This window comes from Cynocephalus volans, chromosome 15, assembly GCF_027409185.1.
Source record: "Cynocephalus volans isolate mCynVol1 chromosome 15, mCynVol1.pri, whole genome shotgun sequence".
Taxonomy (NCBI): domain Eukaryota; kingdom Metazoa; phylum Chordata; class Mammalia; order Dermoptera; family Cynocephalidae; genus Cynocephalus; species Cynocephalus volans.
In genome coordinates this window covers 96,153,341-96,293,147 of record NC_084474.1, presented here as the reverse complement: position 1 = coordinate 96,293,147, position 139,807 = coordinate 96,153,341, and the positions used below count along the sequence as shown (strand labels likewise).

Genomic DNA, 139,807 nt, shown 5'->3' with positions numbered 1-139,807 from the left:
TAGAAGGACCCACGTCTGGTGCAGTTAGGATGCTTAATTTGTTATCAAAAAAGCTGGTTAAAGGAGGGAATTGTTTTTTAAAAAGTTAATTTGCTATAACACATGTTTTGAAATGTGAATTTGTTTAAACTTGATCGACATATTTAGGAACTTTTTTTTTTTTTTTTTTTTAAAGCTGACCGGTAAGGGGATCTTAACCCTTGACCTGGTGTTGTCAGCACCACGCTCTCCCAAGTCAGCGAACCGGCCATCTCTATATAGGGATCCGAACCCGTGGCCTTGGTGCTGTCAACGCCACATTCTCCCAAGTGAGCCATGGGCTGGCCCTTGTAGGAACAATTTGAGCATAAAGCAAATTTCCTATTTGTTTATGTGTAATTTTGTCCACGAGAAACATTATGTGAAAGAGAAAGCAAACCTGCACCCGGCTGAAGGGGCCAGAGCCACACAGGAGTGCGCAGAACATGCGCACCTCAGAGTGCACCAGCGGCCTTAGGTCACCACCTGTCACTCTGAGTCCTGTGAGCCACACACACTCACACCTTGTGTTACAGCTTCCCACCCGATTTCAGGTAACCCACTTCACAAAAGCCACAAGCCACGACCCTCTGCATGCTCAAGTCCACAAGCAAACGTCAGGCCTTTTCCATAGGAAATGCCGTGTGTATTGTAGTGCTTGTGTATTTCTTAACCATTAACATGTAAAACTGTGCGATCTATCATTTTTATTAGGTTCCTATCACTTTGAAAAATGTTATTATTTTTAAAATTGTGGTTAAAATAGTATAACATAAAAGTTACCACCTTCACCATTTGTAAGCATGCAGTTCAGTGGTACTAAATACATTCATGTGCTGTGCAATTGCCACCACCTTCCATCTCCAGAACTGTCATCTTGTAAAACTGAAACTCTACCCATTAAACAGTAGTTCCCACTTGCTTCTCCCCACAGCCCCAGCCAACCACCCGTGCACTTCTTGTCTCTATGATTTTGACAACATTAAGGACCACATACAAGTGGAATCACACTGTATGTGTCCTTTTGTGACTGTCTTCTTTCACTTAGCATATGTCCTCAAGCATGTGTCAGAATTTCCTTCCTTAAGTTTGAATAACATTCCATTGTGTGCACAGGCCACACTTCGTTTACTCATCCATCTGTCAATAGACACTGGGGTTGCTGTATTTTAGCTACTGCTTGTCCCTTTTAAAATATATCACTGATGAAGTTTTTGAGTGTTTTGCCTCTAGCCACGTTTTTCTCCTTAAGTCATTTGGGTTTTATTGTGCTGGCTGACCCCGGCTTGACCTGCCTCATGGCCCTCTGCAGTTGTTTAGCCTCCCTGAGCCGTGGACTCCTCATCTGTGAAATGGCGCTCACGATCCTGCCTCCCCCATTGAGTTTTCTGTCCATTCCACAGAGGGCATGTCCTTGCTGTGTGCACAAGTGTTCTGAGCCCTGGGCACGCAGTGTGGACAACACAGGGAAGGTCCTGCTGCAGCAGAGCTGCACTGAGTGCAAGGGCCATGAAGGCAGGGTTATGGGACAGAGGGAACGGCTGAACAGGACAACAGCCTCGGGAGGACATTGTGGCTGAGAGCTGGGGCTGAGAGGGCAGAGCAAAGGTCCTGAGGCAGGAGCCAGCAGGCCATGTGGAAGGACCACCAGAGGATGGTGGGACAGGACAGCTCAATCCAGGGAAGTGGAGGTGCAGTCAGCAGGGGGGCTGGGCGGTGCACATGGGGCCTGTGCATGGGACGTGTGCAGAGCAGGCTGGGTGGAGGCCACGTGATGGGAGGCATGTAAGCCGTAGGAAGCGCTCCGTCAGCTTCAGCCCCTGTCCAACTCTGTGTAGGAGCAGGGGGGTGGGGGGACCGGGCTGCCAGGCCACCCTGAGGATGCCAGCTTCTCCTACCCTGCAACTGCCCTTCCAGCCTTGGTCTAGTGCATTCCCACAGCAGGTTGGCTGAGGGGAGCATCAGCTCAGCCTTGCTTTGGGAGCCTGCAGGGGGAAGTGAGCTTGAAGGGGTGGAGCGAGGAGGAAATCCTTCGGGGGCAGCACCCGCATCAGGGCCAGGAGTCGGAGGAGCCAGGGGGGACTGTGCACATGGCCACATGGGCCCAGGAGCAATGAGGGCCAGGAAGGGGCAAGCAAGAGTGCTGAGGTCAGCGCTGGAATCCAGGAGAAGAAGAAGGGAAGCTTCGTGAGCGAGACCTTCCAAGGAGCACACTGGAGAGCGTCGGGTGGCCAGAGGGGAGGAGTGGAGACGGAGGACAGACAGACACTTGGAAATAGACACTTGCAAGAAATGGCAAATTCAGAAGGAAATCAGACTGGAGCTTTGTCAGGCAGGGAGGTGGCAAAGGAAAAAGTTGCAACAAATTTAAAGATCTCAGTTGGCTTTAGTGAGAGTCTAGAATAGGACGACACTTCATTGCATGAAATAGACTGTTCTGATCAGCTAAGCAGTCGAGGGTAGGAGCCGAGAAGGACTGAAGGACGCAGGACCAAGGAGCACAATCGTCCTTCCAAAGCCACTTTTTTTCTTTCTTCCTTTTTTTTTTTTTTCTGCAGCTGGCCAGTACAAAGTGACTTTTCTTGTAAGTTGTGGACAGGGAGACAGAAAAATAGAAAAATAACTGATCAGTTCACATCAGGTTATGTCAGGCCACCTCTTTTGTGTAAGGATTAAAACCGAGGGGACTTCATTATCACGCTGATTGAAAGTTTGGAAACTGGCCTGTTAGGGAAGCTGGCTTTTTCTCTCTCCTAGTTTCTCGGAAGGTCAAATAACAGCTTAGTTTGGGTTTGGTGACTTGGAACTGTTAGCCAAATTAAATTAACCACGTGTTCGAAATATCAAACAAAGAGGGTTTATTTGAGAGCTCCTTAGGACTGAGCCTGGGAGACACAGCCTGGGTCCAAAAAATCTCCGGCTTGTGCTGCAAAAGACGAAAGCAGGTCAGGACGTTTCAAGGAGAACGCCCATGAGAGGAGGGTGGTGACAAATGCTGTGGCTGGTACTAGCACGTGTCAAATAGTCTTGTCCATGAGGGATTCGTCATGAGTGCTTTGAGGTGGGCTTTAGTCAGGGGACTCTGGCTTGGTAGGAAGCAGCAGAAAGTAACAATCAGCGGATTTGCTGTCATTGTTTATCCTGGAAGTCGCAACCTTCATCATGTGGCTGAGTGCAAATTTCAAAGTGCCCTCAGTTAGGACAGGCCTGAAGCTCAAGCCCAACTAGACCGATGTCACTTTCCAATGTCAGAACTTTACATGGGTGACTCCATCTTTATTTTTAGCCTGGTGTGTTGGGGCCTAGTGCAGCTTAGTCCAAAACAATGGCCTCTGATAATTTTTATTTAATAGAAGGGTCCCACCCATTTGGTGATGTGGTGGACATGGTGGGGTGGGAGAGAGTGTGCCTACAGACAGCTGGGGCGCTCTTGAAGCCCCCCTCTCCTCTCAGACTCAGTTCTCAGTTCAGTGACTGTTTATTGAGCAGCTCTTGTGTGTCAAGTTCTGAAGACACAAAATAAATAAGACATTCTGCCCTCAGCTTACTATCTTCAGGGACAAGGTGGCCAGAGATACTAGGGTGTCACTCATAGGGAGCTATGAACCCAGAGCCCCCAGGGGAGTGTGGGTTCTTGGAGGGCTGAGGTCTGGTGGGCGTGGCATGATAAGAAGTTTGAGGCTGGGGTGGCAAGAGGAGAGGGTGGAGCCGTACCCTGTAGGACGTGATCGCACCACGCTGAGGAACTCAGACTAGCCGAGGCAAAGGGTAGCTCTTGGTGGGCTTTCAGCTGGGCACGTGGCCACCACATGTATGTTCTGTGCAAGACCGGGGCTGGGGAGGACTGTGATTGGGAGGCTCCTGTGAGAGGTTTCAGGTGAGTGAGAAACCAGGTGGGCCTCAACTGGCGCAGTAGCACTGGGGGTGCAGAAAGAAATCCACCGTCTTTTATATGAGTTAAAAGCCAGATCCTGGAAGATTGGTGCAGTGGATTGAGTTATGTCCCCCCAAAACTCATTGAAGCTTAAATTATCTCCTAAGTTTTCTGTATTAGAAACTTAGCCCCCACTGTGACTGTTAAGAGGGTGGGAAATCCTATTATGGCAATTGAAAGGTGGAGCCTTGAAGAGGTGATTGGATTGCAGGACCATGCAGTAGTGAATGGATTAATAATGGTGGTCAAGGGAGTGATTTTGAGGGCTTTAAAAGAGAAGAATCTGTCTTTCTGCTTTCTCTGCTTCCACCAACTTGCAATGTGAGACCCCTGGGTCACTGTTGCCACCCCCAGATGGACTTTGGACTTCCTGGCCTCAGAAACTGTAAGCAATAAATTTCATTTTCTTTATAAACCACCCAGTTCCGTGTATTCTGTTATAAGCAACACAAACGGACTGATACAATTGGTATCAGGAAGTGAATCACCTATGGGAGGGAAAATTATTTTTCTTCGGGCTCCACCTATCCCTCGGTGGATGTATGCCGTTTCTACCCTTACTTCCATATTGGACACGGAGTGCTGTGTGCTCTCTAACACAATTCAATGAAGGCTAGATTTACTGAGCCCCAGCTGTGTGCCATGCACTGGGCTGGGCACCACAGATGTTACAGAGAATTACAATGAAGTGGGACACACAGATAAAAAAATGGCAGCAACCAACAAGCAGACAAGGGCTCTGCTGGGGAAGGCAAAGCAAAGGTCGCCTAACCCTGGCTAGGAAGTCAAGGGAGGAGGTCTCAGGGCCATGACTTTTGAAGATCTAATCCATGAGAGGGAGCCAGCCAGGTTAAAGGAATGTTGGGTGGGGATGGGGAGGAACAACACACAAAGACCTAAACTGGAGGGCATTTGGTACAGTTAAAAAGTGTGCGGTGTGGGCACAAGGGAGAGGTTAGGCCTGGGATGTCCGTGGAGGTGTGTCACGCAGGGCCTTGAGGCCTCATCAGCACTTGGATTTTATCCCCGGTGGAGGGTGGTGAGGGTGGGGCCGTGGCTCTCACCTAGGGACTGTACATTTGGAAATGTGTGTGGGCTTTTTTAGAGGTCACGAGGACTGTGGGGTGTCAGTGCCAAAAATGCTAAGCCAGCCTGCACTACAGGATCGTCCAGCACAATTGCTCTGCCCGATGTGGTGGTGTCCGTGTTGAGAAACATACATCTTCAATGCATAGCCAACGAAGAGTATTTTAGTTTCCAAACGAATTCTTTTACTATCTTCTTGCTAATTTCTGGTTTTATTACCTTGTGGCCAGAGAGCAAGATCATGATGACAATATTCCACGTAGCTGTCATTCTTCCATTTTAATTGCTGGACACTCTTCCATTCTGTGCATGTACCAGGATTTATACATCCATAATCTTGCTGGTGGACATTTGTGTTGTTTATGGGTTTTGCTAATATGAATAATGACACTGTGAACATTCTTGTACATGTCTCCAGGGATACACGTAACAAAGTTAATCCAGGAGCAGAGTTCTGGGTTGTAGGAATGTGAGTTTTCAACTTCACAAGAAATGCCAAATTGATTTACTAATTTACTCGCTTACTAGCAGTGTGCAAAGGGATCCTGTTGCTCTGTATCTTCTCCAACACTGATGTGGTCAGGCGTCTTTATTTTCGCCTGAGTGGATGTAAACTGGTATCTCATTGTGATCCTAATTTCATTTAGTTGTTTGACAGACATTTATTGGGTGCTTTTCTGTGCCAGACATGGTTTGAGGACTGGACTTGCATTGCCTTGATGATTTGTGAGGCTGAACATATCGTCACATGTCTTGGCCATTTGTAATTGCTCTTCTGTGAGATACCCGTTGCAGTGTCCACCACAGGGTCTTCTCAGTTGACTGAACATCCAGCCCCGCCCACAAGACAACCATAGACCACCCTTGGCACCCATCTGCTCAGAGGGTGTAGGCCAGAAAATACAAGCTGACCTGCAGCAGAGTTGTGCCTTTTCTGCAGGAATCCATTGAGCCATTTTTTTTTTTTTTTTTAAAGATGACCGGTAAGGGGATCTTAACCCTTGACTTGGTGTTGTCAGCACCACGCTCTCCCAAGTGAGCAAACCAGCCATCCCTATATCAGGATCCGAACCCGTGGCCTTGGTGTTATTAGCACCACACTCGCCCAAGTGAGCCACGGGCCAGCCTCTGTGGAGTGATTTTTGCAGCCATCATGGACCCCTAGGTGGCAGCTCACGTGCAAAGAGATGAAAGTCATATCAGGTGTGGCAGGAGTCACCCTGGTTTCCAAACCTTATGCTTCACAGGAGCCATTGTGTCTTACGATAATTCCATAAGCTTCCAGGGTCCCCACAAGGGTCATGCCCAATTTCAAGAGTCAAGGTCCTCTAGGAAGCCCAGAGTTAAGGCTTCCTCTCTGGCAGTCATAGTTCATTTACAGTTCCTCCCTGTCCACATGCAGCTTACCAACAGGGGTAATTTTGACCACAAGCAGTGTTGCCTAGTCACATACTTGACATTCTACCTTTATCTGGTTACCAGGGGAACATAACAAGAGAGTTAACCAAAGGTCAAGTTCTCACGCAGAAGAGGAAAGAGGTTTTTTTTAATCCTTTGTCCACATCCATTTCTTAAAGATCATTTTTATTGAGGTATAATTCTCATGCAATAAAATGCACCCATTTTAAGTGGACAATTTGATAAGTTTTGACAAATGTGTACACCATGTAACCACCACTACAGCGAGGTACGGGACATTTCTATCACCCAAAAAAGTTCCCTCATGCCTTTTCCTAGTCAGTTCCCACCCTCCACCCCTGGCCTTAACAGATTAGTCTTTTCTAGAGTTTTAGTCACACAGTACATACTCTTTTGTGTCTCTGGTTCCTTTTGTTCAGCGTAGTGTTTTTGAGATTCATCCACGTGGCTGTATGTATTATTAGCTTGATCCTTCTTATGCCTAAGTAGTTTTCCACCATATGGCTGTCCCACAGTTTGTTAGTCCATTCGTCTGTTGATGGCATTTTAGTCATTTCCGTTTGTGCTGTTATGAATAAGGCTGCAATGAACATTTGTGTGTCAATGAACATTTGTGTGTATGTCTTTGGGCAAAAATCCAGGAGTGGAATTGCTAGATCATATGATAAATATATGTTTAATGTTATAAGAAACTGCCAAATTGTTTTCCAAATTGTTTTACATTCCCACCAGCAGTGAATGAGAGAGTTCCAGTTTCTGTACATCTTTGCCAGTATTTGGTATTGTAAGTATTTGAATCTAGTGACATGTCATTGTGGTTTTAATTTGCCTTTCCCTGATGATTACTGATATTGAAAATATTTATATGTGCTTATTGGCCATTTATATATTTTTTAATGAAGTTTCTTTTCAAATGTCTTGCCCATTTTTAAAAATTAGGTTGAGTATCTTCTAATTACAAAGTTGTAAAAATACTTATATAGTCCGTACATAAGTCCATTCTCAAATATATGTATTGCAAATATTTTCTTCCAGTTGTGGCTTATCTTTTTATCTCCTTAGCAGTGTCTTTTGAAGAGAGAAGCTTTTGATTTTGATAACAGTTTATCAAATAATTTTTGATAAAAAAAAGAATCATGAAAATATTCACCTAAGTTTTCATATAGAAGTTTTTATAATTTTTTCTTTTACATTTAAGTGGGTGATTTCAAGTTAATTTTTGTGTGTAATGTGAGATAACGGTTGAGGTTTTTTAAAAAAAATTTCTTTAAACTATTTGTTTAAAGAAATATGTGTAGGTTTATTTCTGGATTCTCTGTTCTGTTCCACTGATCTGTATGTCTTTCCTTATGGCAGTATCACACTGTCTTGATTATTGTAGCTTCACAGTAAATCATGAAATCAGATAGTGTAAGTCCTCCAACTTTATTCTTCTTTTTCAAAATTATTTTGGCTATTCTATGTCTTTTGCATTTCCATATAAATTTTAGGGTGTTTGTCAATTCCTACAAAAAAAAAATCTGCTGGGATTTTTATTGGAATTGACATCTTAACAGTATAGAGTCTTCTAATCCATGAATATGGTATATCTCTCTAGTTATTTTGGTCTTTAAATAGCTCTCAGCAATGTTTTGTGGTTTTCAGTATGTAGACATTGCACATATTTTGTTAAATTTGTTTCTGTGCATAAACTTGTTAATATGGCAGGCCTGACTGCTATCCTTAGAATGTTCTGCTTGCAAGGTTGGCCCTTGAATATTGTCTGGGAATTTGATTTTGGGAGGGTTCCCACTATTTCCAAAACTAGTAAGGGTAGTTCACTGTGTCTAAACTGTTTGTGCAAACAACATGGTTTATGCTGAATTTCTGATATCCTTCCGAGAGTCTGGAATTTTTTTTTTCTTCCTTTTTTGTGACTGGTAAGGGGATCGCAACCCTTGGCTCGGTGTCATCCGCACTGCGCTCAGCCAGTGAGCGCACTGGCCATTCCTATATAGGATCCGAACCCGCGGCAGGAGCACTGCTGTGCTCCCAGCGCTGCACTCTCCCGAGTGAGCCACGGGGTTGGCCCTGGAATTTTGATACATGCTAGGCAGAGGGTGCCTACATGACCAACCTGCAATAAAAACCTTGAGCACTGAGTCTTTAATGAGCTTCCTTGGTAGACAACATTTTATACGTGTTGTCACAACTCATCGCTCAAGCTTGCACCTGGTTTCCTTCAACTTTGGCCCATGAATCTTTCCTTTGATGATTTTGCTTATATCTTTTCTCTACAATTAATCAAAGCTGTGAATATGACTATATGCTGAGTCCCATGAGTCCTCCTAGTCTGAGGAGGATTTAGGAACCCTTGCCACAATCCATCAGCATTTTATGGTTTCTATTGATACATACATACATATCTGTATAGAAGGATATTTCAAAAAGTTCATGGAAAATTCATATTATCTTTTTTGTTTGTTTTTGCTTTTTTTTTTTACTGGCTGGCTGGTACAGGGATCAAACCTTGGATTCTGGTGTTATCAGCACTATGCTTTAACCAACTGAGCTAACCAGCCAGCCCCATATTACCTTTAAATTCTATTTTTCCATGAATTTTTGGGGTACCTTGTGTGTGTGTGTGTGTGTGTGTGTGTGTATACATAGGTTTTGGAATTACAGTTGTTTGGATCTATTATATAGTAATATGATTTTTTTCTTGTTATTGACCTTGTATTCTATGACCTTGTCAAATTTGTTTGTTGGTTCTAGTAATCTGTTTATTTGTTTTTGCAGATTTATTGGGATTTTCTAAGAATATGATCATGTTGCTGTAAGTAAAAAAAAAAAAAAATTCTTTTTGCTTTATGGTACTGGCTAGGGCCTCCAGTATAATGTTGAATAGAACTGGTGAGAATGGACACCCCTGACCTTGTTCTTGATCTTAGGTGGGAAGCACTGTCTCTTACCATTAACTGATGCTAGCTGTAGGTTTTTCCTCAACGCCCTTTATCAGATGAGGAAGTTTCTTCTGTTCCTGGTTTGCTGCGAGTTTTTTGTTTTTATCATGAGTGGATATTGAATTTTTAAATTGCTTTTCTGCATCTATTGAGATTGGTTTTTCTTTTTTATTCTTTAATATGGTGAACTACATTGATTTATTTTTGAATGGTGTTGTGAACTGACTGAATTGTATCCTCCCAAAATTCATATGTTGAAATCCTAACCCCCAACGTGACTATATTTGAAGATAGGGCATTTAGGGAGATAACTAAGGTTAAATGAGGTCATAAGGGTGAGGCCCTAATCTGATAGGACTGGTGTCCTTACAAGAAGAGAAAGAGACACCAGAGCTGTGTTTGTGTGCACACAGAGAAGAGGCCATGTGACAATACAAAGAGAAGGTGGCTGTCTACGAGCCAGGAAGAGAGGCCACACCAGAAACCAGCTCTGACGGCACCTTGATCTTGAACTTCTAGCCTTTAGAATTGTGAGAAAATAAGTTTCTGTTGCTTAAGCCACACAGTCGATGGTATTTTGTTATGGCATCCCTAGCAGACTATTACAAATGGTAAACCAACTTTGCATTAATGGGATAAACCCCACTTGGTTATGATATAGTATCCTTTTTTGAAAAATTGTGATTCGGTATGCTAGTATTTTGTAGGGTTTTTTACATATATGCTTCTGAGGCATACTGGTCTCTGTTCTCTCTTTTAGTGTCTTTGACTCACTTTGATACTCAGGTAATGCTGGCTTCATAAAACAAGTTGGGAAGTGTTCCCTCTTTTATTTTCTGAAAGAAGTGTGTAGGGTCGGCATTATTTCTTCCTTAAATATTTGATAGAATTTATCAGTAAAGCTGTCTGGGTCTGGAGCTTTCTTTATGGGAAGTTTTTAAATTATATATGTATGATTTAATATACATATTTATATGTATATATTTAAATATATATCTATTTAATTTATATATTTATATATATAATATATATAAATATATATATAATATATATAAAAATATATATTTAATATATATATTTATTATGATTTATATATATTTAATTATATATATATATATATAAAAATATATATTTAATATATATATTTATTATGATTTATATATATTTAATTATATATATATATATATATAGGGCTTGTAGTAGGTTGAATTATGTCCCCCTGAAACTCACTGAAGCTTGAATTGTGTCCCCCGAGTTTTATGTATTAGAAACTTAGCCCCCACTGTGACTGTTAAGAGGGTGGGAAACCCTATTATGGGAATTGAAAGATGGAGCCTTGAAGAGGTGATTGGATTGTAGGATCATGCAGTAGTGAAATGATTACAAATGGTGGTCAGGGTCATGGTTTGTAGGGCTTCAAAAGGAGAGTGAATGAAGAGTCTAGGGGCCGGCCCGTGGCTCACTGGGTGAGCGTGGTGCTGACAACAGCAAGTCAGAGGTTAAGATCCCCTTACTGGTCATCTTTAAAAAAAAAAGGGGGAGAGTGAATGAAGAGTCTGTCTGTCTGTCTGCTCTCTCTCTGCTCCCCTGTTTCACAATGTGATACCCTGCCATCACTGTCCTCACCACCCAGGCTCTTACCAGATGTGCTCCTTGCACTTTGGACTTCATAGCCTCAAAAACTGTAGATGATAAATTTTGTTTTCTTTATAAATCACCCAGTTTCAAGAGTTTTGTCATAAGCAACAGAAACAGACTAATATGGGGCTATTCAGACCTAGTGTTTCTTCTTCAGTCAGTTTTGATAACTTGTCCTTTTTAAAAAATTATTCATTTCACCTAAGTTGTTCAATTTATTGGCATAAAGTTGTTCACAATACTCCCATATTATCCTTTTAATATGTGTAGGTCTGTAGTGATGTCTCTCCTTTCATTCCTGATATTGCTAAATTTTGTCTTCTTTGTTCTTTTACTGATAAGCCCAGCTAAAGGTTTATCAAAGGACCAGTTTATGGGCTCATTGATTTTTTTTTTTTAATGTATGTTTTCTATTTTGTTTATTTCTGTTATTATTTTTTTTCTTATGTTTCTTTCTTCTACTTACTGTTGATTTTATTCGCTCTTCTTTTTCTAGTTTCTTGAGGTGGAAGCTTAGGCCACTGATTTTGGACTTTCTTGTCAAGCATTTAAAGCTATAAATTTCCTTTAGTGCTGCTTTAGTTGTTGATAGAGTTGGATGTGTTGTCCCCACCAAAACTCATGTGGAAATCTGATTTCTTTTTTTTTTTTTTTTTTAAAAGATGACCGGTAAGGGGATCTCAACCCTTGGCTTGGTGTTGTCAGCACCACGCTCAGCCAGTGAGCAAACCAGCCATCTCTATATAGGATCCGAACCCGTGGCCTTGGTGTTATCAGCACCTCACTCTACCGAGTGAGCCACGGGCCGGCCCTGGAAATCTGATTTCTAATGTGGCAGTGTTGGAAACTGATTGAGTCATGGGGGCGGATCCCTCATGAATGGATTAATGCTCTCCCTGGGGGCGGGGGGATTAATGAGTGAGTTCTTGCTCTATTAGTTCCCATGAGAGCTGATTGTTTAAAGGACCCTGGCACCTCTTGCTTTCTCTCACAATGTGCTCTTCTTGTACCCGCCGGCTCCCTGCCACTTTCCACCATGAGTAGAAGCAGCCTGAGGCCCGTGCCAGATGCAGCTGTCCCAGAATCATAAGCCAAATAAACCTCTGTTCTTTATAAATTACCCAGTCTCAGGTATTTCTGTTATAGCAACACAAAATGGACTAATACAGTTGTATCCCACTTTAATTCAGTTCAAATGTTTTATAATTTCCCTTGTGATTTTTTTTGACCCATGTTTTCTCTAGAAGTGTGTTGTTTAATTTCCAAATCTTTGAGTTTTCCCAGATATCTTTCCGTTAATTATTTCTAATTCAATTCTTTTGTGGTCCAAGAACATTCTCTGTGTGACCAGAATGTGGTCTACCTTGGTGAATTTACATGTGCACTTGAAAAGAATGTGCTTTTGGCTATTGTTGAGTGAAGTTTTATAAATGTCAATTAGGTCAAGTTGGTTGATAGTGTTATCTATGTCTTTGATATACTTATGATTTTCTGCTTCTTTGTTTCTTACTGAGAAGACAGTATAGATATTTGAAACTATAATTGTGGATTTTTTCTATTTTTTCTTTCAGCTCTCTCAGTTTCACGTATTTTGAAGGTGTTATTAGATGTATATGCATTTAGGATATTTATGTCTTCTTGATGAATTGACCCTTTATCATTATGAAATGTTCCTCTTTATCCCTGGCAATATTCGTTGTTCTAAAGCCTTATGATTAATGTTTGCATGAAAGATATTCTTCCACCCTTTTTTTTCAGCCCATCTTTGTTCATATTTGAGGTGGCATTTTTGAAGACAACATATATTTAGTTGATGATCTGTTATTTTGTATCATTTATCTCTAATGCAGTTATTGTTATGTTTGGATTTAAATCTGCCATGTTGCCATTTGTTTTCTGTGACCCCTTCTGATCTGTGTTCCCTTTCTGCTCTTTTCCTTCTTTCGAATTGGTTTTGGATTATTTTATAATTTCTTTATTATTCGATTTTATTTCCTCTCTTGTTTTATTAGTTATGCCTACTTATTTATTTATGCTCTGGACATGGGTTTGTAATATGTGTCTTTAACTGATCACAATCTGCCTTTCAAATAATATTACGCGACCTCACGTGTAACGTAAGGGTGTTTTCAACAGTACACTTCCATTTCCTTCCTTCTTTCTTTTGTGCTATGATTGTTCAATTCTATTTGTTTATTTTATTTTATTTTTTTAGTGGCTTGCCAGTACAGGGAACTGAACCCTTAACCGTGGTGTTACAAAGCTGTGCTCTAAGCAACTGAGCTATGTGCTATTATTGTTGTATATTTTGTTTGTACATTTTAATAAAACCAACAATGCATAACACTTTTGCTTTAAACAGTCAATTATGTTTTGAAAAAAATTTTAATGAGAAAAATGTCTTTTATCTTCACCTACATATTTACCATGTCTGGTGTGCTTCGCATCCTTTTGTATATATCTAGGTTTCCATCTGGGGTGTTTCATGACAGTTGCTAACTTGTACTGCAGGACTGCTGGTGACAAATTCCCTCAGCTTTTGTTTTTCTGAAAAATCTTTATTTCACCCTTATTCTTGAAAGATATGTTTCTGGATATAGGATTTTACATTTACAGGTTTTTTCTCCACCCATTTAAAGGTGTAATTTCATTGTTTTCTGGCAAACAATCTGTGGCAAATTTTATTTCATTCCTCTGTATGTAATATTGCCTCCCCAGCTGACTTTAATTGACAAAAATTGTATATATTTATAGTATGGCTGATTGTAAGATTTTCTGTTTATCACTGATTTTCAGTAGTTTGGTCGTGATATGCCTTGATGTGGTTTTCTTTGTGTTTATCATGTTTGGGTTTCATTGAGTTTCTTGGATCTGTGCAATTACTGTTTTGATCATGATGGGGAATTTTTGATTTTTATTTCTTCAAGTAATTTTTTCTGTTCTGCCTGCTCTTTCCTTGTGAGACTCTAATTATACTTGATATTATCTCACTGGTGCTCTGTTCATTTTTTTCCCAGGCTTTTATTTTTGGGTGCTCCATTTTAGACAGTCTCTTCAAGTGCACTGATCTTTTCTTCTGCGTGTCTTATCTGCTGTTAATCTCATCCAGTGATTTCATTTCAGGTATTGTATTTTTCATCCTGAGGAGCTCCATTTGGCTATTTTTATATCTTTCTTTCTCTCCTTATTTTGGCCATGCTTCCTATTACATTCTTAGACCTAGCTTAGTGTCCTTGTCCTTGTCAATATCTTTGTCATTTCTGGGTCAGTCTGTTTCTATTGACTGATCCTTCTTGGTTTTCGTTTGTTGGTTGGTTTGATACTTCTCATTATAGCACACATTTTCCTACTTCTTGGCTTGTCTGGTAATTTTTTTGTTGTAAACTGGACATTGTGAGTTTTACATTGTTGAGTGTCTGTATTTTGTTAACTTTCTTTAAAGAGTGTTTAGCTTTGTTCTGACGGGCATCTGAATTACTTATATTTGAATATGACCCTTTTGAGTCTTGTCTTTAAGTTTCATAGGGGCAGCTAGAGTAGTCTTTATTCTTGGGATACTTCAGCCCCACCTCTAAGGTATGACCATCTGGTCACGACTGGGTGGAACATGAATGCCTCTCCGGCCTGCATGAGCTCTGGGAACTACTCAGTTTACAGCTCCGCATTCACTCTTGCCCAGCCTTGAGGCATTTCCCCCTATACATGTGTGGCTTAGTAATCAGCAAAGATCTCTGCAGATTTCTGTAGCTTTCTAGAAAAAATTTATTTGAACTTATTATTTATTTTAACATTGTAATTGTACATACTTATGGGGTTCAATCTGATGTTTTGATACATACATAGGTTGTATAATAGTCAGGTCAGGGTAGTTAATGTATAATCACCTCATGTAGCTCTTTTTTATGTATAGTTCCCTCCTTTCTAGGACTCTGTCCAGCTTCTACAGCTTCCCTGACCTTTGATTTTTATCTCCTTAACTCAGGGAGATGTCGGTGCTTTGCCATCCTGTGACCTGGAATGTGTCTCTAGGCACAAAGCCAGGGTAATCACAGTGCTCCCTTCTTTGGCGATCATAGTCTGTGCTGTCTGTTGTACAGTTTCTGAAAACCATTGTTTTATGAAGTTTTTTTAGTTGTTTGCAGTGGGGAGAGGGGGTATAAACCTGGTTCACTGTTAGTTCATTGTCGCTGGAAGTGGAAGTCTCTACATTAATTTTTAAATGTTGATTGTTCTGAATTGATTTGTAGGAATTTTTTATGTATTCTTGGTGTAAATCCACTGTCAGTTACCCGAGTCATGAATATCTCTCCTGGTTTCTAACTTGCTTTTTTCAATTTTATTTAAGGTCTCTTTGGATGAACTAAAGTTCTTAATGTGAATAATGTCAGATTTATCAACCTTGTTTTTGTAGTTAGTGCTTTTTGAGTCTTTAAGACACAAAAGTTGTAAAGTTTTCCTTTTGACATTTATGTTCTTGACCCAACCACAGTGGATTTTTATGTGTGAAGGTGGCATCCAGTTTTGTTTTTAAAAAATCCAAATAGATAGTCATACTTTCTAGGTCTGTTTTATGAATAGTCTAAACCTTCCCTACTGATGGGCCAGTCACGCCACCTTTGTCTAGGTCAAAGTTCTATGTAGGTGTGGTCCTGTTTTGTTGTTGTCATACTTCATTTTGTTTGTGTGTTTTCCTTGCACTAATACCACACTGTTTTAATTGCTGTTGCTTTGTAATATGTCCTTATATCTGCTAGGGCTAGCCTCTGTCCTTAATCTTCAGAAGTATTCTGAGAGTTTGAGTATTCCTGTTCTTTTACTCTTATGTGTCAATTTTAGAATCAGTTTATTGAATTCTGTGGAAAATCCTATTGTGATTTTTAAAAAAATTTATTGAATCAAAATTGATTATACATATTTTTTGGGTTCAACATTGAGATATGTTGATCAAATCAATATTACTAGCATACATATTGTTGCAAATCATAATTATTATTTATGCCCCTTGTCCAATCTCTCCCCATCACCCTCTACCTCCCCCTCCCCCCTCTAATTACCCTAGATTTCTTCTCTCCTTCTGAAAGAATAATGGTTACTCTGTTGATCTGTTACCTGGATGATCTGTCCAATGATGAGAGGTGTGATCAGGTCCCTCAACATTATCATAGAGCAGATGCTTCTTCTGTCACTCTGAAATGGGCTTTGTGGAGAGAGACGTCCTCTTCTTTTCTTTGTCTCTACTGGTGACTGTCCTTGTGTCAATGCACTCCAGTGGCTGGTGGACCATCTGCTTGGTGGTTATGGCACCTAGCTGCTTTTGCAGCAGCCATGCTTATCGTGGTGGCTGTGGTGGACCACCCACATGAAGGTGACATTTTGGGCATGCTCCTTGGTGCTGGTGGTGTGTCTGGTTGTGGGGAGTGTCTGGTCCCCAGATCTATGCCTCAGGTCCCCAGGTGGGCCCCGAGGCACTAGCACAGTGTGCCTGGTTGTGGGAGGGTGGTCTGGTCCCTGGCTGCATGCCTTGAGTTCCCAGGTGAGCCCCAAGATGCTGGCACAGTGTGCCTAGTTCTGGGAGGAGGGTCTGCTCCCTGGCTCCATCTCTTGGGTCCCTGGGTGGGCCCTGAGGCACTGGCATGGTGTGCCTGGTTGTGGGAGGGGGTTCTGGTCCCTAGCTTCATGCCTCAGGCCTCTGCAGGGCCCTGAGGCACTGGTGGTGTGCCTGGTTGTGGGCATGGTGGTCTGGTCCCTTCTCCCTACCTTGGGTCTCTGGGCAGGCCCTGAGGTGCTGGTGTGGTGTGTCTGGTTGTGGAAGGGAGGTCCATTCCCCTTCTCCATTTGTGCAGCTCAGGGTTTAATGGTTGACCTTATAGGTATTTCTGGCTCTCCAGAGACCTTGTACACCTGGGTTGTATAGAAACTCTGATCTGGGCCTGAGTTTTTTCATCAAACTGCACCCCATGCAATTCTGCATTCCCAACCAGTCTCCTCTGAGTGGTCCTGTGCTGATTGAGGTGTGGATCGGCTGTCCTTGCTGTGTCCCAGTGTTCTCCGAGTGGGCCTGTCTCCCCCACTGCCCATACCCCAAACACTTCCCATGGGACCGGCCCTGTGCCAGTCCCTTGTGATGACTCACTGGTCTCTGAATGGCTCCCCTTTTACAGCTGTTCTGGCTCCTCGCTCCTGCATGGGTCCACAGGAACCCTATTAACGGTCTTGCTGTCCTGGGGGCCACCAAGGCCCTCTTCTTCCCTGCTGCCTCCAAGTAACTCTATCCAAAGGGCACAGCTGCAGCTTCCGCTGGCTTCTGCTCCATGTGCTCAGCAGCTCCAGCCTTAAAGAGGCCATGGCCCAAAATGCTCAGAGCAGTTTTTTCTTTCTCTCATCGTGGTTTCTCTCACCTTCATGAACTCCGTAGGTCTCTCCTCCTCTTCCCCTGAGCTCCAGTGGCCCCAGATTGGCTGCTGTTACATTTTTATAGTTGTAAATTGGTTGATTGGTGGGAGACAGTGATGCTGGGAACTGTCTATTCTGCCATCTTGACTGGAACTCCTTTTGTGATTTTTATTAGAATTGCATTGAATATAGAATCAATTGGTAGAAAATTGACTTTTAAAATTGAGATGCCTCTTTTTAAAGTTTTTTATTATGGAAAATTTCAAACCTACAGAAAAGTAAAGAAAATAGTATAATGAACCCCCATGTAGACATCACCCAGCTTATACAATTATCAGCATTTTGTCAATCTTGCTTCTATCTCCCTCTCCCCACTGCCTTTTTTTTCTGGAATATTTTAAAGTAAATCTCAGACACTTTTGTATCTTTTCATAAGTATTTCATTGTGTATCTCTAATGGGTAAGGACTTTGCCATGTAACATAACAACAATGACATTATTACTTCTAACAAAAATTAACACTGAGAATTGACATATTTTTAAGATGTTAATTTTCTTATATATGCATATGGTCTATGTCTCCATTTATTAAGGTCCTAGTTTTTCCATCCGTTTGTTTTTCAATTTTTCTGTATTAGCAAGCTTTATCTTTTTGTGACCGGTAAGGGGATCGCAACCCTTGACGTGACGTCGCCCACAGCACGCTCAGCCAGTGAGTGCATCGGCCATCCCTATATAGGATCCGAACCCGTGGCGGGAGCGCCGCTGCACTCCCAAGCGCTGCACTCTCCGGAGTGCGCCACGGGCCGGCCCTTAGCAAGCTTTAGATATGTGTCTTATAAATGCTTAAAACTGGATTTAAAAAATCTAAATCCAAATTTGTCTTTTAAAGGCTGAATCTAATTCATATATATTTATATACCTAGATTTATACTGCTGTATTATTTTTTATTTTCAATTTACTATGTTTTGTTGTTCTTTATTTGTTTATTTTATTCTTCTTTCTTTCCTTTATCGGTTTGCTTCTTTCCCCCTTCCTTTTTCCTGTACCTGTTTGGAAGTTATACATCTTATTTTTATTTCTTTTGTGGTTTCCCTGGCTTTCCCCCTGCCCACCCCCACCCCCTTATTTTTACTGTGGTAAAATGCACAACATAAAATTTACCATCTTACCCATTTTTTTTGCAACTGGCTGGTAAGGGGATCTGAACCCTTGACCTTGGTGTTACCAGCACCACACTCTCCCGAGTGAGCTGACCAGCCAGCACCCCCATCTTACCCATTTTTAAGTGTACAGTTCAATGACGTTAAGTATATTCCTAATGCTGTGCAAACATCATCACCATCCATCTCCAGAACTCTTTTCACCTTACAAAACTGAAACTGTACCCATTAAACAATAATTTCCCATTCCCCTCTCCCCCCAGCCCCTGGCAACCACCATTCTACTTTCTGTCACTGTGCCTTTTGACTATAAGGAGCTCATATAAGTGGAATTATACAGTATTAGTCTTTTCGTGACTGGCTTATTTCACTTAGTATAATGTCCTCAAGGTTCATTCATGTTGTAGCATGTGTCAAAATGTTCTTCCTTTCTAATGCTGAATAATCTTTCACTGTGTGAATATGGCACATTTTGCTTATCCATGCATCGTTGATGGACACGTGAGTTGCTTCCACATTTGACTACTGTGAGTAATGCTGCTGAGAACATGGGTACACAAACATTTCTTCAAGACCCTGCTTTCAACTTTGGGGAGTATATACCCAGAAGCAGAACTGCTGGATCATATGGTAATTCTATTTTTAATTTTTTGAGGAACCACCATGCTGTTTTCCACAGCACTGTACCATTTTATGTTCCCCCCAACAGTGCACGAGGGTTCCAATATCTCTATATCCTAACACTTGTTATTTTGTTTTTTTTTTTTATAGTAGCTATCCTAATGGGTGTGAGGTGGTATCTCCTTGTAGTTTTGATTTTCATTTCCCTAACAATAGTGCTATTGAGCATCTTTTCATGTGCTTATTGGCCATATCTTCTTCAGAGAGCTGCCCAGTCAAGTTCTTGCCCATAATTGTATTTGGGCTTTTGTTTTCTTGTTGTTGAGTTTTAGGTGTTCTCTGTATATCCTAGATGTTAATTCCTTATCCGATATATGACTGCAAATATTTTCTCTCATCCTGCAGGTTGCCGTTTTGCTCTGCTGAAATTGTCTTCTGATGCACAAATTTTTGCAATTTTCATGAGGCCCAATTTGTGTGTTTTTTCTTTTGTTTCCTGTGCCTTCAGTGTCATTCAAGAAGTTTTTCCCAAATTTAATGTGAAGATTTTGCCCTGTTTTCTTCTAAGAGTTTTATAGTTTTAGGTCTTACATTTGGGTTAATTAATTAACCCAAATGTAATTAATTAGGTTAATCCATTTGAGTTAATTTTTGCATGTGGTGTTAGATGAGGGTCTTCATTCATTTGCATGTGGACGTACAGTTTCCCCAGCACCGTTTGTTGAAAAGACTGCCTTTTTCCCATTGAATGGTCTTGACGCCCTTCTCAAAAATCATTTGACTATGGATGGGAGTGTTTATTTCTGGGCTCTCTATTCGATTTCATTGGTCTATATGCCTGTCTTTATGCCAGTATCACACTGTTTTGATTACTGTAGCTTTGTAGAAAGTTTTGAAATCAGGAAGTGTGAGTCCTATAACTTTGTTCTTTTTCAAGATTGTTTTGGCAATTTTGGGTCCCTTGAGATTCCATTGAATTTTAGGATGAGTTTTTCTATTTCTGCAAAAAATTTCATTGGGACATTGATGGGGATTGCATTGACTCTCTAGCCTTTTAAACATACACAATACACTTTATACTTTCCTAACTCAGTCTAAAGTTAATTAGATCGCTGTAAGGTTACATGAGAAACTGATAATACTGGTTAATTCTGGAGAGAACTGGGTGGCAGGGAGACAAGGGTGGGACAGAGTCTTTTCACAGTAAATCTTTCTACACTTTTAGAACTTGAACGATGTGAATCTATTGCTAATTACAGAAACAAATATGTACTATTAAAAGAATAAATAATAATGTATCTCAATTCTTTTTCCAAACAAGACAAGAAACTTAAAATGTGTTAACCTCCATTCAAAGGTCATCTTCTCTACTTACATGTTATTTTTTAAAAAATTTTTTAAATTAAAAAAATTTTTTTTCTGAAAAATTTTAACAGCTTTATTGAGATACCATGAAATTTACCTGTTTAAGTGTACAACTCAGTGGTTTTTATGTGTATTTACAGAGTTTTGCAACAATCACCATCTGATTCCGCATCACTCCAAAGAGAAATCTGATACCTGTTGGAAGTCATTCCCCCTTCTTCTCCGTCTCGGCCCTAGGTAATCACTGATCTACTTTCTGTCTCTACAGCTTTGTATCTAAGAACGTTTCATATAGATGGAGTGATAATCCTATATGGTCTTTTGTGACTGAGTTCTTTCACTAAGCATAGTGTTTTTTGAGGTTCATCCATGTTATAATATGTATCAGTCCTTCGTTCCTTTTTATGATTGAATAATATTTCATTGTATGGATATACCATATTTTATTTATCCATTCATCAGTTGATAAACATTTGGGTTGTTTCCACTTTTTGACTAAACTGTTAAACTGTTAGTAATTTTTCCTACATGAAACATATTTCTTTCATTTATTTTTTATTTTATTAATATTAATTTTTGTATTCTAGGATGTTGTTGCAGAGCAGTTGGGAGGGAGGGAGAGGGGGAAAGGGGGAGGAAATGGAATGGAAGAAGGAGGAAGGAGGAGGGACGGGAATGAGGTCTGTGGCACCCCCCTCATTCCCACAGGGGAGACCAGGGGGCTTCCAGCGGTGGCTTGGTCACTTCTGGGCTGGGTGCAGATGTCAGGGGGTGTGGCTGGAGCCCTTGCCTCCCAACATTTCAGCTCGAGAACCCAGAGACCTTCTTGCTGTGGCTTGTTGGTTGTTGCTGGGCTGGGAAGTGTGTGTCAGGGGGTGTGGCTGAGGCGCTTGGCCCCACCACTGCCCCTGCTTGGGAGAGCCTGGGGCGCTTCCTGCAGTGGCTCAGTGGTCGTTGCTGGGGTGATTGTATGTGGTGGGGGGGTGTAGCCAAGAACCTCAACCCACACCCTTGGGACTGGTTGTGAGTGTCGGGGGGCATGGCTGAGGCCTCTGGGCCTCCCCCCTTTCTGCTTTGGTAGCCCAGGGGACTTTCAGTCCTTCTAGATGTTATAGGTGTTCTTTGGTGACATGAGACCTTTACTAGTTAATATCAAACTTTCTCTCTGGTTGTGGGTACTTTGTTTTTTCTTTCAGTTCTGTGTTGGATTATTTGCTGTTCCCACCACTTAAACTTTGCACTGGAACTAACTTGTTGTCTTTTGCTTACTTCTAAAATGGGGGAACTTCCTGTGGGGACCAGCACTTGAGCTCTGTGGTTGAGCTAAATTGCTGCTTTGCTGCTGATTCCCTGGGGAAGGCTTTTTGTGCAGCTCAGGTTTTAATGGTTGACTTTATAGGTACTTCCAGGTCTCAAGAGATCCAGTGCACCTGGGTTGTGTGGAAACTCTGATCTGGGCCTGAGTCTTTACATCAAACTGCACATCCTGCAATTCTATATTCCCAACCAGTCTCTGAGTGGTCCTGTGCTGACTGGGGGACAGATCAGCTGTCCTTGCTGTGTCCCAGTGTTCTCCTGGTGGGCCTGTCTCCCCCACTGGCTGTTTTCCAAACACTTCTCATGGGATGGGCTGTGCTCTGGTCCCTTGTGATGACTCACTGTCCTCAGAGTGGCTCCTTTTTTTCAGTTGTCTGTGGCTCCTTGCTCCTATGTGGGTCAACAGGAACCCTATTAGTGGTCTTGGTGGCCACCAAGGCCCTCTTTTCTCCTGCTGCCTCCAAGCAACTTCATCTGGAGGGCACAGCTGTGGCTTTTGCCAGCTCCTGCTCTGTGTGCTCAGCAGCTCCAGCCTGGAAGCGGCCAGGATTCGAAATGGTCCGAGCAGTTATTTCTTTCTCTCATCGTGTCTTCTCACACCTTCATGCGCTCTATAGGTCTCTCCCCCTCTTCCCCATAGCTCCAGTGGCCCCAGCTTGGCTGTCGTTGCTTTTTTACAGTTGTAAATTGGTTGATTTGTGGGAGAGAGTGATACTGGGAAACATCTATTCCACCATCTTGAAGTTCTACATGTTATTATTGTCTAGAGTGTTATTTACATACTGCGTACAAGTATTTTCTGGATTAATTGTTGTTATTGTTCATGGTTAATACTAATCCAGATTTACCAAAGCATTCTACAAATGTATTTGCTCCGTATTGTAGCTCATGACAGGGCATTCCTTCTGGTTCATTTTTCTTCTACTGAAATATATCCTTTATGTATTTTAAATTGAATTTAAATTTTTAAAATTAAGACTCTTTGAATGATAAACTCTCATAGTCTTTTTTTTTTTAATCTTAAATCTGTGGCTGGTAGATTCTTTTAGTTTTTGTTTATCCTAAAATACTTTTATTTTGTTCTCCTCAAATGGTGGTTTGCTAGATATAGAATTCTGGATTGAAGGGCTGGCCCGTGGCTCACTTGGGAGAGTGTGGTGCTGATAACACCAAGGCCATGGGTTTGGATCCTATATACAGATGGCCGGTTTGCTCACTGGATGAGCGAGGTGCTGACAACACCAAGCCAAGGGTTAAGATACCCTTTAAAAAAAAAAAAGAATTCTGGATTGAAAATTATTCTCTGCCCCCTACCACAACCCCCCTGTAATTTGAATATATTATTTCATTGTCTTCCAGCATTTATTGTTGTTGATGAGTCTGTCAGTCTAATTGACCTTTCAATGTATGTAATTTGCCTTTTCTTCCTGGGATTCCCCCCACTGCCATAATGAGGTTTTTTTGTTTTTTTGTTTGTTTGTTTTTTGCAAAGTTTTTATGGGCTTGTAACACATATATAGAAAAGTGTGCAAAGCACAAATATAGGTCTATAAACTTTCCATATTGTTGCTTTAGAGTATTCCATTGTACAACTATGTGGCGAATCATTCTCCATTCCACTGCTGAGAGGTTTGGGGGTAGTTTCCAGTTTTTGCCTATTACAAATAATGCAACTATGAATATTCTTATACAGAATTTTTGTTAACAAGTTTGCGTTTTTTGGAGGGTACATGCCCAGAAGTGAGATTGCTGAGTCATAAGGTATGTGTATTGTGATATTACGATACATATATGAGGGTACTTCAAAAAGTTCATGGAAAGATTTGTATTATCTTTTACTTCTATTTTTCCACAAACTTTTTGAGGTATCCTTGTATGTGCTGGTTTTCATCCATGGTTATCTGCTCCCCAAAGCAGAATCTAATCTTCCTCTGCCTCTCTGCCTTAGAGCTGGCCATAAAGAAATTCTCTGACCTACCTTGTCTGATTGTAGGTCATAGGACCCCCTATTCCAGAGGGTCCCTCCCCGTACCCAGAGGAAGGAATGCTGCACAGAGAACAAGAATCTGGACAGGCCGTGCTGGGTTCCCCCTTAGCATTTGGTCAGACCCTTTTTGTCCAATCACATTTCTACATGGTTGTCTGTGCTTCAGTCACGCCTGCATAATGAAGCTTCCGTAAAAACCCAGTAGCGCAGAGTTCAGGGAGCTTCCAGATAGCTGAACACGTGGAGGTTCCTGGAGGGTGGCGTGTGTGAGGAGGGTGTAGAAGCTCAGTGTCCCTCCCTGCATTCATTGCCCTGTGCATCTCTTCATCTGTGTCCTTTGTAATAAACTGGTAAATGTAAGTATTTTTTCTCTGAGTTCCGTGAGCCACTCTAGCAAATTAATCAAACCAAGGAGGGGGTTATAGGAACCTTGATTTGTAGCTGGTCAGTCAGAAGCACCTGGGGGGCCGGCCTGTGGCTCACTCAGGAGAGTGTGGTGCTGATAACACCAAGGCCGTGGGTTCGGATCCATATATAGGGATGGCCAGTCTGGTCACTTGGGAGAGCATGGTGCTGACAACACCAAGGCAAGGGTTAAGATCCCCTTACTGGTCATCTTTTAAAAAAAAAAAAAAAGAAGAAGCACCTGGGGCTTGTGATTGTCACTGGAAGTGGGGAGCAGTGTTGGGGACTGATCCCACACTTGTGGGATCTGATGCTATCTCCAGGTAGGTAGCGTCAGAATTGAACTGGAGGACATCCAGCTGGTGTCTGCTGCAGAACGGGTTGTTTGCTTGCTGGTGGGGAGAAATCTCCACACATCTGGTGTCAGAAGCATGTTGTGAGAGTGTAGTGGGAGAAACTGGGTGTGTGTTTTACACTCATGTATATTCAGCTTTAGTAGATATTGCCAAAGAGTGTTCCCTAGTCACTCTGCACATCACCAGCAGTGTAAGGAGTTCTGGTGTCCTTGCCAGCACTTGGTATTGTCGGCTGGAAGTTTTTTTGGCCATGTTTGTGGGTGAGGAGTGCTACCTCCTTGCCACTGTGTTGCCCTAAGTGAAGCACATGCGCACATGTTATCTGGCCACTTTTATGAAGTAACTGTTCAAGACTCCTGTCCGTGTTTCTACAGGGACAGCGGTCTTTTCTAACTTTTTATTCTTGCTGTGTGTCGCACATGTCCCCCTGGCTCTGTGGCTTGCCCTTTACCCTCTCATCAGGATCGTGGAAGGAAGAGGAGTTCTTGATGTCGGTGCCATTCAGTTTCTCTAATTTTTTATTTTATGGTTAGTACTTTTGCATCCTGTGAACAACTCCGCTTCGCCCAAGGTCGTGAAGAGACTCTGCTCTCTTCTAAAGTTTTAATGGTTTATTTTTATGTCTATAAACCCCTGGGGTCTACCTGTGTGAATGCAGGAGGACGGGTGAAGGTTCACTCTTTCCTGTGTGTCCCTGGGCCTAGCACCATCTGCTGAAAAGGCCGTTTTCCTCCCACTGCACCACGGTGTCACCGTTGTCCTGAACCAGGCGACTGCGTTGCGTGGCTTGGTTTTTGGATTAGATTCTGTTCCATGAGTCTGTCCGTCTTGCACAAGTACCATGCGGGCTTAATTACTGTAGCTTTGTAATATGTCTTGGTATCTACTGGTGTAAGTCCTTCAACTTTTTCTTCGGGATTTCTTTGGTCATTGTTGGCCTTTTTTGTTTCTGTATAAATTTTAGAATGGGCTTATCAATTTCCACAAAATATCCTGCTGGGATTTTGATTGGAATTGTATTGAATCTATAGATCAATTGACAAAAAGTATCTTTACATGACTATGACATATCCCTCTATTTATTTAAGACTTTTAATTTCTCTCAGTAATACTTTGTGTTTTAATGTAATAATTTTATACATCTTTCATTAGATTTATTTCTAGGTATTTTACATTTTTGGATGGTATTGCAAACAGTAAAGTTTTACATTTTCGTTTTTTTGGTAGTACATAATTGATTTTTGTGTGTTGACCTTATATTGAGATCTTTTTTAAAAAATTATTTATTTTTGTTTTTTGTTTGTTTTTCCCTCTTTTTTACTTTTTTTTTTTTTTTATAATAAGTACATTCTACAATGTTGGTGGGGTCGGGCTGGTCCACGGCTGGCTTCGTCACTGGCCTGTCTGAGCGAGGTGATGGCTGGAGCCTCCGCCCTCTGCTGCCTGCCTCCGGACCCTGGGGCCTTCTGCGCTCTGGCTCCAGCTCTGGCCTGGCTGTGGTCAGTGGTGGGCAGGGCTACTGCTTCAGGACCCTGGGGGCTTCTCATCTTGAGATCTTTGTAAAGTTAGTTACTAATTCAAATGGTGTGCCTGCAGGTTAGTGTGGACTTTCTATTTCATGATCATTATGTTTGCAAATAATAATAACTTTATTGCTTCTATTCTACCATTTATACCATTTTATTTTTCCTGCTCTGCTGCACTGGTAAGGTCTTCAATACAGTGTTGAGTAAAAGAGGTGATAGGAGATACCCCTATCTCTTTTCCAGTTTCAGGGAGAAAACTTTCAATAATTCACTGTTAAGTATGGTGATTGCTATAGTTTTGTAGATTTATAAACCTTATCGGATTAAGGAAGTTCTTATCTATTTCTAATTTCCTAAGAGTTTTTATAATGAATGAGAAGTGGACTTTACCAAATGCTTTTTCTGCATCTATGAAGATGATTATATGATCCCCCCTTTTTTTCCTGTTAATATGAGTATAAATTGAGCATTGAATGTTAAAATCACCCTTGTATTCCTGAAATAAACCTCACTTGGTCATGACCTACTATCCATTCATATATCAATGGATTTGATTTGCTAATATTTTGTTTGGAATTTTTGCATGTGTGTTCATGAGAGATATTGGTCTGTAAACTTTCTTGTAATAAGCTTGTCAGAATTTGCTATCAGTGTTCTGCTGGATGTGTTAGTTTTCTAGGTGTGCTGTAACAAAGTACCATAAACAGAATGGCTTAAACAACAGAAATTTATTCTTCATGATTCTGGAGACTGGAAGTTTGAGATAAAGGTGTCAGCAGGGCCACGCTCCCTCAGAAAGTGCTCGGGAGGGATCTTTTCCGGGTCTCTCGCCCAGCTTCTGGAAGTTCCTTGGATGGTGGCAACATAACTCCAATCTCCACAGTGTTGTCCTTGAGTGCATGTTTGTGTCCACATTTCCGCATTTCATAAGGACATCTGTCATATTGAATCAGGAACCCACCCTACTCCAGTATGACCTGACTTCATCTTAACTAATTATATCTGCAATGACCCTATTTCCAAATAAGGTCACATGCTGAGGTACTGGGGATTAGGACTTCAACATATGAATTTTGAGGGGACACAATTCAACCCATAATGCAGTGCTCATAAAATTAGGTGGGGAATCTCATGAGGCCAGCATAAAGTTCCGTTCCAGTCAGTTTTGGTAGATTATAGGTTGGCATCTTATCAGTTCTGGGAAATCTTCAAGCATTGTCTCTCCAGACACTGCTTACTCCCTACTCTCTCTCTCGTCTCCTGGACTCTGATTACGGGTATTTGCAGCCTTAACCTCCATGTCATATATTTTTTTCTTTGTAAGTTTGGATATTTTCTATTGACCTGTCTTCCACTTCACTAATACTCTCTTCTGATTTGTCTAATCTGCTCTTAAACCCATCTTGACTTTTTAGTTTCAGTTAATTATGTTTTTCTATTAAAGAAGCTCAATTTGATTCCTTTTATAGAATCTAATTCTCTGAGAAAATTCTCCATTTCTATCTGTATTTTTAAAAACATATTAATCATAATTATTTTAAAGTCCTTATTTGCTATCTCCAATTTTTCAGTCACCTCTAGGTCTGTTTTTCTGTCATCTTATTTTTCCTCTTGGTTTTCAGTCATACAGTCCTGTTCTTTGAAATGCCTAGTAATTTTGAATTGAATGACATATAACATATATAAAAATTGGCAGGGGCTCTAGAGGATGTTATCTTCTTCCAGAAAGAATTCACTGTGTCCTCTGCCGGGCAGACAGAGTGGGATGATTACCTTCAGCTCTCAGGGGCAGAGCTGAGTGGAGTCTGGGCTGTGGTTTTGTTAAGGTTCTGTCTGGTTCACACCTGTCCCCGGTTGGAGCCCTCCAGGTTTCTAGCTTCTTCCCCTGGTGGGTCTAGGATGCGAATTCTTGTCCCCTCAGCACAACTGCTATAAACCACACAGCTGCAACTCTCTACGTCTATTTCTTGCATTCCTGCTCAGCTATGTGTGTTTCAATGTTTTCAAATATCTTATGTGTGAAGAGTGGGAGTTGGGACCCAGGTCAGTTCAGTTCACCATCTTGAGTGGAAGTTCTCTGAAGGAGTTTGTTTAGGCAGGGGAGTCACATTATCTGGTTATTCTTCAGAAAGATCGCTCTGTCTGTGGTGCCGAGGATGGACTGGGGCTGCTGCAGAGACGAACATGGCCTTGACTTGCGAGAATGGCACTCACAAGACAGAACCTGAAATGCCCAGGGGTCGCAATGGCAGCTGGGGTAGAGAGGAGAGGTTTGAGCCTGGTACTAGGGTCCTCCCAGAACCAGGAAAACACCAGGTAACAGTGAAAAGCTGGCCAGAGTGGAATGACGAAGAGGAGGAAGGAGCTGCACAAGAGACCAGAGCCTCGGGGCTCGGGGCTGCAGTGACAGGGGAGGAGAGGCAGATTGAAGTGGGTCCAGAGGGCGCAGGGCCATGTGGAGAATAGGTGCTCTTCAGTAGCAGAGAGATGGGAACTGAGAAGTTGAAGGGGGAAGGGTAACTGCATTTGGGGCATTCTGGAAGGTCTCCAATGTGTCCTACACACCTAAGACAAAGTAGACCTCTAAGAAACATTTGTAGAGTGCTTTGGTGTCAGAATGGGCCAAGCCATCCTGCTGTCTGGGAAGCAGCATCTCGTCCTCGATAAGGAAGGGGCCACCTTGGGGGCCTGCAGGGCTGGGACCAGGCTTGTGAGCCACTCCCCTGTGCCCCCAAGTCCACGTATTCCCTGATCTTCCCACCTGTACTCACACCACTTCCAGGTTCATCACTGCCTGCAAAATACAGTTCAGACTTTTGAACTTTCCAGCTACAGGTGTTCGCACCTGGTCTTGACTCACTATTCAGCCACCTGTGACTCTCCCACGCATCCTTCCACCTGGTTCCCCCAGATGTGCCTCTGTACTTTCCCCTGGGCTTTTAGCTTCCCCTGCCCATCCTCCTGAAACGCCTCCCCTTGAGGTGGATGCCAAACCACAGTGCAGAAGTCTGCAGAGCTCTCTGTCCCTGGTCCTGGGGCAGTTAGTGTTTGTGAGACTCACACCATGTAAAGTCATTCATTCATTCCACGTGACACCTGTTGTGTGCCAGGCCTTGGACTAGGTTCTGGACTGCGTGTTCAAACTCACAGGTCACAGTCCCTATTCTGAAGGTGCTTCCGATCCAGAGATGCTGAGTGGTAGCCCTGGTTAGCCAGAGGCAGCAGCTCTCAGTGGGAACCGATAACAGTGTTGCTTTGCAGGGTGGAGAAAGTGGTGGGGACTTGGACATTTTGTCCCATAGATGCCTGCGTCGTTTAATCTTGAAAACAAGAGGGGATTTCATTAGTACTTATGTAAATAAATGTTTTTTGACTGGAAAATAAATCCACCTTCTTCGGCATCAGTATAGTTACCTGTGTCAGTGCTCTCCTGTGTAACCCAGAGAGACATCCGTGGTTGAACACGTTGGATTACTGCTTGCTGTGGCTAGAGAGAACGCACACCCTGGGGAGGTATGGTAAGGGGGCACTTGGAAGGACTTCTTATGGGATTTGGCTTGTTTTGGGTAATTTGGGGGAGGGTTTAAGGAAGCAGGACTTTGCTGTGGATTGGATGCTGTCGGGAAGCAAGGATCATTCTGTGATTGGGAATCTTGATACCTCTCACTTGGAAGGAGGACAGACTAGAGCGAGGCTAAAGCTGCCAGTGGTAAAGACGCGGCAACCACACAGGTGGCCAGCATGGGGCGCTGCTCGGTCTTTTTTTATGGCTTGGACAGTGCCCATGTTTTGTCTGTGTTTAGGCACCATTACAGAGGGGTCTTATTCTTGTCATGATCCATCACGGTCACAGAGTGGCCTTGTCTGATGTTGATGTTCTGTGAAACTATTTATATTTTAACCAGAACACTGCGGTCTCTATCTGTGAGTGCCAGGCCAGCTCCTAGCAACACCAGAGCCTCTATCTGTGAGTGCCAGGCCACCTCCTAGCAACATGGAGGCGTAGCAGATAGGACCAGGCCAGATCACAGATGTCAGGGACTGCCTTTCTCATCTGAAAAATCAACGTGGTGACCTCACAAGTGCTCTGGTTCCATTCAGCTTCATGAATCAGCACGTCTGCCCAGCCAGATCGCGCAGTGCTCAGACTCCTCATCCGGCTCCCTGGGTGGGATGCGGCAGACAGCAGGCCTCTCTCAGGCAGAAGTGCCCCTGGTCCTTGCCCTGCGCTCAGCCCGGTCTCTCTGCAGCCGTGAGCTGCTCCGAGGCCTCTGCCACCAGACGGCTTGTAGCTGCTCCGAGGCCTCTGCCACCAGACGGCTTGTAGCTGCTCTCTGGCACATCCCAGCAGCCTCCGTTGCTCACGCCACCTGTTCTCACCCCTCACCTTCTCCTGAGCATTCTAGTGCTGGACTCATCTCTTCCTCAACACACACCCAGCTGTGTGGCTCCTGACTGGGTGCCCTTCACCTACAGGACAGGCCCAAGCCCTCACTGTGCTCAGCCCTGGCCTTCTCTCTTGCAGTAGGGGCCTTTGCTCTAGATTCCCTGGCCCTCCCCCACATCTCCAGACCCTCGCAGTCCCCAGAAGCCTTGCCAATGTCTCCCCCTCAGCCAAGAGTCAGTGTCCTTGAACTCGAGAAAACAGTCTTGCACATTTCGTTGGTGCTTGTTCCCAAGCTCCTTCTTCCGCCTTGGCACATGTTCTCTTCAGCCATGCTGATGTTCTTTATTCTCCTCTTCAGTGTAAAACCCTGATGGGTCTGGGAGCTGGCATCAGGCGAGCTCCTTCTCCTAATCACCGTGCTTCGAGTGCCGCCGGCGGGCACCTGCATGAGGAGCTGCACCTGCTCAAGGAAATGGCTGGGAAGGGAGGTGGGGGGAGAGGGAGCTGTGTAGCCTGCCTGGAGCTCAGGATGTGGCTAAAGTTAGCGCTGCAGCGGGCAAGGTGGACTCCAGGAGGGGCCCTCGTGGCTGGGAATGCAGTGTGAGTGCCTGCACTGGCAGAAGGGCTGTGACCAGCTGCAGCACTGCAAGGTGGCTCGGGTTGTGCAAAGTCAGGGCTGGGGGATGAGGGGCAAGGGGACAGTGGGAGGGCAGCTGGAGCAGCCAGTGGGCAGGTTGCAGGGCCGGTGTGTCAGGCAGAGGAATGTGGACTTCACCCTGGGGGCACCTGTTAGAGGGTATCAAGCAGGCAGGTAGTGGGATCCACATTCCAGAAACACACACCCAGCGGCCTTGCGGGGGCTGGTGGAGGTGAACTGACAGGTAAGCATGGGGGGCCTAAACAAGCAGAGGTGGGTAGGGAGTGAGGCAAGATGACCAGAGGAGGGGGACAGCCCCACTTCCGGCCCGAGCAGCAGGTTTCAGGGAGGATGAACTTGGCTTTGGCCAGGCCACAGCTGTGGACTCAGGTGGTGTTGTCTTGTGGTGTGTGGGCCCCTTCCTGTGCACTAAGGTGCCAGTTCGACGAGTGGATTAACAGGCTGGCAGGGAGGAGGAGCGGCCTGGGAAGAGAGTCTCATGCCAAGCTGGAGGGAGAGTCCTGGGGAGAAGGCCACAGTGAGCAATGTTCAAGGCCAAGGCTGCCTCTGGACCCAGAACCACCGGGGGGCTGGGCATGCACAGACAGAGCTCCAACAGAGCTGGGCCCCAGGCAGCAGAGTGACCCCTCCGTGGGGAGGGCGAGGATATCAACAGCTGGCTGACCGCTTGATGCACACCATAGGGCCCGGGGGATGGGCGGGTGAGGGCTCCAGCCCAAGCAGCAAAGCCGCGGGAGGAAACGCAGAACAGGATAGGGCTGTCTCATAGAAATATGGGGCCCCCGTGACATCAGAGAGTAGCCAAGGGCCTGCCTGCCCGAGCCGAATCTTTGTCCAGCTCTTGGATGGGGCCTGTCTGCAGGTTTCTCTGGGGAAGATGGAGAGTGCAGAGGGCCTGTGTCTGAGCTAGGCCTCAGTGGCACATCAGGGTGCCCACCAGATGCCCACCAGATGGACTTGACAGCACCTGGGAGGCCCCAGGGAGAGTTGGGTCAAGGCTGAGGAGCAGGACAGGCCAGTCCTGGGGCAGGTCAGCAGCCTGTGCAGCTGGCCCTTGGCATGGGGGCTGATGGGGCTGCCCTCAGGCTGTGCCGTTCCCAGAAGGAGTGAGTGGCAGACACAGCAGGCCTCTTACCACGGTGGGGCCTAGAACCTACGCTCAACTAACTCTGGAGCTGGGGGTTCCTGTGCCTCAGCTGGGACTTTCAGAACACACCTGCTAACACAGCTGGCAAGATGGCGAGAAAGGGGATGAAGCGTGGACAGGGTCAGCGACTGTCATTAACCCCAACAATAATGCCTGGTCCTGCGCCCCTCAGCAGCCAGGGTGCCTAGAGCCCCTCCCCACCTCCTGGAGAAAGCGGCAGTGAGAAGAGTGACAGAAGGCAGAGAGCAGAGGGTCCCATTTATTGGAATTTTAATGACAGCGGAACGAGAGAAAGGCTCCCTCCTCCCCAGAAACAGGCCGACTTCTTTCCCCTCAAGACTCAACATGGATGAGACCCCAACCCTGCATGTTCCCCAGAGGGTGGCACTCCAGGGTCGGGAAGTGGGAGGGAGGGGGTACACTATGCCAGGCTTGGGAACTGCGACGGGGTGGGGTGGGGGAAGACGTGCACCCTCACCTCTTGGCTCAATCCCTCTCCCCTGGGACCTGGTGTTGCCCCCAGACCCTGGGGTGGGCTGGCAGACGGGGCTCATGCAACGAGTAGACAGGAGGTGGCACGGAAACGTGGCCCCACTGCCCCTTGGCATGGGCAGGAGGGCTACAAGGAACCATGCTGTGGCCACAGCGGGTCCAAACGGAAGTATCTGTGGTGTACATACAGGAGGGTTGAAGGGGCTTCCTCCGCCCCAGACTGTGCCAGGGGGCGAGAGAGAAGGGAAGTACAGATGGCACTGCCATGCCAGGGGCAGGGTCCAGGCCAGCCCTGCCACCTGAGTGGGGCACGGCGAGCTGGGGGCTCGGGCTACTCCTTGGCGCGGCCGATGATGGTGAGGATGTACAGGAAGATGTTGATGATGTCCGTGTACAGGTTCAGCGCGGCAAACACGTACTCCTCCGGGCTCAGGGACAGCTGCTTGTTTCCCAGCAGCAGCTGGGTATCCACTGCCAGGAACTGGGGTGACAGCACCGCAGTGCTGAGGGACAAGCCTGCCCAGCATCCCAGCCGCCAGCTGCCCAAGGCGCCCCCCAACTCACACAGGTGAACAGCAGAGCGCCCAGCGAGGCGTACACGATCTCCAGGATGCGGCTCCGGATGAAGATGCAGAGGATGGCAAAAATGAAGAGCACCACCATGCTCACCAGGAGCACGCCCATGCACGAGGTGAAGTCGTAGCGCGTCTGCGGGACGAGAGGGGACAGCAGGCTGTGGTGTGGAGGCCCCGGAAGGCCTCTGGGCCCCCAGGGCTGCAGCCCTGCTTTGGGGGAGCCCTCACCTGCATGGAGAAGATGACCACGGTAAAGCAGACGGCTGTGGTGATGCCCACGGCCATGATGACAGCTTCGGTGTCGTAGAAGCTGGCAATCATGCCCACCATGTAGGACAGGCTGATGGTCAAGACCGACTGCGGGGACACAGAGGGCCACACTGGCCTTGGTGTGCAGAGCTGTTCCCCAGGCCTGCCCCCATCCCCTGCCCCCTCCTGCTTCAAGGGCAGAAAAGGAACCAGGGTGACCGGGCCCCACAGAGTGGAGCGTGGGACTGGAAAGCTGAGTCCCTGGGGGTGAGGGGCTCAGGTTTGGGGGTTACCAGTGCAACAAGATTCCAGGGGTGCTTTCGCCGGAAGTCCCCACAACAGCTGAGGACAATGAGTGAGATAAAGAAGATGGCGTAGGAGACATAGTAGGTCCAGACATTCTCCCGGACAAAGCCTTTCACCTCTCCAACAAAAGTGAACACAGACACCGTGGACAGCGTCACCAACAGCTGCAGGGTCAGCACCAGGAACACCTGGAGAGGGAGCAGCTCAGAATCCTGCCAGGGACGGTCCTGGTCCTCCTCCCCAAGATGCCCAGCCCCACCTTGCGGATGAAGGCTTGTCGGATGCTCCTGTCATCCCAGTTGGTGGCAGGGAAGTCCTGGTTGTCATAGTAGGACGGGGGCCCCTCCTCCTGATAGTTCCCATGCTGCGGTGCTGAGGAACAGATGGGCTGGGTCAGCGCCCACTCGTGAGAGCTCACGGCCCTGCCCCTTCCCTGTCCACAACTCACAGTCAGGGTCCTGTGCCGGGAAGACCTGTGGCTGTCCATAGGGGTTCGGGGGGAAGGGGCTCTGTGGATATGGCCCCTGTGGGTAACCCTCTTGGGGATAGGGGCCCTGAGGGTAGCCCCCTTGGGGATAGGGGCCCTGGGGGTAGCCTCCTTGGGGGTAGGAGCCTTGAGGGTAGCCTCCTTGGGGGTAGGAGCTGGGGCCATGGGGATACCCTGGCTGACCATAGGGGGAGGGCTGGAAAGGGGGCTGGGGGTAAGGAGCCCCAGGGTAGGGTGCCTGAGCATAGGGAGGCATGGGGGACTGCGGTCCCCCAGGATATCCAGGGTTTGGGGGGGGATAGTTGTCCCCAGACACCAAGAAACTCTTTTCATGGGACATGGCCTCGGGTTCTGTGGTCTGCCCCTAGAGGAGAGAGAGAGAGCCGTTAGCCCTGCATGACCGTTAGCCCTGCATGACCGTGTCCCCGGAACCGGCCCTGTGGCAGCCCCACCTGCTGCGGGAACCCAGGAGGAAGGAAAGGGGATCATATTGTCCCTGGGCTGCACCCAGAACAGGGGGGTCAGGGGAAGCAGTGGGGCCTGGTGACCAGGCAGGAACCTTCTGAAAGGGCTGCTGTAGCCCGACTCTAAAGGTGGGGGAGGGGACAGACGCGAGGATGACTGTCAGCCTGGGGCTGTGCTTGTGTCTTACAAACTGGAGGAGGCTTCTCACCACTGCCGGCGTCCCCTCGGTCACAGCTCAGACGGGTGGGGGCTGGGGGCGCGGCCGGGGACGTGGGGTGCGCCCAGACCCTCCCTTAAGCATCCCGCCCCTTAAGCAGCTTTAAGGGGCCACAGCCAGTGGCTATTTCCATCCCAGGAAATCCCCACGCCATCTGTGACCAACGAGAGCCCTGACCCCCCCCCCAAGATCAGGCACCTACCGGCCCTCGCTCCCGGGGTGGGGGGAGCAGGCCTGCATCGGCGGCTGGGGTGCCTGCCCGTGGGGTACGCCAGGAACGGCGGGGTGCGGGGGTGTGTGGGGGATGGGAACGACCAGAGGGCATGCGGGGGAACAAAGCAGGGGTGGTGGCGAGGCGGGGGAGGGCGGCTACCGAGCCCGCTCCGGGGGCGGCTGGGCCCTCCTGCCGGGTCGGGTGGCGCTCGGGGCCGCGAGTCCTGACGCCGCCGCAGCGCGCCGCCCCCTCCCTCCTGCTCCAGGCCGCCGAGGCTCCCCGCCCCCACTGCCGCCGCCACCCCCGGCCCGAGCAGGGTCGCGGGCACCAGCCGGACCCACTGACCCATCCAGGGCGGCCACGCTCGGCTGCGCAGGGCCCGCGCGGGGGCGACAGCGGCCGGTCGGGCTGCTGGAGCGCGTCGGACACCCGCCTGGGCTGGGCCGGGGACTCACCACTCCGGGGCGCCGCAGGCCGGTGCGCACGGTGTCCGCTGCGCGGCCGCGCGGTGATGGCCGGTGCGCCCGCACCCGCACCCGCTCGGCGGCCGGTTCCGCTGGGCCTGCGCCTGCGGCCCCGGAGACGCAGCCGGGCCTTGTGACGGGGCGGGGCTGTGGGCGGGGCGGGCGTGGGGGCGGGGCCTCACTACGGGGCGGGGCCGGGCGGGGCGGGGCCTGGCTGGAAGGCCGGCACTTCCGCGCTGACCGCAGTCGCTAAGCGCCGCCTGCATCCCCGCTGCCGTGTCCTGCCTCGGTCCCAGGTCCGAGGTCCGCGCCCCGCATTGTCTGCCGAGGGGTGGGGTCGTGCCGTGGGAGCTGGAGCCTCTGGGAGGCAGAGGCCGGGTCTGGCCGATTTGGCTCGCCGTCCAGGAATTAAGAATTTATTCCTAAATCTGGGATTTGCTGAAACTGCCACCCCTTCTTGGCCTTAAAACACAGCAGTCACTCTCCCTTTTCATATAAGTCTATCCTAAATCAAAAGGCCTAATCGTCTGATCGCCCCATTCTGTCTGTAGTCACTGAGACCGAACTGCCATGCCTCGTACTATCTTCACGTTCGCAGCTGGGTGGGCTGCGGCTTAGATAGAGCTGGACTCTAAGGACTCAGGGCAGCCCTCGCCTTAGCTCGGGGCTCCTGAGGATGTGCTGACCGCCATAGGCAGGGCGTCTCCTGCTGTGGTCTCCAGGTCCTCCGCAGCAGCACCTCTCCACCTGGGGCCTTGGGACCTTGCTGGGCCTGGCTCTAGGATGGTGGCCTCTCCCAGGCCTGGTGGTCGTGCGAGCTGCCCCAGTGCACCACTGCCTGCGGCAGACCCTCTACAGCCGGGATAGGCAGGGTTAGTAATACTGTGTACATACGCAATAAGTATACATGATAAGCATATTATGTACAGTATGGTAGAAGATGAGAAGAGAAAAAGTAGGGCAGGCAGGGACGGATTTAGGCTTTGTAGAACCAGAAGCTTATACAATTTGAGGGACCTTCTTTAAGAAAAATAAAATGACAAATACAAAGTTGAGTCCAGAGTTCTGGAAGGGGCCCTTGCAAGTAAGAGGTCCTTAAGAGTTTTTAGGTTTATGTTAAATCCGCCACTAAGAGCCAGGTATGGGGGGTTACAGGAGAGGGATGGCCATGCGGCTCCATGGACAGAGCCAGGCCAAGCAGAGAGAAGGGCCAGGGCAAGGCACCGAAGTGGGAGCAGCCCGGTGCTCTGGAGGAAGAGCTGAGAGGTCAGGGAGGCTGGAGCCAACAGCATGGGGGGTGGGGAGGGGGAGAGTGGGTATTAGAGAGGGGCCTGGGGCCTGGGTGGGTGGAGCTCAGCAGGCCCTCAGAAGGACTTTAGCTGTTATTGTTATGGACACTAAGAACTAGCATGGGTGCAGGAGTGGTAGAGAGGGTTCAGTGCAATTCAGCGAGCAATGCTGGAATCTGGACCAGGGTGGGAGCAGCAGAGGTGCCATGTATGCAGGGCTGGGGGTGCAGGCTGTGGTGGGTCTTCGGCCCCCTGGAGGAACATCAGGGGTGGAGCTGGGTTTCGGTGGGCTGAGGGCCAAATGGGAGGGGGGACGGAGAGCAGTAGTGGGCACGACTCTCAGAGAGTCTAGAAGCAAACAGAGCTAAGGCGATGGGAGTATAGATTCTAAAGGTACAGCCTGGGCATGAGGCCTGGCACTGCTGTGGGCCCTGTCTGTTCCTCCGTTTCCCCTCTGGGGCAAAGATTAGCGGAAGCAGGGTGCAGCAGCGTGGTGCCCTTCACCTCCTGGGGTTAGCCATGGTGATGAAGATGATGGTAGTGTAGGATGGGAGGGCTGGGCAGGCGTGCAGGCTGGTGACAGTGCCATGGGAAGGGGCGGCAACAGGGAACGGAGGAGGCAAGAGGAAGGCCATGCTCTTGTAGGTCAAGGGTGAGGGTCGCTCACACCCAGCACCTAGGACTTCTGAGGCCCGGCCATCTGGTAGATGTGAAGGACCAGGAGCACAGTTTGGGAAGTTGCAGGCGGGAGTCGAAAGCCAGCCTCCACCAGTGGCAGGTCTGGAGACCCCATACTACTCATGCAGAGGGTGGGGGTGACACAGAGGCTTGGAGACCCCGAGTTGGGGGGCAGTGACTCAGGGCCCTTGGTGGATTTAGTGGGGAGGGTGATTGGCCACTTCAAGACCACAGGGAGAGGCCAGAAGAGGGGAGGACTGTCAGAGGACACTCAGTGCACTCTGCCAGCCAGCGGCTGGAGTGGGCCAGATGGGGTCAGCGGGCTGGGCTGGCAGGAGGATCCTGAGGGGCCCAACCAACACCTCCTATTTGCCTGGGGGTTGAGGCCCAGCAGGAGAGGAAGAACCTGAGCCGCAGTAGCCAGGCCCCAGTGCCCTGGCCTGGCCCCGCCCTCCCTCCTTCCCTTATTCAGTTTCACTTTTGTTTTCCTGTCCCTTCTGCCTGTGGAGCAAGACGCACCCGAGGGGCAGGCGCGTGAGTGCCCTGTGGCAGGAGAAGTGTAAGTGCGGGAGGTGGGGCCGCCCATACAGGGGAGCACAGAGGGAGGGCTGCGGAGCAGCCTGGGGAGGGGGCAGGAGGGGTGGATCTGCCACTTTTCCACCCATGTGGCCCATCCTAGGATTGCGATGGTGGAGGAGGCGGGGGCCGGGGCAGGGGCGGCAGTGGAGCTCTGTGGACTGCCACCCGATGTGCCTGACGAGCTGCTCACCCTCTACTTTGAGAACCGCCGACGCTCTGGTGGGGGACCTGTGTTGAGCTGGCAGAGACTTGGCTGCGGGGGCATCATCACCTTTCGAGAGCCCGCAGGTGAGGGGGCTGGCAGAAAGGGGCAGCCTGCGTGCGCTGATGGCCCTTAAGCCCTGACGTGAAGGCTGCCCTGCCCTGCCCTGCCTGTGCCCACAGACGCTGAGAGGGTCTTGGCCCAGACAGAGCATGAACTACACGGGGCCCGGCTGAGCCTGCGGCCAGCCCCGCCTCGCGCCCCTGCACGTCTGCTGCTCCAAGGACTGCCCCCCAGCATTGCACCCCCACGCCTGGAGCAGCATGTCCAGGCCCTGCTGCGTGCTGCAGGGCACCCGGTGCAGTCCTGCCGTGCCCTGGCCAGCCCCCGGCCAGACCGGGCCCTGGTCCAGCTGCCCGAGCCCCTTTCTGAGGCAGGTGAGAGGCGGGATTGGGGCTGAGGTGCTGGTACAGGGAGGTGCCCTGAGCCAACTAGTGCGCTCTCCACAGAAATCCATGCCCTGGAGGAACAGGCCCAGAATCTGAGCCTGGAGGGGGCCTCGGTGTCCCTGGCCCGGGTGCCCCAGGCCCGAGCAGTGCGTGTGGTGGGGGCTGCCCTCTCTGTGGACCTGCTGCTGCTGGAGCTGTACTTGGAGAATGAACGTCGAAGCGGCGGGGGACCCCTGCAGGGCCTGCGCAGCCTGCCCAGGCAGCTGGGCACTGTCGTCTCCTTCCAGCAGTGGCAGGGTGAGTGGGGCTGCGTGGACCCAGCCCACCCTCTCCTGCAGACACCTGATGGGCTCTCTGTCCTCTCCCTTCTTCCAAGTGGCTGAACGGGTGCTGCAGCGGGACCACTGGTTGCAGGGCTCAGAGCTGAGCCTTGTCCCCCACTACGACATCCTGGAGCCCGAGGATCTTGCTGAAGACACCAGTGGAGGGGACCACCTGTCCAAGCTGGGGACAGGAGAGGCTGGAGGACTGGTGAAGGCACTAAAGGGTGTAGGGACTGTGACAGTGGGCTTTGCAGAGGCACCAGAGCAATCGGGGGCCTCTCTGAGGATGGGTCCCATAGGGTCTCCAGGACAGGACAGGACAGTTGGCATGGGGGCCCTGGTGTCTCTGGAGCCGGAGGGGCTGGTAAGCCTGAGGCCTGGGGGGTCACCAGGACAGGAGGAGCCCATAAGCCTGGAGACTGTGGGGTCTCTGGAGCAGGCTGGGCTGGTGAGCTCTGGGCCTATGGGGTCTCCAGGCCTGGTGGGCCCAGTGGAGGTCTCTATGAGGTCGCTGGGACAGGTGGGGCCTGTGGACTCAGAACCTGTGGGATTGGTGGGGCAGGCAGGCCTGGTGGAAATTGCCATGGACTCACCAGGGCAGGAGGGGGTGGTGGCTGCGGCAGAGATCGCCGTAGGGTCTCCAGAGAAGGTAGGGTCAGTGGGCCCAGGGTGTGTGGGGCTGCCGGAGCAGGCAGGCCTGGTGGAGGTGGTGCTGTCGATGGAGCCGGGGGCGATGCGCTACCTGCAGCTCTATCATGAGGACCTTCTTGCTGGCTTGGGAGACGTCGCCCTCTTCCCACTCGAAGGAACAGATGTGACTGGCTTCCGTGTGAGTGACCCCCCAGGATTCCTCACCTTTGGCCCCTTCCTCCCTCTGGGGGCTCTGGGTATCTTTCCTGTGACTTAAACCTGCAAACTGCACCTCCCCCATGGTCCTGCAGCTCTGTGGAGCCCTAGCCCCGTGCCAGGCAGCCGAAGAGTTTCTGCAGAGTCTGCTGGGCAGCATGAGCTGCCACATGCTGAGCCTGAAGCACCCAGGCAGCGCCAGGTTCCTGCTGGGCCCGGAGGGGCAGCGCCTTCTCCAGGGTCTGGAGGCTCAGTTCCAGTGTGTCTTTGGGACAGAACATTTGGCCAGGGCCACCCTGGGCACAGACCCTGAAGAGGTAGAGATGAAGTTCCCACCACAGCCCCAGGGGCCTCCACTACCCTTGCCCAGAGGCTGGTAACCCTGACATCCTCTCCCTACAGGTGGATCCCACCGAGGTCCTCCAGGTCCTCCCTGGCCACGCCCATAACCTGTGGCCCCCAGACAGGACAGGCAGTGAGCAGGAGAATATGAACCTGGGTAGGGCTCCCTGGGGACCCTATATGTCCTGTGACCCTTACTTGATCTCACTCTCTGCCCTGCTCCACACTCCCACCTGTCTAATGATGCTTCTCAGGCCCTCTCTGCACCCCCAAACTCACTCTCCATCTCTCACCCATTCTAACTTATACTATCCTTTGGTGCCATTCTGGCTGGGCCCAACCCCTGACCCAGCGACCTCTCCCTACCCCCCAGAGGAGGTCCGAGAGCTACTGGCCACCCTGGAGGGCCTGGATGGAGAGGACTGGCAGCCCCTGGAGCTGGGGGAGGAGGAGCCTGAGCAGCAGCCAGAGGAGGTGGTGGCTCCAGGGCAGCAGGAGGAGCAGCCCACACCCAGGGCCAGGGAGGAGCCTGTGGCCCCCAGCACTGGGGTGCATGGGCAGCTAGAGGAGGAGGCTGCGCTGCAGCTGGCCCTTCACCGGTCCCTGGGTCCTCAAGGCCAGGAGGCTGAGCAGAAGGAGGCTGCTGCGCTGCAGCGTGCCCTGGCCCTCTCCCTGCTGGAGCAGCCCCTGTTGGAGGCAGAAGAGCCCCTGGGTGGGATGGCTGGTGGCAGGGCTGAGCTGGTGGTGCACGCGGCCTTTGAGCAGGATATGGATGAGTTGGAGCGGGCACTAGAGGCTGCCCTGGAGGTGCACCTCCGGGAGGAGACGGTGGGACCCTGGGGCCGCGAGTTGCCCGCAGAACTGCGTGCTCGCCTGGAGCAGTGCCATGGTGTGAGCATTGCCGTGCGTGGTGACTGCACCATCCTCTGTGGCTTTGAGGCCCAGCCCACACGGGCAGCCCGCCACTTAGCTGCTCTGCTGGATGGCCCCTTGGATCAGAGTTTGGCTTCTCCGTTGGCAGCCTCAGGCCCCACCCGTGAGTGTGCATCCTCGACTGGGGGAGGGTGGGATGGTCTGGCTGGCAAGGGCTAGTGCCCCAGGCATGTCCCTGACCCCTTTTCTCCCCATGTGTCAGTGCCAGAGCAGAGGCTGAAAGGGCCCTTGGGTAGGCTGGAGTATCTGGCAGAGAACACCAGGGAGTTCCAGCAGGTGGTACAGGCTTTCTACGACACCCTGGACGCTGCCCACAGCAGGATCCGCATCGTCCGGGTTAGTCTATGCCCCGTCTCGCTGACCTCATGGCCTCCTGGGCTCTTGGCGCCATCTGCGCCTTGCAGAATCTGTAAGCTATAATTCTTCCTATATCAAGGTCATCTGGCCAGGAGCTGCTCAGTGCAGGCAGGCTGGAAGCTGGTGGGGCAGGGAGCACTAGACCTTCCCAGCACCGTTCCCTGCCCAGAGACCTTCACAAAGTCTGGGTGGGGGAGACAGAGGGGCATAGAGGTTAGGATATGACAGGCCTGAATGAAAGTCCCGTTCTGTCAGTTAAGGCCTGGTGACAAGGGACTGGACGACCCTCTCAATGCATCAGTTTCTTATGTGGAGCATGGGGTGGTGATGCCATCTTGTGGCCACAGTGAGAATTGCTTATTCCACAAGTGCGTACCTTGTGTTGTTCTGGGGGCTCTTCTGCAGGGGGCTGGAGCGGGGTGGGGGGGTGGGGGGGCGTGCAGGAGGCGGGGCGCTTCAGCAGGGAAAGTGCTGGGGCTTGCTGCAGCGCCGAACTCTTTCTGAATTCTTACTTGCTAAATCTGGCAACCCTGAGCATGTGCGTGTTTCCAAAACAGGCCAGGAACAATTGGTGGGGAGCCAGAGTAAAACCCCAGGAGCCCCAGGAGCCCCCCACCTGAGAAGGAGGGTCTAGGGAGGCATGAGCATGAGCGTGTGGGGTCACAAGAGGGAGGGGAGCAGGGGCCACAGCGTCTGCACTGCCTGAGGGAAGGATGAGGACGGAGGGTGACAGGGGCTGGTCTGCTGGTGAGTTAGTGTGGGGCACGGCGAAGAGTGAGCAGGAGATGAGGGCAGGGACAACTCGAAATAAGCTGGTTATGCAAGGATGGATGCAAGAGTAGCTAGAGGAGAGACAGAGCTTCTCCAGCCAGCCAGGAAGACTGAGTATGCTCATAGCTGAGGGCTGGCTGCAGACAGGTGAGAGAGAAGGGACAGAGGGCAGCTGGGGTCACTGTGCTGCTGAGACGGGGCAGGGTGCTCTCGACTCCTGATGCTCAAAGTTGTAGGTGGGGACAGCAACATCAGCCTCCACCTGGAACTGGTCGGAAATGCCGAACTTCTGGTCTGCCCCGGACCTGGCCTAGTCACCCACCACCACCAGTCACTACCCCTACTTGCACCACCACCACCACCGATCACCCAGCACCACCACCACCACCAATCACCCAGCACCACCACCACCCACCAATCACCCAGCACCAGCACCACCGATCACCCAGCACCACCACCACCACCGATCACCCAGCACCACCACCACCGATCACCCAGCACCACCACCACCACCAATCACCCAGCACCGCCACCACCAATCACCCTCCCCACTTGCCGCCACCAGCACCAATCACCCAGCGGCATGAGCACCACCAGCACCATCATCATCACCACCCCCACCTTCACCAGCACTTACTTACCCAGCACCACCACCCAGATACGCTGTGCTCATATCCTGCTGGTTTGACTGATGAGACACGTTTGGCTCTTCTAGCGAGCACCTTTATGACTTTAGATGGTGCAGCAGAATTTTTTTTCCATTTGACAGCTTTAGAGGCTGTCTCTTGCCTTCCTGCATGGAAGATGAGGAGAGTGGGCCTCTTTCCCTCTCTTTTCAGGTCTTCCTCCGTCTTCCATCTCACAGTTTGGTTAATTACATTATTTTTACCACGCAGTCAAGGTTTACAAACAGACTTCACGTTATACTCTGTACCTATCATGCGGCCTCCATGCTTGGGCCATAGGTTGATAGACGTATGTATCAGTGACCTACAGAGAGGGAAATAAAATCCTGGTTATCAGAGCTGTGTTTCCTGAAAGAGCCTTGGGGGACTCCAGGCTAAGGGCTCCTCTTCCAGCTCTCTGACGTCCTTCCCGGGACGAGCTTGGCCAGCGCGCTGTTCTTTGCGCCTCCCCAGCGCCAACTTGCATGGATTCTTCTGTTCAGGAGGAGGGTCTCCTGCAGTGGGAGGAAGCGCGCTGACTTTTGCGTTTATGATACAGCTAGACGTGTTCTGCCATGTAACTTGGCGTTGGTGTAAACGTGCCGTGTCCCTGCAGGTCCTACTAGGCCCTTATTTGTCCTAAGTCTTCATTAATAGTTTGGCTGGATGTTGCATTCAGTTTCAAAGTGCTTTCCCTCAGGTATTTGAAGACATTGCTCTTTTTCTTCCTTCTTGAAGTTTTTTTTTCCTTGGAAAGCTAAACAAAACAGAACAAAATAAAGCAACCCCTTCAGTGGTTTCGCAGCATCCAGTACGGGTGGAGAGAAGCCCGCGTGAGAATGTGACATTTCTTCCCATGTGTGTGTTGGGCGCGTTGTTAGTGTGTGTGCGCTTGCAGAGTTTTCTTTCACTTTGAAGGCTGACTGTTCCTGGCAGGTGGGTGCATTGTCCCTCTTGGCATTTCATGTTCCGCTCCTTCCGCTGGCTGCTGCCCTTAGCTCAGAAAAACGGTCTTCCCCGCGTGCTCACGCGCGCGGTGCGGCCTGCCATCCTGCGTCCTGTCCTCCACCCTGCTGTGGCCCCCGGTCCTGAGGGCGCAGACCTCCTCCGTCTCGCCTGTCCTGTTTCTTTTCCTTCAGCTCTGTGCTCTGCGTCTGCTCCTGACCTACATCCAGACCCACGAGCTGCGGCTTTAGCTTCCATCACCTCATTATTTGGCCCACCCACCGAATTTAGTTCAGTAATCCCATTCTCAAAGTAACATCTTTTATTTTCAGACTTTTCTTTTTCATAGCAGTGAGTCTTGTTTCGCCTGCCTCTGAAGAGACTAATTAGGATTTCTGTAAAAGCTCTGTTTGGGTCCCTAGATTTGCTCCCCCAGGGCTGACTGTTGGGTTGGTCATCAGAGTCCTTCTCTCCCACCCGAGTCTTCTGGCACCGAGAGGTCGGTGGGCATCTACTGGTGTTGGAAGCGGCGTCCTGCTGCCATGTAGGTGGCTGGCTTTGCTTTTCCCTGCAGAGGCCTGGCTGTGAGTCCTGAGTTAGGGTGCGTGGGTGGCGTTTACCCACCTGCAAGGTTCCCTGGAGAGAGTCAGGCCCCCCTGAAAGCTCTCCGATGTCACTTGCCCCATGGAGGTGGCTCATGTCTGCCTCTGAACAGAGCATGATGTGGGCCACAAGGCCTCCCCCAGGCCCTGAACTCTTCCATCAGAGGGGTCCTGATTGTGGGGCTCAGCTCTCTCCTGGGCCGGTTTAGGGGCATAGGGAGGATCTTCAAACAGCCTGGCCCTGACCGAGCCCTGCCCGGGCAGGTGGAGCGGGTGTCGCACCTGCTACTGCAGCAGCAGTATGAGCTGCACCGGGAGCGTCTGAGGCAACGCTGTGACCGGCGCCCGGTGGAGCAGGTCCTGTACCACGGCACGACCGCGACAGCCGTGCCCGACATCTGCGCGCACGGCTTCAACCGAAGCTTCTGCGGCCGCAACGGTGAGGCCTGGGCCGGGCGCGGGCGAGGGCGGTGGCTCCGGCGACCGGGACGACCCTGACCTCCGCCCGTCCCCCAGCAGGCGCGCTCTACGGGCAGGGCGTGTACTTCGCCAAGCGCGCCTCCCTGTCGGTGCAGGACCGCTACTCGCCGCCCGACGCCAACGGCCACAAGGCGGTGTTCGTGGCGAGGGTGCTGACCGGAGACTACGCGCAGGGCCAGCGCGGCCTGCGGGCGCCCCCCGTGCGGGACCGGGGCCGAGTCCGCTTGCGCTACGACAGCGCCGTGGACAGCCTCCGCCAGCCCAGCATCTTCGTCATCTTTCACGACACCCAGGCGCTGCCCACCTATCTCATCACCTGCGAGCGCTCGCCCCGGGCTTCCCCCGGGGACCCCTCGGGGCTCCTGGACCACTCCCCGGCCACCTGACCGAAGAGGCCCGCCTCGGCCGCCCCTGCGGACGCCCCTGCTGCGGTGCGGGAACGGCGGCGGCCGGCGGGCCCTGTCCTGGGCCGGGTCGGTCCCCGCCGGGGAGGGCCCGGCCACCAGGGGCCAGCAGAGCCCAGAAGGAGGGGGGCTGGCCCGACGCAGCCCGAGCGCGGCTGTCGTTTGAATAAACGCGCACTTGAAGCCCGGCGGAGGCGCCTGCGGAGCTCGGTCCGACCTCTGCCTGGGGAGGGCGGGCTCGGCGCGGGGCGCGGCTCGGGGCGGGGCCGGCGTGCGCTCGAGCTACCCCTGCGTCTCGGTGTCACGCACGCTCGCCCCGGCGACGCCTCCCCGCCGATCCGGCGGCGCCCGTGGGTGTGTGCGCGCGGCGGGGCTGCCCCGGCCGAGTCGCCGCCGCGCGGGCTCCGAGATCCGCAAGCCCCGCGCGCACACCGGGGTCCCCATCACGCGGGCATCCCCATCATTCGGTCGCGGCCGGGGCGGGGCTCCGAGCTCGCCCCGCCTGCGCCGCCTTCGCGGCTCTCCAGGCGCAAGCGGTCTTGCTGCGGCGGCCGAGCTGAGGCGAGCGGAGCCACCAGGCACGTACGACCGACCGGGCCGCGACGAAGAGGCGCGCGGCGTCCGGGAGCTGCGGAGGGCGCGCCGCGTGGGGCGGGGGCTCTGCGGCGGCAGCTCCCTGCGCGCCGGCGACTGCGGAACTGGACGGGCGGTGCCCGGGGCGTGGGCAGGAAAGGCTGCTGGGGAGGCGGCGCAGAGCCCACACTGTGCCCCCACGCTACCCACCCCCGCCGAGGCAGAGCCCCATTCACCTCCCGCGCGCCAGTGCTCCCGGGACGCGACCCGGGGAGTGCGCACGCAGGGGCGCGGTGCGGCTGTGCGCGCCGGCGGGCTGGGCTGCTGGAGCGGCGGCCGGGCGCTCACGCAGCCCACGCGCTGCGGCTCCTGCTATTTATAGGCCTCCACTGCGGAGACCGAGGTGGGCCGCGCGGGGCTGTAGTGGGGTGGCGCGATGGGGAGTCCTAGAGACGCAGCTTGGAGGTGCAGTGCCAGTGTCCGGAGGATGGGGTTGGGAGTCCTTCCCTGATGACCGGGTGAGGGGACGGGCGGTGGCCGGTGTTTGTGGGGGCTTGGCTTGCCCGCCCATTAGCGGATTACGGGAGAGGGTGGCGGTCAGTGTCTGAGTGAGAGGGTAGGGCGGCGGGTCAGTGCCCAAGCGGTTCGTTCAGTAGGGTGGAGGGTGCAGCCAGTGTCCTGTGATGGGGTCGGCCCCTGGGTGATGTGGGGGGGGTCGTGTTTGGGTGACTAAGAGAAGAGAGTGTCAGTCAGTGTGCAGGGCTGCGGGTGGAGAGAGTGGATCAGTGTCCTGGTGATAGACTGCAGGGGGCGAGGTCAGGCCCGAGAGGGGTCACTGTGTGGGGATCTGAGAGAGTGGATCAGCGTCCTGGTGATAGACTGCAGGGGGCGAGGTCAGGCCCGAGAGGGGTCACTGTGTGGGGATCTGAGAGAGTGGATCAGTGTCCTGGTGATAGACTGCAGGGGCCGAGGTCAGGCCCGAGAGGGGTCACTGTGTGGGGATCTGAGAGAGTGGATCAGTGTCCTGGTGATAGACTGCAGGGGCCGAGGTCAGGCCCGAGAGGGGTCACTGTGTGGGGATCTGAGAGAGTGGATCAGTGTCCTGGTGATAGACTGCAGGGGCCGAGGTCAGGCCCGAGAGGGGTCACTGTGTGGGGATCTGAGAGAGTGGATCAGTGTCCTGGTGATAGACTGCAGGGGCCGAGGTCAGGCCCGAGAGGGGTCACTGTGTGGGGATCTGAGAGAGTGGATCAGTGTCCTGGTGATAGACTGCAGGGGGCGAGGTCAGGCCCGAGAGGGGTCACTGTGTGGGGATCTGAGCTATGGGCTCAAGGCGCAGGCCATCTGTGGATGGGAAGAGGGTTGTCAGCGTCTGGGTTGAAAGCGGGGTGGGGGGTGCATGAGGCAGGGCCTACGTAGGGGTGTGGGTGTCAGTGTCCGGGAGACAGGCAGGGTGGGATGAAGTCGACGTCTAGGTTAAGAAGGTGGCGGGTCAGCGTGCGGTATCAGCTGCCTCCATGGGCAGAGCTGTGACCCTCTTGCTCCCCCTCCAGGAGGCCATGTCGGGCGAGGACTCCGAGGTGCGGACTGTGGCTGAAGATGGCTCCAACGGAGGCAGTGGCTCTCCCAGCCCTGGGGACACACTGCCCTGGAACCTTGGGAAAACGCAGCGGAGCCGGCGAAGTGGAGGTGGCTCTGGGGGCAATGGGAGTGTCTTGGACCCTGCGGAGCGGGCAGTCATTCGCATTGCAGGTAACGCAGAAGGGCTTTGTCTGTCCAACTGGTGAGCACGTGCTTGATGACTGGGCACCTGCTGTGTGCCGTGTGCAGGTGTTCAGACTGGATGAGAGGTCCAAGGAGACCTTCAGGTCAGGGAGGGCTTCTCCTGAGTGCAGACAGCACAGCACCACCTGCTGGTCCTGCCAGGCAGCTGCCTGCGGCCCGAAGTTGGGCTTCATGACAAGAGTCCAGTGTCCAGATGCCACAATGATAATTTCTTGTGCTCCCGGGGCAGAGTGGCCCACCAGACCCCCGGGTCTTGGCTGCTACCATGGGGGGCGGATGCGAGCCCGTAGGAGCACGACAGAAGGGGGTGCCCAGTTGTGGAGAGCCAGGGTGTGGCGTTGTCCCCCAGTAGATGCCAGTCTGGGGAGGAGGTTTGGAAAGACCCAATGAGACGCCTGGGGGAGGGGCGGGCAGCTGGAGGGCAGGCCCTCCCTTTGGGAAGTGGGTGACCTATGGCTGGAGGCCATCAGCAGGATGTGCTGGGAAAGGGAGGAGCCAGCTGAAGCTCAGGCTGCAGAGAACTGACCCCACTCCGCAGACTGGGGCCCCCTCAGGGATATTGAGGCCTCTGGAGAGCAGGGTGGGTCCCTGCAGGAGGCCAGGAGGGTGGCCCCAGGTTTGTTGGGAGAGGGCTGGAAGGCCAGTGGCGGAGCGAGGAGGTGAGGGTGGAGGCGGCCAGCAGCTTGGTTGGTGGAAACAGCAGCTTGTGGCAGCGGAGAGAAGCAGAAGAGTGAAGGAGACTGTCCCCACCCTGCCCCCAGCCTCAGGGGGCCAGCGTGGGTGGTGCCTGACCTTCCAGTCTTTTTCACATGCAGATTTTAAAGAACAAGGTCATTCTTTTCCCACTTGAAAGGGAATGTCCTTTCCCATCCCTGGCCCAACCTCAGCATCACCTGCAAAGTTGCCGAGGGGCGGTGGGGGGCGCGGGCATCTCAGCAGCCTGTTGCGGGTTGGGACAGTCTTCAGCTTTCACTGCCACTAGCTGTGCTGCAGCCACCACCCACGGCAGGGTCTTTGTGCGCCTGTCTGATGATTTTCTTAGGACTGATTCCTAGAAGCGGGGCTTCTGGTCACAGGGCATGTGGCATTTAAGGCTGGACAGAAACATTGCCGGGGGCTTCCAGAAAGAACATTCGACACCCCCGAGAGACTGGGGGGGCTTTGCCAACCTGATGGTGGAAAAGAACTTTTTTTTATTACAAGCATTTTTTTCTTGCTGCGTATGAGGGGACCTTCGCATACTGAAGACACCAACTCTGTCTCCAGTGCGGCGACGGAACAGCTCCAAGTAGCCGCGGAGAGCGAGGGAGGGGTCGCCGGCTGTGCCCGCGGAGCTGGAGAGCGAGGCTGACGGGGGAGGGGCCGCCGCGACCCGGTCGCGAGCGGGAAGGGCTGTGCGCTCGCTGGGACGCGCCGCGGGGACCCGGCCCCGCCCCGCCCGTGGGGCATCCTGGGTGCGGGGCGGGGCGGGGGCCGCCTCTTTAAGCGGCGCGCGCGGCCGCGGGGACAGAGCGGCCGCCGGGGACAGAGGCTCCCCGTGCGCCACAGCGCCGCGCCGCCGCCCGAGCCCGCCGGCATGGCCGCGCTGCTGACGCCCGGCCCGCCGCCCGACGAGCAGGACTTCGTCCAGGCCTACGAGGAGGTGCGGGAGAGGTACAAAGGTACGCGGCCCCGCACCCCGGGGCGCTGCGCGGCGCCGGGTCGGCCAGCCTGGCAGCCCGCTGCTGACCGTCTTGTCCGCGGTGGCCGTCCCGATCGCGGCCCAGACCGAGCCCCGCCACCCTGGCGGCCTCGCCAGCCTTGCTCGCCCCTCTCGGCTGCCGGCGCCCAGGGAAGGGGCGGGCCGCTCGTCGAACCCCCGTGGCCATGCCCTTAATCGGGCATGCTGCGGCCAGGCTGCGGGGGGTGGGCCGCGGGGCCCGCGGGGCGCTCGGGGCTTGTCGGGGTCCAGCCCTCTGAGCCAGTGTCTGGTGTCTGTGCCCAGCAGACACGTGGGTCAAGGCTGAGCTGTCCCCTGCCCCTCCCCTGGGGCGTCCCCGGTGGGGCCAGGGTGGCTGCTGGGCCTGGCAGTGGGTTGCATAGTTGCTGCCTCTCCTCACCTCCCCAAACTGGTGAGGGCTTGGGCTGTCACCCTTCCTTGGCAGGCTCCCCTGTTGCGCCCCTCCTCTGTTCCCTGGGGGCAGCTGTGGGCTGTGGAAGGCAGGGCAGCCCCTCCTTCCTCTCAAGAGGAGCCTCAGAGCGCCCGCACACCCACTCTGTGGCTTTGGCAGACCCCTTGCTCTGCTCCTCACCCACCTGGAGCCTCTGGACCTGCCCAGGCCCTCACTGGGGTCGAAGCCCAGCTGCTCAGCTCTGACTTGGGTCGCTGGACCTAGGCAGGTGTGGTGGACACAGCCCTGGCTCCCAGCCCACAGAGGCTTAGAAGACCGCCTGGGAGTGAGCCGCTGAGGGTCGAGGCAGGAGCCCTGGGCGGAGCTGAGCAGAGCAGGTTCCAGCTCCACGCGGCTGGTTTTGCTGGCTCTGCCCCCAAGGGCAGCTCAGGGAGAGAGGTCCTGCTGGGGCTCTGCCTGCAGCTTCCCCAGCCTCACCAGGCAGGGTAGGTTCCTTGCCCAAGGCTTGTGTCTTCCAGGCGTCCTCTGTTAACAGCTTTCCCGGGCAGGGTGGAAGTGCCGCTGTGGTCCTCCTTGCCAGTGCTGTGGCCAACTTGTTTGCCTGTGTGACCAATTTACCTGGGCCAGGTGGAGACACTCCTGTGACAGTGGACTCCTGAGCCTGACCACTGCACCCTTGGGAGGGCCCACCTGTTGCTCATGTTCTGCCTGGCTGGTTGCCCTGGAGGGTCCACCTGGATGGGTGCAGGGCAGGGAAGTGGCTGACTACCTGGGCCACAGCCTCTTGGCAAACCCCAGGACAGAACTGTTTATGAATTGGCCACTATACAGAATAATGTTTCCTTCTGGAACCTTCCTTCTAGTCAGGTCACTGGGCCGTGTGTGCTGCTGCGGCCTGTCTGGGCATTATGTTGAAGCTGGCCTGGCCTGAGGAGCTGTGTTTCCTTGCTCCCTGTGGTGGGGGCCGACTTCCAGTTTGTCTAGGAGTGGGGTCCAGCTGATCCTTGGAGGTTGCTGGGACCCCACCTCAGCGCCCTCCCTCCCCGGCCTAGCTCCTCAAAGGCTGGGCTTGGTGCTTAGCACCTGGGGCCATCTTGGCCTACATCTGCCTTTTAGGTTTGGTGGCAGAGGCTGACAAGGGGACAGTTGGGGATTCCTGCCTGGTTCCCGCCTGTGGGTGCTGGGGTGCCTGCCTGAAGCGGAACCATCATGTGACAGTGCAGCTGTCTGTGTGGTGGGGGGACAGGGGGGCCTGGTCAGAAAGTGGCAGAGTCACTAAGCAGGAAGGCAGGTGCTGGGACATCCTCAAGCAGGGGTCAAGGGTTAAGAGAGCTTCTGCAGCATTCCAGGAACCCCTGAGTCTCCTTGGTTCCCAGCTTGTGATAAGGAGATGGGCAAGGGGCTGGGTTGGTTGGTGCCAGTGGCTGGCAGCCACAGGCTGAGACCAAGGAGTAGCCTGAGGAGGACAGAGGTGGCCCCATGTGCCCCACACCTCTTCCAGGCCTGACCTCTGTGGGCCTCTAGAGGGCTGAAGCCCGGCCCATCCTGTCCCTGGGGTGGAGGTGCTGTGGGAAGGCTGTCCCCACTGAGGCAAGGCAGGAGGGCATGGCGCCTGACTGGCGGTAGCACCTGAGTCATCTGCAGCATGAGCAGCTCGGGAGGGAGGCGGGAGTACTCCTTTCCCGGGCCCAGCGCAGCACTAGTCGGCTCCGAGCAGGGCAAGGAGGCCTAGGCCAGCTGCTGGGGACCCCTGCCCAGTCCATCACTGAACTGAGGGGCGCTCTGGCTGCTGCCTCTCGGCCTCCTCCCACTCTGGCACTGGCCCTGGCCCCCCAGCCCACCTTTGCCCTGCCCTCCCTCACAGAGACATCACCTTCCCTGTCTGACCCTCACCCCAGTGACTTTCACCCCCACCCCACCACATCTCGGGCCCTGCCCCGGACGTGGCATTCCTAGGTTCTCCCCCCTGGAAATCCCCAGTCTTCCCTGCAGGGTCGGTCACTGCTCCTCCTAGAAAGTTTTTTGTTTGTTTGTTTTGTTTTTGTTTTTTTTCTTCTTCTTTTTTTTTTTTTTTTGAAGATGACCGGTAAGGGGACCTTAACCCTTGACTTGGTGTTGTCAGCACCACGCTCTCCCAAGTGAGCCAACCGGCCATCCCTATATAGGGATCCGAACCCGTGGCCTTGGTGCCATCAGCACCGCACTCTCCCAAGTGAGCCACGGGCCGGCCCCTAGAATGTTTTCAACTCCCTGTCTGCCTGAGCCCCTCAGCCCTCCCCACCCTCCCTGCCTTCTATACAGGGCAGATTCCTGTGGGGCTGAGGCCACTGGGGCGTGTGCTGGGAGAGCTCTGGGCGCCCCTCGGGAGGGGCCAGCTGGCCCAGCTGAGGTGCAAAGAGGTGTCCTGCTCCCCGGCCTCCACAGCCTGGCCTGTGACAGCTCACAGAGGGTGGGCTACTCGGCGATAGGAGCCTGGACAGGCCTGTGGTCAGGTGCAGAAGGGCAGGGAAGGGTTTAGGGGCAGCTGTGATGCAGATGAATGTAGGTGAAGATGTTGGTGAGGAAAGAGCAGCTTGAGCCCCCAAAGCGGCACTGCGCACATGGAGGGCAGCGGCCTGTCCACGGGTCAGGGCGTAAGATGCAGGGTGGGGAGTGGGGGGGGTTGCCATGGGGGCAGGGGGCTGGAGAGGGGCAGAGAGGAGCATCCATGCGCTGCAGGCATGTGCCCAGTGTGTGGCCTGTGCCTTCTTCAAGACTCAGCTGGAGGGGTTCTCCAACCTCCCTTGCAGGCCCCAAGCCTGCCTCTAGACATTGTGCCTAGCACCCTCCTCACAGTCCCCATGCTCTCCCGTCCTGTGCTCTGAGCTTGGTTATCTGTGTCCCTGGCACCAGCCCCAGGCCCTCAGCCAGCATTTGCAGGGCACTTGCACGGGTGAGCGGGCAATGGTGCTGGCGTCGTCTGCAGTGGCTGGAGCTCAACTGGCAGGAGCAGAGGCTGACAGTTATTTGGGGCTCTTTGGAGAGGGCTTTTGATCTGTGTTCGTTGTCAAAAGTAAAACATGCTCAAAAAAACACAAAGCACTATAGAAGTACATAAAGAAAAGTGGTGAAAGTCACACCTCTGGCCCCTGGTATCATGGGCTGGGGCGACCACTGTGTGTGTGAGAGAGAGACACAGAGAGAATACATGGATGTGGCCTCCCCTTTACAGTGAGCTTAGACTGGTTCCCTCTGGAGCTGCTGGCTTTCACTGTCAGCACTGATTAGGTTGACCTCATGCTTATTATTGTTATGTCTTAACAGCAGCTTTATTGCGATGTAATTCACATGCCGTGTGCTTCATTTCAAGTGTACAATTCAGTGGTTTTTGGTATATTCTCAGAGTTGTGCAGCCATCACCTCAATCAATTCCAGAACATTTTCCTCACCTAGTCCCTGGCAACAGTGACCTACTTTCGGTCTTTATGGATGTGCCTGTATTGGATATTTCATATAAATGCAATAATACAATTTTGTTCCTGGCTTCTTTCACTTAGCATAATGTTTTCAAGGTTCGTGATGTTATAGTGCACTTCATTCTTTACTATGGTGGAGTAATATTCCACGGTATGGACATGCCAACTTTGGTTTATGTATTTATTAGTTCACAGATATTTGGGTTGTTTTCACCTTTTGGTTATTATGAATAATGCTACTATGAACATTTGTGTACAGGGCCAGCCCGTGGCTCACTCGGGAGAGCGTGGTGCTGACACCACCAAGTCAAGGGTTACGATCCCCTTACCAGTCATCTTTTAAAACAAAACAAACAAAAACCAAACATTTGTGTACAAGTTTTTGTGTGGATGTATGTTTTTATTTCTCTTGGGTAGATACCTAGGAGTGGAATTGCTGGGTCATGTGATAATTCTATATTTAACCATTTGAAGAACTGCCAGGTTGTTTTCCAAAGTGGCTGTACCATTCTACAATCCCAACAGCATGTATGAAGTTTCCAATTTCTTCACATCTTCACCAACACTTGTTTTATCTGCCTTTGTGATTACAGACATTCAACCCTAGTGGGTGTGAAGTGGTATGTCATTGTGATTTTGATTTGCATTTCCTGATGGCTACTGATGTTGAGCACTTTTTCATGTGCTTGTTGGACATTCGTATATATATATATATTTTTTTTCCGTGACCGGCGCTCAGCCAGGGAGTGCACCGGTCATTCCTATATAGGATCCGAACCCGCGGCGGGAGCGTCGCCGCGCTGCTAACGCAGCACGCTACCGAGTGCGCCACGGGCTCAGCCCATTCGTATATTTTTTGGAGAAAAGTCTTGTTAGATCCTTTGTCCATTTTAAAATTGGGTTTTTGTGTCTACAGCCATAGTACCCTGAATGCGTCCAATCTCATCTGATCTTGAAAACTGGGCTTTTGTCTTTTTCTCATTGAGTTGTGTTCTTTATGTATTCTAGATACAAATCCCTTATCAGATATATGATTTAAAATTTTTTTCTCTGATTCTATGGGTTGCCTTTTCACTTTCTTGACAGGGTTATTTGAAGCACATAAGGTTTAATTATTATGAGTCCAGTTTGTCTACTTTTTTCTTGGCTGCTTGTCCTTTTGGTGTTATATCTGAGAAACCATTGCCCAATCCAAAGTCACAAAGACTTATGCCTATGTTTTCTTCTAAGAGTTTTATGGTTTTGAATTAATTTTGTGTATGGCATGAGGTAGGGGTCCAACTTCACTCTTTTGCATGTGGATATCCAGTTGTCCCAGTACCATTTGTTGAAGAGACTGTCCTATCCCTGTTGAATGGTTTTGGCACTCTCACACTTTATGATGACTACAAAATATTCCATTATATGGAAGTAACACAGTTTATTTACTTGATCTTCTTAGATGGACATTGTACTTATCATTAAAAAGATTGTATTTCTAAATTGCTCTCCAGTGTAAATGTACCCAGCAGATATGAGAAAGACATTCTCTGTCACTTGCGCATCTGATTGATGAAATATTCTAATTTGCCTTAGTTTGTATTCTTTGATTATTAGTTAATGGGAGCATCATTCTATAGAGTACTGGCTGTTTGCATATTTTCTTTTATGAGTTGCCTATTCAAAAGCACTATTTGTTTCTCTGTAAGGCGTTTTGTTTCTTTTTGACTTGTGAGAGCTCTTTACATGTGATGAATTTTGACTTCCTTGTATATTACATACATTTCAAATTTTTCTGTTATTTTTTAAAAGTAAACCTTTTATTGCAGTGTAACATTTCTACAGAAGAGTGCACAAATCATATGTATAAAGCTTAAGTTTCAAATTTGCCTTGGAATCAACACCCAGATCCTGAAGCAGAGTTTTTTAGTTCCTTGAAAGTTTCCCTGTGTCCCCAGTCGCTGTCCTGACATCTCACACTATGGATCAGTTTTGGTTTAATTCTTCCTGTGGTGTCTTTAGCCATATCAGTTTTTAAAATCCACCTGTCTTTTATTCTATGGTCTCTGGATTTTGTGCTGTGCTGAGAATGGCTTTGTTTTATAAAAACATCCCTGAGGTTTCCTTCCAGTACCGGCACACAGTTTTTTAACATCTCATCTCTAATTTGTGTGGAACTTGTTTTGGGCTGAGGTATGTAGGGGACTCTGGGTGTCGTTCTCTCAGGGTCTGGATGTGGATTTGTGGGTAATGAGGAGGATTTTAAACCTCTCCTCTCCCACCAAACTCAGCTTCCTCAGGGCAGGGTCCATGTCCTGCTGCCTCCTGTAGCCCAGAGACAAGCCCTGCCCTGTTCTGTGGCAGGTGTAGCTCGGAAGGAGCTGGAGGATGGGAGGGACAGGTGGACTCCCCACTGGCCCCCTGCAGGGATCCTGGCCTGTTAGGAAGACTCCTCGGGTGCCCGCAGAGAAGCTGCCGCAGGGAGACCCTGGGGGCGGCAGTGAGGTGGAGAGCAGGCTGGGCACGGAGGTGGCGTGTCTGTGATGGCGCATGGAAGAACAGCAGTTGAGCTTTGGACGCATAACGTGAGAGTTTACCGTGGGACAGGAATGCACACGGAGACACCAAGAGGCTGGAAAATGCTTGACTGAGCTGGGGGAGGCCATGCTGGGGACAGTGCTTTGGGCCATCTCTGGGGAAAGCCATGGACTTGAGCTCTGAGCCTGGGGTCCTCCAGAGTCTAAAGGCCCATGAGAAGCAGCTGGGAAGCAGGGTGGTGGACAGGGACAGGAGCAGAGCCACCCCATGGGGTCCTGGCAGCCTAGTGCAGGAGGAAGGAGCGTGATGAACTGGGGAGGGCCACCTGGGCGCGAGGTCTCAAGAGAAGAATGAGGCCTGCAGACTGTCTGGGACCAGGTGATAAGGGACATTGGGGACTTTAGTGAGACTGCTTGGAGGTGTAGTCAGATTGGAGGTGCCGAGGGGTGCGTGGGAGGTCTCAGTAGGCTGTGCTGGTGTGGGGTTCGGCGGGTTGAGCAGCATGGGAGGGAGGACGCCCTCCGGGATGGTGTCCCGGAGGCCATGCCATGTGCAGCGCAGCCTTGGCAGAACACTGGCCCCAAGTCCCTGGGGAAGGAGAGGGTCTGGCCTGAGGGGCGTCCATGCCCAGGCCCAGCACTGGGTGGTTTCTCTTGTTACCCAGCCACACCTGTCACAGGCCAGTTGTGATTGCCACTTGCCCCTGAGGGCCCTGTGGTTCAGAGTGGATGGGAGATTTCCCCAGGGATGGGCCATTGGGCCCCATCAGGAGGGGAAGGTACAGGCAATGGTGCCCTATAGCCCCAGTTTCCCTAGTGAGGCCCAAGAGGAGCTGGAAGTAGAGGCACCAGGGACTGGGTACCTTGAGAAGGGACTCAAGGAGGCTGGGGAGGGGTGATGCTGGGCGGGAGGGCAGGTGCCCAGGTCTGCCATGGCTGGGGGCCAAGGGTTATGCCCATAGACCCACAGTGGACAGGGAGATGCAGGGCTAGGAGAGCTGGTCTGTGGGTGCCTGGTGGGGCCATAGGTGGTGAGGTCAAGGACCTCAGAGGGGGTGCGGGCCAGGTCATCTGTACGGGTAGTGGTGGCCTGCGGTGGTGGTGGACCAAGTGGAAAGGGAGTCAGGAGCTTGTTCTCAGGGGATGGAAGGAAGATACTGGCTAGAAAGACTGTGGTGATCCCTGGATGACTTGGGTCGCAAGCCTGCAGGGCTCGCTCCCCTTCTCTCTTCTCTTCCTCTACTCTGTGGGCGCTGGGTCATGGTTTAGCTGCAGAAGAGTCCTCCCAGCTGGGTGGTCAGCTCTTGGCAGGAGCCTTTACTGCTTCTTCCCTGAGGCAAAGAGGACCCGGAGCCAGGAAGGGGTTGGGGGTCACTTTGCTGTCGCTTATGGTTCCTGGAGCTGGGGCAGACGCAGGGCCTGTGCTACGTGATAGGAAGGTTCCAGAATGGCATGTTGTGTGGCTGGTCTGAGCCCTGGAAGATCTTGGGCAGGCTGCAGGTCAGGTGGGCTAGTTGAGGCTGCTATGGCTCAAATGTGTCTCCCAAAAGGTCACGTACTGGGAAGTTGATCCCCACTGTGACGGTACTAAGAGGGTGTGAAATCCAACTATGGTATTGAAAGCTGGGGACTTTAAGAGGTGATTAGATTGTGAGGACTGTGACCCCATGAATGGATTGATCCACTCATGGAGTAATGGGCATAGTTCTTTTTCCATTTTTTTTTTTTTTTTTTTTTTGGTGGCTGGCCAGTGAGGGGATCCAAGCCTGTGACCTTAGTATTATAAGGCTGCACGCTAACCGACTGAGCTAACTGGCCAGCCAGGGCTTGGTTCCGATGGGTTTATAACAAGAGCCAGTTTGAGTTCAGTTCTATTGCTCAGGCCATTCTTGCCATGTGATACCCTGAGTTGCTGCAGAGTCACCCCACCAGGAAGAAGGTCCTCACCAGAAGTATTCCCTACACTTTGGACTTCCCAGTCTCTAAAATGTACGAAATAAATTTCATTTCTTTATAAATTACCCAGTTTCAGGTGTTCTGTCATAAGCAACAGGAAACTCACTAGTACAGAGGCCCGCCACAGGATGCACACGGGGCGGGAGGGGGCTGGGAGGGCAGGTCTGCAGGGTGCAGATGCGAGGCAGCTGGCAGAGAGCCCGAAAGAGGCATCCGCAGCAGGTGTCCGCAGCAGGTGTCTCCAGGTGTGCGCTTTTACGATTTTTATCCTGCCCCTCTTTTGTGCTTCAAATGAGTGTATATTTTGACCTTTTGAAAATGTGTCTTTTTTCTTCTTTCTTATTAAATGAGTGGCCACATGAGAAGCTAATAGAATAGGCACAGGTGAAATGTCAAGAGACATGACTGAGCTTCACTGTTATTATTACCACAGGAAGTCATGGTTGTTCACAGAATACAAAGGGCCCCAAAGAACACTCCTGTATTAGGTTCCTGTGGTTGCTGTAACAAATTGCCCCCAAATGGGTGGCCTAAAACAACAGAAATGTATATTCTCACAGTTCTGGAGGCCAAAAGTCCAAAATCAAGGGGTTGCCAGGGCCACACTCCCTCCGAGGCGCTAGGCGAGATTTTGCTCCTCGCCCCTGCCAGCTTCCGGTGCTGGTGGCACACCTCGGCTTGTGGCCGCACCACTCCGGTCTCTGCCTTCGTCTCCACATGGCCTTCTCCCCTGTGGCTTCTCTTCCATCTCTTGTGAAGACACTCGTCATTGGATTTAGGGTCCCCCTGAGTAATCTAGGATGATCTTCATCTCCAGATCCTCAACTTAATTACATCTGCAAAGACCCTTTTTCCAAATAAGGTAACAGTCATGGGTTCCAGGGATTAAGACACGGACATATCTTTTGGGGGCCACCATTTAACCTACTACAGTCTGCCCTCTGGCCTTCCAAACTTCATGTCTGTCCCACATGCAAAATATATCCACACTGTCCCAACATCCCCCAAAGTCTCAAACTATGATAGCATCAACTGTAAGTCCCAATCTCATCATCTAAATTATCTCAGTCGAGTATGGGTGTGGCTCTGGGTAAGTTCCATTCTAGGGCAAAATTTGTCTCCATCTGTGTACTTGCGAAACTAGAAAGCAAGTTGTAAGCTCCCAAATTACACTGCTGGGCCAGGCACAGACTGGACATTACCATTCCAGAAGAGAGAAACAGAAGATAATAAAGGGGTTACCAGTCGCAAGCAAATTTGAAATCCAGCAGGCTGAAAGCCTGGGAATACTCCTGTGTGGCTCAGTGCTCCGCTCTCTGTGTCTGCAGCTCTGCTGGCCTCTGCCTTGGTGCCCCTGACTCCACCCTCTGGTCCTGAGGCTCTGCTCTGAGTCATTCTTCCTTTTTCTTGAAGGGCAGCACATGTTTGCAGCTGAGTAGGCCTGCCACCCGTCTCCTATCTGCAGAATATCAGAAGTTCAGCACCTTCCTACGTTCTGTCTCCGTCCCCTTCAGTCCATGCTGGCTGTGTGTCTGCTGAGATTACTTTCTGATGAACCTTGTGGGTCTCCTTTGTGTGTCACAGGGAGCTATGCCATTAGACGAGAGGGTTCACCACCGATCTTTCCTGGTTAATCTCATCTCTGTTCCTGGCTTCTGCTGAGATGGTTGAATGGACTCATGGGTCACACACCTAATCTCTTCAGCAAAAGGCTGTCCAGCGTACCTGTGGCTTCCTCGTCAGAGCACTGTCCTAACAGTGAACCTCCTGACATTTGCAACTTTTGCGACCTGAATAGGCTGCGAATTTCCCACATCACCAGTGCTGCTTCCTTTTTGCTTAATAGTTCCTTCCTCAATGTGTCTCTTTCTTCCTGCACTTTAAGCAGCAAGAGTGTATTAGTCCATTTAGGTTGCTCATAACAAAATACATGGGACTGGGTAATTTATAAAGAAAAACAAAATTTATTGCTTACAGTTTCTGAGGCTGGGAAGCCCAAAGTCCATCTGGTGGTGGCAACAGTGACCCAGGGGTCTCACATTACAAGATGGTGGAAGCAGATAGAGAGAGAGAGAGACACAGACTCTGCTCTTCTTTTAAAGCCCTCAGAACCACACCCCTGACCACCATTTTTAATCCATTCACTACTGCACAGTCCTACAATCCAATCACCTCTTCAAGGCTCCACCTTTCAATTACCATAATAGGATTTCCCACTCCCTTAACAATCACAGTGAGGGCCAAGCTTCTAATACATAAAACTTGGGGGGCACAATTCAAGCTTCTAATACATAAAACTTGGGAGACAATTCAAGCTTCAATAGTTTTGGGGGGACATAATTCAATCCACTACAAAGGTCAAGCCAAACCATACCTTCCACATGTTGCTTCCACATCTCTTCAGCTAAATATCCACATTCATTGCTTACAAGTTCTACCTTTCACCCCCCAGTAGAACACAGTTTAGCTAAGTTGCCTCTGTATAACAACAATCACCTTTCTTTCAGTTTCCTGTGATGTGTTCCTCATTTCCTTCTAAGGCCTCACCAACAATGTCTTTAACATCCACATCTCTACTGACAGTCTGGTTAGGCAGTCTGGGCTTTTTCCTCGTGTGCTTCAAAATTCTCTAGCCTCTGTTCATCACCCAATTCCAAAGCCACTTCCACATTTTTAGGTTCTTGTCACAGCTAGCACCCCACTCCTGGTAACAATATCTGTATTAATTTCCTGTGGTTGCCATAGCAGATTACCACAAACAGCATGGTATAAAACAACAGAAATTTATCTTCTCACAGTTCTAAAGGCCAGAAGGCCAAAATTCTGGTGTTGGCAGGACTGTAGTTTCTCTGCAGGTGCTTGGTAAGAGCCTGCCTGGCTTCTTCTGTTTTCAGTATTCCTTGGCTTGTTCCTGCATTGTGCCAGTCTCTGCCTCTGTGTGTCCCTCCTGTTTTGTTTCTCATAAGGACACAGTTCTTAGACCTAAGGCCCACCCAGAAAATCCTGGATGATCTCATGTTGAGACCCTTAACTTAATTATATCAGCAAAGACCTTATTTCCAAATAAGGTCCCACTTATGAGTCCCAGGGACAAGGACATATCTTTTTGGGAGCCACCATTTAACTTACACCCCAAGTTGTCTTGCCTGTTTGGTTGATGTATTGTAAAAGTTACACGTGTTTTTGTTGTGTGCTTGTTGTAAGAAGTGTGCACAATGTTTTTTAGTATGTATTAATTTATTTGTAATTTTGTAATTTGATGTTATGAAGTATTTTAGACATGTGTAACTTCTTTTTACTTGCTACAATATGGATATTGTTTTGTGACATTAATATTTCTTTCTGTGGTGACCATATCATTTAAACCTATCTCCCCAATAGAACATTAAAGTTATTTTTTGTTTTTTGAATTAGAAACTGCTGCAGTGAACAACATTGTAGCTGGATCATTGTTCATGTCTATGGCTATTGTTAGAATTTCTTTTCTTTTCTTTTCTTTTTTTTTTAAAGATGGCTGGTAAGGGGATCTTAACCCTTGACTTGGTGTTATCAGCACCACACTATCCCAAGTGAACCACGGGCCGGCCTCCTATTGTTAGATTTCTGGATCAAATGGTTTTCAAAATTTAAGCTTTATTTATACCAAGATATCATTTTTTTACCTACCATGTTGGCAAAACCCAAAAATCTGGATTTCTGGGTTCTGTTGGTGAAGCTGTGAAAACCAGGCCCGTGAAAGTGTCTATCAGATCTACAAACGCAGTGTGCGTGGGAGCAGGGGACAGGGGTGCCGTCCTGGGACTGCTAGTGCTGGAGGAAGCCCTGATGCCCGTGTGCAGACGGGGAGGCCTCTGGCACGGGTTGATGGAGCAGCAAGGCACAGCACGGTGCGTGTGAAGTATCGCTTTTTGTGTTAAAAGGAGGAGAACCAAGAATCCCATTTGTATTTGCTTGATTTTCCATAAAGAAATTCTGGAAGAATAAACAGGAAGCCAACAGCAGTGGTTTTCACAGCGTGTGGGTGGGGGGGACAGACTAGGAGGGAAGCTTTTCACTGTATACCTTCAATGTTTGATTCAGGTGACTATTTCCTATTCAAACAAATATTTTTTAATAATATCTGAGGTGTTTTCTAGGTTTTGCAGCCATTTCTCTAAGGGAGCGCGTTCTCCCCTAGCAGCAGCTGACAGGGTGGCTCCTCGCACCAGCCAGCACCGGGTGTTAATGGTTTCAAAGAAGCAGAATGTCGCCAATCTGATGTCAATCATGTAAGTGAGTGAACGAGGCAATTATCAACAGGGTCGTCTCGTGAGCCGCAGGAGTTGATCAGAATTGCAGCTGGCCTGAGCGCAAGGCGTGCTGTGTGTGAGGCCACCTCCGCACGTGGGGCAGGGTCTCCTCAGGTGGCAGGGCTCTCTGCTTGCTCTGACCGATCTTCGTTTATCTCGTTCCAGAGTGTCGTATACCTTGCACTGCTGATGAAGCTTTGTCTTCTGTTACATTTAACTAACCAGTTACTTCTGACCTATACAAAATCTCTCGCGTCTTTAAAAATGTGTTTGAAGCCAGACACTTCAGTGAGCTCTTATCAGTTATAATAGGTGGTGAGCTGGGTTTTTAGGTGCCAATAGGAACAGTTGTAATTGCCTTAACGAGTGTATTTACCAGGGTCTCTTTAATGTTCCAGTTCAATGGGATAAGAGCCGCACGTGTCCTGTCACCTTTTACCCTCACACGCCATCCATCAGCCTCACAGAAGCCATGCCCAGTGGGGAGGCCTCGGGGAGGATGTCGTGGTGGGTTTCAGAGGGACATTTATTCTCATTTAACAATGTACCATCTTTCCTAGTTACTGGACCATGTTTTAAAAATCAGAAATTCTAGTTGATTTTTATCAAATGAGTGGTCAGCATTTTTGAAATCAATATTCAGGTTTTCTCCTTGAATCTATTAGTGAAGTAAACTGTATTAATAGAGGTCCTAGAAAGCATCATCCTAGAACTCCAAGAATTCATTTTTTCATTTGTCCGTGTTTCCTGTGGTGACGTCTTCATGTCCAGTGCTGGGGTGCGACAGTTGCCCCAGCGGCCCATGCAGTGTCTCGGCATTAGAGAGTGCTGTCCTCACCTGGAGGGAACCACAGTGGGGTCAGGTGCAGTCGGACTGGATGGGACGCCTGTCTGTGGAGGCCTGGAGATGGGGTCTGCCACTCTGCAGTGGAGCGGGTGGCTTTGGGGAGGGGCGGCAGCAGGGCTGTGGCAAGACCTGGCTTGTGCTTTGAAAGCCCCTGGCTGCTGCATGCCTGGTGCGTGCAGGTGCAGGCGCAGGTGCGAGGGCAGCAAGGAAGTGCCGCTGTCCTGGAGGTGCAGAAGGTGGTGGGAAGAGGGCTTGAGAGATATGAGATGTTTGGGAAAAATCGGACGTCCCAGTGGTTGGGACATGTGGGTGGGACCCAGGTCCTTTCCCCGAATTGGTCTCTGGTGGACGGCTGATATCGGCAATACTCTCGTCCTGAGCTGCAAGGGGAGAAACATGATGGGGCTCAGAGTATAGCCTCTGTGCCTCCTGGGCCCTCACCAGCAGCCCCAGGAGCCCTGGCAGACACCCCACCCAGCAGAGTGGTGGACCTGGGCAGCATGCATCAGGAGCCCCACAGGGCGGTTGGCCTGGCCCAGCTCACGCTGAGCCCCCCAGTGCAGGGGTGGCCTCCCAGACGGAGGGAGGTTCTCTCCACCCCAGTCCCCCAGCATTCCCTGAGGGTTGGGGCTGACGCTGGGCCGAGGCTGCAGGGCAGAGGCCTGGCAGTAGAGGTGAGATGGCTCCCACAGTGCTGCTGCAGATTGAGTCAGGGAGCCTGACAGGGAGCTGTGTGTCAGGAGGAGAGGACACCTGTAGTCCGCAGTGGGGTTTCACTGGGCCCAGTCTCGCTGGCTATTGTGGGGGTCCTGGGTGGAAGGCGTCTGATGGCAGAACCTACAGCCATTACAGGTCACCCCTGCACAGGACCACCCAGATCCCCTGTCCTCCAATCTGCTCCACCACCACCCATGAGCCCCAGCAGGGCAGGCTGCCACGTGATGGGTTTGAAGATGGGGGGCACTGAGGTGAGCACCAAGCTGAGGGCAGGCAGGGCTGCGCTGGGCAGGGCCTCAGGAGTGGGGCCGCCTGGTGCACAGGCGGGGTGTGGGGGGGAAAGGGCAGGGACACCCCCCTTGGCCCAGGCCTGTGGTCAAGGCTGCCAGGGTCTCAGGGGACTTGTGAGTAGGGGATTGCTTTGTACCCAGACAGAGGGGCTGGAAGGACGGAGGGCCTGGCTGTGGTATCTGAACTTGACCTGGGTCCTGGGGTCCTGAAGGGCGTGAGCTGCCTGCTAGAATTTGCAGAAAGCTTTGAGAGTCTCTGGCCCAGGTGACCTGATGGGACCCTAGTGAGGTATTGGGGAGCTGCCCTCTGGAGGGCCCCTCAGGTGGCCAGAACAGAAGGTAGAGGCTGAGGATTTTTCTGCTTGTATTAGTGTGTTTCTGTTGCTTATAGCATAATGCCCCAAAACTGGGTAATTCATAAGGAAATAAAATTTCTCTCTTACAGTTTCAGAAGCTGGGAAGTCCAAAGTCCAGGGAACACATCTGGTGAGGGCCTTGTTACTGGTGGTGGCTCTACAGCCACATGGGGTATCACATGGTGAGAACAGGCTGAGCAGGAGAGAGCTCACCTGCTTATAAAGTCACAGAGTCACGCCCACCACTCCATGAATCGATCAATCCATTCATGAGGGCACAGTCCTACAATCCAATCACCTCTTAAAGGCCCCAGCTTTCAAATACCATAATAGGATTTCTCACCCTCTTAATACTGTCACAGTGGGGATTAAGTTTCAATGAGTTTGGGGCTTATTCAGTCCATGGCACTGCTGTATCCAGGGCTAGTGAGCCCAGCTCTAGCCTCGAGTGTCCCTCCAGCTCACAGAACTGGACTCAGAGACCCACTTGCTTTTTCAGTCACATGTGTTTGTGATCCGTGATCAGTCACCAGGGACCCAGAGCGATGAGATCCCCTGGGCATTGAGGCTGGTGAAATCTGACCACTGTGGAGAAGGTTGGGGGCTTTGCTTCTCACTCACCAGAGCTGGATAACCATGGGTGTCCAGCATCCTCTACACTGGCCTGATTTCCTCCCCACTGCCAGCCCAGGGGACCCGCCTGTCCCAGTGAAATCCCGACTGTAGCTCTGTCTCCAGTTCCCCTCCTGGCTCCAGCAACCCCTGCATCCTTTGGGGTTGGCTGGACTCTTTTTCTTTCAACTCAGGCCCTCGCACGGGTGGCCCCTCTTTTTCGGCTGGCTAACTGCAACCTGTATTTCCATCTCCACTTAGCTGCCCCTTCCTCTGGGCACCCTGTGCTGAGCCGCTCCCACGTACCCTGCTGTGCCTTCCTCAGAGGTCGTGTGGTTGCCCCACTTCCAGAGCTGCCTCATTATGGTCACTGTTCCAGGCAGGTTGGGTAGGGCAGGCTTAGGGGGCTTCTTCACTGGACCTTCCAGCTGCCATGGACTTTCTAAGAACCCCCTGGCTGCAAGTGGCCACAGGGGACTGCAGTAGCCACTCACAAGTGGGCAGCCCAACTGGGGGTGGGGAGAGTTTAAGGGTAGGGCCGTGCATGGAGACCTGGGGCATTTCTTCTCTGAACTGTCATCTGCCCTCACCTTTTCCTTATAAAACCATGCTGTTATGGAATTCAATTTTATGCATTTTAAATAATAGAACTGGCACTGATTTTTTTTTTTTTTTTTTTTTAAATGAGTGAGCTTTTCTCATAGTTTTTAGATCAGTTCATTTGAGGCTTTATAAGAATGCACTGTTCACTTGCAGGCCAAATTTATATTTATCCAGAAGTAGCTCAGTAAAAAGTAACTAGGAATTTAGGTGTAAAGATTCACAAAATTCTGTTTTAATTCCTCAGTTTACCATTTACCCCAAGTATGGCAACTGGTGTTTCCTGAGACCCACCCATGGCCTAGACTGGCTGAATCGCAGGGAGGGCAGTGCGGGGGGGGGACCCCAGAACTACTGGGTCTTGAGCCCAGGTGGTCTGGCACCTGGCTGCTTCTCTGCTGTTAGCCTGCACCTGTGGGTGCTGCAGCCTCGCCCTGTGTCATCATCACATCCTGTACCCCAGCCCTCTCCTGGCACACAGTGGGCCTGCTTGCAGAAAGGAGGTGACCTGGCTGGGCAGGGTGTGGACCTGAGCAGCTTGAGGGGGCCTTGGGGTGATGGCAAGTACAGGTGTGCATGTGGGCCTGGAAGGAGATTGAGGAAGGCTGGCCACATCTCGTGAAAGCCATCCCTGTCCCCCACTGCCCAGCACAGAGGGCCAGGGTGGAGTGTGATCCTGGGGCCCACTGAAGGGGTGCATGCCCGTGGTGTTCCTTTATGACTTCCTGTGGCACAGGGAGTGAGGCAGAGCTGACCTCACCCTGCCAGTGTGACGTCCTCTCCAGGGGCGGGCAGTGACAAACAGTCCGCTCCCACTGGCTGGGGAGGCTGACCCCATCAGCAGTAAGACTGGTTGGATCAGTGTTGCTGCCAAGGGTCACTGGTGATGGGGGGATGGGATGGGACCCTGTAAGGAGCTGCTGTGTTATCCTGGTGGCAGTGGAGATAGTGACAAGTGGATGGGCTGGGAGGCAGAGCCTAGAGGACCAGTGGGGCTGGCTGTGGGGGATGAGGACCCCAGGGTTTTGGCTGGAGCCACCAGGTGGTGGGTGGTGGGCACCCATAGAGTTGGGACAACAGTGGCACCCCAAGGTCAGCCAGTTGGGATCTGCTGCGTGGGAGAGGCAGAGGGTAGGGTGCAGGTTGCAGCCTGCTGGACATGCCATATTGGGAGTCAGAGGACAAAGGAGAGCATTATGAACAGAGGGACCGGTGAGGTGACCCAAGGGAGCAGGTCAGTGGAGAAGGGCTCGCAGCCGGAGGGGAGATGGCCCAGGACAAGGGTACAACCACTGGGGTGGGGTGTGGGAGGTGGGGCAGAGTCTGTTCCACTTTGGGAGTCCTGGCTAGTCCGGGGTCCTGGAGCATTGCGGCTGGCAGCCTTCCAGCCCGGGTCCTGGAGGGGGGCTGTTACAGGAGGTCGTCGGGAGGTGCAGACCAGTGGGTGTCTCTTGTGGGGGTGGGGGGGGGGCTTCGAGGCTAGGGACAGGCCCTGTGCACGAGCATCCCCCAGGACCTTCCGGGCGTGGGTCGTGGGGGTGGAGGCCGGGGGCTGTGGGGTGGGCCGTCGGAGCGCGCGTGGGTCCGGCTGGGTGGTCTGGCGGTCCAGCTGTAGTTGGCGGGCTGGGAAGGAGGGGCGGGGCGGGGCGTGGCCAGGAGCATGCGCCGCCCCGGCCGAGTCCGGTGCATTGATCGGCCGAAGCCCCGCCCTGGGCCGGCAGGCCCTGCCTCGCACCTCCCGGCTCCTCCCCCGGGCTGCGGAGCTGGCCAGGGCAGTGCGGTGCGGAGCTGGACTCGGGGTGGCGGCAGCAAGCCGCCCTCAGCCCCGGGCGGGGACATGGACCCCTCGCGAGCCATCCAGCACGAGATCAGCTCCCTCAAAGGTGCGGTCTGGGGCAGGGCTGGAGCAGGGGGCGCGGACCGTGCAGTGCCCTCTGGCTGGGTGCAGTCTCCCGCAGGGCAGCGGTCAGGGCCTGCCGGCACGGGGACGACACTGGGGAGCACCGAGCTGCAGCCGCGGGAGACCTCACGCCCCGCAAGGGCTCCACCTGCTGCGGGGGTCCTCTCGGGGCTGGCGGGGGGCGACCCTAGCAGCAGCGCGGCAGCCCCGCACGAGTGTCGGGGGCGGGGATGCGGCGGGAGCTCAGCCGTTGCCGCGGCTCGGCCCCTCCCGCCCACGCCCGGCTCGCTGCCCTGCGGTCTCGGCGCCCAAGGGGCGGGGCAGGGCCGTGGGCATCGCTGTGCGGAGGCGCCGGGCGGGCTGGCCCCGGGCGAGGCCACACTGCGGCCCTTTGTCCTGCGGTGGGGGGAGCTGGGGGCTGCCAGTGGGCCCTGACTAGTTGCCCTGGAAACCCGAAAGGACCTGGAGTCGGGGGAGAGGGGACGGCCCGGCCCGCGCGCCCTGGCCCTCCCGGTGCTGAATCAGCGGCTGCGGCTGCGGTTCCGCAGGCGGGGGGCGGGGCAGAGGGGCGTCCTCCCCGCCCAGGGACCTGCGGGTGGGGGCGTGCGGGCCATGGTGCAGCCAGGGGGTGTGCCCGAGCAGTCAGGGCGGACGAGCAGTCAGGGCGGACGAACGTCCTGCTCCGGGCTCCGCCCTGCCCGCTCCCCCCACCCCACGCCTGCAGGCGCCCTTGCTGGGGGGAGGGAGCGGGATTTCCCACCGAGCTCCGCCCCGCTCCCTGGAGCTCAGAGCTACTGCCCTGCCTGCCTGGGGTGGGCAAGGGGGATGACAGGGCAAGGTGGGCCGCCAGCAGGGGTCAGCCCAGGGACCCATGCAGACCTGTGGAGGTCAAAGGGCTTAGGGGCTGTGGGTGTGGCTTAGGATCATTTGGGGACAGTGTGGGGGTCATGGGTTGGTTTGGTGGGGGGCTTGGAGATTTGGGGGAATTAGGGGATCACAGTACAGATGCACGGGGTGAGCATGGGGGAGTGCAGGAGGTCGGCGTGGGTCTGTGGGGTGGACAGGACGCGGAGAGCAAGAGATCACTGCGTGCGTGGGGAGTGGAGGGCAGGCGCGAAAGCAGGAACTTCTGTGGGCACAGGGCTGGGCTGGGCCGGCCGGGGCGCGGGCCCGAGGGCAGGCGTGGACCCCAGCTGGCGTTGGTTCTCAAAGCCACAGCCCTGGTGGTTAGGGTTAGGGTTAGCAGGCACTGCTGGGTGAGGGGCGTGGCGGCGCCCCACCCTCCAGACCTGGTCTTCAGTCTCCTCGTGGGGCTGGCCCCCTTCCCGACTGGGCTGGCGGGGCAGGGAGAGCGGTGCCGCAGTGAGCTGGCCCGGCAGGAGGGCTTGGGAACAGTTGGCTGTGCCCTGAGTCTCTGTGGCCCACCCCATCACTGTGTGTGTGTGTGTGTCGGGTGTGTGTGTGTGTGTGTGTGTGTGTGTGTGTGTGTCGGGGGTGCACTGTGTTTGGAGCCCGCTCCGTGGCGCCATGGCGACGGCCTCATAAACCCGCCCCATGCTCTGCTCCTTGGCTGCCTGCCCGGCTGCCCAGCGCCTCCCACCTCCAGATCCTCCTCCCCCGCCCTATTTATAATCAGTTCCTGGGTTTGCAGTATTTGGTGGGAATGGGTGTGCCGACTTGGGGAGAACACGGATCCGGGTGGGGCTGGGGGCACAGCCTGAGAGAGATGGGGTGTTGGTGGGATCGGGGTGCAGAATAGCCATGGTTGGACCCTCAGTTGTGGGGGGTGATGGGTGTGGCTGGCCAGGCCCCCAGGCCTCATGGCCTTTTCCTCTGCCTTTCCCTCTGTGCTGACCCTCCCCTGTATGGTATTCCTCTCTGTCCACCTGGCCCAGGGTGGGGAGTCTGTGTGGGCGGCAGAGGCACCGAGCCTGGGGTGGCAGGGACTTGGTGACTTTGATTCCTTGTGGCAGATGGCAGTCTCTGGCCTCAACAGCTGGCCTGGAGGTGGGGCTGGATAGAGGCCCCACTCAGAGCCCCTGACCCTCCCGGCGTTCACCCTCCCGGCGTTCAATCAAAGAGGACGCCGTGTTTCTGGGCTGCCCTGATTTGGCTTAGCATGGGGAGTGTTAGATTGGGTGGCCACTGTGGGAGCTCTCTCCCTTGCCTGCCTGATGGACAGCAGCCAGTGGTGCCCACAACCTGCCTGTCGATGTGCTCTGGCAGTTTCCGCCTGCTGCTCCCCCAAGACTCCAGCTTCTTCCTTGGGCCTTAGTCCTCTTCTTTCAGACCCACAAGTCCCCCCAGGTCTTGGCAGCTCAGCACCCCCCATTCAGATCCTTGTGAATTTATGATGCCCTAAAGACCACATCCCTGAGTTGGCTCCCTGGCCTGAGGACCCCCTCCTGTGCTCTCTGCTCCACACCCGCCCCCCCCCCCCCCCCCCCCCGCCCATTCTGCTACCTCTTTCTTTAGGTTTTTGGTCCTTATCTACCCCCCAACCCCCATTCCCCCCAACACAGTCCTAGGAACCTTGAAGGAAGTGCTTAGAAACTGATGTAATTTCTGATATTGGATCCTTGAGGCCTGGGGCGCAGCCAAGGGGGTGGCTGCTGCCTTGAAGTGCCCCTGACTCTGCGAGGGGCCCCCATGACTGTGGGTGGGAGGGGCCGCCCGTGCTGCTGAGTCAGAGGGGGCTGGCCCAGGCGTCCTGGAGGAGGGAGGGCGGGAGGCTCGCGCCAGCGGTCGGGCAGGCAGCAGTGCCGGCAGGAATCGCAGGGAGCCAGGCGCCGCGAGCCACACGGCCCCGCAGCCCGCAGCCCGCACCCTCGCGCTTAGCGCCCGACCTTGCCTGCCCTGCCTTGGCCCCTGTTGCTCCCTGTGCTGAGGGAGGGAGCCTTGTTGGGCCTCCTCGCTGTGCCCCACTTGCTGCCTTCACCCTACGCCACCCACCCGCCTGCCCCGGCAGCCATGGTGGCTGGCATGCTCATGCCACTGGACCAGCTGCGGGCCATCTACGAGGTGCTCTTCCGTGAGGGTGTGATGGTGGCCAAGAAGGACCGGAGGCCTCGCAGCCTGCACCCCCACGTGCCCGGCGTCACCAACCTGCAGGTCATGCGTGCCATGGCCTCCCTGCGGGCTCGGGGCCTGGTCCGGGAGACCTTCGCCTGGCGCCACTTTTACTGGTACCTTACAAATGACGGCATTGCCCACCTGCGCCAGTACCTGCACCTGCCACCAGAGATCGTGCCTGCCTCTCTGCAGCGTGTGCGCCGCCCCGTCGCCATGGTGATGCCCGCACGCCGCACCCCACATGTGCAGGCTGTGCAGGGTCCCCTGAGCAGTCCACCCAAGCGAGGTCTGCTGCTGGCTGAAGACCTGGCCTGTGAGGAGCGGAGGGTCTATCGCCGGAAGGAGCCTGACGCAGGGGCACCTGAGACCCCTGTGGTGCCTGCAACCACCCTGGGGACTCTGGCCAGGCCAGGCCTGGAGCCTGCCCCAGCCACAGGTCAGCTGCATCCTGGCCTCAGGCCGTGAGGGGTGGGAAGGGGGGGCTCTGGCTGTCCAAGGTGCCCTGGCCTAGGCCTGGTGGGCTGGTGTGGGCAGCATGTGTGCAGGCACTCTGCTCATACCAGCAGGTGGCGCCCTCTCTGCCTGAGGGTGCTGGGTGCTCTGCACCGTGGACACAAGTGGCTCCTCCTCCTGGGTCGAGGACCCGGTGGTGCCTTGGGGCTGGGGCGGGGTTTTCAGGGCCTAGGCCGGCAGGCCAGCTGTTGGTACAGCCCCTCCCGCTCCAGCCCCAGCCCTGCTGTCCAGCACGGCCCTCATCTCTGCCCCTGCGTGTTCTCCCCCTCCCAGTGGGCTGTCTGCTGGGAGGCCCCTTCTGCACAGACGTGGGGGGTGTGCTGGCGTGGGGCTGATGTAGCTGTTCTCCAGCAGAGTTGCCCCTGGCAAACTGCTTGACCTGTCTGGGCCTTGAGTCTGCACAGTGAGCAGGGTGACACCTGTCCCCCGGGTGGTTGCATGGTTCAGACTGGGTACCGCACAGAGAGCACTGAGCATCAACAGTGTCTGGGTGCTTGGCCGGATTGGGGTTGGTGATGTCCTAGGGGTGGCCCTGGTGGTGTGGGAAGAAGAGCAGACCCCAGGCAGGAGCATCCTCTGGCAGGGCAGAGGCCAGGGCATGGCAGGTGCTGGGCCCAGCCCAGGGCGTAAGTCAGCCTGTCTTGGGTGAGAGTCATTGTGTCCTAGGAGACGAGGACCTGTCCTCATCATCCCAGGGCCTTCCAGAGATCCCTCACTCTGCCCTTTCTCTACGGCCTCCTTCTGTTCCCAACAGCAGGATGCAGGTGGGTGTCCCCTGCAGCCTGAACCTCATGTATGTACTCCCAGGGCACATTGTCCTCAATGCCAGCTCAAGGTGGCCTGGACCCCCTAGCATGAGGCAGGCACAGCCCCCTCTTCCCTGTTTGTGGCTCACCAGCTGGGGAGGGGACTTGCTGTCTGAGGGGTGGGAGAGGAGGCCTGGGGTGAACCTGGCAGGACGAGCAGGAGTTTGCCGGCGGGGGTGGGTGGCGGTGAGGGGACTCAGGTGCAGGCCTGCAGCTGGGGCACAGGTCCCTGTGCAGGCTGCTGAGCGGGAGCTGCAGTTCCGGCCTGGTCTGGGTTGGACCTTGTTGTGGGACCCCATCTGGGAGTCAGTGAGGTTGCTGGGTAGGGGGCGGCCTCCTGGCTCTCTCTGTGGCCTTGGGCAAGTCAGGGGGCCTCTCTAGTTCCTCCGCAGATGGGTGGTAGTGTCTCCTGAGAAGCGGTGTGGGTCCAAGAATGCTTGGCCGGGTGCTCAGTCGAGGTCCCAGTCCCTGGGGCCTTCTCCTGGCTTTTCCTTTTGCCCGGTGCCCCTGCCCACCCTCAGCCGTGTGGCAGACCAGCCTCTCCTCTTCCTCGGTCATGGGTGAGTGGGAGCCCTCCCCTCCTTTTCTCTCCTTCCTTCCTTGTCTGTGGCCAGGCTAGGCCAGCTGGGAGGGCAGTTGGCAGTGAGGCTGGGGGTGGGAGTGCTGGGTGTGGCCATAGCGGGCAGAGCCGACAGCACCCCCTGTCCCCGATGAGGTGACTCAGTCTTCCTTTCCCAGCCACAGTCCCCGGTGGCAGCTCAGAGTTTCCAACAGGAAATGAGCTCCAGCTCCGGGCTGAGTCAGGGCCGCAGGCGTGGGCCCCCTCCTTCCCCCGGCCCTGCAGGGCTGGGCGTGGCACCAGCCCAGGCCTTTATCCCCCAGGCCCACATCAGTGGCAGGGGTCATGATGGCTCCATGTTCAGGCCAGTGGGGTTCTGATGATACCTAAAATGGTCTCCTCCTCAGGGTTTTAGATGAGACCAAGTGAGGAGTCTCCCCAGAGTATGGCCCCCCCAGCGGGTTGGCAGAAGGGCAAGGTTGGGAGCTTGGGGGCAACTGCCTCAGTCACCAAAGTGGCCCCGGTTAGATGGGCCGTCTCTGTCCATGCGGCCCTGTCCAGGGAGCCATGGCCATGGCAGGGCCAGTTGGGAGTGCCTGCTGTACCCACCCCCGCCTGCAAGGCCCCCGCTCCCTGTGCCCTGCTGGTCTCCTGGTCTGTGCCATGGGGCCCCCATGGGCTGCCAGGTGGCCCATCCATGTGGAAAGTGTCTACCTGCTTGTTCAGCCTCACATGCGTGGGGCCGGACCCAGACTGAGCCCCTGCCCCAGGGAGCCCCCAGACATGTGGGGATGAGCTGGGTGAGAAGAGAACGCCAGGGAGGTGGTGTTAGGAGCAATCAGGGAGGGCCCTCTGAGGAGGAGCCCTGAGCGGAGGCCGGGTGGATGAGGGGAGCCCCTGCCAAGAGCAGCCGGCGGAGGGGTGTGGAAGGAGGGTGGAGGGAGGCCGGGCTGGCCAGGGGGCGAGGACCCGTGGAAGACCCCTGCCTCTGGTGAGGAGTTTGCGTTTGTGTGGTGGAAAGCTGTTGGAGTGGGTTTTTATATAGAAATTTCATTTATGTTTGAAATAGCCATGCTTTGCCTGGCTCAGTTTCAGAATGAGCCTAGGAGCATGTAGAGAAAAGACACCACCTGAAGGCTCCTGGTCACTGCTCTCAGAGTAACTGACACTGTAACACCCAGGCTGCCACCGTCGCGTCGCTGCCTTTGCACAGACACACGGTTGTGCACCTTGACTTTACCATGTGACCCTGTTTGGAGGTGATGTGGGTCCAGCCAGTTTCTGTGATGATCTCTAGCTTTGCGGAGATGTTCGTAGAACCACAGCAGGTTTTTAAGCAGAGTTAGGGTGGGTTACGTTCTCATGCACTGGGTCCTGCAGCAGCTGGGTGGAGGAGGTGTGGAGGAGAGGCCTGGAGACAGTTGGGGGTCTTTTGCCCAGGCCGGAGATCACAGGGCCTGGGACTGGGCTGGCTGTGGGGGACTTGGGCAGAGGATGGGGCCAGAAGCGCGGGCTCTGCTTCCACGTGGCCATGCAGAACGCTACTGGGCACATGGACAACTGGAATGTGGCAGGGCCGGGCTGGCAAGGCCTGGGGGCCTGCGAGGGAAGGGGAGGCTGAGGGGTGGGGTGGGCTGGGTGGGGCAGGCATAGTAGGGAGGGCCAGTGGGCCTGAGGGCCTGAGGGAGCAGGGATTGCGGGCAGGCTTGCCTACCCCACCCCCATGCTGCCCGCCTGGGCTGGTCTGACCCGTTGGTCCGCTGGGCTATGGCTCTGCTGGGCTCACTGACTAAGGGGTGGCCGTGAGGAGGAGCCACAGCTCCCAGAGCTGGGTGGGGAGTCCCAGGCATGAGCGAGCCCTCCCACCCCTTCCCTCCTTCCTGCTGTGCCTTCCTCTCTGCTGGCTCTCAGCAGCCCGGCTGCTGCTCGGTGGCCATGGACAGATACAGCATGGAGGAGCTGATCCAGCTGGGCCAAGGTAGGGCAAGGCAGAGATGCAGGCTGCGGACCCTGGGAGGGCCAATAGTCCCCGTGCCTCAGATGTCAGAGTCTGGGGATGTGGGGATGGGCACGGCCCCTCAGAGCTGCCCCAGGGGTGTGTGTGGGAGGGGGTGTCCTGGAAGCACAGGTCCTGCACCAGGCCTCTGAGGGTGGTGGAGGGGCTGCCCACTGCAGCCTGGGGCACTTCTGCTCTGGGAGCCAGTTCTCTCACAGGCTCTTGTGTCACAGGCTCCTCTGAGGCTTCCCGCAGCCTGTGGCATGGGGTGGGCCGAGAGGGCCAAGGACCATGCCTGCCTAGCTCAGCCCCTGCCTGCTGCTGGACAGCTGCTGCCCTGTGCTTGGCCAGGAGTTGGGTGCTCTCTGGACTGCCTTTGGGGCTGCTGGTATCCTTGACTCCCAGGGTTCCCTTAGCCAGCCCAACTGGTCACCACAGGCCAGTTTCCTTCAGAAATGAGTTTCTGAAGAGGAGGGCAGGGGGGCAGGAGGCAGGAGGTTAGGGTCAGGGCCCTCTCCTACAGCCACCGTCTCCCCAGTGTGAACCAGGGTGTTCCAGTCCAGCAGTCAGAGGCCAAGACCGAGGCTGAGGCTGCACACACTGGAGAGCCCACCTGGCTGTGTGACAACGGGCCACCTCCTCACCCTCTTTGTGCCTCAGTTTCCTCATTGGTACTATGCATTAATAGCATAGTACTTACTTCAGAGTTCACATAGGATTAAAGTAGAATATGCTTGATACACAGGAAGTGCTACAAAACAGGTATATGTTATTAAACATCCGGTCCTTGACATCTGCCTGCCAGGGCTGAGAGGGTCCAGCCCAGCAGGCCCAGTGGGTCTAGGCTCCCAGGAAGAGAGGGGCAGAATCATGGCCCCCCCAACCCCACGTCCTGCTTCCCTGGGTGCACTGAGATCCAGGTCAGCACGGGACAGGGTGTGGGCTTGCCTGTGACAGGGGACCTCTGAACCCAGACATTCCACAGACCAGGGCTGCTGGGGGCTCTGGGGTGGGACCAGGGCAGACTCCCTCTCTGACTCGGGAGGGACTTTCCCCACTCCAGACCCCTAGACACCAGGAGAGCCCCTAGGGCGGGAGGAACAGGCCTCTGCTGTGGGATGGGCACCCCATGTGGCCTTGGCCTGGTTTGGGACTGCCTGGGTCTCTAGCCGGCACTGTGACCTTGGGGAGGCTGTGCTGTCCATCCCAGGGCCAGGTGTTGTGCTGAGTGGCTTGCGCAGGGCCCTCTGGGAGAGAGGGGAGTGGTGCCCCCTTGGCCTGTGTGGCGTTTCCCAAGTGCACCCCTCGAGGTGGGCAGGGAGGGGCAGGGGCCTGCACCCCTTCCCCTGAGGACATGAGCCTGGCCGCTCATGCCTTGTTCCAGGTGGCTCCTGACGCCAGGGTGATCTTTATTATTAGAATCACCAGTGGGAGCCTGGCGGGGGGTGGCGGGTGGTGCCGCGCAGCCCGACCGGACTCCAGTGACGGCCACGGCCCGGGTGCCCGTACCCCGCGTCATGTTCTAAGTCTGGACCAGTGACGGGCTTTGCCTGCTCTCTGCAGATATTTATATCCTCCTGGGCCCCCTGCCCACCACCCCCCTCCCCCACGGGCTGCTGCTGACAGCGACACGGCTGAGCCCTCCTCCCGCCGTGCACTGCCGCTGCCGGGCTCGCCGCTGCCTGCGAGGGGCCTGTGACCCTCCCCACACCCCTTACCCGCTCCCTGTCTGCCCCGTGGGCTCCTGTCGCCATCCCCAATGAAGATCGTGCCTGGTAGGTGGGGGAACCCCTGAAAGTGTAAGAGCCTAGCCAGGCTGGCGCGGGGCTGGAGGCAGGGGCTCCTTCCTTCCCACTGAACGCTTCCCAGGCCCTCCCCTGACCCTGTCTGCAGTCCCACATACGGGGCAGGGGGCACTGGGACTTGTGAGGAGGGCGGGTGTCTTTGAGCGTGGTCGGGCAGCTGCAGGCCTGGGGGGGGGCAGGGGGCAGTGAGGGCCTGGGCACTGGCATCCACCCGCCCTCAATGCCTGGCAGTGTCCCCAGGAAGGCACCCGTGGTGGTAGAGTGGGTGCTCGGACCTCCTTCTGGTGAGGCGGCGAGGCTGGGCTTTCCTTGGGAGGGAGGACCTGAGCCGAGGCCGCCAGGCTGTGCTTGGGGGGGCTGCGGCTTGGCCACGCGTTGCCACTGGCCCCTCCTCCTGGCGGGTGTGGCCGTGGGCAGGCAAGGGTTAAGGCTCCAGCTAACCTTGAGCGTGGATAGGGTGGCTCTGCGCTGAGCCGACAGCGGTGGGGAGCGAGGGTGGGGAGGCGCGGAGGGCTGGGCAGGAGGAGGGAGAGGAGGCGGCGCAGTTGGTGCAGCGGCGGGACGGTGCCTCCCGGCTGTCTCCTGGCTGCCCCCCGGCTGTCTCCCAGCTGCCGGGGATGGTGCCGTAGGGCGGCCCCTGGGGCGCTCCCCCTGGCTCGCTCTTCACGCAGGCAGGGGGCTCTCGAGCCTTGGAGCAGCCGGTTCCTGGTGCACCAAGGGAGGCTGTGCTGCTTTTCGTGGCGGCCATGGAGCCGTCGGGCAGCCTGTTTCCCTCCTTGGTGGTCGTGGGCCACGTTGTCACCCTGGCCGCCGTGTGGCACTGGCGCAGGGGGCATCGGCGGGTGCAGGACGAGCAAGGTAAGCACCGCTCGTGGCTGCTGCCGGCACAGCCAGTCACCAGCTGCTGCACTCCTGCCGGGGGCCCGGGGGCGGGCCGGGGCGGAGGGGCCGCCTCCCTGCCGCCCCTGGGCCCTCCTCTTCCTGTCCCTGAGCTAAACACCAGCGCATGTTTGGGAAAGCGGTTTGGCCCCCTGCCTCGATCCTCCGTTGAAGACCCTGCCAGCTTCCCGCTGGTGGCCGGGCCCTGCGGCTGTCTTCAGCCTGGAGCCTGTGCTGGATGGGTGATGGGAGGACAGACTGGCGGTGGGCTCTGGGTTGGGGAGCATGGGCAGTGCAGGAGTGCCCCCTCCTGAAGGGAGGCCCCTCCCCGGTTGCCACAGCAGGAACAGGTGAGCGCAGGTGGCTGGTGCATGGCGCTGTCCTCCGCCCACAGAGTGTGGGGTTGAGCCGCACACAGGCATGGCAGGTGCCTGAGTTCCCTCGGCCAGGGCCCAGGACCAGCCTTGGGGCAGGCAGCCAGGCGGGACTGTGCCCTCTGCTGCTCAAAGTCACCAGCTCCTGGGCTGTAGTCCGAAGGGCAGCCACGTCCAGCACCAACGAGGTGGGGCCGAAGTGAATGTCCTTGGGGATTGGGCAGTTCCACACGTGGCTTCTGACCAGAGGAACTGCCCTAATGGGGACATGGAGGCTGTGCTGGGCCTGCACCGGGGTGCACCTCGGCGGGGATGAACCTGCAGTGGGGGAGCTAGCCAGGGCTGCCCCCTAGCGGGCCTGGTCGGTCTCCGCCTTGTGTGTCCGGTCGCCTGGACTTGAGATCTGAGTCAGGATGGGGCTTTGGGCGTGGCTCGGGGGGTTCCCGGGAGCAGCCAGTGACTCAGCTGCAGGCCAGGACGTTCATTACATGCACAGGCTGAGGGCTTCTTCCCCTTGGATGTTTTCGGTTGGGGACCAGGCGCTGGCCCTCCCTTCGTCCGTCCCTTGGCCCACATGGGGAAGGGGCTCCCCTTGGGCCACTCTCCTGACCACTCACTGCCCCCATCGCCCTGCGGTGCTCAGACACCCCATGTCTGTTCTGGCTGGTCTCTGCCCACCGCCTCCGCACCATCCCCCACCTTCCTCCCTGGGCCCCCTCCCCAGCCGCTAGGGCGCATCCTGCTGGGAGTGGCGCTCCTGCAGATGTCAGTCTAGGGGTTTCCCTGTGAATGGGCATCCCCTGGTGCTCCCCCCCTGGAACCTGGGCCACCAGCGAATTCCCAGGCTGCTTTGTCCCTGAGGGCAGCCCCCCACCCGCGTCTCCAGGCGGAGGGGAGTCCTCTCCCTGTAGGTTGGGGCGTGGCTTCCTGGCCTGCACTGGGCGGGGCCACCCCACCAGGGGCAGGTTCTTCGGGTCTGGGCCTCACGCCTGCTGTGGGCGGGCGGGGTAGGATGTGGAGAGCCCAGCTGCGGCCTGGCAGTGCAGGCTGGGAGCAGAGGCGCGGCCACTGTCAGGCTTGCCGTGCTGTCTGTCCTCGGCAACCCCAGGGTACCCAGGGCTCATGGCTGCGGCAGGCATATGGGGGGCGGGGGGCGCCTTTGCCTCGCAGAGGGAGGTCGTTCTGGAACGGCCGTGCTGGCTGGACGGGGGCTGCGAGCGGGCCCGCAGGGGCTACCTCTACGGGCAACTGTGCTGTGTAGGTGGGTGTGGCCATGGGGTTGGTGGCACAGGATGGGTGGCCGTAGCTCTCACTGGGGCTGGGTCTCCACTGGGAAAGGCCACCAGGGCCATGATGGGGGTGGTGCCTGGCCCAGGTGTAGCCCCGCTGGGTTCCGGAAGCACCTGGGGAGGAAGTTTTGGGGATGTCACCCTCTTGCATTTGTCTGTCTCTGGAGAAGGGGGATGGGAGAGGGGCGGGGCCAGGGTGCTGCCCCCCCCCCCCCCCCCCCCCCGCTGCTCCACGCCAGCCTGGGCGTTGGCGATGAGGGCGCGTGGGGCGAGAGGGAGGCACTGGAGGCCTGGCTCCGGGCCCTCTGCAGACTTGCAGCTCTCCCTGGCCAGCTGGGCTCCCTGCCTTGTCCCTGTGGGTTTCCATCCCAGGCCCATCTCCACTAGCTGTGTGGGACCCCCAACATTGCTTTCCTCATCTGCAAAAATGGGTGATGACACTCCTTGGAGGGCCATGGGCAGCTCCTTTCCCCTGGGGGACGCTGGGCTGCCCTGGACAGTCTGGGGGTCACACCAGCGCCAGGGGCTGTCCTGGGATGGCTCGGACAGAGGTGGGAGAGTCACTGAGGTGTGCAGCAGTATTTGAAGGGTCAGCATGGCCTGGCTGGGGCCAGATGGGGACTTGGCCAGGGGCATCTACAGCCAGGGGCAAGGACAGGCAGGGCTGGGAGGGAGGGGACGTGGGGAAGGAGCTCAGGGGCAGGAAGCCTTCCAGGTTGCCGGTGGTTTGGGGAGTGGGGGGCCCCTGCAGCATCCTCGGAGACCTGTTAGTGGCAGAGGATGCTGGAGAAGGGGACTGTCTGGAACTGGGGTGGGGGTTCCCAGGAGTCATGGACAGCAGGCTCGGCTCCTCCAGGTTCCAGCTGTGCCTGGAGTTCCCTGTACCCACCTCCTGGCCCAGACCCTCTCAGAGCCGTATGGCAGGATCTCTATCTAATGAGCTTTGTGAACTCAGGACCCCTGCTGGGGACAGGGGTTCTCTGAAGAGGCAGACTGTTTCTGTAGGCTCCAAACTTGGGAGGGGGGCTGGTGGTGTGTTGGGGCTGCGAGAAGCCCTTGGGTACACTGTTCTGGGAGCACTAATCAGCATGGGGTCAGATTTGGGATTTTAGAGCACCTCCGGAGAGTGATGAGCTGGTGTCTGGTGGGGTTGTGGGGACCGCTGGGCTGGACAGGGCAGAGCAGGAGGGTCTCCCTGCACTTTTTGCCAGGCTGAGTCCAGGCTTGGAGGGAGTCTTCATTAGTGCTGGGTGAGGGGGAGGCACGTATAAGACATTTGGTGGAGTCCTGGGGACTGGCAGTGCCCCTCGGTGTGGGGCGGTGGGGGTACTTAACCAGCACTTCCTGGCTTGGGCACCCCCCCCACCCAGTGTGGTTTTGGTGCCCTCTTGTGGCCACCACAGGCAGTGGAGGGCGGTGAGCTTTTCCGGGAACAGAGGTCTGGAGGCGTGCTGTGGGAAGGGGGGGGGGTTTCCTCAGCAGCTCACAGCTGGATCGCATCGAGCCAGATGCAGAGACTGGAAAATTCTTGTGGTTCGGGGCGGTACATTCTTTCCTATGGGGCAGGGCAGTCCTAGACGCCCCACAGGCAGCTCGGTCCACCAGATTGTGGGAGCTAGAGGCCCAGCCAGGGCGACGGTCCCAGTGCCGTGCAGCTTTTGCCCGGGTCTCCCACCTTTACAGCCCCGAGCAGCTGCTCTCTACAAGCCCCACCCGACTGCTAACAGCCCTGCACCCGTCCAGCCCCCAGGTGTGGCTTCCTTTCCAGTGAGTCACACAGCGCCTGGGTCCCCCTCCCCAGCCCTGACTCACTGGCTGGGCCCCCTCCAGGGGCTCCCCACCACTGCCAGCACCCCCCACCCCACATGGAGAGGTGTTCCTGCAGCTTGGCGCCTTAATGAGTCAGCGCACAGCTATGTGCCCACTTAGGCCTGAGATGTGTTCTGCCTGGTGGGCAGCTCAGGAGGGGCTAGGCCTGGTACAGGACCCTGTGGTCAGGGAGCAGGAGCGGAGTAGCCTAGCAGGGGTGGGGACAGAGGTCTGTGAGGACTTGCAATTCAGGTGTCAGGCAGGCTGGGGGTTCCCTCCCAGAGTCAGACCTCAGCAGGGAGGGTGGGCAGGCTGCAGGGGCAGCCCTGGACTGTTCTCTGTGGGGAGGTGTCACCGCAGGGCCCTGGCCCAGCCATGCTCAAGCACTGCTCCCTGGTGGGGGTCCTTCAGGGTGGTGGCCTGCGTTCCTTTGTGGTCCCGGAAGCAGTCAGTATGCAGCGAAGTAGCAGGGCCCTTGGGGCCCTGCAGGGGCAGCGTGAGCAGGGTGGGTGAGGAAACCTGGTTTCCTGTTTCTGGCGGCCGAGGGTGTGGCCCTGGGGGCCGCCTTCCTCCTAGGGCGGGCGCCCCTCCCCGGGGCGGGCCAGCATCGCTGGGGAGTAGGGCAGGCAGGGAGTGGCCGCGCCGACTCTGAGCAGAGCCTGTGCCCAGCAAGTGTCCGTGCGGCCCGAGCCATCAGCTGCCTGTGTGCCACGCGGGGCGGCCGGAGGGCAGCACCTGAGGGCCAAGCGACGACTGAGGGGAGCGGGGCAGTGCCATGTCTCAGCACCGGCTCCGAGTGCCCCAGCCTGAGGGCCTGGGTGGCCAGAGAACCAGCTCGGAAGACAACCTCTACCTGGCTGTGCTCAGGGCCTCCGAGGGCAAGAAAGGTAGTGGCGGGCGCTCCTGCTGGGCAGGGCGGGCCTCTGTGGCTGGAAGGCACCTGGCAGGGGTAGGGGCCAGACTCTTGAGATGAGTGGCTGGGGGACCAGCCACATGCCCAGCATTGGTTGGACCGGCGGGGGCCTCCAACCCTGGAGAAAACCCACTGCCCACAGTTCCCTTTCCAACACCCCTGGCTGAGCCCGTCCCTGGCTCTGCTGCACCTCTGCTTCGGTCTCATCAGAGGCAGCATGGGGTGGGGGTGCGGTGTGCAGGCCGGGACTTGTGCGCTGTGGGCTCTGGGTGCGGCTGCTGGCTCTGGACCCTCCCATCTTCGTGGGAGACAATAGGGGGATTGTGCAGCAGCCCTGTGCTGTGCCTATCCCCCTTCGCGTCCCCCAGTGCTACCTCCCGCACCTGGACCTGGGCTGGCTGGGCACTTTGGTCTCTGCCGTCCTGCCGGGGCTGGGGTCTGAGGTCTCAGTGTGGGGGCTGCGTCTCAGAGTGTGATCTGAGGGAGGCCTGAGGCTGGGATCTGGCCGGCCAGGCTGCTGTGTCTGCACAGTGGCTCCCTGGGGGCCGCCCTGGGCTCCTCCCAGGCCCCAGGTGAACTGGCCTTTTCTCCCCCAGATGAGCGGGACCGTGTGCAGAAGAAAACCTTCACCAAGTGGGTCAACAAGCACCTCATCAAGGTTGGTGGCGCCTGCTTGCGATGTGTGGGGGGGTGGTCACAGGATGAGAAGACGGGGTGGGGTTCAGGAGGGTGCCCACCAAGGCTGTCTGTCCTCAGCGCCTGTGTGCTCACCTGTCTCCTCTCTGAGAACTGTTCTTCTCTGTGCTCTTTCCTTCCACGCTCCTGTCTCTTTCCTCTTCCTCCTCTTCCTGGTCCCTCCGTGTAGCACTGGAGGGCAGAGGTAGGTGCCTACACGGGGTAGGGGCATGTTCCATGGGCTCCTGAGGGACTTGGGCCCCCTGCCTCTCTTCCCCTGGGGTCAGTGCCTGGCTCTTTGGTCTGTCCCTGCAGGCCCAGCGGCACATCAGTGACCTGTACGAAGACCTCCGTGATGGCCACAACCTCATCTCGCTGCTGGAGGTCCTCTCCGGGGACAGCCTGGTATGTGCGTCCGCCCTCCTCTGTGGCCTCGCTGGCCTTCACTGGACACCCCTGCCTGCCTTCTCTCCTTGGGGCTTTTCCCAAGTGCCCACTCTGTGTCCAGCTTGGCCCCCTCCTGCCTTCTCCCTGGGAGTGGCCCGGCCTCGCCCCACTCTGTGCCTTCCAGTCCAGGGTGTCGAGCATTGCAGCTGAGGGCTGGCCTGGGAGTAACCACGACCCCCAAGCCACAGGCCGCTCCAGCCCTTGCTACCCCATGCCTTGGGACCCTAACACAGTAACCTCATGCTCTGCTCTGCTTTGGTTTCTCTGCTGCTTGGACTCTGAACCTTGATCTCTGCCCTTTACCCTTTGTGCTGCTCTGGCTGGGCAGCCGAGGGAGCGGGACGTAATCAGGAGCTTGCGCCTGGTGAGTGGTTGTGCCTGCTGGCCACGGCGGCACGTGGGCTCCCCAACACGGTGGAGCCCCGCTCACTGTGTCTGGCGGCTCATCCTGCTCTCGGGTGGGCAGACAGCTGTGTGTTCAAGCCGCTGGCTGTCACTCCTGCTACATGGCCGGGGCTGGGCCTGGGACCACCCGGAGCTGTCATGGCTGCTGCTGCTGCCAGGCAGTAGGACTCTCCCCTCCAGTGCCACCAGCAGCGCGGCTTCCTTGCTATTGTCTCCTCCCCGCCCCCTTCCTTCCTTCCCGCAGCCTGGGTTGCTGGACTTGCCCTCTCCTAGCTCAGGAGGGTGCACCTGGGGTATGGGAGGGGCCGCTGCCCCACTGGGGAAGACCTTTGGTTTGGTCACTAGAGCTGCTCGGGGGGGTCTGAGGGGTGGGGCCCAGAGCGGGGGCTGCCCTGTGGCCCCTAACCAGGCCCTGTCCCCTTTCAGCCCCGAGAGAAGGGGAGGATGCGCTTCCACAAGCTGCAGAACGTGCAGATTGCCCTGGACTACCTCCGGCACCGCCAGGTGAGGCTGCCCACCTGGCCCCAGGCCCCTCGCCTCTCTCCAAGCCGGCCCTGCCTTGCAGGCCATGACCGGGCCACTCTCTCACAGGTGAAGCTGGTGAACATCAGGAATGATGACATCGCTGACGGCAACCCCAAGCTGACCCTCGGCCTGATCTGGACCATCATCCTGCATTTCCAGGTGGAGAGGCCGCCCCGGGAGGCCCCAGGGTTGCCGTGGGCTCCTCAGCTGGTGGGCTGGCCTGGTTCCTGGCTGAGGTGTGGCCCAGGAGGTGGCGCCCTTGTCGTGGAGCACCTGGGATCCTTCCTGCCAGCCCCAGCCCTTTCTTGGCGCGTGGCCTGAAGGCCCAGGCCTCCCTTCAAGGCCTGTCTATCCCGCGCCCTCTGGCCCCTGCCCTCTGGCCCCGGCTGGGCAGGGCCCGCAGAGCCTCCCTGCAGAGGAATGTGCTCTCTGCTGCTTGCCCTGGGGAAGCTTCTGGAGCAGCACAGGCTGCACCGGCTGACTCACCCACTGCTTGTCCTGGCCGCACAGGAAGCCACAAATCTGAGAGGGGCGGCAGAGCCAGGGTGGCACGCAGCTGAGTCACACAGGCAGTTGGCAGCTAGGGACAGGCAGGCGGGTATGCTGACAGGCCATGGCCAGCACAGCAGGCCCGAGGATTGGACTAAGTGCAGGGCCAGGCAGGGCTGCGTCCCCAGCATGCCCAGACCAGACTGTGGGTGCACTCCCTGCCCAACCCCCAGAGGCCCTACCCCTGGCCTTCAACCAGAGAGGGGGCTTTGACTTGCCCCCACCCCAACTTTGACAGCTGATTCTAGGCCTGGGGACTCTCGGCCAGTTTGGGGGTCTGTAGCTGCTCTTCTTGTGTCCACTCTCCACTAGCTCTGCCCTACGCCAGCCTCTGGGGTGCACCTCCCAGCTAAGGGGAGCCCAGGGCACTCACCATATGGCAGGTGGGGTTGGGGGTTCTGACTGTTCCGTGGCAGTTGCTGGCTGGAGCAGCCTTGTCTTGTGGCACTGAGGTGTGATGGTCCCCGCTCTGCCTCAGCTGGCCTGGTGACTCCTGTACACCCCAGCTGGGTGCCAAGCCACCCCTGCCCTCATGAGCGTGGTCGTGGACACTGGGTGGGGTGGGCATGGGAAAGCTGGGTGGCCGGGCTGAGCTGCTGCCTCCTGCCCACTGCGTGGGGCAGATCTCGGACATCCAGGTGAGCGGGCAGTCTGAAGACATGACGGCCAAGGAGAAGCTGCTGTTGTGGTCACAGCGCATGGTGGAGGGCTACCAGGGCCTGCGCTGTGACAACTTCACCTCCAGCTGGCGCGACGGCCGCCTCTTCAATGCCATCATCCACCGGCACAAGTACGTGCCCCTGGGGGGGGGGCTGCAAGTCAGGGGCACACAGAGCACCCCAGCTGGGCAACTTCAAACAAGTCGGGGCGGGAGGGTGGCAGTAGGACCGTTTGCCAATGACAGGAACCTGCCGCCTGCGGGGGTGAGTGCCAGCCAGCCACCTCTGCCAGCGAGCAGGGCCCAGCCCCTCCCTCTTGCCCTGCCTGCTGCCTCCTAGGCCCTTCCCAAGCACCTCAGCAGGGGCCGGGCATGCGAGCCCAGGCTGACCTCTGCCATCCTACTGAGAGCGCCCACCTGTGCCCTTGGGGTCCGGGGGTGGGGGAAGCGGGCCTACTCCAGATCTGCCCATGTGGGCAGGATTAGGGCCTCGGTGGAGTGGGCAGCATATCCCTCAGGATGCGTCTGGGGTTAGAATTCTGTGTGGAGGGTCTGCCCATGTGCACGCTGCTTGGTGGGCCTCCCTGTCCTTGTCATGCCCACCTGCCCATTTGTCCTCAGGCCCATGCTCATCGACATGAGCAAGGTGTACCGTCAGACAAATCTAGAGAACCTGGACCAGGCTTTCTCTGTGGCAGAGCGGGACCTGGGAGTGACTCGGCTCCTGGACCCCGAGGGTACGTGCCACGGGTCCCTTCTCCCTCTTCCTATCCCTGCCACTGGCCAGGGCGCCCTCTGATCCTGCCATCCCCTGCAGACGTGGATGTCCCTCAGCCCGATGAGAAGTCTATCATCACCTACGTCTCGTCCCTGTACGACGCCATGCCCCGCGTGCCTGGCGCGCAGGACGGGGTGAAGGCCAACGTGAGTGGTGGCCCCATGGGTGGGCAGGTGGACTTGGCACCCAGCTGCACTCACCCGCTGGCTCTTGCCCTCCCAGGAGCTGCAGCTGCGCTGGCAGGAGTACCGGGAGCTGGTGCTGCTGCTGCTGCAGTGGATCCGGCACCACACAGCCGCTTTCGAGGAGCGCAAGTGTCCCTCCAGCTTTGAGGAGATCGAGGTGGGCTTGCCCTTGGCTGGCAACTGGGCCTGCCTTGAGGGCCAGCATGGCTGCTGACACCCTTGTCCCCGTAGATCTTATGGTGCCAGTTCTTGAAGTTTAAGGAGACGGAGCTTCCAGCCAAGGAGGCAGACAAGAACCGGTCCAAGGGCATCTACCAGTCCCTGGAGGTGAGTGGGGCGTCCCGGAGCCCCAGAGCCTGGGGGCCTTGCAGAGCTTGGCATGGCCCTGTTTATCAAGCCTGCATGTCCAGGGCTGTTCCAGGTTGGGTGGGCTGGGGGCCGAGGGCCCGGCACTCCCACCCCTGCGCAGCCTCAGGCCTGGGCTTGGCCCCTGCCCACAGGCGGCGGTGCAGGCAGGCCAGCTCAAGGTGCCTCCCGGCTACCACCCGCTGGACGTGGAGAAGGAGTGGGGCAAGCTGCACGTGGCCATCCTGGAGCGGGAGAAGCAGCTCCGGAGCGAGTTTGAGAGGTGGGTGGGGGTGGGGAGGCACGGGCGGGGCCCTGTGGTGGCAGGGGAGCCACCCCAGGGTGAGTCACTGGCTGGGGAGGAAATCCCCCCCCCCAGGCTGGGGAAACCCGAGCTCCGGGCCATTGGACAGTAGGCCGCAGGCAGGCAGGGAGGCTGGAGCAGGAGGGGACCTGCACCCTGCAGCCAGGGTGTGTGGCGGCTGGCCGGCTCACAGCGGCGTCCTGGGCGCTCTGGGGCTGCAGGCTGGAGTGTCTTCAGCGCATCGTGAGCAAGTTGCAGATGGAGGCGGGGCTGTGCGAGGAGCAGCTGAACCAGGCCGACGCCCTGCTTCAGTCGGTGAGGGGGAGGGGGGAGGGGGAGGGGAGGGACCGAGGTGGGAGGGAGGCGGCAGGGGAGGGACAAGTCCAGCAAGGAGCCCAGTCCGCCACGCCTACAGTTAGTGCCAGGAGGGGGCAGGGTGCCAGGCCCGCGGTGGGGAGCGTGTGGGGGCGGGAAAGCAGGCTGCAGCTCCTCCCTACGGGCATGCAGCCAGCCCTGACTGCTTCAGCCTCTCAGGCCCTGCCCTGTCCCAGGTCCCCTCCCCCGCAGTGGCTCACCATTGGTGGGGGTGGGGGGAAGAGCCCCAGACCCGCTGCTGGTTGAATACCTGTGGGGTATGTAGGGCTGTGGGTCTGTGGGCCCGGGCAGGGGCTTGTTGGGGGAGGATGAGGCTCAGGGGTTCCCGTGGACTTGGTCCCTGACCCTCAGAGAGCCAGTGGGTGGAGGTTTGGCCCCAAGTGTGGGTAAGGAAGATATGTGGGGTCAGCAAGGATGGAGAGGAAAGGATGGGGACCCGGCGGCAGTGGCCAGCTGAGGCCTGGGTCTCAGGTTGGGGAGGTGGGTAAGGGTGGCCACCTTGGCTGGGGTCCCTGTGTAGTCAGGTGGTGGGTCAGCCGGGCTCTGGGTCACAGACAACCACCGTGCAGGATGTCCGGCTGCTGGCGGCAGGCAAGGTGCCACAGCGGGCAGGGGAGGTGGAGCGGGACCTGGACAATGCAGATGGCATGATCCGGCTGCTGTTCAACGACGTGCAGACCCTGAAGGATGGACGGCACCCACAGGGCGAGCAGATGTACCGCAGGTGGGGCCCAGCCCCGCCCCTGCCTGGTGGCCTGGGCATGGGCAGCCTGGAGCCTGCTGATCCCTCCGGACTCCTCTGTGTCCAGGGTGTACCGCCTGCACGAGCGCCTGGTGGCTATCCGCACTGAGTACAACCTCCGGCTGAAGGCAGGCGTGGCCGCCCCTGTGACCCAAGTGACCCAGGTGACACTGCAGAGCACGCAGAGGCGCCCAGAGCTGGAGGACTCCACCCTGCGCTACCTGCAGGACCTGCTGGCTTGGGTGGAGGAGAACCAGCGGCGGGTAGACAGTGCCGAATGGGGCGTGGACCTGCCCAGTGTGGAGGCGCAGCTTGGCAGCCACCGTGGCCTGCACCAGTCCATTGAGGAATTCCGGGCCAAGATCGAGCGGGCACGGAATGATGAGGTAAGCAGCTGCATGGGCGGCGTGGGTGGTGGCCAGACCCCGGCCACCACAGGCCTCACCCCCCGTCGTGTCCTGCAGGGCCAGCTCTCCCCCGCCACCCGGGGCACCTACCGTGACTACCTGGGAAGGCTAGACCTGCAGTATGCCAAGCTACTCGTGAGTGCGGTCCGGGCAGGGCTAAGGGGTGGGGGCAGCAGCTGTGGCCTGCTGACACGTGCATACCTGCCTGCCCACAGAACTCCTCCAAGGCCCGCCTGCGGTCCCTGGACAGCCTACACGGCTTTGTGGCAGCTGCCACCAAGGAGCTCATGTGGCTGAATGAGAAGGAAGAGGAGGAGGTGAGCTTTGACTGGAGCGAGCGCAACGCCAACATGGTCGCTAAGAAGGAGAGCTACTCGGTGAGGTGACACCCAGCCTCCCAGAACCCTGCCATGACCACCACCCCCTGCCCGTGTCTGTGGTCATCCCCCGTGGTCAGGAGCCCTTCGGGTGGCGGCGGTGGCTCCACGGAGACCAGCCTGGGACTGGGGTTGAGTCTGTCGGGAGATTGGCAGGCCCTGGCATGGCCCAGACACCGTCCGTGAGACCCTCTGCTCCTGTGTCAGGCCCTGATGCGCGAGCTGGAGCTGAGGGAGAAGAAGATCAAGGAGATTCAGGACACCGGGGACCGGCTGCTACGGGAGGACCACCCTGCTCGGCCCACAGTGGAGGTGGGCGGGGCTGCGGGGAGCACCCTGGGCCCCCAGGTGGGGGGGGCAGGGCCTGACGGGGACCCTGGTGTCTTGCAGTCCTTCCAGGCGGCCCTGCAGACCCAGTGGAGCTGGATGCTGCAGCTGTGCTGCTGCATTGAGGCGCACCTGAAGGAGAACACGGCCTACTTCCAGGTGAGAACCGGAGGCTCCCCTTGCCTCCTGGCTTGGCTGCTGTGCCTGTCAGGATGTGGCCAGCCACTTCCCACACTCTGTCCCACTGAGCTTGGATCAGAATATCCCCCAGGCCCCTCGGGGCTTTGCCTCAGGCCTCACCTCTTAAGCTTCACTGGGGCCGCTCTGGCCTGGGGCTTGGGGCCCAGTCAGCCTGGTGTGTCCCCTCCTGCTGCCCTAGTTCTTCTCAGACGTGCGGGAGGCCGAGGAGCAGCTGCAGAAGCTGGAGGAGACACTGCGAAGGAAGTACAGCTGTGACCGCTCCATCACTGTCACCCGGCTTGAGGACCTGCTGCAGGATGCCCAGGTGAGGCCGCCTCGGGCAGGTGCGCAGGGAGAGGGGTTGGCCTGGAGTCTGGGCTGCGCTGTGCTCCGGAGGTGGGAGGTGACTGGAGGGGCACGATGGTGGTGAGGGCAGTGTGGGGAACTGGGGGGTGGCTGGCCAGAGCTGGAATGAGCCCCCCAACCCTGGAGCACAGGGAGTGAGCGGAGGCCTGAGGCAGCTGCTATTGCCAGCCCTTTTGCTGTGGACGGGCGCACTGGCTTTCTGGCCTGACGTCTGGAGTGGTCACAGTCTGAAGGGCCGTGGAGGGCAGAGTGGCAGCCGGGCATGGTGCCCACATGCCCTGGGGCAGGGTGAAGGGTACTCAGGAGGGCCAGGCGTCCTCGCTGGGGAGTGATCAGGGAAGAGGGGAGAGGAGGCTGGAGGGGTTGCTGCGATCTGCAAAGGCCAGGGCCCCTTTGCTCCAGCATCAGCCTGAGAGAGGGCGGGAGAGGTGCAGGCGGCTCCAGGGTGGACTCTGACCCACAGCCTTGGACAGTCCTTGGTGAAGTTTGGCCCCTATGGAAGGGTGGGACAGGAGGAGCAGGGTGACCTTCTGCAGCCAGAAGAGGAGAGAGTAGGGCTGTGTGGGGGCAGAGCATAGCTAGGTTGTGCTCCCTTCCCCTGAGAACGCAGCAGGTGGCCAGGGGCAGGGGAAGGACAGCCAGTCCTGGTCAGGGAGGAGGAGGGTCAGAGGGGTCTGCTTGGGGCCCATCCTCCTCACAACTTCTGCCTCCGAGAGCCCCCACCCCAGCATGATTAGGAAGGACCACAGACCGGATCCTGGGGCTGCTAGGGTGTCTGCTACCTGCTGGGGGCAGGCGTGGGGTCTTCGTGGCCCCTCTTCTGTACATACCATGTGTCTGGATGCCGGACGTGTTGGCCCTGAGTGGTCCCTCCCTCCCCCACAGGACGAGAAGGAGCAGCTGAATGAGTACAAGGGGCACCTGTCGGGCCTGGCCAAGCGGGCCAAGGCCATCGTGCAGCTGAAGCCCCGCAACCCAGCCTACTCTGTACGGGGCCGCGTGCCCCTCCTGGCCGTGTGTGACTACAAGCAGGTGCAGGTGTGGGCTGGGCCCAAGGGCTTGACTGGGAAGGGGCATGGCTGGTGGGGGCATGGCCGTGGCCACATCATCACCAACTCTGACCACTGCAGGTGACCGTGCACAAGGGTGACGAGTGCCACCTGCTGGGCCCTGCGCAGCCATCCCACTGGAAGGTGCTCAGCAGCTCCGGCAGCGAGGCTGCCGTGCCCTCCGTGTGCTTCCTCGTGCCCCCACCCAACCAGGAGGCCCAGGAGGCCATCTCCAGGTGGGTGGCCCAGGGGTCCAGTAGCTGGAGCCGGTGGGCAGTGGGCAGGGCCTCAGACACCCCTGAGCTGGCTCTGACTGTGGCCCTGATCTGTAGGCTGGAGTCCCAGCACCAGGCCCTGGTCACACTTTGGCACCAGCTGCATGTGGACATGAAGAGCCTCCTGGCATGGCAGAGTCTCAGCCGTGACGTGCAGCTCATCCGCTCCTGGTCCCTGGTCACGGTACTACTGCCTCCTGGCTGCAGGCGCTCTGGGCGTGGGGACGGGAGGTGACATCTTGTGGGGCACCCACCTGCCTTGCCTTGCGCTCAGTCCCACCTGCCACCCCCAGTTTCGCATGCTGAAGCCCGAGGAGCAGCGCCAAGCCCTGCGCAGCCTGGAGCTGCACTATCAGGCCTTCCTGCGGGACAGCCAGGATGCCAGTGGCTTCGGGCCTGAGGACCGGCTCACAGCTGAGCGCGAGTACAGCTCCTGCAGCCACCACTACCAGCAGCTGCTGCAGAGCCTGGAGCAGGGTATGCACAGACAGGGCCTGGGTGGGCGGGCAGCAGGCCCGGCAGCCGATTGATCAGGACGTGTCCCCCAGGCGAGCAGGAGGAGTCTCGCTGCCAGCGCTGCATCTCAGAGCTCAGAGACATCCGGCTGCAACTGGAGGCCTGCGAGACTCGCACTGTGCACCGCCTGCGGCTGCCACTGGATAAAGAACCTGCACGGGAGTGTGCCCAGCGCATCGCCGAGCAGCAGGCAGGCACCACCCCACCCCCGTGTCCCCCCAGTGGTCTCTCTCCCCCATGTCTCCTCCCTGCCCCCACCTCCCTCCCTTGGTCTTTGAGCAGTGCTGTGTATTGGGTTTTGGTGGTCAGTGTGTCCCCTACTCCGTCTCTCCTCAGAAAGCACAGGCTGAAGTGGAGGGGCTGGGCAAGGGGGTCTCCCGGCTCTCTGCTGAGGCTGAGAAGGTGCTGGCCCTACCCGAGCCATCACCTACTGCCCCCACTCTGCGCTCGGAGCTGGAGCTGACGCTTGGCAAGCTGGAGCAGGTCCGCAGCCTGTCCGCCATCTACCTGGAGAAGTGAGCACACCTGTCTGCAGCCAGGAACTGGGTCGGGCTGTGGTGAGGCTGTGACTGTGGGAGTGTTCTGAGAAGATGAAGGGCGGGATGAGTGCATGAGTTGGGGGCTGCTGAGTGGCCAGCAGATGGCAGGCTCAGGCCAGGATGGCGGCCGCAGAGATGGCGAGCATTTAGGTCCTGACACATCTTGAAGATGATGCCTGGGACTTCTGTGGGTGTAAGGGGGACAGTGCTGTTCATGGAGGTGGGGAGACCGTGGGGGTGAGGACTTAGGAGAATCTGCACTGTGGATGTCAGCAGGCAGCCAGCCCTGTCAGGAGCAAGAGGCGAAGACAGGGTTGCTATGTAGGGCAGTTGATTGAAGTCGTGGACAGAAAGAGATGTGGACAGCAGGAGGAGGACCAAAGGGCAGCCTGGCCCTGGTGGTGGAGAGGTCAGGAGCGAGGGGATGCCAGAGAGGATGTGGCCCAGGCCAGTGAGGATCAGAGGAGACAAGGGTTGGCCACCTGGGGGGCATCGGTGACTTCAAGAGAGGGGCTTCTTGGTGGAGAGTGGAGATGAAGACTTGTAAGGAGTAGGTAGGGGGTGGGGACTGTGGGTGAGACAATGGAGGGACACAGGTGGTAAGAGGCCCCAGGGCCAAGGTTTGTGCCCAGGGGGCCCCATGGTCTCCTCCCTGGCTCAGAGCCCTTGGTGAGATGCAGAGCCCCTGCGAGGGCCCGCTCTCTCCTGCCTGCCTTCTCCCCGTGCCCAGCTACAGGGCCTCTTCCATCCTTGTGCTGTGTATTTCAGCATATTTTCATTCAGAGGCATAGAAGCTTGCATGCTCACGTGGATCCAATCGGAAGTGTAGTGAGAAACATTCCTCTGTCCCGTCTCTTGTCCATTCCGTTCCTGACTTGCTCCTTGAGGGCCACTGGCGTTTGTTTCTGATGTATTATTTCATAGTCACTTCCTGTGCTGCAAATGATGTATCACCCTTTGTTTACCCTTTACTCACAAACACTAATACATTGAGAGAAACATAACTGGCTGGCGTGTGGTGCCGTTTCCACCCTGGACGTGCCCTCACCAGGCTTGGGCTGGAAGGCCGAGAACTGCACCCCCAGGCCCTGTGGGCATTGGGCGAGGCTGGCATCCAGCTGATGGGTTCTGCCTGCCTCAGGGCCTTGGAGTCTGCTGTTCCTGGTTGGCATGTCCTCTCTCTGGGGTTTTCAGGCTGGAGCTTAAGTGTCCCTGTGTCCAAGAAGCCCACGACCACCTTCTCCCAGAGTCTCTGTTCTCTGTGAAGCCTGTGGCCGCAGAGGCTTGCCAACCACCAGGGCTCTGGCCAGTCGGGGTCTGGGCTTAGCAAGCAGCACCCAGAGGGTACCTGGAGCTCTGAGTCCACCCCTCTGTGCTTGTTGCCTAAGCCCGCCCTTGTCCTGCCTCTGAGCCCTGCTTTGTCCCCAGGCTCAAGACCATCAGTCTGGTGATCCGCAGCACTCAAGGGGCCGAGGAGGTGCTCAAGGCCCATGAGGAGCAGCTCAAGGAGGCCCAGGCTGTGCCTGCCACCCTTCAGGAGCTTGAGGCCACCAAGGCTTCACTGAAGGTACCAGGACAGGCCTGTGCCTCACCAGGGGTGGGGAACCATGGGGACCCCAGCTGAAGTGACACCCACCTCTTCTGTCCCCGACAGAAGCTCCGGGCCCAGGCGGAGGCACAGCAGCCAGTGTTCAACGCTTTGCGGGATGAGCTGCGGGGGGCGCAGGAGGTGGGCGAGCGGCTACAGCAGCGGCACGGAGAGCGGGACGTGGAGGTGGAACGCTGGCGCGAGCGGGTCACCCACCTGCTGGAGCGGTGGCAGGCCGTGCTGGCTCAGACAGATGTGCGGCAGCGTGAGCTGCAGCAGCTGGGCCGCCAGCTGCGCTACTACCGCGAGAGCGCAGACCCACTGGGGGCCTGGCTGCAGGAGGCCAAGCGGCGGCAGGAGCAGATCCAGGCCGTGCCGTTGGCCAACAGCCGGGCCGTGCGGGAGCAGCTACAGCAGGAGAAGGTGGGCCCAGGAGGGTGGGACAGCGGCGGGCGGGCGTGTCCTGGACTGTGCTGACCACCTTCCCTTCCCAGGCCCTGCTGGAGGAAATCGAGCGCCACGGGGAGAAAGTTGGGGAGTGCCAGGAGTTCGCCAAGCAGTACATTAATGCCATCAAGGTGAGGCCGCCCTCCCTTCTGCCACCCTCACCAAGCCCTGAATCCCAGGGGACACTTGCTCGGTGTCCCCCATGACTGGGCCACGCTGAGGAAAGCCTGCGGGTGGGTGTGGGGTTGGACTCAGGAAACCAGAGGGCAGAGCTGGTGGCCGACCTCAGTGTGTCCCCACAGGACTATGAGCTCCAACTGGTCACGTACAAGGCGCAGCTTGAGCCAGTGGCCTCCCCAGCCAAGAAGCCCAAGGTCCAGTCTGGATCAGAGAGCGTCATCCAGGAGGTAAGGTGGGGAGTAGGACAAGCCCAGCCTGGGTGAGGGGCTGGGTGGGCCTCGGGCTGTGGCTTCAGGCAGGGCTGACCCTGGTGCACTCCCCAGTATGTGGACCTGCGCACCCGCTACAGTGAGCTGACCACACTCACGAGCCAGTACATCAAGTTCATCAGCGAGACTCTGCGGCGCATGGAGGAGGAGGAGGTACGGTCAGGTCGGGCTGGGGGCCGGGTAGGGGCGGTGGGCTGTCTTGCTGCCTGCCCTGCCCAGCACAGCACAGCCCATAGGTACCCATCCCAGACCGCTCACTGCAGCTCTCCTTATGTCCTCCTGCCTGGTGCGCCTTCCCCCCAGCACGGCCCACCCAGGCTGCCCTCACCTGTGGCCTGCCCCACCTTGGCCTGGTGCTGCACTGCTCTCCCCATGGTGGTCGGTGCCTCTTCTCTCCTCTATGTTGGCGAGTGTCTTAACCTGTGTCCCCTGGCTCTCCTGTGCACTCTTCCTGGGGATTCTGCGTTGGTCTCTCTACTTGGCCCTTTGCTGTAGGAACAGTTGGGGGTTGTCAGGTCGTGAGGGCTGGGGACGGGTGCCCACCTGTCTAGTTCCTCCCTGACTCCTGGGTGGCCCCGCCGACTGGCCTGCCTGGGCCTTGCCTCCTCTCTGCTTGGAGCTGCTGGCCCAGGAGTCCCTCTTCTGAGCTGGCTCAAGCCTGCACTGTTGTCCCCACTCTGGCCACTCTGCCCTGCTCCACTGGTCTCCGAAGTGGCCCTGGTCAGGGATAGGGGCCCATGGTGGGAACCAAGCATACTGCGCCCAGCAGAGCCCAGGCAGGGGCTGTGTGGGGGGCGCAGCTCACTGCCCTGCGAGCCTCCTGCTTTGCTCTCTCTCTCCCCCGTCCGTCTGTCTGTTTCCGTCGCCTGTCTGCGGAAAGAGGGGAGGACGCCTGGGCCTCCTTCCCCAGGCTGGTGAGCACGGTGGGGCTGCTGCGCTCGCTGCCCGGGTGCCCTGGGCGGGTGCACGCTCTCTCCTCGGCCGGGCTGGGACCTCTGTCCTCCCTGATCCCCCCCGCACCGCGCTGTCCCAGTGAACTGTGGTGGTGCCTGGTGCCTGCTCCGTGCTCACGCTCTCTTTGGTTCTCTTCCTCTCTCTGCCGCGGCCACAGAGGCTGGCCGAGCAGCAGCGGGCAGAGGAGCGGGAGCGGCTGGCAGAGGTGGAGGCTGCACTGGAGAAGCAGCGGCAGCTGGCCGAGGCGCACGCCCAGGCCAAGGCGCAGGCTGAGCGGGAGGCGCAGGAGCTGCAGCGGCGCATGCAGGAGGAGGTGGTGCGGAGGGAGGCGGCGGCGGTGGACGCCCAGCAGCAGAAGCGCAGCATCCAAGAGGAGCTGCAGCATGTGCGGCAGAGCTCCGAGGCGGAGATCCAGGCCAAGGCCCAGCAAGTGGAGGCGGCTGAACGCAGCCGGCTGCGCGTGGAGGCGGAGATCCGTGTGGTGCGCCTGCAGCTGGAGGCCACGGAGCGCCAGCGTGGTGGGGCCGAGGGGGAGCTGCAGGCGCTGCGAGCGCGCGCCGAGGAGGCCGAGGCGCAGAAGCGGCAGGCGCAGGAGGAGGCGGAGCGCTTGCGGAGGCAGGTGCAGGACGAGAGCCAGCGCAAGCGGCAGGCGGAGGCAGAGCTGGCCCTGCGCGTGAAAGCGGAGGCCGAGGCGGCCCGTGAGAAGCAGCGGGCCGTGCAGGCGCTGGAGGAGCTGCGACTGCAGGCAGAGGAGGCCGAGCGGAGGCTGCGGCAGGCCGAGGCAGAGCGCGCTCGCCAGGTGCAGGTAGCCCTGGAGACGGCGCAGCGCAGCGCAGAGGCAGAGCTGCAGAGCAAGCGCGCCTCCTTCGCGGAGAAGACGGCGCAGCTGGAGCGCACCCTGCAGGAGGAGCACGTCACGGTGGCTCAGCTGCGTGAAGAGGCCGAACGGCGGGCGCAGCAGCAGGCCGAGGCCGAGCGCGCTCGCGAGGAGGCCGAGCGGGAGCTGGAGCGCTGGCAGCTGAAGGCCAACGAGGCGCTGCGGCTGCGGCTGCAGGCAGAGGAGGTGGCGCAGCAGAAGAGCCTGGCGCAGGCCGAGGCCGAGAAGCAGAAGGAGGAGGCGGAGCGTGAGGCGCGGCGGCGCGGCAAGGCGGAGGAGCAGGCCGTGCGGCAGCGGGAGCTGGCGGAGCAGGAGCTGGAGCGGCAGCGGCAGCTGGCGGAGGGCACCGCGCAGCAGCGCCTGGCCGCAGAGCAGGAGCTGATCCGGCTGCGGGCGGAGACGGAGCAGGGCGAGCAGCAGCGGCAGCTGCTGGACGAGGAGCTGGCCCGGCTGCAGCGCGACGTGTCCGCGGCCACGCAGAAGCGGCAGGAGCTGGAGGCCGAGCTGGCCAAGGTGCGGGCGGAGATGGAGGTGCTGCTGGCCAGCAAGGCGCGGGCCGAGGAGGAGTCGCGCTCCACCAGCGAGAAGTCCAAGCAGAGGCTGGAGGCCGAGGTCGGCCGCTTCCGCGAGCTGGCCGAGGAGGCCGCCCGCCTGCGCGCCCTGGCCGAGGAAGCCAAGCGGCAGCGGCAGCTGGCCGAGGACGACGCGGCGCGGCAGCGGGCCGAGGCCGAGCGGGTGCTCGCCGAGAAGCTGGCGGCCATCAGCGAGGCCACGCGGCTCAAGACGGAGGCGGAGCTCGCGCTCAAGGAGAAGGAAGCCGAGAACGAGCGGCTGCGGCGGCTGGCGGACGACGAGGCCTTCCAGCGGCGGCGGCTGGAGGAGCAGGCCGAGCAGCACAAGGCCGACATCGAGGAGCGGCTGGCCCAGCTGCGCAAGGCTTCGGAGAGCGAGCTGGAGCGGCAGAAGGGGCTGGTGGAGGACACGCTGCGGCAGCGGCGGCAGGTGGAGGAGGAGATCCTGGCCGTCAAGGCGAGCTTCGAGAAGGCGGCTGCCGGCAAGGCGGAGCTGGAGCTGGAGCTGGGGCGCATCCGCAGCAACGCCGAGGACACGCTGCGCAGCAAGGAGCAGGCGGAGCAGGAGGCCGCGCGCCAGCGCCAGCTGGCGGCCGAGGAGGAGCAGCGGCGCCGAGAGGCCGAGGAGCGCGTGCAGAAGAGCCTGGTGGCAGAGGAGGAGGCCGCCCGGCAGCGCAAGGCTGCACTGGAGGAAGTGGAGCGGCTCAAGGCCAAGGTGGAGGAGGCGCGGCGCCTGCGGGAGCGCGCGGAGCAGGAGTCGGCTCGGCAGCTGCAGCTGGCCCAGGAGGCCGCCCAGAAGCGGCTCCAGGCGGAGGAGAAGGCACACGCCTTCGCGGTGCAGCAGAAGGAGCAGGAGTTGCAGCAGACGCTGCAGCAGGAGCAGAGCATGCTGGAGCGGCTGCGTGGTGAGGCGGAGGCAGCTCAGCGAGCGGCCGAGGAGGCGGAGGAGGCACGGCAGCAGGCCGAGCGCGAGGCGGCGCAGTCCCGGCGGCAGGTGGAAGAGGCCGAGCGGCTGAAGCAGTCAGCCGAGGAGCAGGCGCAGGCCCAGGCCCAGGCCCAGGCTGCTGCAGAGAAGCTGCGCAAGGAAGCTGAGCAGGAGGCCGCGCGACGGGCGCAGGCAGAGCAAGCGGCTTTGCGCCAGAAGCAGGCAGCGGACGCCGAGATGGAGAAACACAAGAAATTCGCCGAGCAGACGCTGCGGCAGAAGGCACAGGTGGAGCAGGAACTGACCACGCTGCGGCTGCAGCTGGAGGAGACTGACCATCAGAAGAGCATTCTGGACGAGGAGCTGCAGCGGCTGAAGGCGGAGGTGACAGAGGCAGCCCGCCAGCGCAGCCAGGTGGAGGAGGAACTCTTCTCTGTGCGCGTGCAGATGGAGGAGCTGAGCAAGCTCAAGGCGCGCATTGAGGCTGAGAACCGCGCGCTCATCTTGCGTGACAAGGACAACACGCAGCGCTTCCTGCAGGAGGAGGCCGAGAAGATGAAGCAGGTGGCGGAGGAGGCTGCGCGGCTGAGTGTGGCGGCCCAGGAGGCCGCACGGCTGCGGCAGTTGGCAGAGGATGATGTGGCGCAGCAGCGGGCCCTGGCTGAGAAGATGCTCAAGGAAAAGATGCAGGCGGTGCAAGAGGCCACGCGGCTCAAAGCTGAGGCCGAGCTGCTGCTGCAGCAGAAGGAGCTTGCACAGGAGCAGGCCCGGCGGCTGCAGGAGGACAAGGACCAGATGGCACAGCAGTTGGCACAGGAGACGCAGGGTTTCCAGCGCACTCTGGAAGTGGAGAGGCAGCGGCAGCTGGAGATGAGCACGGAGGCCGAGCGCCTCAAGCTGCGTGTGGCTGAGATGAGCCGGGCCCAGGCCCGTGCCGAGGAGGATGCCCAGCGCTTCCGGAGGCAGGCCGAAGAGATTGGCGAGAAGCTGCATCGCACTGAGCTTGCCACGCAGGAGAAGGTGACACTAGTGCAGACACTTGAGATCCAGCGGCAGCAGAGCGACCAGGATGCCGTGAGGCTGCGGGAGGCCATTGCCGAGCTGGAGCGTGAGAAGGAGAAGCTCAAGCAGGAGGCCAAGTTGCTACAGCTCAAGTCTGAGGAGGTACCAGCCCTCTCCCCTGCAGGCGGGTGGGCCCCGGGGGGATCTGCCCATGGGTGGGGCGGCAGGGTGTCCTGGGCCTCCGTAGTCTCTGACTGCTGCCCACCCTTCACCTGGCCTTTCACAGATGCAGATGGTGAAGCAGGAGCAGCTGTTGCAGGAGACACAGGCCCTGCAGCAGAGCTTCCTCGCTGAAAAGGACAGCCTGCTGCAGCGGGAGCGCTTCATCGAGCAGGAAAAGGCCAAGCTGGAGCAGCTCTTCCAGGATGAGGTGGCCAAGGCACAGAAGCTGCGTGAGGAGCAGCAGCGGCAGCAGCAGCAGCTGGAGCAGGAGAAGCAGCAGCTGGTGGCCAGCATGGAGGAGGCACGGCGGCGGCAACATGAAGCCGAGGAGGGCGTGCGGCGCAAGCAGGAGGAGCTGCAGCGTTTGGAAGAGCAGCGGCAGCAGCAGGAGAAGCTGCTGGCCGAGGAGAACCAGCGGCTGCGGGAGCAGCTGCAGCGCCTGGAAGAAGAACACCAGGCCGCGCTCGCCCACTCGGAGGAAATCGTCACTTTGCAGGGTGCTGCCACGAAGGCATTGCCCAACGGCCAGGAGGCACCTGACGGCCCAGTGGCAGAGGTGCAGCCCGAGAATGCCTTCGATGGCGTGCGGTGGAAGGTTTCAGCCCAGCAGCTGCAGGAGGCAGGCATCCTGAGCACAGAGGAGCTGCATCGTCTGGCTCAGGGTCACACTACAGTGGCTGAGCTAGCGCGGCAGGAAGATGTGCGCCGGTATCTGCAGGGCCACAGTAGTATTGCGGGGCTGCTGCTGAAGCCTACCAATGAGAAGCTGAGCATCTATGCAGCCCTGCAGAGACAGCTACTGAGCCCTGGCACAGCTCTCATTCTGCTGGAGGCCCAGGCAGCCTCAGGCTTCCTGCTGGACCCTGTGCGGAACCGGCGATTGACCGTCAACGAGGCTGTGAAGGAGGGCGTCGTGGGTCCTGAGCTGCATCATAAGCTGCTGTCGGCTGAGCGTGCTGTCACTGGCTACAAGGACCCCTACACCGGGGAGCAGATCTCCCTCTTCCAGGCCATGCAGAAAGATCTCATCGTCCGGGACCACGGCATCCGCCTGCTGGAGGCCCAGATTGCCACCGGTGGTATCATCGATCCCGTGCACAGCCATCGCGTGCCTCTGGAGGTGGCCTACCAGCGTGGCTACTTTGACGAGGACATGAACCGCATGCTGGCGGACCCCAGTGACGACACCAAGGGCTTCTTCGACCCCAACACACACGAGAACCTCACCTACCTGCAGTTGTTGGAGCGCTGTGTGGAGGACCCGGAGACTGGCCTGCGCCTCCTGCCACTCACAGATAAGGCTGCCAAGGGCGGTGAGCTGGTCTACACTGACTCGGAGGCTCGGGACGTCTTTGAGAAGGCCACCGTGTCTGCACCATTTGGCAAGTTTCAAGGCAAGACGGTGACCATCTGGGAGATCATCAACTCAGAATACTTCACGGCCGAGCAGCGGCGGGACCTGCTGCGGCAGTTCCGCACAGGCCGGATCACAGTGGAGAAGATCATTAAGATCGTCATCACTGTGGTGGAGGAGCACGAGCGCAAGGGCCAGCTCTGTTTTGAGGGCCTGCGCACCCTGGTACCTGCTGCTGAGCTGCTGGAGAGCAAGGTCATCGACTGCGACCTCTACCGCCAGCTGCAGCGGGGTGAGTGCTCCGTGCAAGAGGTGGCCGAGATGGACACTGTGCGGCGAGCCCTGCGGGGTGCCAATGTCATCGCAGGCGTATGGCTAGAAGAGGCAGGGCAGAAGCTGAGCATCTACGAGGCCCTGAAGAGGGACCTCCTACAACCAAATGTGGCTGTGGCTCTGCTGGAGGCTCAGGCCGGCACTGGGCACATCATAGACCCTGCCACTAGCGCCCGGTTGACCGTGGACGAGGCAGTGCGTGCTGGCCTGGTGGGCCCTGAGCTGCATGAAAAGCTGCTTTCGGCCGAGAAGGCTGTGACAGGCTACAGGGACCCCTACTCAGGGCAGAGCGTCTCCCTGTTCCAAGCCCTGAAGAAGGGCCTCATCCCGCAGGAGCAGGGCCTGCGCCTGCTGGATGCCCAGCTATCCACAGGTGGCATTGTGGACCCCAGCAAGAGCCACCGTGTGCCCCTGGACATTGCCTATGCCCGGGGATATCTGGATGAGGAAACCAGCAGGGCCCTGTCAGCACCCAGGGACGATGCCAAGGCCTACTGTGACCCCACCTCACAGGAGCCAGTCACCTATGGTCAGCTGCAGCAGAGGTGCCGGCCTGACCAGCTGACTGGGCTGCGTTTGCTGCCACTCTCAGAGAAGGCCGCCCGGGCCCGGCAGGAGGAGCTCTACTCTGAGCGCCAGGCCCATGAGACCTTCGAGAAGGCCACCGTTGAGGTCCCTGTGGGCAGCTTCAAGGGCAGGACGCTGACAGTGTGGGAGCTTATAAGCTCGGAGTACTTCACGGAGGAGCAGCGGCGGGAGTTGCTACGCCAGTTCCGCACGGGCAAGGTCACCGTGGAGAAAGTCATAAAGATCCTCATCACCATTGTCGAGGAGGTGGAGAGCCGGCGGCAGGAGAGGCTGTCCTTCACTGGCCTTCGCACCCCTGTGCCGGCCAGTGAGCTTCTGGCCTCAGGGGTCCTCAGCAGAGCCCAGTTTCAGGACCTCCAGGATGGTAAGACGTCGGTGAAGGACCTCTCAGAGGTGGCCTCTGTACGGACGCTGTTGCAGGGCAGTGGCTGCCTCGCCGGCATCTACCTGGAGGACTCCAAGGAGAAGGTGACCATCTACGAGGCCATGCACCGGGGCCTGCTCAGGCCCAGCACAGCCATGCTCCTGCTTGAGGCGCAGGCAGCCACTGGCTTTCTGGTAGACCCCGTGCGGAATCAGCGCCTGTATGTCCACGAGGCCGTAAAGGCTGGTGTCGTGGGCCCTGAGCTGCACGAAAAGCTGCTGTCCGCTGAGAAGGCCGTCACGGGCTACAAGGATCCCTACTCAGGCTCCACCATCTCCCTCTTCCAGGCCATGAAGAAGGGCCTGGTTCTCAGGGACCACGGCATCCGCCTGCTGGAGGCCCAGATCGCCACCGGCGGCATCATCGACCCCGTGCACAGCCACCGCGTGCCCGTGGACGTGGCCTACCAGCGCGGCTACTTTGACGAGGAGATGAACCGCGTGCTGGCGGACCCCAGCGATGACACCAAGGGCTTCTTTGACCCCAACACACACGAGAACCTCACCTACCTGCAGCTGCTGGAGCGCTGCGTGGAGGACCCGGAGACGGGCCTGCGCCTCCTGCCACTAAAAGGGGCAGAGAAGGTTGAGGTGGTGGAGACCACGCAGGTGTACACTGAAGAGGAGACCCGGCGAGCATTCGAGGAGACGCAGATCGATATTCCTGGCAGTGGTGGCCACGGTGGCTCCACCATGTCCCTGTGGGAGGTGATGCAATCTGACCTAATTCCTGAGGAACAGCGGACCCGGCTGATGGCCGACTTCCAGGCTGGCCGGGTGACCAAGGAGCGTGTGATCGTCATCATCATTGAGATCATTGAAAAGACCGAGATCATCCGCCAGCAGAACCTGGCGTCCTATGACTACGTGCGCCGCCGCCTCACGGCCGAGGACCTGTACGAGGCCCGGCTCATCTCCCTTGAGACCTACAACCTGCTCCGGGAGGGCACCAAGAGCCTCCGCGAGGTCCTCGAGGCAGAGTCCGCTTGGCGCTACCTCTATGGCACAGGCTGCGTGGCCGGTGTCTACCTGACTGGCTCTAGGAAGACGTTGACCATCTACCAGGCTTTCAAGAACGGGCAGCTGAGTGCCGAGGTGGCCCGCTTGCTGCTGGAGGCACAGGCGGCCACAGGTTTCCTGCTGGACCCGGTGAAGGGCGAGCGGCTGACTGTGGACGAGGCTGTGCGGAAGGGCCTGGTTGGCCCTGAGCTGCATGACCGGCTGCTCTCGGCCGAGCGGGCTGTCACCGGCTACCGTGACCCCTACACCGAGCAGACCATCTCACTCTTCCAGGCCATGAAGAAGGAGCTCATCCCTGCCGAGGAGGCCCTGCGGCTGCTGGATGCCCAGCTGGCCACAGGCGGCATTGTAGATCCCCACCTGGGCTTCCACCTCCCGCTGGAGGTGGCCTACCAGCGTGGCCACCTCAACAAGGACACACATGACCAGCTCTCAGAGCCCAGTGAGGTGCGCAGCTATGTGGACCCTTCCACAGAGGAGCGCCTCAGCTACACGCAGCTGCTCAAACGGTGCCACCCTGACGAGAATAGCGGCCAGCTGCTCCTGCCACTCTCTGGTGCCCGCAAGGTGACCCTCCCTGGCCTGCGCAAACAAATCACCTTGGAGGAGCTGGTGCGCTCGCAGGTCATGGATGAGGCCACGGCACTGCAGCTGCAGGAGGGCCTGACCTCCATCGAGGAGGTCACCAAGAGCCTGCAGAAGTTCCTCGAGGGCACCAGCTGCATTGCCGGCGTCTTTGTGGACACCACCAAGGAGCGGCTGTCTGTGTACCAGGCCATGAAGAAGGGCATTATCCGCCCCGGCACGGCCTTTGAGCTCCTGGAGGCACAGGCAGCCACCGGCTATGTCATCGACCCCATCAAGGGGCTCAAGCTGACTGTGGAGGAGGCCGTGCGCATGGGCATCGTGGGCCCCGAGTTCAAGGACAAGTTGCTGTCGGCTGAACGTGCCGTCACAGGCTACAAGGACCCCTACTCTGGGAAGCTGATCTCCCTCTTCCAGGCCATGAAGAAGGGCCTGATCCTGAAGGACCATGGCATCCGCCTGCTGGAGGCCCAGATTGCCACGGGTGGCATCATCGACCCCGAGGAGAGCCACCGCCTGCCTGTGGAGGTGGCCTACAAGCGTGGCCTCTTTGACGAGGAGATGAATGAGATCCTGACGGACCCCTCCGATGACACCAAGGGCTTCTTCGATCCCAACACAGAGGAGAACCTCACCTACCTGCAGCTGATGGAGCGCTGCATCACTGACCCCCAGACGGGCTTGTGCCTCCTGCCGCTGAAGGAGAGGAAGCGGGAGCGGAAGACGTCCTCCAAGTCCTCGGTGCGCAAGCGCCGCGTGGTGATTGTGGACCCTGAGACAGGCAAAGAGATGTCGGTGTACGAGGCCTACCGCAAAGGCCTCATTGACCACCAGACGTACCTGGAGCTGTCCGAGCAGGAGTGCGAGTGGGAGGAGATCACCATCTCCTCCTCGGATGGCGTGGTCAAGTCCATGATCATTGACCGCCGCTCTGGCCGCCAGTACGACATCGACGATGCCATTGCCAAGAACCTCATCGACCGCTCGGCACTGGACCAGTACCGCGCCGGCACGCTCTCCATCACCGAGTTTGCCGACATGCTCTCGGGCAATGCCAGCGGCTTCCGCTCCCGCTCCTCATCGGTGGGCTCCTCTTCCTCCTACCCCATCAGTCCTGCCGTCTCTAGGACCCAGCTGGCCCCCTGGTCTGACCCCACTGAGGAGACAGGCCCTGTGGCCGGCATCCTGGACACGGAGACGCTGGAGAAGGTGTCCATCACAGAGGCCATGCACCGCAACCTGGTCGACAACATCACCGGGCAGCGGCTGCTGGAGGCACAGGCCTGCACCGGGGGCATCATCGACCCCAGCACTGGCGAGCGCTTCCCCGTCACGGATGCCGTCAACAAGGGCCTGGTGGACAAGATCATGGTGGACCGCATCAACCTGGCCCAGAAGGCCTTCTGCGGCTTCGAGGACCCACGCACCAAGACCAAGATGTCGGCCGCCCAGGCCCTGAAGAAGGGCTGGCTGTACTACGAGGCAGGCCAGCGCTTCCTGGAGGTGCAGTACCTGACGGGAGGCTTGATTGAACCCGACATGCAGCGCCGTTTGCCCCTGGAGGAGGCCCTGCAGCGTGGCATCGTGGACACCCGCACCGCCCAGAAGCTGCGTGACGTTGGCGCCTACTCCAAGTACCTCACCTGCCCCAAGACCAAGCTCAAGATCTCATACAAGGACGCACTGGACCGCAGCATGGTGGAGGAGGGCACGGGCCTGCGGCTGCTGGAAGCCGCTGCCCAGTCCAGCAAGGGCTACTACAGCCCCTACAGCGTCAGCGGCTCTGGCTCCGCCGCCGGCTCGCGCACAGGCTCACGCACGGGCTCCCGGGCTGGCTCCCGCCGCGGCAGCTTCGATGCCACTGGCTCCAGCTTCTCCATGACTTTCTCTTCCTCCTCCTACTCTTCCTCAGGCTATGGCCGCCGCTACGCCTCGGGGCCCTCAGCCTCCCTGGGGGGCCCTGAGTCTGCAGTGGCCTGACCCCTGCCTGCCTCTGCCCTCCCGCTCTGCATGCGGCCAGGCTCCCCGCCGAGGCGCTGGGGTCTTTCTTTAATGTTTGAAGGTGTCTTCCTCCCAAGTGGTGCCTAAAGTTTAACCAAAAAAAACCCAGACTAATATAGTAATATATATCTGCTGTCCAGACGGCCTGGGCACGGGGGTGGCCAAGCCCCACTGGCCGCCTCACCCCCATCAGGTGTCCGCAGTCCCTCCTACCTGCCACTCGCCACAGCCAGGTGCCTTGCAGGGTCCAGAGCCAGGTCCCCAGCCTCCTCCTGTCTCCCCAGAGAGGGTTCCTTCTGGACAAGGCCCCCAGCCCCGTAAGCCACCCACCAGTCCTGGCTGCCAAGGGCAGCTGGAGCCAGTCCCATCAGTGGAGGGCCCTCATCCCTCTCGGGGCCTCAACTCCTAGGCCAGCATCCTCTCCCCAGCGTGTTTCCAGGACTGGCCTGCTCGCTCAGTGGGTCTTGCTGGGGACGGAGGGGGTCCCGGGTCAGCCGTCTCTTGCAGCCTGCCCAGAGAATCCCCTTCCCCATGGGAAGTTGAGGGTCCAGTCTTCAGAGCTAGGTGTTTGGGCTCCAGCCTCCTGCCGGTTCCTGCAGCTGCGTCTGAGCTCTGCTTCGTGGCTCACCCCCCACCCCGACCCCCACACTCCCACGACCCCAGGCCTCTGGCTTCAGCCTCTCAGCCTCAGCTCCCTAGTAAGTGCCTTCTGTGTTCTCCCTCCTACCCCAGGCGCCGAGGACCCAGGCCCAGGGTGGGAGACAGACGCTCCCAGCTGGGTGTGGCCGGGGGTCCTGCAGATGTGCCCTCCCTGTGGGCCCAGGGGCCCTCGAGCCTGTGGAGCCCCACCCTGGGGTGCTGCCTGCCATTTTTCCCAGGGAGCCCCAGTTCCCAGATCAGTCTCAGCCCCTCTTTGGCCCAGGGACGCCAGCTGGGCTGTGTGTGGTGATGAGGCACCCCAGCCCAGTGCCACCCACCCTCCTGTTCCCTCAGCCCCTGGCCTTGGTGGCCCTCACCCCTCCCTCCTCCCTTAGACTGAGCTTTGCATGTTCCACTAACCCAGGCAGGCAGTAGGTGGAAGTGCCAGGCTGCCGGCCGCCTCTGTGAGGGCAGAACACTAACCTGACCATGGGCGGGGGCCCTGCGGTGTCCGCCCCCAATAAAAGCAATTCCAACCTTCCTGTGGGTCCTGCCTTGTATTTTTGTCCTACAGTCAGGTGTGTGTCGGGGGTCAGGGTGGGGTGGATGCGGCAGCCCTGATGGTGGCTGGAGGGCAGACCTAGTGGCCCAGGGAGCAGGGCGCGGTGGAGAGTGGGGTGGAGGCCGTGAGGCCGGCCCATCTGGGCTGCTCCTGGATGCCCCCATGCCCCGCTCTGGTCCAGGCAATGACCTGAGGTCGGGTGTGTGTGTGTGGCACTTAAGGTGCTCCTGTTTCCTCGGAGGTGAGGTCAGTGAATCTGGCTGTGTCTCCCCACCCCGGGGAGGGAGGTGTGACCCTGGCTAATTTGGTGCCTGTTGACTGAGGGCAGCCACGAGGGCAGCCACACCTGGCCCCCCAGACACTCTTGCTTCTGTTGTGGTTTCTGCCCCTGAGCTTGGCTTTTCCAGAACTCCCGTTGGTTGCAATCTCAGGGAAGACTCACAAGAAGACTGAGAAGGGCAAGCCCCACCCTGCGGCAGCTGTCGCCCGAGGCCGTGGCCGGGGCTCCCCTCCCTCCTGTGCCTGCAGGGATGACCTAGACCCACAGGTCTGCGTCCTTGTCATCGTGCATTTACTGGGTTCTGCTCTCCTTGCCCATTTTCAAACTGTCCTCACTGCCCCCATTGCGTAGGTGATTAGGGTCACCTCCGCCAATGATGTTCAACCAGAACAGGAGCCACCGTGGCCAGGTGGCTGCCACTGCTGTGGGTGCTTCCTCACTCTGCTCCAGGTGGCAGAGTTTTTCTCTGGGGACCAGGACCTTGGCCCCACAGGTTAAAGCTGTAGGACAGGAAACACCCCTTCCCCAGCGGGGCACTAGCAGGGTGATGGGTGGCCAGTCCTGCTTCCACCCCTTGGTCCCCAGACCCATGTGGCCACATGACCCAGGGGGCCATGGATTTGAGGACCCGTCCTGAAGGACAGCACCATAGTTGCACAGGTGTCATTGTCAGGATAGTGTCAGCTGCACTTTGGCAAGAGCTATCTGACACTGCCTGCGGGTGGCTCCCAGGACAGGGGTGCCCTGTGGTAAAGGTGATGTCACTTGGGAGCCCTGCTGAGGATCGGGTGCTGAGGCACCACAGTCAGGAAAGGCACGCTACGCCTGGAGTATGAGTCACTGCCCTCGCCAAGGGGAAGGGGCCTCAGCGTGCCACCCAGTCTCCAGCTGGTCTCTGGACCTGCAGTGGGGGCGCTGGTCTTTATTGCTGGGGGCAGAGGGCTGTGTCGGCTACTCTGGTTGGGAGCCTGCCTGGAACACTGGGTCATGAGTCCCTGTGTGGTTTGGCGCCTCCCCTGCAGTGGGTTCTCCTGATGGACATTGTCATGCGGCATGAGAACTGATGGAGTTTGGATGTGTTGTCCCCTCCAAACCGCATGTGGAAATTTGATCCCCCATGTGGCAGTGTTGGAAACTGATTGAGTCATGAGGGCGGGTCCCACATGAATGGATTAATGCTCTCCCTGGGGGAGGGGGGATTAATGAGTGAGCTCTCTATTAGTTCCCGCGAGAGCTCGTTGCTTAAAAAGACCCTGGCACCTTCTCTGTCTCTCTCTCTCTCTCTCACCATGTGATCTGCTTGTACCCACCGGCTCCCTGCCACTTTCCACCATGAGTAGAAGCAGCCTGAGGCCCGTGCCAGATGCAGCTGTCCCAGAATCATGAGCCACATAAACCTCTTTCCTTTATAAATTACCCAGTCTCAGGTATTTCTGTTATAGCAACACAAAGGGACTAAAACAAAATTGGTACCAGGAGTGGGGTGTTGCTAAACAGATACCTGAAAATGTGGATGCAGCTTTGGAACTGGGTAATGGGCAAGGGTTGGAGGAGTTTGGAGGACTTAGAAGAAGAGAAAAAGACGAGGGAAAGTTGGGATGTCTTAGAGACTTATGTGGTGGCGAGCAGAATGCTGACAGAAATGTGGACAGTAAAGTCCATGCGGATGATGAGGTCTCAGATAGGAATGAGGAACTTATTGAGAATTGGACAAAAGCTCACCCTTGCTACACCATAGCAAGGAACCTGGCCGCATTGTGTCCATGCCCTTGGACTTTGTGGAAGTTGGGACTTAAGAGTTGTGAACTAGAGTATCTGGAGGAAGAAATTTCCAAGCAGCAAAGCATTCAGGACGCTGCATGGCTACTTTTTTTTTTTTTTTTTAAAGGATCCGAACCCGGGGCCTTGGTGTTATCAGCACTGCACTCTTCTGAGTGAGCCACAGGCCGGCCCTGCATGGCTACTTCTAACAGCCTACTCTGAGTTATGGCGGCAAAGGCATGATGTAAAGCCAGAATTTCAAATGGAAGCAGAACGTAAAGATTTGGAAACTTTGCAGCCTGGCCATGTGGTAAAGAAGCAGAGAGCCAGAGAACAATGCAAGGGTGAAGCAGACAAAGTGGTTGCTAAAGACATTATCTTGGTGGTGAGGCAGCCAGATGCTAATAGCAGAGAAAATGAGAGGAAAGCCCTGTAGGCATTTGAGAAGTCTGGAAGGGTGCCCCACCTATCACAGACCCTGAGGCCTAGAAGGACTGAGTTGTCCCAGAGGACAGACCTGGGGCACAGCTGCCCCTGGGAACCTGCTCCCTGCATCCCAGCTGCTCCAGCTAAAGTGGCCCCAAGTGTGGTTCGTGCAGGAGCCCTGGAGAGTAGAGGCCTGAAACCTCGGTGGCGCCCTTGTCGTGTTAAGTCCAGAGGCCAGCAGGATGTGAGAGCACTGGAGTCATGGCAGCCTCCACCCAGATTTCAGAGGATGTATGGAAAAGCCTGGGGACTCAGGCAGAGACCTGCCGCAGGGGCAGAGCCACCATAGAGGTCATCTACTAGAGCGATGCTGAGCAGGAAAGTGGGGTTGGAGCCCCCACAGAGAGCCCCCACCAGGGAAATGTCTAGTAGAGCCAAGGCAGCGGGGCTGCTGCCAGGACACCAGGACTCCACGGCCACCGGTAACGTGCAACGCAGGCCTGGAAAAGCCACAGGCACCAGCACAGCCCACTGTGCTGCACCTGGCAGAGCTGTGGGAATGAAGCTGCCTGATGCTTTGGGGGACCAGATGCCCAATTGTTCCCATGATGCAGGACTTGGAGTCAAGGAAGATTATTTTGGATCTTCAATATTTAATGCCTGCCCTGCTGGGTTTCAGACTTGTTTGGGACCTGTTTGTCCTTTCTTCTGGCCTACTCCTTCCTTTTGGAATGGGAACGTGTACCCACTGTCTGTTCCACCATTGTATCTTGCCAGTAGATAAATTTGGTTTTCACTTTTACAGGTTCACAGCTGGAAAGACTTTTGCTTTTGGTCTCAGAGGAGACTTTGGACTTTGGACTTTTAAGTTGGTGCTGGAGCAAGCTAAGACTTTTGGGACTGTTGGGATTGAATTTGGGGATAGTATTTTGTATGTGAGAGTGACATGAGTTTTGGGGGGCCAGGGGTGGAATGATGGAGTTTGGATGTGTTGTCCTCTCCAAAACTCATGTGGAAATCTGATCCCCAATGTGGCAGTGTTGGAAACTGATTGAGTCATGGGGGCAGATCCCTCATGAATGGATTAATGCTCTCCCTGGGGGAGGGGGGATTAATGAGTGAGTTCTCGCTCTATTAGTTCCCACGAGAGCTCGTTGCTTAAAAAGACCCTGGCACCTTCTCTCTCTCTCTCTCTCTTCCTCTCGCCATATGATCTGCTTGTACCTCCCAGCTCCCTGCCACTTTCTGCCATGAGTAGAAGCAGCCTGAGGCCCGTGCCAGATGCAGCTGTCCCAGAATCATGAGCCAAATAAACCCCTGTTCTTTACAAATTATCCAGTTTCAGGTATTCTGTTACAGCAACACAAAAAGGACTAAAGCAAGACCCCACACCCTTGGTGCGGCCGGCCCTTCCTTCCCCCACATTTCCAGTCTTGCTCCGCAGGCCCCCGCCCACCAGCCACGCCACTCCCCAGCCGTGAGTCCACGCACGTCCCCGCAGTAAACCGCTCTCTCCGCTCGAGGCAGACAGTCTCGTGTGCGGCTCTGGCCCAGGGCTTGCCCTACATGGGCTCCAGGGCCAGCCCCGAGTGGAGCCATCGTCTGTTCTTGGCCCAACATGCCGTGCCCACACCATGAGTCAGGCCCAGGTTTGTCCCCCGCCACTAGTCACTGGAACCCTCTGTGGGGGTGGTGCCAGGGTGGGCAATGTGGGCCTGGGCCACCTGCTCATGCAGCCATCTGCCCCTCCATGAGCCTGCACCGAGGCATGCACCCCGTCTTTCCCTGGATTCCTGCTGAGCCTCCAGACCCGTGGCTTGTCTGATGGCTCTGGTGGGAGTTGTGGCTGCACAGTCCTCACCGGCCCCAGGAACTTCTCTTTGAGAACTCTGCAGTTTCCCAGGGCAGACGGTGCGTCCTTGCTGCAGAACTTAGGGTCTGCGCTGCCATTCTCCTTTTTGGGCCTTGCCAGAGACCCACAGCACGTCCTTACCCACCTATCCCTGGTACAAGGGGTCTGCTGGGTCCCCAGGCTTGCGTGGCAGAACTGTTTGTCCGACGGCCTCACCAGCTACAGTGCCCTTCCTCTTGCTGGGCCCCCTGCAAAACTAGAAGTCTCCACGTCATCCAACAAGTGGACTGATGTCATATTCTCTAGCGTGTTCCAGCGCTCTTTATAAAACCCAGAGGCCTACAGCTGGGATGGTTCTTTCTCGGTGGCAAGAAACGAGAGGCTCAGAACGTGTTCTTTGCCCTGGATGGGATGTCCTAACATGTCCCAGACCTCTGGACTCCAAAGAGCTTTCCTGAAGTGACCAGTCCCTGAACCGGTGTTCAGGTTATCTCCCACACGAGGCGGTGCGTGTGTCCTCCCAGCCTGGCACTCTCTGCTTGTCAGGCCTGGTCATTATGATGTTGTCGGCAAGTGGACTGATGTGTCCTGTGTGTTGGTCAGATGACCTAAGTTCCTTCAGACTATACTGTGACAAGGCAGAGGGTTGACACAACCCAGGGCACAGTGTGACTGTGTGCTGTTGTCCATCCGATGTGGATACGAAGTGTTCCTGAGCTGCCACCAGTATGGAAAAGAGACCATTGCCCAGTCACTTAGAAAAGGTTCCACAGACAGCGCAACAGCTGGACTCAGGGACACCGCTGGTGACATTCGTGGGGCTCCACTGTCATTCACCTTGATCTGTTCAGTTTCTGTAGGGACCTGATCAGTGAATTAAATGGGAAGATGGTGGCTGTCACCCCTGCATCCTTTGAGTGTGTGAGGTTCTGCTAAGCACTGCCATTTCTGCCACACGCGGTATTATCTTGAGTTCCTGTCTTGGCTGGGGTGGGGCTCTCACACTTGCATCTGGTCTCTCCTACCACAGTTTACTCCACGGCTACAGGACTGATGTGACAACTCTGCCAGCTGTGAAGTAGGGGCCAGTCATACTTTCCTAGGCTGGGGTATGATCATCTGTAAGAGGGTCCCGGGCCAGGGCTCCATTTATTACTGTTCCCATGTCCCCTGCTCCCACAGGGACCCTGTGGTGGTGCGTTGAGTGCCCAGGTGTCAGTGTCTGCTCAGGCCCTGGTCTGGGTGTCCTCTCTCCCCAGTGCACAGTTGTCTATAGAAGCAGCTGCAGGTCCCTTTGGGGAAGGATTGGGCATTGCTCCTGTCTGACCTGTAGTATTGTAGGGTCTCTTCACAGGGCACCTGGCCAGTTTATGGGCTCTGGGTCTGAGAACTGGCCTAGATAAGGAAACAGCACAAGTGATTTTAGTTTCCTTTGGGGAAGCAGACCTCAACTGTCTCATTCATTTTAAAATTTCTTTTGGTTCTAAATAATAAGCCGGTGGACTTCAAAGTGTGCCCTCTAGACCAGCAGCATCAGGACCACCTGGGAGTTTGTGAGATGCAAATCAGTCAATCAAAACGACGCAGATGATAGAATTCGTAGACAAGGACATTAAAAGTGTTGTTATAATTGTATTTCATATTTTCGGGAAGCTTGAGGAAAGATTGAACATGTTAAGTACAGACATGGGAGATATGAAAAAAGAACCAGATTGAACTTGTAGAGGTGAAATCTATAATGTCTGAGATGACAAATACATTGGATGTATTAACAGCAGATTAGACATTGCAGAAGAAAAGATTGGTAATGTTACAGAAGTAGCAAAGGAAACTACCGAAAATGAAACAGAGAAAAATGATTGGAAAAAAATGAAACGAGCATTAGTGATCGGTGGGAAAACTCCAAACATCCTACTATACGTGTAACTGGAGGCCCTGAAAGGGGACATTAAAAATATTTGAAGAAATGGTGGATAAAAGTATTCCAAAGTTGATGAAAACTGTAAATCCACAGATCCAAGAATCTTAATGAACTCCAGGCACAAGAAACATGCAGGAAACTACATCAAGGGAATATCATTTGAATTACTTAAAACTAGTGATAAAGAGAAAATATTAAAAGCAGCCAGATTTTACAGGCATATGTCATGTATAGAGGGACAAAGATAAGGACACAGATTTCTTGTTGGAAACAATGCAAGTTAGAAGATTTAAAGGGCAAAAAAAACAACCATCAACCTGGAATTCCTTATTCTGTAAAAATATATTTCAATAATAAAGGTGAAATAAAGACTTTCAGACATACAGAAACTGAAACAGTTAGTCACCAGCTGACCCGCAATGCAGAAAATGTTAAAGGAAGTCCTTCGAGCAGGAGGAAAATGATACTAGACGGAAATCTGGATCTAGACAAAGGATGAAAGAGCCCTAAAAACATTCACTACACGGTAGATGTAAAGATTTGCTTCTTGTTAATTAAGTTTCTGCAAAACATAATAAACTGCTTAAAGTAAAAATAGTAGCAATGTAATTCAGGGTTTATGACACATATTGAAATAAAATGCATGATAGCAATAGCACAGAGGCCAGGAAGGCAGCGATGGAGGGTCTTGCTGTAAGGTCTTATGCATTGAGTGGAATAATTTGACTTGAAGGTAGACTGCAGCAAGCTGAAGGTCTATATCATAAACAGCAAAGCAACCAACAAAATAATACAACTAAGAGTAGTAACTAATGAGCCAAAAAAGATTATATTGGAACACTGCAAAATAATTAATCTAAATGAAGATGGAAAAAGGATAAAGAGGAAACAAAGAACAGATGGGAAAACAGAAAATAAACTGCCACATAGTAGATTTGAACCCAACTATATTAACAATCAGAGCAAATGCAAATGGTTAAAACTCCTCTACTAAAAGGTAGGGATTGTTGGGCCGGCCCGTGGCTCACTGGGGAGAGTGTGGTGCTGACAACACCAAGGCCACGGGTTCAGATCTCTATATAGGGACGGCTGGTTTGCTCACTCGGGAGAGCCTGGTGCTGACAACTTACCAGTCAGCTTTTAAAAATAAATACATACATACATACGTACATAAATAAAACGTAAGGATTGTCATAATGAATTAAAAAGCAAAACCCAACTATAGCTACCTACAAAAAAACAGTTTAAATATAAAGACATAAATAGGTTAAAAATAAAAGAGTGGAAAAATATATGAGATGCTGGCACTAATCATAAGAAAGCTGGAATGGTTCTATATAAATATCAGACAGGAGATTTTAGAGTAAAGAATATTCCCAGGGTTAGTGTTATTTTATAACTGCAAAGCAGTCAGTTCATTAAGAGGATATAACAATCCTAAATGTTTATGCACCTAAAATAGTGCTTCAAAATACACAAATCCAAAAGTAATGGAACTGCAGGGGAAAATAGACAAATCCACAATTATAGCAGAAGATTTCAACACCCCTCCCTTGACAACACAGAACAAATAGACATGCCCATGATATTATGATATGTATGTTTTGGTTTTCATCCGTGGTCTTAACCTTCCCCTGCCTTTCTGTCTTGGAGCTGGCCATAAAGAAATTCCCTGACCTAGCTTGTCTGATTGTAGGTCATCAGATCCCATTCAGGAAGGGGCCCCATCCCATGCCTGGCAGGAAGAAATACTGCAAAGAGAGGCGAAGAAGACTGAACCAACGGGCCTTGCCGGGTTTCCCCGCTCTATTACATCAGATCTTACCCTTTTTGTCTGATAACATTTGTACATGGTTGTCTGTGCTTCAGTCAGGCCTACGTAATGAAGCTTCCGTAAAAACCCAAAAGCACAAGGCTGGGGGAGCTTCTGGATGGCTGAAGTCATCTGCCTGCTGGGAAGTTGGCCCATCCCAACTCCACAGGAACAGAAGATCCTGTGCTCGGGACCCTGCTAAACTTTGCCCTGTGTATGTCTTAATCTGTCTGTCAATTCCTATCCTTTAAAATATCTTTTATAATAAATGGGTAAACGTTAAGTAAGTAAGCATTTCCCTGAGTTCTGTGAGCCACGCTAGCAAACTACTGGAACTCAAGGAGCGGGTTGTGGGAACTCCAATTTCTAGCTGGTTGGTCAGAAGTTCCAGAAGCCTGGGCTTGTGACTGGCATCTGACGTGGAGGTGGTCTTGGTGACTGAGGCCTCAGCCTGTGGGATCTGACGCTGTCTCCAGGTAGATACTGGCAGAATTGAATTAGAGGACAGCCCCACTGGTGTCCACTGCAGAATCGGTTGCTTGCTTAGTGTGGGAGAAAAAAACCCACACATCTGTTGTTTGTGGGAGTATAGCGGGAGAAACTGAATTGAGTGTGATTTTTTTCCAACAGGACATAAAATCAGTAAGGTTATAGAAGTCTAGAAAAACACTCCATCCACTTGAGCAAATTGATATTTATGGAACACTCTGCTCAATGATAGCAGAATATATTCTTTTCAAGTGCACACAGAACATTTACTAAACTAGACCATATTCTAGGCTATAGAAGAAGTCTCAACAACTTTAAAAGATTCAGGTCATAGAAAGTGTGTTTTCTGACACAGTGGAATTAAATTAGAAATTGATATAGCAAAAGTACCTGGAAGGTCCCCAAATACTTGTAAACCAAATAATATGCTTCTAAATAATTCATGGGTCAGAAAAGAAACTAAAAGGGAAATTAGAGAGTATTTTGAACTGAATGAAAATTAAAACACAATATGTCAAAGTTAGAGAGATGCCACTAAGGTAGTGCTTAGAAAGAAATTTATAGCATTTAACACCCGTGTTATAAAAGAAGAAAGTTCTCAAAGCAACAACCTCAGCTTCCGCCTAAGAAACTAGAAGAGGAAATGCCACTCGCCTAAGAGGAAGCATGGACGTAAGAGATCAGGGCAGGGATCAACACAGCAGGCATCAGAAACACATGGGGCATAACACGGATCGATCTCTAGCAAGACTGATCAGAAAAAAAGATAAACATGCAAATCACCAGTATCAGGAAGGAAAGAGATGACATCGCATGTTTCTCAGATATCAAAAGGTAAAAAGGGAATATTATGAACAAATTTTGTGCGAATAAATCCAACAACCTAGTTAAAAGGGGCACATTTCCTGAAAGACACAAATTACCAAAGCTCACCCAAGAAGAAATAGATAACCTGAATAGTCCTGATCTATAAAAGAAATCGAATTTGTAGTTTAAACTTTTCCCATAAAACAAGCTCCAGGCCCAGATGGCATCAGTGGGGAAATTCCACCAAACACTTAAGGAAAAATAATACCAATTCTACACACTCCACCAGAAAATTGGAGAGGAGGGAACTTCCTAAACCACATAAAGGGCATCTATGAAAAACCCACAACTAACATCATATTTAATGATGAAAGACTAAGTGCTTTCCCAGTAAGATCCGGAGAAAGGCAACGTTGTATTGGAGGTCCTAGCCAGTTGAAAAGAAGAAAAATAAATAAACAAATAAAATGGAAAAGGAAGAAGTGAAGCTGTCTTAATTTGCCAGTGACGTGATTGCCAACGTAGAAAATCTGATGAAATCTACAAGATTGTGGGATACAAGGTCAAAATACAAAACTAGATTGTACTGTATATTCTAGCAATGAACAATCCAGTAATTAAGATTTAGAATATTATTTAAAATAGGATGAAAAGTATGAAATACATATAAATAATTATGACAAAAGATGTACAAGACACGAACACTGGAAACTACAAAATATTGCTGACAGGAATTAAATACCTACGTCAACAGAGAGGGAGACCTTGTTCAAGGATTGGAAGACGCAGCATTGCTAAGATGTACTCAGCAAACTGCAACCCAGTCAAAATCCCAATAGGTTTTTTTTTGTAGAAATTGACAAGCTGATTCTAAAATTAATACAGAAATGCAAAGTATCAAGAACAGCCAAAACTGCCCTAAAAAAAAAAAGTAACTTTAGAGGACTTATACCATCCGACTCGAAGACTTACTGTCAACCCGCAGTAATGGAGACAGTGTGGCTAATGTAGACAAGTGGGTCCGTAGCGTCCAGAAACCTACCAGTTCACCTATTGTCATTTTATTTTATTTTATTTATTTTATTATTTTTTTAAAGCTGACTGGTAAGGGGATCTTAACCCTTGACTTGGTGTTGTGAGCACCACGGTCACCCAATGAGCTAACCGGCCGTCCCTATATGGGATCCGAACCCGTGGCCTTGGTGTTATCAGTACCACACTCACCTGAGTGAGCCACGGGCCGGCCCTGTCATTTGATTTTAAACAAAGGTACAAACGCAGAGGATGCTGGGAACCCTGGACATCTACATGCAAAAAGTGAACCTCATACCACGTACAAAAACTATCTCAAGGGCCGGCCCGTGGCTCACTCGGGAGAGTGCGGTGCTGATAACACCAAGGCCACAGGTTCGGATCCCATATAGGGATGGCCGGTTAGCTCATTGGGTGAGCGTGGTGCTGACAACACCAAGTCAAGGGTTATGATCCCCTTACTGGTCATCTTTCAAAAAAAAAAAAAACTATCTCAAAATGGACCAGAATTGTACCTAAAACTATAAAACATCTAAAGGAAAATATAAGAAAAAGATCTTTATGGTTGTTGAATTAAGCAAAGATTTCTGTTATATAACACTGAAAGTATGATCCGTAGAAGAAAACAATTTATAAATTGGACTTTATCGAAATTAGGAACTTTTGTTCTTTAAAATACACTTTTAAGAGAACAAAAAGACAAGCTTCAGACTGGCAAAAATACGTAACTGATAAAGGACTTATATCCAGACCATATGAAGAATTCTCAACTCTCAATAAAAACAACCCAATTTTAAAATGGGCAAAGGATTTGAACAACATTTCACCAGTGGAGATAGACGGGTGCTGAACAGCCATGGAAAGATGCCGAACGTCTTTAGTCATTAGGAAAGATCGAACCAAAATCATACGATGCCATTACTCAGCCACCGGGTGTCTAAAACTGAAGAGATGACAGTGCCGCGCGTCCTCGGGCGCGGAGCAGCTGGGGCTCTCGCGCAAAGCCCAAGGGAGTGTGAAATGGTTCGGCCACCCTGGACAACATTTGGCACCGGCCACATGATCCAGCAGTCCCACTCCTAGACAGTCACCAAGCAGAAAATACAGCAGCTTGGCTATTCAGAACATACTGACAGCAGCTTTATTTGCAATAATTAGAAATAAAAAGTACCCAAATATTTATCAGTAAGTGGACGGGTAAGCAAATCGTGCTATGTTCACACGTGGGACATGGCTAAGCAACGGAGAGCGATGCACTGTTGACACCCCCGACAGCACGGATGGGTCCCACGTACTTATGCTGCACGAAAGAACCCAGACAAGAGAGAGGAGTGACTGTGCTCGATTCCATTTCTATAAAATTCTGGAAAATGCAAACTAATCTGGGGACAGAAAGCAGACTAGTGGTTGCCTAGGGACGGGGCAGTCGAGAGGCTGCTTTTGTGCTGTATGTGGACACTGCAACTTACTTTAAAACAGCCCTGTGACCCGGCCTTTTCCCCACGTGGGTCTCCGCTCTGAACGTCTCACCGCCGTGCAGAGCCGTGGCCACATTTGCCACCTACCCAGGCACAGGGTAAAGTTGAAACTAACCCACATAGTCTTGGTTACTTCGTACAGGTCAACAGCTCATACACAGGGATAAGCAGAGGTTAAGATGAAAAGAAAAAAGATGGAACTAAAATAGCAAGTTATCAGTAACGTGGGAAATGCAAGGTGGCGTCTGCTTTACACTTTGATGCCTTTGCATTTTTCAGGAAGAGCAAAGTGATGTTAATCAACTCTGGACTTTGTTAAGTATTTATGTTAAAAACGTAAGAGTGACCATGACCATCGAGAGAATGGAGGCACGGGGGGGGGGGGGGGGGGGTTGTCATCCAGGTGCCGACAGGCAGTGGTGCAGCTGGGAGAGTGTGACAGGAGGGTCACTCACGCAGACCGGGCAGGAAGGCAGACAGCGACTGCTCGTCACCTGCCAGCTCTTGTAATTGCTCCATCAGGCGGGTCCCAGACAGTCACCAAGCAGAAAATACAGCAGTTACAGGAAAATCCCAGTTACAGGAAAACAGTTTTCTCTTTTCCCTTTCCAGGGGGCTTTGTCTGCCGTTTATTAACCTGGTTCTGCAAAGTCCCCAGGTGAAAGCTCAATATTCCAAGTTTTGGTGTGAAAACAGCCCTCCCCAAACTGCGGGCAGAGGGCTGGGCACCGGGCAGGGGCGGCCCCAGCAGGAGGCAGCTACATGAGCCCACTAAGCACCACGTCTGTCCTCTGAGGGTCTCTCGAGGACAGCCCAGCACGTGGGCGAGCTCGGTGGCGGCACCACACACCCCACCTGTTCATGTGCAGGGGGACCCAGGCTCTTATTCCATCCGGTTTGCCCCCCAGGGTCCCAGGGACAGCACTGTCCCCAGCTCCTCCTCCCCTGGCTCAGCATGGACGGGCCATCCTTGTCCTCCCCGGGCCTCAGCTGACTCTGGCCGACCACCCCTCCGCGCTCGGGCAGCCCCCACCCTGAACCAGTGTTTCCCCATCACCAGCCCCGCTGTGGGCCCCGGACCCTTGGTGGTGAAGAAAGGAGAGAGCAGCGGCTCCTCCGGGGCAGAGGCCATCGGCTCGGTGGCTGCAGCTACCTGGGGCCGAGAGGGGCAAGGGTCCCCTGGAGGAGCCCCAGGCCCAGCTGCATCTCAGCTTCTGTCTCAGTGCGGTGTCCTGGAGGCGTCCTTTCTGTGGCACAAAGAACCCCACATGAAGCAAGGGGAGTCACCCAAAGGCAGGGCCGTGGGCCACAGAGGGAGCCCCAGGTCAGCAGCCGATTTTAGAGGCCTCCACGGGACCTGTACCCAGGAGGAGCGATGGGGCTTCTGTGACCTGCTGGAAGTGACCTCTTGCTCTGGTCTTGGAACACGAGGCTTTGCAATATTTGAAGTGTGTTCGGAAAATGGGACAGTTTGGGTCCACTCCTCTTAGCTGCTTAAATCCGTGAGATAAAAACAACTAATTGCTCATCTTTAGAGGATCCTGGGATCCAACTTAAATTGTTTCAATTGATAAAGAGAGGGGAAGAGCCAAGCATGTATCCTGCTCTCCTGTACAAAGCGGGCCTCTGAGTAACAGCAGCAGGAGAGAAGTTTCCCTTCGTGGGAATGTCCTGGCCCAGGAACAAACGGGGGAGCAGGGGGCTGTGGGCGTCCTGCGGGAGAGACGGCGCTGGGCACAGCCGCCCCTGCGGCCTGCCAGAAGCCCGGCGCACTTCACGAGGTCCCCTCCTACCCGTGCCACAGCCTTCTGGGGGCAGCGTCTGAACTCCCACCCGCAGAGCCGGGAAGATGCCCAGAGGGGCACAGAGGGGCAGTGGTTAGAGCAGGGCTGCTTGAGGGGAGCAGAGCGTGCTGAGGACCGGTGGTCTCCAGGCCCCTGGGGACAGCCACACCCCTGCGGGACTGAAGCTTAAGGGTCTGTGAGCCACGTGGGCTTAGGGGAGAGAAGCTGGGAACGACGCGGGCTCTTCTTCCCCACACCGTCCCCTGGACGCCCCCTGTCCTCACCCCACCCAGGGCAGCGGTTGCTCTCCTGGGCCCACCGGAGGGTGCTGGACCGTGGACGGGGAGACGGCAGCCGCCGCGCGCCTCCCCAGGCCGGGTGCTGGCCGGGCCCTCGCCCCACACACCCGCCGGGACCCCCGGGGAAGACGAGGCTCTACCTGCGCCTCCTGGAGACCGGGGGCTGGACGGAGCGGGGTCGCCAGGGGCAGGGTGTCAGCATGCGGGCTGAGAAGGCACAGGCTGGGATGGCGACCGGTTCAGAGGCCAGGCCGGGGACACGAGGGCGACTTCCGGGTCCCCTGAGAGGCCGCAGGAGCCCACTTCTCAGTGGCGTCACCCCGGGGTCCACGTCCCCCTTCGTTTAGACAGTGATTTCACGTCTCCATTGTCGTATGTTTGCACGATGGCTTCAAGTCTCCAAGGCCCACGGCAAAGAGTGGCTCGAGACGAGGATTTTCCAGCAGGTGGCAGCAAAGGGTCCTGTTCTAGAAAAGTCGCCGTCCCCTCGTTGTCCGACGGAAGGGGCCGAGTGCCGGATCCGTGAGGCTCTGCGTCACCTCCCGACGGACAACCGGGTCCGGTCACCGAAGGTCCGCGTCGTCCTGGCGCCACCTCGAGCGGCCCAGCTCTCGACACCGGTCACCGGCAGCCAGTGCGGATTCAGCCGCGAAGCGCTGGTCTCGACCCACGTCCTCGTCAAAGGCGGGCTTCTCACCGCCACAGCAAACGCCCTCGGGGCCCGCCGCCAAAATAATGATGATAAATAATGATGATGATGATGATGATGATGATGATGATGATGATGATGATGATAATGATGATGATGATGATGATGATGATGATGATAATGATGATGATGATAATAATAATAATGATGATGATGATAATAATGATGATGATGATAATAATAATAATAATAATAATAAATAATAATAATGATGATGATGATGATGATGATGATGATGATGATGATGATGATGATAATAATGATGATGATGATAATAATAATAATAATAATAATAAATAATAATAATAATGATGATGATGATGATGATGATGATAATAATGATAATAAATAATAATAATAATGATGATGATGATGATGATGATGATAATAATAATGATAATAAATAATAATAATAATAATAATGATGATGATGATGATAATAATAATGATAATGATGATGATGATGATGATGATGATAATAATGATGATGATGATAATAATAATAATAATAATAATAAATAATAATAATAATGATGATGATGATGATGATGATGATAATAATGATAAATAATAATAATAATAATAATAATGATGATGATGATGATGATGATGATAATAATAATGATGATGATGATGATGATGATAATAATAATGATAATAAATAATAATAATAATAATAATGATGATGATGATGATGATAATAATAATGATGATGATGATGATGATGATGATGATGATAATAATGATGATGATGATGATGATGATGATGATGATGATAATAATAATGATAATAAATAATAATAATAATAATAATAATAATGATGATGATGATGATGATGATAATAATAATAATGATGATGATGATGATGATAATAATAATAATAATGATGATGATGATGATGATGATGATAATAATAATAAATAATAATAATGATGATGATGATGATGATGATGATGATAATAATGATGATGATGATAATAATAATAATGATGATGATGATGATGATGATAATGATGATGATGATGATAATGATGATGATGATGATGATGATAATGATGATGATGATAATGATGATGATGATGATGATGACGATGATGATGATTTTCAAAACAAGTCACCGGTAGGAAGGTTTGGGAAATTCGCGAAACACGAATTCTTCCAACTGGTGAAACACGTTTGAAAATCTGCATCCTGGTTGCTTTAGAATTCTCAAAGGATTGTGTATTTTGTTTTAATTTCAACCTCTTCGGACACGGAAAAAAACGAGCTGGCGAGGAAGGCTGGCCGCGACACACGCTGGCGTTTACGCGTGATTTGCACATCAGCGATACGATTACGTGTTAAACGTTTTTTAAAGATCTTGAAAAAGATGACAATCTATACTGTCAAATGGATGCTATTTGAAAAAAATTCCCACGGCGTGCTGCTATCGGTTGCTCGCACACAGGCATCTTCTGCGGGACGTCAAGAATCCGTCCCCGAGATCAGACACTCCCACAAAAGTATCAGTTGGGAATCTACTTAAAATGAAAAAAAAAAAAAGCCAGGAACGCGCCTGTATGTGAGTCACACACTGACACACGCGTGCAGAAGGCTGAGTGTGTCTCCTCCTCACGTCTCTCTGCAGGGGCGCAGCCTCGCAGGGGCCAGCCCTGCCCCACCCACGCCCACACCCCTTTGTAGGACACCCTCACGTTATGCAACTGTCTAATCACCGTTTCTGGAATGTAACTCAAGACGTTCCCCACACATTATTTTGTTAAAATTCTTTTATTGATTGTGAGGAGGATAAGCATAAAATGATTCTTTACAAATGTTGACAGGCAGTGTATTGAGAGATATGTATGGTCTTTCAAGTTTAGGTATTGAACCTAAACTTGTTGAACCCCAGAGAGGTTCAACAGCAGAAATGTGACCCCTGTAGGTGTCCTGTGGGCTGTGCCTGTACTAGGGTTAGCTTTTAGTGAGGCAATATCTAGGGTTCAGAAGACCACCCAAACAACTCACACGTGGGATAAGGCAAATACTTTTTATTTGGCAGACATCATAGCAAGATTTAGTAATATGCTGCCAGAGAATGTATGCAGAAAACAATCTATGCCAAATATTACTACTTTATTTAGAGGATAAATTACAAGACCTGATAATTAAAATTATGGCAGATGGGATAAAGGTGATGACCCTGAACAAGGTGCTTGGGTGGTCACAAGCACTGCTCACCAGCTCTGCCCCATCTTCAGACACATCCAAGAGGACTGCACCACCCGGTCCTATTTGGCCAGGTGGGGCCATGTGAGCAGGATTGGCCCATGAGATATGAGAGGAAAAGCTGACATGACACTTTTGTGCCAGGACTCTCCAGAGTTCTCTGCTTGTCATCCAGGAAGACCCCCAGTGTTCCACACAGTGGTTGTTCCATGCACATGGGTCCTGAAGTGAAGACGGAAGAGCAGAGCCTCAGCCGACCCGTTATGCAGTGTGGGTGGGAATAAGCTGTGGCTTTAACCACTGGGATACGGGGGTTGTTTGTGAACGTGGCATAACAAAGCCTGTGCCAATGAGATGGAGATTAATACCAGAAGCGGGGTACTGCTATGACCCCGTATGACATTGACTTAAGGTCTGACAGCAAGTCTATTATTAGAGGTTAGAAGGATGGGGATCTGTGTCATGCCAAACATTTGGCAAAACTGCCCCCTGAATAACTGGGAAAGCAGATTGTGTATCTAATGAACTTGTGCCCAAGAAAAGAAGGTGGAAATAGAGTTAGTGAAATATGGGGGCACTGTGGCCACGCTTTCAGGACATTACAGGAAAGAGTTGTGCTCAACCACATCAAGCAGAAACAACAACAAAACCTGGAGGGGTAAAGAATCTAATTTCTAAAGTTACCACATTATATTGTTTTAAATGTCTGGTTTTCAACAAAAAATTACAAAACATGCAAAGAAGCAAGAAAGTGCGCTCATACACGGTAGAAAAAAGAATCAGTGGAAACTGTTCAATGCCCAGACATTGATCTTATCAAAGGCTTTAAATTAGCTGTTTTAAATATATGTTCAAAGAGCTAAAAGAAACAATTTCTAAAGATCTAAAGGAAAGCATGAGAACAATATCTCACCAAATAGAGAATATCTATAAAGGGATAGAAATTATAAAAAGGAAATGGAAAACAACCCAAAGGTTCATTGGTGAATGAGTGGATTTTTAAAAATGTGTTATATACATAAAATGGAACACTATTTAGCCTTAAAAAAAAAATGAATGAAATTCTGATATGTGATATGACATAGATGAACCTTAAAGGCATCGTGTTAAGAGAAATAAGCCAGGCACAAAAGGACAAATATTGTATAACTCTACTTATATGAGGTTCACAGACTAGTTAAATTCATAAAGGCAGAAAGTAGAATAGTGGTTAACAGGAGCCAAGGGGAGGAGTGTATTGGGAATTATTTTTCAATAGGTGAAGAAGTTCAGTATGAGATGATTTGTAAAGTTTTGGAGATGGATAACGGTAATGGTTGCACAACAATGTGAATGTATGCCACTGAACAGTACACTTAAAAATTGTTAAAATGGTAAATTTTATGTTGTGTATATTTTACTAAAATAAAAATAGATTTTAAAGGAACCAAAAAGAAATTCCAGAGTTGAAAAGTACAATCGCTGAAATGAAAAATTTACTCAAGGGGTTTAACAGAAGATTTGAGCAGGCAGCAAAAGAAAGAATCATTGAACTTGAAGACAGGTAAACTGAGAAGGCCGAGCCCGTGGTGCACTCGGGAGAGTGCGGCGCTGGGAGCGCGGCGACACTCCCGCCGCGGGTTCAGATCCTATACAGGTAAACTGAGACAGTTTGAGAAACACAAATAAAAATAAATGAAGAAAGATAAATGAGCCTGAAACCTGTGAGGTACCATTAAGCATAACAACATATTCATAGTGGGAGTCCCAAGAGAGGAGAAAGAGAAAGTGGCAGGAAGATTGAAGAAATAATGGCCAAAAAGTCTCAAATTTGATGAAAGACATTAATCTACACATTTGAGAAGCTCAAATATCTCCAAATAGGATAAACTCAAAGAGAACTATGCCTAGATACATCTTAATCAAACTATTGAAGGCCAAATTCAAACAGAGAATCTTGACAACAGCAAGACAGAAGCAACTCATCACGTACAAGAGAGACTCAATAAGATTAACAGCTGATTTCTCATCAGACAGCAGGCAGGCCAGAAGGCAGTGGGATGACATATTCAAAGTGCTGGGTGAAAAAAAGTGAACCAAAAATTCTGTATCCAGCAAAACAGTCCTTTAAAAATTAAGAAAAATTTAAGACATTCTTAGATAAACAAAAACTGTGCAAGTTTGTTGCTAGTTGATCAGAATTTGTTTTTGACCTACAAGAAATACTAAAAGGAGTCCTTCAGGAATCAGGGGCGTGTTTCAAGATGGCGGTGGCTGTGGCGGCTGGTGCGGAGTAGCTGAGGTGGAAAAGGCGGCCACTGGGCCTCAGGCAGCCGGGAAACTTGTGGACCTTCCTCTTGCCATCTCTTAAGGGAGGACCGCAGCTGCTGGCCGGTTGTGGGGGCTGAAAGCCACTTTGCCCCCGGCAGGAGCGGCTGCCTCATTTACAGGCAACAGCTTTGAAATGTGGAGCAGGAAAAGAACTGTTTCTTAGCTGTGAAAGCAAGTCTCTAAACAGGGAACATGGCGCCAGGGCTGCTGTGGATGCAGACAGGATCCCAGAGGCTGGGGCCGCGCTGAAGGCGGCCAGCTGCCCTATTCAGGATTCGAGGTTTCAGGCCGGCATTAAAGAAGATTCCTGGGAGTGCCCAAGCCGCGCCGCGACTGAACAGCCCGAGGCGGCAGCGGCCGAGAACGGGGAAGGCGGCAAACCAGAGGCAGAGAGTGAGTGCCCGACCTGGCACAACCCTGTGAGTGACCCCTGGACCAGCCCTGTTTGGGGGGCTGATGCCCACCCGGCTCCCGCCTGCACCACCAGGCCACTCACCGCCCTGGGGCTGCCTCCATTTTCCAAAGTGCTGGCAGCTCAGCCCGGCTCGGCCGTCACTGAGCCTTCCCACTTGGTTGGCCCCGGCGCAGGGCTTTCTGGAGCCTGCGGGCCGGCCTCCCCTCCCACTCCCTCCGCGGTTCTCTGGCAGGTTGGTGGCGTGGAGCGTCCCCAGCCAGTGTCGGGAGGGCAAGGAAGTACGGGCGGGCCGACTGTCACTCCACCACACCCTGGACTCCGCCCCCGGTAAACTTCCTGTTACTGGGAGGCAGGTACCATCTCTGTGGCCACCAGTTCGGAAAAAAGCCTAACCAATTTCTAGTTGGGAATAGTGTGGTAGGAGAGTTCCCAGGTCCGCTTGAAACTGCCGGAGAGCTGGCTGCAGGCAGGTGCTAGACTCGGTTTATACCGGGGGGATACAAAGGTGAACAAGACCCGAGAAAGATCTACACAGTGCTACAAAGGCACCCAGAGCGACCGGTCGTCTGTGCCTAGTAGAAACCTGGTAGACTTCCTGGGCGAGGCAGTGCCGAGCAGGGTCTTGAAGGCCCAGCTGATAGACGAGGGTTTCAGAAGACACGCCCCAGCCCAGCACAGTGCGCACAGAGTGGGGAGACGTGCTGCCAGGGAGGCGGAGACTCGACAGAAACCACACACCCTGTGGGGTCGCCACTGCACGATCCAACAGCCTGGGCCAGAGCACACGGAACAGGGAGAAGTCCTGCACAGGAAGTGAAAGCTCAACAGAGATCACACACCCTGTGGTACGTGATCCACCAGCCCAGCAGAGTCCAAGCTGACCAGAAAGGTGGCTCCCCGGAGAAGCCCAAGACCAGAGGCAACCACACACACAAGGCACTAGAGGCCAATTGAGCAGCCACGGAGGTAGCCATAACAAATTGGCAACCACAGCAACATCCTAGTTAGTCATTAGTCTCAAACTGGTGGACTGTGAAACCCCCTGCCACAATGAATAAACACCAAAAAAAAGATACCAGAAATACAAAAAATCAAGAAAGTACAGCACCAAAAGTTAATAAATCTCAAACTCTAGATCCTATAGAACAAGAAGCCCTTGAAATGACTGACAAGGAATTTCGAGTGATAATTCTAAGGAAACTGAATGAGATACAAGAAAACACAGCTAGACATCATGAGGAAATGAGGAAAAGTATACAGGATCTGAAAGAGGAAATGTACAAGGAAATCAATGTCCTGGAAAAAAAAAAATGTAGCAGAACTTGTTGAACTGAAGAAGTTATTCAGCGAAATAAAAAACACAACGGAGAGTTTAACCAGCAGGCTTGTCGAAGTTGAAGAGAGAACCTCTGAACTTGAAGATAGGCTGTTTGAAATAACACAAGCAGACAAAAAGAAAGAAAAAAGAATCAAGGACATTGAAGAAAATCTGAGAGAGATCTCAGACAACCATAAGCGATCAAATATCCGAGTCATGGGTATTTCAGAAGGGGAGGAAAATGGAGATTCCATTGAAAACATATTCAACAAAATAGTGGCAGAAAACTTCCCAGGTATAGGAAAAGTCACAGATCTCCAGATCCAGGAAGCTCAACGATCTCCAAACGTATTCAACCCAAAAAGGCCTTCTCCAAGACATGTCATAGTCAAATTGGCAAAACTCAGAGACAAAGAGAGAATCTTAAAAGCTGCAAGAGAGAAGCGTCAAATCACCTATAAGGGAGCCCCAGTCAGGCTAACATCAGACTTTTCATCACAAACCCTAAAAGCTAGAAAGGAATGGGATGATATTTTCAAAATACTAAAAGACAAAGATTGCCAGCCAAGAATACTCTACCCTGCAAGGCTATCCTTCCGAAATGAAGGGCAAATAGTATATTTCTCAGACAAACAAAAACTGTGGGAGTTCACTACCACACGACCACCCTTACAAGAAATCCTCAAGGGAGTACTGGGCTTGGTTCCTGAAAAATAACTACCACTGCCATAAAAACCCAAGAAAAATCAATACCCACTAGTATAATAAAAATGGCATTCATGAAGAGCAAACAAAAACACTATCTACAACCTAAGGAACCAACAAACACAGAAACCAAACAGTAAATCAGAAAGCAAGGAACAAAAGACACCTAAGACAACCAAACAACCAATAAAATGCTAGGAATAAATCAACACCTTTCAATAACAACTCTTAATGTAAAAGGCTTAAATTCCCCAATCAAAAGACACAGACTGGCTGACTGGATCAAAAAGGAGGACCCAACTATATGCTGCCTACAAGAGACCCACCTCACCCATAAAGATTCACACAGACTAAGAGTGAAAGGATGGAAAAAGATTTACCATGCAAACAGAAAAGAAAAACGAGCTGGAGTAGCTATTCTTATATCTGACAAAATAGACTTTAAACTAAAAACCATAAAAAGAGACAATGAGGGACACTACTTAATGATAAAAGGACTGATCCATCAAGAAGACATAACAATCATAAATATGTACGCACCCAATGTTGGAGCAGCCAGATTTATAAAACAAACTCTATTAGACCTAAATAAGGAAATAGACACTAATACCATAATAGCAGGGGACCTGAACACCCCACTGTCAATATTAGACAGATCTTCTAGGCAAAGAATCAGTAGAGAAACACAAGATCTAAACAAGACTCTAGACCAATTGGAATTGGCAGATATCTACAGAACATTCCACCCAACAACCTCAGAATATTCATTCTTCTCATCAGCACATGGATCATTCTCCAGGATAGATCACATATTAGGTCACAAATCAAGCCTCAATAAATTCAAAAAAATTGGAATTATCCCATGTATCTTCTCAGACCACAATGGATTAAAACTAGAAATTAATAACAAACGAAACTCTGGAAACTATACAAACACATGGAAATTAAACAGCATTCTACTTAATGACATATGGGTCCAAGAAGAAATCAAGCAGGATCTCGAAAAATTTATTGAAACTAATGAAAACAATGATACATCATACCAAAACCTGTGGGATACTGCAAAAGCAGTATTGAGGGGGAAATTTATTGCATTAAACGCTCACTTCAGAAGAATGGAAAGATGGCAAGTGAACAACCTAACACTTCACCTTAAAGAACTAGAAAAACAAGAACAATCCAAGCCTAAAGTTAGCAGATGGAAAGAAATCATTAAGATCAGAGCAGAACTGAATGAAATTGAAAACCAAAAAACAATTCAAAAGATCAACGAATCAAAAAGTTGGTTTTTTGAAAAGATAAATAAAATTGACAAACCATTAGCATGGCTAACAAAAAAAAGAAGAGAGAAGACTCAAATAACCAAAATTAGAAATGAAAAAGGCGATATTACAACTGATTCATCTGAAATACAAGGAATCATTCGAGACTACTATAAACAACTATACGCCAACAAATTTGAAAATCTGGAGGAAATGGATAAATTTCTGGACACACACAAGCTCCCAAAACTGAACCATGAAGACGTAGAAAATTTGAACAGACCAATAACAATAAAGGAGATTGAAGCTGTTATCAGAAGGCTCCCAACAAAGAAAAGCCCAGGACCAGATGGATTCACAGCAGAATTTTACCAAACATTCAAACAGGAATTGACACCGATTCTTTACAAACTATTCCAAAAGGTTGAAACAGACACAAATCTCCCAAACTCATTCTATGAAGCAAACATCATCCTGATACCAAAACCAGGTAAAGATATAACCAAAAAAGAAAACTACAGGCCGATATCCTTGATGAACATCGATGCAAAAATCCTCACTAAAATACTAGCAAACGGAATACAGCAACACATACGTAAAATTATTCACCACGATCAAGTGGGATTCATCCCAGGGATGCAAGGTTGGTTCAACATACACAAATCAATAAATGTGATACACCATATTAATAAACTCAAACACAAGGACCATATGATCATCTCTATAGATGCTGAAAAAGCATTTGATAAAGTTCAGCACTCATTCATGACAAAGACCCTCTATAAGTTAGGTATAGAGGGAAAGTATCTCAACATAATTAAAGCCATATATGCCAAACCCACTGCCAATATCATCCTGAATGGGGAAAAGCTGAAAGCTTTTCCTTTAAGAACAGGAACTAGACAAGGATGCCCACTCTCACCATTCCTATTCAACATAGTGTTGGAAGTACTAGCCAGAGCAATCAGAGAAGAGAAGCAAATAATGGGCATCCAGATTGGAAAAGATGAAGTCAAACTGTCCCTGTTTGCAGATGACATGATCCTATATATCAAACAGCCTAAAACCTCTACAAAAAAACTCTTGGAATTGATAAATGATTTCAGCACAGTAGCAGGATACAAAATCAACACACAAAAATCAGTAGCATTTCTTTTCTCCAATAGTGAACATACAGAACGAGAAATCAAGAAAGCCTGCCCATTTACAATAGCCACCAAAAAAATAAAATACTTAGGAATTGAGTTAACCAAGGAGGTGAAAAATCTCTATAATGAGAACTACAAACCACTGCTGAGAGAAATTAGAGAGGATACAAGAAGATGGAAAGATATCCCATGCTCTTGGATTGGAAGAATCAACATAGTGAAAATGTCCATACTACCCAAAGTGATATACAAATTCAAATGCAATCCCCATCAAAATTCCAAAGACATTTTTCTCAGAAATGGAAAGAACTATCCAGTCATTTATATGGAACAATAAAAGACCATGCATAGCCAAAGCAATGCTGAGCAAAAAAAATAAAGCTGGAGGCATAACACTACCTGACTTTAAGCTATACTACAAAGCTATAATAACCAAAACAGTATGGTACTGGCATAAAAACAGACACACTGACCAATGGAATAGAATAGAGAATCCAGAAATCAACCCACACACTTACTGCCAGCTGATCTTTGACAAAGGCACCAAGCCTATTCACTGGCGAAGGGACTGCCTCTTCAGCAAATGGTGCTGGGATAACTGGATATCCATATGCAGGAGAATGAAACTAGATCCATACCTCTCACCGTATACTAAAATCAACTCAAAATGGATTAAGGATTTAAATATACACCCTGAAACAATAAAACTTCTTAAAGAAAACATAGGAGAAACACTTCAGGAAATAGGACTGGACACAGACTTCATGAATACGACCCCAAAAGCACGGGCAAAGGAAAAATAAACAAATGGGATTATATCAAACTAAAAAGCTTCTGCACAGCAAAAGAAACAATTAACAGAGTTAAAAGACAACCAACAGAGTGGGAGAAAATATTTGCAAAATATACATCTGACAAAGGATTAATATCCAGAATATATAAGGAACTCAAACAACTTTACAAGAAAAAAACAAGCAACCCAATTAAAAAATGGGCGAAAGAGCTAAGTAGGCATTTCTCTAAGGAAGATATACAAATGGCCAACAGCCATATGAAAAAATGCTCAACATCACTCAGCATCCGGGAAATGCAAATCAAAACCACACTGAGATACCATCTAACCCCAGTTAGGATGGCTAAAATCCAAAAGACCCTGAACGATAAATGCTGGCGAGGTTGCGGAGAAAAAGGAACTCTCGTACATTGTTGGTGGGACTGCAAAATGGTGCAGCCTCTATGGAAAATGGTATGGAGGTTCCTCAAACAATTGCAGATAGATCTACCATACGACCCAGCTATCCCACTGTTGGGAATATACCCAGAGGAATGGAAATCATCAAGTCGAAGGTATACCTGTTCCCCAATGTTCATCGCAGCACTCTTTACAATAGCCAAGAGTTGGAACCAGCCCAAATGTCCATCATCAGATGAGTGGATCCGGAAAATGTGGTATATCTACACAATGGAATACTACTCAGCTATAAAAACAAATGAAATACTGCCATTTGCAACAACATGGATGGACCTTGAGAGAATTATATTAAGTGAAACAAGTCAGGCACAGAAAGAGAAATACCACATGTTCTCACTTATTGGTGGGAGCTAAAAATTAATATATAAATTCTCACACACACACACACACACACACACACACACACACACACACAAAACCGGTGGGGGGGGAGAAGATATAACAACCACAATTACTTGAAGTTGATACGACAAGCAAACAGAAAGGACATTGTTGGGGGGGAGGGGGAGAGGGAGAAGGGAGGGAGGTTTTGGTGATGGGGAGCAATAATCAGCCACAATGTATATCGACAAAATAAAATTAAAAAACAAAATAAAAGGAGTCCTTCAGGCTGAAATGAAAGAACATTAGACAGTAATTCACATCCATGTAAAGAAATACAGAGCACCAGTGAAGATAAAGAGGTAAATATAAAAAACAGTATAAATGTATTTTTTTGCATGTAACTCACTATTCCCTACCTGATTTAAAAGGCAATGACATAAAGCAACAATTCTTAACCTATGTTGATGCTAACACAATGCACCAATATGTAACTTGTGACAATAACAGCCCAAAGGAGGAGAAAATGAAACTGTGTAGGAGCAAAGTTTTTGTATACTATTTAAGTGTAGTTGGTAATAATCCAAATTCAATTGCTATTGATTAAGATGTTAATGGTAACCCCCAGGTAAACCACTAAGAAAATAAGTATTTAAAAAAGGAGAGAGCTGGAGTGGATTGTAATATAAAACAGAATATACTTTAAGACAAAAGTTGTTACTAGAGGAAAAGAAGGATGTCTTATAATGATAAAAAGGTCAATTCATCAAGAAGATATGATGTTTATAAACATATATGTACCTAACAATAAACATATATGTACCTAACAACACAACCTAAAAATACATGAAGCAAAAACTCACAGAATTAAAGGGAGAAATAGGCAATTCAACAACAATAGTTGGAGACTTCAAAACCTCACTTTCAATTAGGGATAGAAGACCTAGACAGAAAATCAGCAAGGGAAGAGAATACTTGAACAGCAGTATAAGCCAGACAGACCTAACAGACATCAGTAGAGCATTCCACCAAGCAGCATAAGAATGCCAGCTTTCTCAAGTGCACGTGAAACATTCTCCAGGATAGACCTTATGTTAAGCCATAAAACAATTCAGTCTCAATAAATTTAAAAGGATTAAGGTCATACAGGTTATGTTCTCTGATCAAAATATAATAAAATTAGAAATCAATAATCAGGAGGGATTTTGGACAATTCACTAACATGTGGAAGTTAAACAGCGCACTCCTAAGTAAACCATGGGTCAAAGAGGAAACTCAAATGGAAATCAGAAAAACTTCAAAATAAGGAAAAGTAAAAACACAGTGTATTAGTCCATTTCGTGTTGCCATGACAAAATACCTGGAACTGGGTGATTTATAAAGAAAACAATACAGTTTCTGAGGCTGGGAAGTCCAAAGTCCATCTGGTGGTGGCAACAGTGACCAGGGGTCTCACATTGCAAGATGGTGGAAGCAGATAGAGAGAGAGAGAGACAAAGACAGACTCTCTTCTTTTAAAGCCCTCAGAACCACGCCCCTGACCACCATTTTTAACCCATTCACTACTGCACGGTCCTACAATCCAATCACCTCTTCAAGGATCCGCCTTTCAATTACCATAATAGGATCTCCCACCCTTTTAACAGTCACAGTGGGGGCCGAGTTTCTAATACATAAAACTTGAGGGACACAATTCAAGCTCCAATGAGTTTTGGGGGGACATAATTCAATCCACTACACACAGCATACCAAAACTTGTGGAATACAGTCAAAGCAGTGCTCAGAATAAAATTTATAGCTGTAAACACATAGACTGAAAAGAAGAAACATTTTAAATCAGGAACCTAACCTCTCCCCTTAAGAAACTAGAATAGAAAAGAAGAGCAAACTAAACCCAAAGCAACCAGAAAGATAAAAATGATAAAGATTACAGCAGAAGTAAATAAAATGTATAATAGAAAAACTGTAGAGAAAAATCAATGATACCAAAAGTCGATTCTATGAAAAGAGAAACAAAATTGAAAAACCTTTAGCTAGACTGGTCAAGAGAAAAAGAGAGAAGACTTGAATTATTAAACTCATGAAGAGGGGACATTATTGTTGACCTTATAGAAATAAAAACAATTATAAACAACAATTATAAAACAACTATGAACAATTATATGCCAAAAAATTAGATAACCTATATGAAATAGAAAAAATCCTAAAAAGACAGAAGTGCAAAATTAACTCAAGAAGAAATAAAAAATGTGAGTAGACTTATATTAAGTAAAGAGATTTGGTAATCTAAAATCTTCCCACAAAGTAGCCCGGGGCAAGCAGCTTCACTGATGAATTCTACCAAGAGGTAAAGAAAAATTAACACCAATCCTTCATACGCTCTTCTGAAAACCCAGCAGATGAGGGAAGACTTCCTAAGTCATTCTGTGAGGCAGGGTTACCCTGGTACTCTGCTATGAGTCCAATATATCCCTCAAGAGTTTATGTGTTGGAAATTTGATCCCCATCGTAACAGTGTTAAGCGAGTAGGAAATCTGATTATGGTATGGAAAGGCCGGCCCTTTAAGAGGTGATTGGATCATGAGGAATATGCTCTCTTGAATGGATTCATCCATTCATGGAGTAATGAGTTATGGGTGTGGGCGACTGGATTTATAACGAGAGCACATAGGAGAGTTCTTGTCATTGTCACCATGTGATATCCTGCATAGCTGTAGAGAGTCACCACCAAGAGGAAAACTCTCACCAGGTGCGTCCCCTGGACCTTGCTATTCTCAACTGTGATACCCTATGTCACCATAGGACCCTGTAGAGAGTTTCTGCTAAGAAAAAGGCCCTCACAAGATGTGTCCTCAGACCATGGACTTCCCAGCTTCCAAAACTGTAAGAAATAAATTTCACTTCTTTATAGATCACTCTGTTTCAGGTATTCTGTTATAAATGATAGAAAGCAGACTAATGCATACTCAAACTAAGCAAAGACATAGCAAGAAAAGAAAACTACTGACCAATGTCCCTTATGAATATAGGTGCAAAAATCCACAAGAAAATACTAGAAAACCAAATTCACCAGCATATAAAAAGGATTATACGCCAAGACCAAGTGGGATTTATCCCAGGAATGCAAGGTTGGTTCAACATAGAAGACTTAATAAATGTAATATATCATATTCAATTAATAAAGGAGGGGAACCACGTGATCATCTCATCAGATGCAACAAAAGCATTTGACAAAATCCAGCATCTCTTCATGACAAAAACAGCCAACAAGCTAGGAGCAAACGAGAACTTCCTCAACCTGATAAAGGGCACCTAAGAAAACCCCACTGCTAACATCACACTTAGTGGTGAAAGGCTGAAAACTTCCCCCTTAAGATCATGAGCAAGACAAGGATGTCAGCTCTCTCACTCCTGTTCACCATAGCACTGGCGGCTCTGGCCAGGTAAATAAGCAAGAAAAGAAATAAAAGACATCCAAACTGGAAAGGAAGAGATAAAACCACCTCAATTTGCAGATGACATGATCTTGTGTATAGAAAACTCTAGAGTGCACAAGAAACCCACTGGAGCTAATAAGTGAGTTCAGCAAAATTGCAGATACAGATCAATACACAAACATCAGCTGCCTTTCACACCAGCAACGAGCAATCAAACGTGAAATTAAGCAGACAATTCCATATGCAATAACACTGAAGAAGAATAAAATACATAGGAATAAATTTAACCGAAGAAGTACACGTCTTGTATACTGAAAACTCTGTTGAAGGAAATTATGGGGATTAAATGAATAGAAAGTCTGCTCCTGTTCACGGGTTGGAGCCTCCTTAGCATTAAGATGCGTTGCTCCCCAAGCATATCTACAGTTTCAACGCAATCCCTATCAAAATTCCAACTGCCTTTTTTTCAAAAATGCACAAGCTTATTGTAAAATTCATAAAGAACTGCAAAAGACCCAGAACAGCTAAAACAATCCTGAGAAAACAACAAAATGGGATGGCTCATACCTCCTGATTTTAAAATGCACTACACAGCTACAGTGATCAAGACAGTGTGGTGCTGACATAAGGCAGACAATGGAAAAGAGCTGAGTCCAGAAGGAAAGCTATACATCTGCGATCAATTGATTTTGGACGAGAGCGTCAAGACCATTCAGGGGGGAAAGAGTAATCCTTTTAACAAATGGTGCCAGACAAGTGGGTATCCACATGCAAGGAACGAAGCTGGATACCTTCCTTGCGTCATCTACAAAAGTTAACTCAGAATGGGTCAAACACCTAAATGTAAGAGCTAAGACGATTAAACCGTTAAAATAATTTTTTGTTACTTTGAATCAGGCAATGATTTCTTAGCACCAAAAGCACAAGCGATCATAGGGAGAAAAAAAACCAGATAAATTAGACTTCATCTAAATTAAAAACTTCTGTGCTTCAAAGGACACCACCTAGGAAATGAAAAGACAGCCCACATAATGGGAGGAAGTATCTGGGAGTCATGTATCCGATAAAGGACTTGTATCTAGAATCCACGAAGAACTCTTACAACTCAACACCAAAAAGACAACCCAATTTTTAAGTGGGCAAAGGACTTGAATGGACATTTTTCTTAAGAAGATATACAAATGGCAGATAAACACATGAAAAGATGCTCAATGTCATTAGTCATTAGGGAAATGCAAATAAAACCACTATGAGATACCACGTTATAGCCACTAGGATGGCCATAATTAATTTTTAAAATGGAACATAAGTGTTGGTGAAGATGTAGAGAAATTAAAACCCTTGCCATTGCAGGTGGGCATGTGACATGGTGCAGCCACTTTCCAGAACAGTGACAGTTCCTCGAAGAGTGAAACGTGAGTTACCATATGACTCAGAAATCCCATTCCTAGGTATGGACTCAGGAGAACCGGACACGTACGTGCTCGTGCAAAAACTTATACGCTAACGTTCACAGAAGCATTATTCATAAGAGCTAAGAAGTGAGAACCCAGACCGGCGTCGACTGGCGAGCGCATGGAGAACACGTGGCGCAGCACAGGCAGGTCTGGAGGGACAGAAAGTAAATCAGGGCTTCCGGGGCTGCAGAGTCACTGTTAAAAGGCATGAGGCTTCTTTCAGGGGTGATGAAAATGTTTTGGAATTAGATAGTCGTGATGGTTGTGTAACCTTCTGAAAGAAAGAAAGGTCACAGTAATTCCTTGAACTTTCAAAAGGAGACAATGGACTGCGGTAGCAGAGGTGGGAAAGGGAGCGGGAGGCTGCAGGGACAGATGGCTGAAGGGCCACACAGAATGCTTACGTCGTACGATGACGAAATAAAAAATAGCCTTTCCCTCAGTCATTCTTCTTTGAGTGTTTTATACCAGTGTGAAATCTTTTGTGTTTTTAAATTGTTCATCTATATGTAAAATGCGTTTGTTTTCATTTCATGAAATAACTCTTAAGCATGAATTATCTGGAATTTTCCAAGAGGCTCCCTGCTCGTGCCAGACTTTCCTGTCTTATTTCTTGGTTCAGGGACTATTCTATGCTGAGTTTCATTGTTCATTTCCAGGGTACAGGTCGTCGTTTCTTAACTGTGATCGAGTCACCCACAGAAAGAATTTAGTCGGTGGAGTGCACTGTTTATGCCCCGTTGCCTTGTTTTCGTCTTCACGGTTCCGTCATTTCCAAAGTTACTCAAGTCAGCAGCTCCTCCCCAGCGTGTGCAGCGCCCGCTCACACATGGGCGACAGAGTCAGCTGCCTGCCTCGCGGCCTGCGTTTAATCCTAGGACACTCTGACGTTCTCGGTGATTAGTTTTAATACACACAGAGATAGACTTAGTTTGGGGGCAGTAAAATTCTGTGGGTGCTGACAAATGCTAGAGGCAAGTATAGACCATGAAAGCCTCACTCAGAAGGCTTCCCCCGTCAACACAGCACCCCGAGTTCCAAGGGCAGCTACTGGTCTGTTTACCCTCTGGGCTGTTTTGCCTATTTGAGGCTGTTGTATTAAAAGGATGATACAGTATGTGTCTCTCTCAGACTAGCTTCTTTCACTTAGCGATGTGCATTTAGCGTGTTTCATGTCTTTGCATGGCTTAATAGCTTATTCCATTTGATTAGGGATTAGTAGTACATGGAATGGAATTGCCACAGTTTGGGTCTGCATAAATGTATTGAAGGGGTGCACTGGTATTTCATTGCTGTTTTAATATTCTTTTCCCTGCTGAAAAATAATGCTGAGCAGTTTTTGACTGCTTATTTGCTTTCTATCTTCTTTGGTGAGGTGTCCATGTATTTATGCATTTTTAAAATCGGGTTTTGTGGGGGTTTTTGCTGAGTTGTATTCATTTATTGTATATTTTAGATTCAATTCATTTTTTTCTGATATGTGTTTTGCCAGTGTTTTCTACCGGTCTGAGTCTTGTCTTCACATTCTGTTAACAGTATCTTGGCAGAGTAGAAAATAAAATAAAGTATTATTGCTTTATTATTTATCACTACTACACCCAAATTCATCTCTCCCAGCTGTCATGGTGCACAAGAGCTTTTTTCCCATCAGGACTGACCCCAGGACGCACTGCTGTGGCTTCTGCATGACTTGTGTCATACAGAAACCCTGAATTATACACTGTAAAGGGGTGAATTTTGTGGTGCGGTCGGCCCTCTGCACCTGCAGGTTCCATATCCCTGGGTTCAACCAACTGCAGATTGAAAATATTCAGAAAACAAACAACAAAAAAAATCACAAATGTAAAAATACAGGGTAACAATTATTTACATACTATTTACATTGTGCTAGATATTATAAGTAATCTAGAGGTGACTTAAAGTATACAGGAGAATACATGTGGGTTCTATGGAAGTACTGTGCCATTTTACATAAGGGACTTGGGCATCTGCAGATTTTGGCATTGGCAGAGGTCCTGGAACCAATCCCCCACCAATACTGAGGGACCATCATATGTGAATTATGTCTTGAGAGAGGGAGAGAGTTGCTTAGACAAGAACGGGCTGGTTTACAAGCAGGAATGAAGGGAAAAGGAGCCAGTCCCTGATATCAGGGATTTATAAAGTTGGAAAACACACTCTGTCAACCCTAAACAGACACGCTTTGAGTGACAGAGGACTATTATATCTCAGCCTTAAGGCAAGGACTAAATCAAGGGTAGGGCGGCACACCCTGGTTAAGGTCTCTGATGGATCAGACAGGCTCCTGGTACGTCGTTTCGAGCAGCAAAATGGCCAAGGAGGAGAGACAGAAGGGACTGGAGGGGCCGAGGCACTCACGACCAAGTCAAGGAGGAGGACTGAGTGCCTCTGACCAGGTGCGTCAGCTCTGTAGTTTCTCCAGCAAAGACCTGAGGGCGAGGCTGTTGGCACGTGGAGCTGGCTGGAATCAGAGGGATAAGAAGCCAATTAGTTTTGTTCTTTCAAGTTCTTATGGTGGAGAATTCAAACACAGACAAGAGAAAGGGAACAAAGAAACTCCCACGTGCCTCATCACCAGCCTCAGCGACTAGGAACTCCCGGCCAAGCTCTGGCCTCCAGACCCCACCCCCAGTCCCCACCTCCCATTGTCAGGATGCATCGATGAAAGACAAGCAGCTTTTACGAAATAACGATCGCCACGCTGTGCCTTAACGTCATCAAGTGATCAGGACCCTTACTCAGACAACGCACACCAACCACATGTGGCAGCACGAGACATCATGAAGCAAGCTGCACCCAAATCTGAGCCCAGAGCCCACGCGGAGCTCCAGAGCCCCCGGCCCGGGGCTGGCCCGCAGGCCAACCTGCCCTCTGCAAACCTGGACATGGGTTTGAGGAGCTGGACGGGGATGTGGACCCCAGACAGGGACCCAGGGCAGGGCTGCTGTCTCCCCCACCCTGGGCTTCTGACCCAAGATGCCCATGGGTTCCAAGTGTCACCCCAAACTCCCACCAGC

General features: G+C 53.4%; 3 protein-coding genes across 17 annotated transcripts; 2 read left to right on the top strand and 1 right to left on the bottom strand.

The window, feature by feature from the left end:
* Nucleotides 1-32,601: 32,601 nt before the first annotated feature.
* GRINA (glutamate ionotropic receptor NMDA type subunit associated protein 1) lies at nt 32,602-35,960 on the bottom strand. Its single transcript, XM_063079775.1, has 7 exons — nt 35,824-35,960; nt 34,434-34,836; nt 34,245-34,357; nt 33,973-34,173; nt 33,659-33,787; nt 33,420-33,563; nt 32,602-33,336 (listed from the first exon to the last, which is right to left on the bottom strand). Exons 2-7 carry the CDS (start codon nt 34,810-34,812, stop codon nt 33,187-33,189), a joined length of 1,116 nt encoding a protein of 371 aa, XP_062935845.1. The 5' UTR covers nt 34,813-34,836; nt 35,824-35,960; the 3' UTR covers nt 32,602-33,186.
* Nucleotides 35,961-38,311: 2,351 nt separating this feature from the next.
* Nucleotides 38,312-45,885, top strand: PARP10 (poly(ADP-ribose) polymerase family member 10). Of its 2 annotated transcripts, none has more exons than XM_063079721.1 (11): nt 38,312-38,358; nt 38,479-38,666; nt 38,763-39,017; nt 39,090-39,326; nt 39,406-40,181; nt 40,294-40,515; nt 40,601-40,697; nt 40,914-41,576; nt 41,676-41,809; nt 45,078-45,252; nt 45,333-45,885. In XM_063079721.1, exons 2-11 carry the CDS (start codon nt 38,486-38,488, stop codon nt 45,677-45,679), a joined length of 3,087 nt encoding a protein of 1,028 aa, XP_062935791.1. In that variant the 5' UTR covers nt 38,312-38,358; nt 38,479-38,485; the 3' UTR covers nt 45,680-45,885. The 2 variants fall into 2 exon arrangements, with proteins under 2 accessions (XP_062935791.1, XP_062935790.1); XM_063079720.1 differs by having other exon boundaries at nt 45,330-45,885.
* Nucleotides 45,886-47,829: 1,944 nt separating this feature from the next.
* PLEC (plectin) lies at nt 47,830-106,262 on the top strand. 14 transcript variants are annotated; one of them, XM_063079782.1, is made up of 33 exons: nt 47,830-48,022; nt 82,316-82,377; nt 82,585-82,599; nt 82,710-82,799; nt 83,673-83,750; nt 83,838-83,930; nt 84,944-85,110; nt 85,600-85,715; nt 85,796-85,902; nt 85,979-86,098; nt 86,173-86,268; nt 86,442-86,569; nt 86,812-86,905; nt 87,535-87,689; nt 87,775-88,093; nt 88,172-88,249; nt 88,330-88,491; nt 88,699-88,803; nt 88,882-88,977; nt 89,198-89,323; nt 90,250-90,402; nt 90,495-90,649; nt 90,746-90,872; nt 90,982-91,165; nt 91,237-91,394; nt 91,541-91,719; nt 93,172-93,310; nt 93,398-93,754; nt 93,826-93,909; nt 94,081-94,185; nt 94,282-94,380; nt 95,339-98,719; nt 98,844-106,262. In XM_063079782.1, the coding sequence occupies exons 1-33, from the start codon at nt 47,830-47,832 to the stop codon at nt 105,060-105,062; spliced, it is 13,740 nt and encodes a 4,579-aa protein (XP_062935852.1). In that variant the 3' UTR covers nt 105,063-106,262. The 14 variants fall into 14 exon arrangements, with proteins under 14 accessions (XP_062935852.1, XP_062935853.1, XP_062935858.1 ...); XM_063079788.1 differs by lacking the exon at nt 47,830-48,022 and adding an exon at nt 49,565-49,716; XM_063079780.1 differs by lacking the exon at nt 47,830-48,022 and adding an exon at nt 70,473-71,212 and having other exon boundaries at nt 90,250-90,396.
* The last annotated feature ends 33,545 nt before the right edge of the window (nt 106,263-139,807 follow it).

What these genes read in the sequence shown, in the direction of transcription:
- PLEC (XM_063079779.1), top strand. Translation starts at nt 70,675, where the DNA reads ATGGTGGCTGGCATGCTCATGCCACTGGACCAGCTGCGGGCCATCTAC. An exon ending in AGCGGGCACGGAATGATGAG is followed by an intron (nt 88,094 to 88,171) that starts GTAAGCAGCTGC and finishes CGTGTCCTGCAG; the next exon opens with GGCCAGCTCTCCCCCGCCAC. An exon ending in AGTACATTAATGCCATCAAG is followed by an intron (nt 93,910 to 94,080) that starts GTGAGGCCGCCC and finishes GTGTCCCCACAG; the next exon opens with GACTATGAGCTCCAACTGGT.
- GRINA (XM_063079775.1), bottom strand. Translation starts at nt 34,812, where the DNA reads ATGTCCCATGAAAAGAGTTTCTTGGTGTCTGGGGACAACTATCCCCCC. An exon ending in CCCGGCACAGGACCCTGACT is followed by an intron (nt 34,358 to 34,433) that starts GTGAGTTGTGGA and finishes TCTGTTCCTCAG; the next exon opens with CACCGCAGCATGGGAACTAT. An exon ending in TGGTCATCTTCTCCATGCAG is followed by an intron (nt 33,564 to 33,658) that starts GTGAGGGCTCCC and finishes CTCGTCCCGCAG; the next exon opens with ACGCGCTACGACTTCACCTC.
- PARP10 (XM_063079720.1), top strand. Translation starts at nt 38,486, where the DNA reads ATGGTGGAGGAGGCGGGGGCCGGGGCAGGGGCGGCAGTGGAGCTCTGT. An exon ending in TGGGCACAGACCCTGAAGAG is followed by an intron (nt 40,516 to 40,600) that starts GTAGAGATGAAG and finishes CTCTCCCTACAG; the next exon opens with GTGGATCCCACCGAGGTCCT. An exon ending in AAGCTTCTGCGGCCGCAACG is followed by an intron (nt 45,253 to 45,329) that starts GTGAGGCCTGGG and finishes CCCGTCCCCCAG; the next exon opens with CAGGCGCGCTCTACGGGCAG.